At 37.5% G+C, this 144,179-nt stretch overlaps 4 protein-coding genes across 8 annotated transcripts; all 4 read left to right on the top strand.

The window, feature by feature from the left end:
• Positions 1–55,143: 55,143 nt before the first annotated feature.
• On the top strand, positions 55,144–83,211 carry LOC102805626 (uncharacterized). Its single transcript, XM_085492058.1, has 11 exons — positions 55,144–67,444; positions 67,775–68,352; positions 68,795–68,955; positions 69,067–69,128; positions 69,259–69,323; positions 77,887–77,952; positions 78,177–78,273; positions 78,879–79,001; positions 79,558–79,635; positions 80,425–80,502; positions 81,283–83,211. Exons 1-11 carry the CDS (start codon positions 55,166–55,168, stop codon positions 81,388–81,390), a joined length of 13,695 nt encoding a protein of 4,564 aa, XP_085348184.1. The 5' UTR covers positions 55,144–55,165; the 3' UTR covers positions 81,391–83,211.
• Positions 83,212–87,325: 4,114 nt separating this feature from the next.
• On the top strand, positions 87,326–108,639 carry LTBP1 (latent TGFbeta binding protein). Of its 5 annotated transcripts, none has more exons than XM_085504325.1 (22): positions 87,326–87,624; positions 89,541–89,739; positions 90,219–90,289; positions 92,460–92,591; positions 97,506–97,670; positions 98,084–98,143; positions 99,275–99,400; positions 99,744–99,890; positions 100,298–100,369; positions 101,178–101,303; positions 102,735–102,860; positions 102,966–103,097; positions 103,201–103,323; positions 103,505–103,633; positions 103,904–104,059; positions 104,511–104,588; positions 105,051–105,176; positions 105,694–105,816; positions 106,778–106,960; positions 107,103–107,201; positions 107,621–107,776; positions 108,204–108,639. In XM_085504325.1, the coding sequence occupies exons 2-22, from the start codon at positions 89,624–89,626 to the stop codon at positions 108,344–108,346; spliced, it is 2,589 nt and encodes an 862-aa protein (XP_085360451.1). In that variant the 5' UTR covers positions 87,326–87,624; positions 89,541–89,623; the 3' UTR covers positions 108,347–108,639.
• Positions 108,640–114,082: 5,443 nt separating this feature from the next.
• LOC146748232 (ATP-binding cassette sub-family C member 8-like) lies at positions 114,083–122,250 on the top strand. The gene is made up of 7 exons (XM_085492049.1): positions 114,083–114,142; positions 115,136–115,696; positions 117,898–118,131; positions 118,287–118,475; positions 120,600–120,752; positions 121,038–121,187; positions 121,926–122,250. The coding sequence occupies exons 2-7, from the start codon at positions 115,151–115,153 to the stop codon at positions 122,118–122,120; spliced, it is 1,467 nt and encodes a 488-aa protein (XP_085348175.1). The 5' UTR covers positions 114,083–114,142; positions 115,136–115,150; the 3' UTR covers positions 122,121–122,250.
• Positions 122,251–122,533: 283 nt separating this feature from the next.
• Positions 122,534–140,537, top strand: LOC102808198 (ATP-binding cassette sub-family C member 9-like). Its single transcript, XM_085504908.1, has 24 exons — positions 122,534–122,681; positions 124,179–124,219; positions 124,366–124,611; positions 124,724–124,864; positions 125,124–125,202; positions 125,840–125,945; positions 126,562–126,660; positions 126,856–127,021; positions 127,214–127,351; positions 127,448–127,649; positions 131,126–131,325; positions 133,440–133,679; positions 133,985–134,142; positions 134,373–134,465; positions 134,661–134,763; positions 134,908–135,021; positions 135,222–135,333; positions 135,751–135,881; positions 136,044–136,122; positions 136,307–136,415; positions 136,802–136,905; positions 137,030–137,163; positions 137,449–137,511; positions 137,615–140,537. Exons 1-24 carry the CDS (start codon positions 122,639–122,641, stop codon positions 137,750–137,752), a joined length of 3,039 nt encoding a protein of 1,012 aa, XP_085361034.1. The 5' UTR covers positions 122,534–122,638; the 3' UTR covers positions 137,753–140,537.
• The last annotated feature ends 3,642 nt before the right edge of the window (positions 140,538–144,179 follow it).

The raw sequence follows: 144,179 nt of genomic DNA, 5'->3' as shown, positions 1-144,179 counted from the left end.
ACTGTCCATTACATTTTTTCATTCTTTAAATTAACATGCAATAATACACATAGAAAGTCCCTTGTTTTTTTTTCATCTGCTTGTCTACTTCTGCTTAGTCTCTGTCATGATTTATTTTGGTAACTACTTTTGATTAATTAAGAACACAATATCTATTGCAGGCTGGAGAAATTATCAGGCGTACATCTGTCCATCGTAGATTACAAGTACTGTATCGGTCTATATTTTTATTGTTTGTTTGTTTGTTTGTGCTTTCTTTGTTTCTTACATTTTGTCAATTTCTGACCAAACTTGGTTGCTGCTTCTTACATGCATGGTGTGGTGCATGCCCAACACAAGTTGATTGATTGATTGATTTATTGATTGATTGTTTTGTGGTGCAATGAAACTTAATATGCTCGTTTAATGCCATTCCCTGGGAGTGAGATGTCCATTTCATTGGTACCCACCTCCACAGATAAAACTCATAACACATGCACATGAATTTTAAGCCTTAAACTATGTTTGGTGAAACAAAAACGAATAAAAAAAGTGGCAACTTAGATGGAATGACAATCATAAAATAACTTGCTTGGACTATCCTCAAAATGTTTATCAGTTTTACACGAGGCAGCTGATAATAAAGCTCACTTGATACTATCTGTTGACATCGATCTAGTTCCTTATTTGCATTACAATTAACCATTAAAACACTTGTAAAATAAGGCACCTGTGATATGGGTATATTTGTTGATGCCTCAGCAATGTTGAATACAATCACTTAGGAATAAAGGCGATCTGGTCCTCCCTTGTCTACATTTTGTCATGTTATTATCACGTTCAACTCACCCTACTCTGAATATGGTGTTAATATTTTTGATCTTCAATTTATCATCTAAATTTGTTCTAATAAATCATTTGTGGGATAAAAACTCCTCCTTTCCCATAGAACTTAATACGGATATTTGTAATTCACAAATAAGTGGAATATGACAGGAGTCTTTTGTTTTCTCTTCTTCTTTGTCTTCATCTTATTGTGTTATCTCTGTATAATCATCAAATGATGCTTTGCTGCTTTTAATGTTTTCATGTTTTTCTTTATTTGTTATTTAATATCTATATCCTCCCCCATGTCTGAATCAAAACAAGACCTCTGGAGGTCACTTTCGCCTCATTTTGGTTTTTCATTTTAAGGTAGAAGCCTACTTATAAATACAAATATTTAGTTACTTGCCAAAAGTTTGAAATCACCAGCCTTTTTTTTTTTAGAATAAATTATATATCAAGACTGATGGGCTGAAAATCTGACTCTTTCTGAAAAAACAGAATACTATTTTGGTTTTTAAAATACAGTACTGCAGCTATACAAAATTGTAGCTTCATGGTTGTACATTATGAACAATGTCATGAAATTATAAGTGGGGTTCACCTTAAACTGTAAACAAACAAAACAATTATTTCATCTTGAGCGGAGAAATTGACATGTCAAATTTACATAACTCCAAAGGTCTCCACATGTGTTTGTTGCATGAAACTTACCTTCAAGCTGGCTCTCACTCTTTGTCATCTTTTTTTTAATTTTCTTACGTGCTGGTATTGGCATCATATAATGGTAACGATGATTACTTAATCATTAGCAATGATTGCATGTTCATATCTGTTTGTTTCGTGCATCTAATTATTAAACTGTTGACGTTTCCTAACATTTTTTGGACTGCATTGACATTATCACACACCTGTTTTTTGGACAACTTTGGAATTTTTCTCTTTATTTTATTCACAGTCCAGTTTATTCACCATCAAAAAATCACCAGATCTTCCACCACCTGTCAAAGTGTCTTCTCCCACAGACGACTGTGTGAGTACAACTCATTTCACAAATCATGCACTTGCCCTTGCATCACATTGAATCCTGTGCCATGTTTTTTTGATTGAGTGCATGTATGCCCTTTTGCATTAATCTTCCTGAATTGTGCAATATACACTGCACACCTTAACCAGCGTGCACCCATCCCACAATTAACCCCAATATTTTAATATCTATATTTTGTTTCTAAGGTCATTGACCTCCAAGTGGAGGAATTACTCATTGTCACATATTCTTACCAAATCTTACCTTGCTTAGCAATTGTTCATTTGGTAACTATAGACATCACATCTCCTAGAAGTGAAGAACTTAAAAAAAAGATTTTTTTGAAACTAGGATGAAAAAAAATCATCATTATTTACGTCTCTTTAGAACGCAGAATGTCATAGCGTAATTCATTTCAGTTTCTTTTTTTCATGGTATCCGTATATTTAAGTTTCCAATATTTTTGGGTATTGTAATGGGTCTGTCGTCATGATGACTGCTAAGACAGGGATGTATGTAATGCTCATTATTATACATCTGTCATCGTAACGCCATAAGTTACAGCGTGCCGTAATTTTGCGGTATTTTACGAGGTATTTTAATCGTACCATATTAGGAAATGCAAGTTCCAAATATGGAATGATTATGCGCGTAAGCGTCCTCTAATAATAAAAACAAACATGGCTGCCAACAGGGTTTGACCGGACTCTATACAGAGAAGTTCCCTGATTCTGTTCTAAAATTTTTAGATTTTGGCATCCCCGGCCATGATGTATCCTTGGTAGGAAAAGTTGTATAATAATAACGTTATTATGAAGATACCTCAAAGTATTCACTCAGACAGTACGCTCTCGCATCGACCTCCGCTGCGTGTTGGTCGATACTGCTGCTGTACTGTCTTCGTGCATACTTTGAGGTATCTTCGTAACAACCTTATATTATTTGCATACAGCTATGTCCTTGTTATTATGGAGTAATGAGCAATGTGGATCCTTTCATTGGCTAGATGCCATTGGTTAATAATTCTATTAGATATATATATTTAGATTCATGATTTTTTTTTACCCTTTTTTCTTTTAGGAATGCATTGTTTAATTAAAGTGAAATTTGACATGTGGATTACAAAGTACATATGTTACTCCAGTGCACCATTTTACAATAAAACAAAAGTTCAAACTTTGTATGAGTGACTTGTTATGTTTAAATTCTTCGAGAGTGCCCATCTGAATTGTTTGATAAATAGGTTCCTAAAAAGATTTTTTGGTTATTTTCACAATGACCAAACATTGCAACATTTAATAGTTGATTTGTAATACTTAATTGCACAATATATGGTTTTAGTACGTCAGCTTTGCTTGGGGTTTGAATTGAATGTCCACCTTTATGTATATGGAATGTGCCTCTCCCAGATTTACTGCTTGTCTTAACAATACCAATTTTGTTCTACTCCAATCAATCACTATTAAAGGCCCACATCTTGCTGCCTCATGTTTTGTGTGCTGTGTGGACACTTAAATTTATCTTTTGTAATTTTTTAAAATTAAAAAATGTTTGAAAAATGTCTGATGCACTGTTATCCAAGCCATAATTGATTGGCCCCATTACCTAGCATTTTAACCCTTATATCTCACCATTGTAGTACTATACCCTATTTATCAAAAGTTCTTAAAGAGTACTTTTAAAGAAGGTGGATGGTACCATATAATGGCTGCAATTGCCAAAAATGTTTTGAACACACTCGTACTTCGAACAGAGGTGTTTGTCCTATTAATTCCAACCTGATTGACAATAATTTACAGACAGTAAATTTATATTGGCAAATGTCACTGTGTAACACATAGGTTCAGTGGCTGTATAATGGAACTAATCAAATAACTTGCGCTTCCAATACATTATATGAAATCGTCCATGGAAACGTCAGATGAGCATAACAAGATAGCCAAGTCTTTTGTCAAACACGCTTTGCTTCACAATAACCCACCCCACATATGATCTTGATGCTAAAATCACATTACTAAAATTTGCATAGAACTATGCTGCATTATTCCTGATTGCAATTAACAAGAAAAGTTTGTTTTACCCTACTTTCAGATGCTTCTTTCATATGATCATATCATAAGAATTCTTTGCAGGGTTTAGGGTAGGGAGTTCTTGTCTTACACTAAATCATACAAGAAATCATTCTTGGTCTTTATACATGTAAATGGACTTGCACCTAAAGAGTGATACATCATAGTAATTTACTACGCCTCCATAAAGTCTCTGATTGGTCATAGTTGTTTGTTTATTTCACAGTTACATGCAGCCGTATTGGATAGTTCACTGAGTCGAAACATATCAAGTAGTGAAAGCTCGTTAGGTCAAGACGACATTGCGGATCCTGTCGCACCTTGCCGTAGTCCTGTATCGCCGATTATGATGTTTAATCCACAGTGAGTACTCGTTTGATTTTTATCAGTTTTGCTGTCATCATTGATAATGGATTAAAGTTTTAACCATTAACCAACAGTCCACCGGCTTGCATGTTTAGAATTCTTATCAACCAATTCAACTGTATTGGCATTTTATTGTCTATTCAAATGACGTCTTTCATAAAAAAAATAACTATACTAAACCAAATTTGTTGTCGTTGTTCCTTGTCTTACAACTTACTCATATTGGATAAACTTTTTTAAGCAAAACTAAAATGAGTAATTTATCATACAGATTTAATTTTGACTATGCGACTTCATCACAGCGCAGATATTTTTGTTTGCTGCGCCATGTACCACAACAATACGTTCATTGAAGATGGTAAAAGTAGCTGAGACAGGCATTGTTATTACCACTTTGTTGTATTGTAGAAGGCTGGTACGCCCTAAATACTAGACAAAAGAAAATTGCCATGCACGGAGAATGTTGATGAAAAGACATTGTTGTCTGTATATTATCTTTGGTACCCTTTAACATATACTGCCTCTTTCCATACTAGGCTTTTTCTGCAACCATTTTGATGCACTCATTTTCTCCCCTTTTTTGTGTACAGTGTAATATTGAATCTGAATAAAAGCAAAATTTTTTAAATCAGTAGATGTAAATAATTTGACGCTTTGATTTACTCCCAATTTAGGTTGGAGATTGAAATGCAGCAAAAAGCAGAGACAGATCGATTAGAGCAAACAAGGTATGTATAACATGTCTCCAAGAGACATTTAAACTTCTATAGTAGACAGTTGTTTATATGTCAACATATTCAATGTATTTCAGATTTATATACTATATATTCTCTTGCTAGCAGCTATCATACATATTGTTATTAAGTTAGCTCATATGTGTCAGTGATTGTACCTGACAATATAATTGATAAAAAAAAAAACTTTCACAATATATATACTTTAAATGCATTAATTACTCACTGGTTTTTAATTTCACATTTTTCGTTAATAAGTGAAATTCACTAAATTGAATCCATGTGAATTTGTAGAATAACAATAGAACTCATTGTTTCCCCGCCAAGTTTATGAACTTAAAACCTGGTAGAATAACTCAAAATAGTGAAATTAAATTTCACCTTGCATTGTGGGTTTAAAAATATTAATATCATGAAATGTACAATTGTGTGGTTGATAATTATTTGTTCAGAATGTAATCACACACATACCTACATGAACAAAACACCATTACATATTACAGTAACGTAATTATGTTAACTATATACTGTTGTGAAACCTAATGTAGATTCCCATTATTACTATCATACTGAAAATATTGTTATACATATTTGCTGAAAATATGTTTCAGAAATGATTCAAGTGATTTAAAATTATTTTTGTCTCCTTAATTGGTTCTCAAGGTTCTTTGTTTCTTAAGGATCTCCATGCATTGAATATTTATAGGCTAATTTGCATATTTAAATACTAATTTAATAATTATGTAGTCAATCTTTTAATACCAATACCACATGAGACTTTAAATCTTTCGCTGATTAGTTTGAATGATTTATAAAATTTCACAATTTATACTACTTTAATTATTTAAACTGTTGTCTGTACAAATACAATTCAGATGAGCCAAGTTTTTAATTTATTGGAAGGTTATTGTAAATGAAATTTCTGAATTGAGTGTAACTGCCTTCTTTGTCTGTTATTAGGAAAAAACTTGTTGACTTAAAGAAGGAACAGAAGAAAGTGGAGGAAGTACATGCACAGAGACAGGAAGAAATGGAAAAGTCCAGGCAGCAGTGGTATGATGAGATTGAAAGGCAGAAACAAAGACTTGATATCATAAGGGAGGAAAGTGTTGAAGCCAAATTGAAACATGAAAAAGAGCTGGAAGAGATGAAAATGAATCTTGAAAAGGAGAAAGATGAAGGTAAATAATACATGATTGGAAACTTTTCATAGATACAAGGATTTGAGTACAGTGTATGGGTAGTGGTGATGGTGGGTTGACATCCATTTCGAGCGAGTTTGTCAACTTGTTTTGGCTTCTTCATCAGAAACATTTATTGGATTTTTGATTTCTTTTCCAACTGCCATTCATATTTTTCTAATATTTTGTATGTAGACGTGTTGGGGTGCCTGCTTTGAGAGTTTTTCTGGTTAATATTTTGTAGCTTTTGGATATTTTTTGAAAACTGCTATGAGGCTTTCCCAGTTACACCAAATACAGTCAGTCTGCATATATGGATTTTCAAAAGAGTGAAGCAGTTTTGACTAGGTTATTTTTGTACCTTACTTCGATAGATGAGAGAGTTTGAGATACTCACTAATTTACATACTTATATCATTTCTTGTAGGTACACGGAGATTGTCACAGGAGCTGGATAATCTTAAAGACATCATGTCAGGGAAAAAGACTGCCACTGCAGTGGAAACACAAACGGATATATTATTGTCACATGTTCTGGAAACTGCACAAGTTAATGTGAAGGAACTTGATAGTAAAGAAGTAGGAATGAAACGTATCGCAAACATTGAACTGTTGCAGAAAAGGTCACAGAAAAAAGCTGAGGAACGCATCAAGAGAAAGAGCACTAAGTTTGAAAAGCAGGAAAAAGCAAACAGTGAACGCATCAAGCTTGTTGAGAACCATTTGAGAGCAATAGAAAGTGCAGAAAATGTGCATAAAAGGAAACCTCATAGACAACATCTGAGTCCTGCTGATATAGACTGTAGAATGGGTAGTAAGAGGAGCCGGAACATTAACAATCATAGAAAAGCTATGACTGATAAAGAGGAGAGCATGGCTTCAAAACATGGTGCTAAACCTAAGCGGCTTGTGTATCCGCATGAGTCAACTTCAAAGACTAATCAGAATAACTCAGATAGTAGTTTATCTAATGGCAGTGTGTTCAGCAGACTTTATTCTTCACCCCAGGGAACAAAATTTAATTTTCTCCACCGAAAAAATGTTGAGTATGGACAAGTTATTTCATGGAATAAGCCTGATAGAGGACATTACACAGAAAGAGGATATTTGGCTAGGAAATCAAGAGAAGATGGCACAATAAGCCGTCAAATTTTTCCTTTAGGGAACCGACCTAGTGAATTTAACAATAAAAATAAGGGCCATGTCAGGCCTTCTAGAGGAAGTGGATGTGCATCAAGTGCTTGGTCAAAGAAACAGCTTGTCAGATTGAAAGGAGTAGAGTTGTCTTTCAGTACGACTGATATAGCTTGTCAGACTCCTGTGACAGAACTTGTGGATAAAGCAATACAACGTAGTAGAAGTTTAAGTCCAACACTATTTACAAAAGATAGTGGAGTTGACGCAATGCCTGGTTTCGTCAGCATTGATGCTCAGACAGAGCCTGATGAAAATGTATCAAAGAAAACATATCATGAACCATCAAGTCCTTTGAAGAGGAGTAGGAATTCATTTCCACTAGAGAAACAAAAACATTTTCAGAAGAGAAAACCCAAGAAGACTTCTGAGGTTTTAAAACCTCTTACAAAGATTAAAGCCCGCATCACTAAACGCAAACCACACAAACAAATGACCAGAAATGCTACCACAAGTGGATCTGATATTGAGGTGGATTGGCATCTTACAAATGAACAGAGACAGCGTTTCCTTTCAGAGAGTGAGAGTTCTTCCTCGCCAAGGAGAGGACACTCATTAGAAGATTTGGGATTACCATTTGAAGGATTCCAACAAAGACCAAGAGGTTTTTATGAAAGTGTTGACTCAGTCTTTGATGAGATACATAGTTCACAAAGTACTGATCCCTATCCTTGTGATAGTTTACAAGGTGATGACAGGTTTCTGGATGAGTTATCTGAGGAGGAACCTGATTCTTTGGAAGAGGATGTGAATGAACCTTTGTCTAAAAGAAGTAGATATTTCACCTTTAAGCATGTGGAAGATCCATATCGATTCACAAATATCGACGGTGCTCCATTTAGCCCACCTAGGTATGAACTTTGTGAAAGTGTTGACTCAGCTGTTGGTCTGATGGGCACACACGAATTTGAGGCTACACGTTTCAATATAGGAAGCTCTCTTGATGAAGCAGAGATTCTTATGTACAGGGATAAAGATGGAAACATAAAAGTTGGTGATCCTCGTTTTAACATTCCAGTCAATACTGTAGGGAACTTGCCTTCACACATACATCCAAGAAGTGAAATGTCTGCTGACAGCATTGAGGCTAATGACAACATATCAGATGACAGCTGCAATACTTCCCCAAGGGATAAAATAACAAATGAATCCAGTTTGTCTGAGAATACAGTTAAACCCATGAATAGAATGCTTTTCGCTAATCAAAATCAAACTGCAATGAGTGTTGTAGATAATAGAATAGAAACACCACACGAGTCAGCTGAAGATAGTAGAATCTTTGTTTCTATTCCAATAGTTGATGATAGGAATTCAAGTAAAAGTCATAAGAAAGGAGTGAGACCATTGGCTGAGACCATTTCACGAAGAACTTCAAAGGTTCATTCACTATCAAAAACTAGTCAGTCCTACCCAAAACAATGTGTAGAGCACAGAGCAGATATAGTTTCAACAACTACATCAAAATTAGAAACTGGGAGTATCGGTGATACTTCTCCCACTGAGAGCGTAGGTAAACAGAGAGAGCTTAAATATGCTGGTCTAGTTTCTGCCAAAATGACAGGTAGTAGATGTACAATAGCTGAGGGTATATATATTCCAAGGGGGAAGGGTGATGTTAGATCATTAGATAGTGAGGTTACATTCGGTGACACAGAAGTGCTTGCAGATATGATTAGTGATAATAGTATTCAGACTGAGGTCTCACAGTTACTCCCAGGATTTTCATCTTGTGCTCCTCACCATATTGAAGAAAACATGTCACCTATATCCACAGAAAACAGGAACATTCCAACAATAGTTAACACTGACATTTCTTCAATTGAAGATGATATGAAAACTCATACAGCCGCTGACAGTCCAGAGAACAGTTTACAAACACTTCCTCAATTTGTTTCTGAACAAATAGAAGACAGTGAGCATGAACAAAGTGTATCATCAACCATGGACACTGACACATCTGTTGAGACTGTTATTTATAGATCTCCAGCTGAAACTGATGATGGCTTAATCGATGCATTTGATAGGCAAGATCTTTCTATCAATGATTCTGTTGCAGTACCAGATGGAGATGTGATGAAGAAATGCAGCTTTGAAATTGCAAAAGATAAGACCGAGCCTGACATCTCTTCATTGAATACGTCTGAAGATACAACAGATACGCATTATGTTATCCAGTCAAATGAAATCCAAACAATATCATTCAGTGAGGAATACTCTTTGCAAGCTGTATCTGGACCAGGTGATGAAAATACAGACTTGGAGTCAAAACAGCAGTTTGATAATTCAGTGAGTGATTATGCAAATGTTGCTCCTGTCAACAATGTTACTGATTGTTTGGACCAAGCCATTAGTAAGACACTGCCTGTACCAGGTTTAACATCGGAAGTAGGTCATCTCGATGGTGCTCAATTGGAGTATTCATTGAATGCTAATTATTCATGTAAATTTGAAACTAGTATGGCAGATAGTGACAATACTATTTCCCTGAACACTAATCAGTACAATGTATCAAACATGAAATCTACTGTCTTTGATGTTACCCCTTCAGTGGAACTTGTTCAGAATGTTGATGATCTTGCTAGTGGTATTGAAGACGTATCACATTTTGTGAAAGACACAGTACTGACCAATAACACTGAAGAATCTTCACTGTGCCATGCTGAGGATGTCACTGCAATGAACAACCTATCTGGAACAGAGTTATTTGACTCTTCCTTTTCTAACAAGAGACATTGGAAACTTGAGATGGAGTCTTTGAAATCCGACTCTTCAGGACCAAATACCTCAGCTGAAACTGGTTTAACTCCACCCAAAAAGAAAAAGGTAGATGTAGATGCTGCTTCTAACTTGGAAGATCTTACTATATCTGAATTGGTGAAAAATAATATTGTGGATAACATGCATGTAAAGTCATCTTCAGATGCAGTAGCTAATGGCAGTTCAGCCTTACAAGTCAACCATGGAACTGTTAGTCAAGCTCATTCTATTGCTACAAGTGTGCTGGTAAAGAGTGAAGATGCAGAACCCAAACTTCGAGAGCACAAACAGGGCTATATTTCTCAAACACAAAATGAACTCATCAACACTGATTTGGACCAAGCTGTACAGCAGATGTCAGTAAATCAGTTGGAATCTGAGACTGTACGCTCAATTGAAATGGTTAATAGTGAAGGAAAGGCCACCCACACGTCAGATGTAAAACATAAACAAGTTGGTAGGCGAGTTGCAAGAGCAAAATATCTTACAGCATCATCAATTAAGACTGGTACCTCGCAAACTGATCCAACAGACTGTGATGAGTCAAGTATGCTGTATGAAAAAATGGTTCACACCATCGAAGATGTGTCACCATGTGAAGTTGAGTATGTTGGTGTTAAAGAAGATATTGATTCTTCAGATGATGACAATTCAAGTGTTTCTGTTGACTCTCTTACATCGTCAACAGATACAGGTTCATATGTTGTTGGAGATATGCTGGATGACCGATTAGCTATTCTGGAAGAAGAATCTGATGAATACAGTGATTCTGTAAGTGGTGAAAATAAAGGTGCTGAATCAGATAGTACAAGCCAGCCATCTTCTCATGACACTGATGACACAGAAGAGCTGAATAGTACAATAGAAGGGGATGAAATCATAATTCATATAGCACATGAGCCAGATCAAATAGAAAGTGAAAGTCCAGCATTTGTAGTAGCTGAAATCCAGAGTCATCCCATGCAAGCTCTCTCAGATGATTCATATGTCAAACATCTAGATAATCCGGGTGCAGCTAATTCAGAAAGCAACAAATGTGTTGCCACTTGTAAGGATGTTATTTTAAGTGTGCCCAGTCCAGAAGACAACATTGCTGAGAAGTATGATGTTGCCAGTTTGCCACATCATGTAAAAGAAAATATTACACTGCATCATAATTTGAATTCTGAAAATGAAGAAGACGTAGATGCATCTTTCATACAAAAGCCAGCAAATGCCATTTCAACACTGCCAGGCATAATATCGACACCAAATGACCTCCATGCTCATCATTTGCAGACATATCCAGAGTACAAAGAAGGCACTTTTTCAATGGTCAAAGTACCTGATATTGCTTGTGGTGATGTGGATGACAATGTTCCAAAAGGAAAAGAAAATACTGCAATGACATTTGAAACAGAACACCCTGACAGAATCATTGAATATTCAAGTACATTACCTTCTGGGAAGGTATGTGTCGTGGGTGTTCCCGGTGTAAACAGAAATGCTGAACAGGAAATCATTATTAGTACTGAAGATCAGTTGAATCTACCTCAATTAACATTACAATCCACCACATTGCCATTTGCAAAAGTTGAAACGACCATTCCGAATCATGAAGCTGATCAATTTGCAGTGACAGGTAAATGTGAGCTTTATCAAGCCATTGTTGGTAACCTAGAAAATGATCATAGCACAAGTGCAGTTGAATCCTCGACAACATTGGTGCCACATAAGTTGAAATTGGTGAATGCAGAAGTCCTATCTCAGATATCAAAATTTGAGAAACAAGATTCAGTGGATATTACCAGACACTCAAAACATCTGCAGGCAGAAACTAAAGATGAGACTGATATACTTGTTGCTGATCAGGATGTGTACCAGGTAACTGTCTCAGATACAACATGCTATCCAGCTGACCAGCATTTAGTTTGTCAGAATGAGAATCATCAACAGCCTCATCAGTCGGACATTGGCACCTTGGGATTAGCACCTAATGATGCATCTCTACATGAGAGAAATGATAACAATGTGAGCCCTGAAATAAAAGAATTACTAACAAAACAACTCCAAAAAGATGGTTCATCACCTAATGTTGAATTTCCTGGGAACTTGCATGAATGTCCATCATCATATGTCGCTGAAGAATTCCCAACATTGCTATCTGGTGAGCCACAACCTAATATATTTGTTTCAAGAAATCCTGTCACTGAAAAAACACCCTTGTCTGTTGAATCTACAGTTGATGTTGATGTAACTTCTGCTGAGAAAGCTGTTGCATGCATAAACGCAGCTGTGAAACCCACAGACCCAGTAGTTGATGACATATCAGAAACAGTGCAATTCGATCAAACTAAGATGTCCAATCAGGAGAATAAACTAAGTCTTCAAGCTATGGATCTCAATACCATGTCTCAAAGTAATATTCAAAAAAAGATTTTTGACCACATATTCAACACAGATTTTGACATAGAATGTAGCATGAATAATGGAACTCAAAATGCAGATCAAATATCATCTACTGACATATATGATGAACTGGATACAGCTGATGGAGATGATGGTCATATGTCAGATGACCAATTAGTTGCTGATGACAACCAAGTTGAGAAAATGTCAAAACATATAACTAGTGAAAACACATCAATACATCATACAGCCCATGATATCGCTGATCCACAAACTATTTCAGCTGAGGACATGAGTGTCACATGTTCAATTTTGAATAATACCACTGAACCAAATAAGACTCCCAAACCTTTTCAAGGAGTACCTGCTTTCTTGGAGTCCACACAAACTGAATTATGCAGTGGACAAATTCTTCACCCGTTTATTGAAACAGTGCAATCCTGTGACGAACCCTCTGATAAGTCACCATCAGCATTTGATCATCAAGATAGTGAGAGGGAAATGAACAGGTCATCTGAATTTGATGCCCGTTTAGCAATAGATGGGGTATCAGTTTTGAAGGAGGCATCCTCATTTCCACGAACAGAGACTGAAGATTGTGGCATGAAAAGCAACATATATACAGAACATCAGAGACATGTTTCATCAAATGAAACAAAAGGATTATCTGTCGATGTGCTTGAATATGAAGAAAAAGTAATAGAAATGAGAAACAAAAATCCCCACCAAATGATAAAGAGACCTGATACGCTTGATCTTTCACAAACAAACTTGTCATTAGATTGTTTGCCTATGTACGAGAAGCGTAGTCGACCAGTAACTAATAGTTTGTCCCCTACAGAAGAAAAAACAAAGAATGATAAGCAATGTCAATCTCCAAAGCTTCAGGAAAAGTTAGCTGAAGCTTGTGAAGAAGAAGATGTAATTTTCGAAGGGGAAATTAGTGGTAAAGGAGATAAAATGGGGCCTGGACACCAGCCAGCAGATGCTGGAGCTGGAAAAGGACATACTGGGAAACAAAAAGACGAATCTGATATGACTGGTGATTCAGGGAAACAGCTATCACCAAGATCAAGGCGGGATGCTGCAAAACTGAACCAAGAGGACACTGGATGTATGGATGGTGAAGAAAGTGGAGGTTATAGAGGCTTTGGTGGAGATGCTGAAGCTCCTTCTCATGGAATCAGGGATAATCAGTATTCATTTGCTCAAGAGAGAATTATTGAGGAAGGACAAACTTCATCCATCACACACAAAACAAACAAGAATAAATTGATACATACTATTAGCTCAGAACAACAACACGTCACCCATGTTGAAATGACTGCTTCAGTTATAAGCAAATCTGTAGCTGTTGAAATACATCCTGCAGCCCTAGTTTCACAGGTAACATTAGGTAGGCGAGCCACCGTCACAAGGGAACTTCAAGAACGCTTGATTACCAGAACAACAGAGCAAGTTAAAAAGAAATTCACAATCAAAAGCCCTGCTGGAAGCCCAAGTGTTACTCAAAGAGCTTTTGCATTCCCTACTGCCAAAACAGAAATCAGAGAGATGTCAAAGTCGGCAGATACCTTGTACTGTCCTAGTGTACACTATATGCAACATGAACCTTCCTATGGAAGTGTAGAGTCACTTAGAGTAATTGGACAAACAGGAATGTTCTCGAGTATGAAAAATGAGTTTGCGCAACAAAAGGCCAAGAGTGAGGAACAATTTCCATCTGAAGTTAAAGTTTCTGAATTATGTGGCATCGATGCAGAAGATAAATCAGTTGACTATAATCAACCAACACAGATTCCTACAGATAGTCTAGAAGATAACGATCAAGAGATGCTAAACAAAATTAAAATGAGTCATGCTGATATTGCTAAAGAACATGAAAGGGATGGTGGTTTAGATGCTGGCATTTGCAGTGACACCATGGCAGAAGATGGATCATACATTAAAGAATCAAAGCATGAGCATGATATCTTAAGACATCATAATGATCAAACTCAGTGTGAAGATCCTTCTATCATTATTTCATGTTTTGACACACCACTTGTTGAGGAATACCATACTGAAAAAAGGAATGATCCCACAATTGTCTCTACTCCAATGGGAGTGCATAATAAGATAAAACCTGAATCGTTGCAATATGTTAAAGAGGGGTTTGATAAGGAAGATGAAATAAGTTATACTAAAAGACCTTTAGACACTGGGAAAGTTACCCACACTTTAGAAGAACCTCAATACATTGAATCAATGGACCTTCCCACTCATAAAGATAAAACACTCAACCATGAAGATGATATTACTGTATGCACAGTGAGTTCCGGTAAATCTGGAGTAAAACTCTCACAAGGGGATGAAGTAAAACTCACACAAGATGTATTACCTGAGTGTTTAAAAGACCACTTATCTATGGAACTAATTACTGAACATTCCAGTGATAGCTTATATGGCACAGATATTACCAGTCAAGACACATTTAGTAGTAATGTTAGAGAAGAAAGAATGAAATATTTGGAATACCATGAAGATATTTCACACTGTAATGAAGAGCAAAATCCTTCAGTCAGTCAAATCAATGTTATTGCCACAACACCATACGTTGGTGACGTAGAAAGAGTGGATATACCAAACAATGAATCAATATTTCCATATGAAAGCGACCAACACAATGATATTGAATTTACATCCAAAGATGATCAATATGTCAGCGATGAAGAAGTAGCTCCACTGACACCCAGAACAGGCAAGATAATTATTCTTGAGGAAATACCATCAGAAGATGTTGATATGGAAGTGGAACATATCATGAGGAATGAACCATCATTAGATATGGCACCCCAAACCGGACTACGGGAGTCTGAGATGTCAACTTCTCCAATTATAATTCTATCTGAACCTGGTGACACATTGGACATTCCGACTATGAGTAGTATATCAGGAGATGTACTTATGAGTGAACATTCACCTAGTTCAACTTGTAGCCATCAAGGCAGTCTTGAAGCAATGATTATTCAAAATCCACAGGATAACAGAATTGTCTCAATGGAAGATCAGTATTTTGTGACACAAACTGAGCCACTTAGATCAGATTTGTTTACACAGGAAGCTGATCACGAGTTATCTGCTGGAACAGAAATAGGAACAATCACACACCCTATTCCACTTGACCAACAAATTTTGACCTCTACTAGTTTGGTCAGTCATGATGAATTATTGATGGGGATTAAGTCACATGCAGAAACTTCAAATGTTATAGAAGACAGCAAAATGATTTCAAGAGTGCCGAGTTTTATCTTCCTTGAAGGTGAGACATCAAGAAAGAAAAAAAGAACTGAAAGTACTAACGCACTGCAAAAGAAACCAAACAAGAGTAACCCAACTAAAGCCACACCTACTTCTAGGAAATCAAAAAAGTTACTAAGTGAAACTGAAGTATTTCCAACAGGGAGCGATAGTAAGAGAGAACCAGCTGAAAGAATGACTGATCCTGGATTTGATAATGATGAACAAAAGGATAGTGATGATACCATCAAGGAAGTTATTATTCCATCTGATGATAATGTCAAACCCACAGAGACAGCTGGATCTGCTGAAATGGATGGCCAAATTAATGTTGTATTTGCACCATCAATGGCAGTGGAATATCCAGCTGATGAGCAAAGATATAGATATAGAGATGATGCAATCAAGGATGCTATTATTGCATCTGATGATAAAATCACACCGGCAGTGCGGACATCTCAATCGGCAGAAATTGATGGGCAAATGGATGTGGTAATTGATGAAGACAACCCTACAATGACACAAGAATTTGCTGGAATGAATGGGCAAATTAATGTGGTAATTGCGCCATCAATGAAATTAGACTCTCTAGCTGACGAGCAAAATGATAGTGATGATGCCATCAAGGACGCCGTTATTCTATCTGAGAACGAAATCAAACCCGCACTGACACCTGAATCTGCTGAAATGGATAGTCAAATAGATGTTTCAAGTGTGCCATTATTGACAATAGAATATTCAGCTGATGCAAAAAAAGATAGTGATGATGAAGTCAAGGACACAATTATATCATCTGATGATAAAATCACACCCACGCCAACACCTGAATCTGCTGAACTGCACAAGCAAATGAATTTTGCAAATGCACCATCAATGACAGTAGCTGATGAAATTGTAGGGCAAATGGATGTTGATATTGCACCAACAATTACAGTAGAATATCCAGCTGATGAGCAAAAAGATAGTGATGATGCCGTCAAGGATGCTGTTATTGCATCTGAAGATGAAATCAAACCTACACTGACACCTGAATCTGGTGAAACGGATGGCCAAATTAATGTTGTATTGGCACCATCAATGACAAGGGAATATCCAGCTGATGAGCAAAAGTATAGTGATGATGCCATCAAGGACGCTGTTATTGCATCTGAGGATGAAATCAAATCTACTCTGACACCTGAATCTGCTGACACGGATATGCAAATGGATGATGAAATTGCACCATCAATGACAATAGAATATCCAGTTGATGAGAAAAAAGATAGTGGTGAAGCAGTCAGGTATGCTATTATTCCATCTGATAGTGAAATCAAACCCACACTTACATCTCAATCTGCAGAAATTGTAGGGCAAATGGATGTTGAAATTGCACCAACAATTACAGTACAATATCCAGCTGATGAGCAAAAAGATAGTGATGATGCCGTCAAGGATGCTGTTATTGCATCTGAGGATGAAATCAAACCTACACTGACACCTGAATCTGCTGACACAGATAACCAAGTGGATGATGAAATTGCACCATCAATGACGGTAGAATATCCAGTTGATGAGAAAAAAGATAGTGGTGATGCAGTCAGGGATGCTATTATTCCATCTGATAGTGAAATCACACCCACAATGACACCCGAATCTGCGGTTATTGATGGGCAAATGGATGTTGAAATTGCACCAACAATTACTGTTGAATTTACAGCTGATGAGCAAAAGCATATTGATGATGCCATTAAGGATGTTGTTATTGCATCTGAGGATGAAATCAAACGTCCACTGACACGTGAATCTGCTGACACAGATAGACAAATTGATGATGAAATTGCACCATCATTGACAGTAGAATATCTAGTTGATGAGAAAAAAGATAGTGGTGATGCAGTCAGGGATGCTATTATTCTATCTGATAGAGAAATCAAACCCACACTTATACCTCAATCTGCAGAAATTGATGGGCAAATGGATGATGAAATCGCACCATCAATGACAGTAAAATATCCAGCTGATGAGCAAAAGGATATTGATGATGCCGTCAAGGATGCTGTTATTGCATCTGAGGATGAAATCAAATCAACACTGACACCTGAATCTGCTGACACAGATAGGCAAACGGTTGATGAAATTGCACCATCAATGACAATAGAATATCCAGTTGATGAGAAAAAAGATAGTGGTGATGCAGTCAGGGATGCTATTATTCCATCTGATAGTGAAATCAAACCCTCACTTATACCTCAATCTGCAGAAATTGTAGGGCAAACAAATGTTGAAATTGCACCAACAATTAGAGTAGAATATCCAGCTGATGAGCAAAGGAATAGTGATGATTCATTCAGAGAGAGTGTTATTCCACTTTATGAAGTCAAACCCACAGTGACACCTGAATCTGGTGAAATGGATGGCCAAATTAATGTTGTGTTTGCACCATCAATGACAGTAGTAGAATATTCAGCTGATGAGAACAAAGATAGTGATGATGCTGTCAAGGACATTATTATTCCATCTGATAGTGTAATCACAGCCACACTGACACCCGAGTTAGCAGAAATTGATGGGCAAATGGATGTTGAAATTGCACCAACAATTACAGTTGAATTTGCAGCTGATGAGCAAAAGGATAGTGATGATGCCGTCAAGGATGCTGTTATTCCATCTGAGGATGAAATCAAACCAACACTGACACCTGAATCTGCTGAAATGGATAGTCAAATGGATGTTGAAATTGCACCAACAATTACAGTAGAATATCCAGCTGATGGGCAAAGGGATATTGATGATGCCAGCAAAGATGCTGCTATTCCATCTGTGGATGAAATCAAACCAACACTGGCACCTGCATCTGCTGACACAGATAGGCAAATAGATGTTGAAATTGCACCATCAATGACAGTAGAATATCCAGTTGATGAGAAAAAAGATAGTGGTGATGCAGTCAGGGATGCTATTATTCTATCTGATAGTGAAATCAAACCCACACTGACACCTGAATCTGCTGAAATGGATAGTCAAATGGATGTTGCAAGTGAGCCATCAATGACAGTAGAACATTCAGCTGATGAGAAAAAAGATAGTGACGATGAAGTCAAAGACACTATTATTCCATCCGGTGATAAAATCAAACCCACACTTACACCTCAATCTGCAGAAATTGTGGGGCAAATGAATGTTGAAACTGTACCAACAATTACAGTACAATATCCAGCTGATGAGCAAAGGGATAGTGATGATGCCGTCAAGGATGCTGTTATTGTGTCTGAGGATGAAATCAAACCAACACTGACACCTGAATCTGCTGACACAGATAGGCAAATGGATGATGAAATCGCACCATCAATGACAGTAGAATATCCAGTTGATGAGACAAAAGATAGTGATGATGCAGTCATGGATGCTGTTATTTCATCTGAGGATGAAATTAAACCCGCACTGACACCTGAATCTGCTGAAATGGATAGTCAAATGGATGTTGCAAGTGAGCCATCAATGACAGTAGAACATTCAGCTGATGAGAAAAAAGATAGTGACGATGAAGTCAAGGACACTGTCATTCTAGCTGATGATAAAATCAAAACCACCATGACACCTGAATCTGGTGAAACGGATGGCCAAATTAATGTTGTATTGGCACCATCAATGACAGGGGAATATCCAGCTGATGAGCAAAAGTATAGTGATGATGCCATCAAGGACGCTGTTATTGCATCTGAGGATGAAATCAAATCTACACTGACACCTGAATCTGCTGACACGGGTATGCAAATGGATGATGAAATTGCACCATCAATAACAATAGAATATCCAGTTGATGAGAAAAAAGATAGTGGTGATGCAGTCAGGGATGCTATTATTCCATCTGATAGTGAAATCACACACACAATGACACCCGAATCTGCGGAAATTGATGGGCAAATGGATGTTGAAATTGCACCAACAATTACAGTTGAATTTACAGCTGATGAGCAAAAGGATATTGATGATGCCATAAAGGATGCTGTTATTCCATCTGAGGATGAAATCAAACCAACACTACCACCAAAATCTGCTGACACAAATAGGCGAATGGATGATGAAATTGCACCATCAATGACAGTAAAATATTCAGATGATGAGAAAAAAGATAGTGATGATGCAGTCAAGGACACTGTTATTCCATCTGATGATAAAATCAAACTGACAGTGACACCTGAATCCGGTGAAATGGATGGCCAAATTAATGTTGTATTGACACCAACAATTACAGTACAATATCAAGCTGATGAGCAAAAGGATATTGATGATGCCGTCAAGGATGCTGTTATTGAATCTGAGGATGAAATCAAATCTACACTGACACCTGAATCTGCTGAAACGGGTATGCAAATGGATGATGAAATTGCACCATCAATAACAATAGAATATCCAGTTGATGAGAAAAAAGATAGTGATGATATAGTCAAGGACACTGTCATTCTAGCTGATGATAAAATCAAAACCACCATGACACCTGAATCTGGTGAAACGGATGGCCAAATTAATGTTGTATTGGCACCATCAATGACAGGGGAATATCCAGCTGATGAGCAAAAGTATAGTGATGATGCCATCAAGGACGCTGTTATTGCATCTGAGGATGAAATCAAATCTACACTGACACCTGAATCTGCTGACACGGGTATGCAAGTGGATGATGAAATTGCACCATCAATGACGGTAGAATATCCAGTTGATGAGAAAAAAGATAGTGGTGATGCAGTCAGGGATGCTATTATTCCATCTGATAGTGAAATCAAACCCACACTTACATCTCAATCTGCAGAAATTGTAGGGCAAATGGATGTTGAAATTGCACCAACAATTACAGTACAATATCCAGCTGATGAGCAAAAAGATAGTGATGATGCCGTCAAGAATGCTGTTATTGCATCTGAGGATGAAATCAAACGTACACTGACACCTGAATCTGCTGACACAGATAGGCAAGTGGATGATGAAATTGCACCATCAATGACGGTAGAATATCCAGTTGATGATAAAAAAGATAGTGGTGATGCAGTCAGGGATGCTATTATTCCATCTGATAGTGAAATCACACACACAATGACACCCGAATCTGCGGAAATTGATGGGCAAATGGATGTTGAAATTGCACCAACAATTACAGTTGTATTTACAGCTGATGAGCAAAAGGATATTGATGATGCCATGAAGGATGCTGTTATTCCATCTGAGGATGAAATCAAACCAACACTACCACCAGAATCTGCTGACACAGATAGGCGAATGGATGATGAAATTGCACCATCAATGACAGTAAAATATTCAGATGATGAGAAAAAAGATAGTGATGATGCAGTCAAGGACACTGTTATTCCATCTGATGATAAAATCAAACCGACAGTGACACCTGAATCCGGTGAAATTGATGACCAAATTAATGTTGTATTGACACCAACAATTACAGTACAATATCCAGCTGATGAGCAAAAGGATATTGATGATGTCATGAAGGATGCTGTTATTGCATCTGAGGATGAAAGCAAACCAACACTGACACCTGAATCTGCTGAGACAGATAGGCAAACGGATGATGAAATTGCACCATCAATGACAATAGAATATCCAGTAGATGAGAAAAAAGATAGTGGTGATGCAGTCAGGGATGCTATTATTCCATCTGATAGTGAAATAACACCGACACTTATACCTCAATCTGCAGAAATTGTAGGGCAAACAAATGTTGAAATTGCACCAACAATTAGAGTAGAATGTCCAGCTGATGAGCAAAGGGATAGTGACGATTCATTCCGAGAGAGTGTTATTCCACTTTATGAAGTCAAACCCACAGTGACACCTGAATCTGGTGAAATGGATGGCCAAATTAATGTTGTGTTTGCACCATCAATGACCACAGTAGAATATTCAGCTGATGAGAACAAAGATAGTGATGATGCTGTCAAGGACATTACTATTCCATCTGATAGTGTAATCACAGCCACACTGACACCCGAGTTAGCAGAAATTGGTGGGCAAATGGATGTTGAAATTGCACCAACAATTACAGTTGAATTTACAGCTGATGAGCAAAAGGATAGTGATGATGCCGTCAAGGATGCTGTTATTCCATCTGAGGATGAAATCAAACCAACACTGACACCTGAATCTGCTGAAATGGATAGTCAAATGGATGTTGAAATTGCACCAGAAATTACAGTACAATATCCAGCTGATGAGCAAAGGGATAGTGATGATGCCGTCAAGGATGCTGTTATTGCATCTGAGGATGAAATCAAACGTACACTGACACCTGAATCTGCTGACACAGATAGGCAAGTGGATGATGAAATCGCACCATCAATGACAGTAGAATATCCAGTTGATGAGACAAAAGATAGTGATGATGCAGTCATGGATGCTGTTATTTCATCTGAGGATGAAATTAAACCCGCACTGACACCTGAATCTGTTGAAATGGGGAGTCAAATGGATGTTGCAAGTGCGCCATCAATGACAGTAGAACATTCAGCTGATGAGAAAAAAGATAGTGACGATGAAGTCAAGGACACTATTATTCCATCCGGTGATAAAATCAAACCCGCACTTGCACCTCAATCTGCAGAAATTGTAGGGCAAATGGATGTTGAAATTGCACCAACAATTACAGTACAATATCCAGCTGATGAGCAAAAAGATAGTGATGATGCCGTCAAGGACGCTGTTATTGCATCTGAGGATGAAATCAAATCTACACTGACACCTGAATCTGCTGACACGGGTATGCAAATGGATGATGAAATTGCACCATCAATAACAATAGAATATCCAGTTGATGAGAAAAAAGATAGTGATGATATAGTCAAGGACACTGTCATTCTAGCTGATGATAAAATCAAAACCACCATGACACCTGAATCTGGTGAAACAGATGGCCAGATTAATGTTGTATTGGCACCATCAATGACAGGGGAATATCCAGCTGATGAGCAAAAGTATAGTGATGATGCCATCAAGGACGCTGTTATTGCATCTGAGGATGAAATCAAATCTACACTGACACCTGAATCTGCTGACACGGGTATGCAAATGGATGATGAAATTGCACCATCAATAACAATAGAATATCCAGTTGATGAGAAAAAAGATAGTGGTGAAGCAGTCAGGTATGCTATTATTCCATCTGATAGTGAAATCAAACCCACACTTACATCTCAATCTGCAGAAATTGTAGGGCAAATGGATGTTGAAATTGCACCAACAATTACAGTACAATATCCAGCTGATGAGCAAAAAGATAGTGATGATGCCGTCAAGGATGCGGTTATTGCATCTGAGGATGAAATCAAACCTACACTGACACCTGAATCTGCTGACACAGATAGGCAAGTGGATGATGAAATTGCACCATCAATGACGGTAGAATATCCAGTTGATGATAAAAAAGATAGTGGTGATGCAGTCAGGGATGCTATTATTTCATCTGATAGTGAAATCACACACACAATGACACCCGAATCTGCGGAAATTGATGGGCAAATGGATGTTGAAATTGCACCAACAATTACAGTTGAATTTACAGCTGATGAGCAAAAGGATATTGATGATGCCATGAAGGATGCTGTTATTCCATCTGAGGATGAAATCAAACCAACACTACCACCAGAATCTGCTGACACAGATAGGCGAATGGATGATGAAATTGCACCATCAATGACAGTACAATATCCAGCTGATGAGCAAAAAGATAGTGATGATGCCGTCAAGGACGCTGTTATTGCATCTGAGGATGAAATCAAATCTACACTGACACCTGAATCTGCTGACACAGGTATGCAAATGGATGATGAAATTGCACCATCAATAACAATAGAATATCCAGTTGATGAGAAAAAAGATAGTGATGATATAGTCAAGGACACTGTCATTCTAGCTGATGATAAAATCAAAACCACCATGACACCTGAATCTGGTGAAACAGATGGCCAGATTAATGTTGTATTGGCACCATCAATGACAGGGGAATATCCAGCTGATGAGCAAAAGTATAGTGATGATGCCATCAAGGACGCTGTTATTGCATCTGAGGATGAAATCAAATCTACACTGACACCTGAATCTGCTGACACGGGTATGCAAATGGATGATGAAATTGCACCATCAATAACAATAGAATATCCAGTTGATGAGAAAAAAGATAGTGGTGAAGCAGTCAGGTATGCTATTATTCCATCTGATAGTGAAATCAAACCCACACTTACATCTCAATCTGCAGAAATTGTAGGGCAAATGGATGTTGAAATTGCACCAACAATTACAGTACAATATCCAGCTGATGAGCAAAAAGATAGTGATGATGCCGTCAAGGATGCGGTTATTGCATCTGAGGATGAAATCAAACCTACACTGACACCTGAATCTGCTGACACAGATAGGCAAGTGGATGATGAAATTGCACCATCAATGACGGTAGAATATCCAGTTGATGATAAAAAAGATAGTGGTGATGCAGTCAGGGATGCTATTATTTCATCTGATAGTGAAATCACACACACAATGACACCCGAATCTGCGGAAATTGATGGGCAAATGGATGTTGAAATTGCACCAACAATTACAGTTGAATTTACAGCTGATGAGCAAAAGGATATTGATGATGCCATGAAGGATGCTGTTATTCCATCTGAGGATGAAATCAAACCAACACTACCACCAGAATCTGCTGACACAGATAGGCGAATGGATGATGAAATTGCACCATCAATGACAGTACAATATCCAGCTGATGAGCAAAAAGATAGTGATGATGCCGTCAAGGACGCTGTTATTGCATCTGAGGATGAAATCAAATCTACACTGACACCTGAATCTGCTGACACGGGTATGCAAATGGATGATGAAATTGCACCATCAATAACAATAGAATATCCAGTTGATGAGAAAAAAGATAGTGATGATATAGTCAAGGACACTGTCATTCTAGCTGATGATAAAGTCAAAACCACCATGACACCTGAATCTGGTGAAACGGATGGCCAGATTAATGTTGTATTGGCACCATCAATGACAGGGGAATATCCAGCTGATGAGCAAAAGTATAGTGATGATGCCATCAAGGACGCTGTTATTGCATCTGAGGATGAAATCAAATCTACACTGACACCTGAATCTGCTGACACGGGTATGCAAATGTATGATGAAATTGCACCATCAATAACAGTAGAATATCCAGTTGATGAGAAAAAAGATAGTGGTGAAGCAGTCAGGTATGCTATTATTCCATCTGATAGTGAAATCAAACCCACACTTACATCTCAATCTGCAGAAATTGTAGGGCAAATGGATGTTGAAATTGCACCAACAATTACAGTACAATATCCAGCTGATGAGCAAAAAGATAGTGATGATGCCGTCAAGGATGCGGTTATTGCATCTGAGGATGAAATCAAACCTACACTGACACCTGAATCTGCTGACACAGATAGGCAAGTGGATGATGAAATTGCACCATCAATGACGGTAGAATATCCAGTTGATGAGAAAAAAGATAGTGGTGATGCAGTCAGGGATGCTATTATTCCATCTGATAGTGAAATCACTCACACAATGACACCCGAATCTGCGGAAATTGATGGGCAAATGGATGTTGAAATTGCACCAACTATTACAGTTGAATTTACAGCTGATGAGCAAAAGGATATTGATGATGCCATGAAGGATGCTGTTATTCCATCTGAGGATGAAATCAAACCAACACTACCACCAGAATCTGCTGACACAGATAGGCGAATGGATGATGAAATTGCACCATCAATGACAGTAAAATATTCAGATGATGAGAAAAAATATAGTGATGATGCAGTCAAGGACACTGTTATTCCATCTGATGATAAAATCAAACCGACAGTGACACCTGAATCCGGTGAAATGGATGGCCAAATTAATGTTGTATTGACACCAACAATTACAGTACAATATCCAGCTGATGAGCAAAAGGATATTGATGATGCCGTCAAGGATGCTGTTTTTGTATCTGAGGATGAAATCAAACCAACACTGACACCTGTATCTGCTGACACAGATAGGCAAACGGATGATGGAATTGCACCATCAATGACAATAGAATATCCAGTTGATGAGCAAAAAGATAGTGGTGATGCAGTCAGGGATGCTATTATTCCATCTGATAGTGAAATCACACACACAATGACACCCGAATCTGCGGAAATTGATGGGCAAATGGATGTTGAAATTGCACCAACAATTACTGTTGAATTTACAGCTGATGAGCAAAAGGATATTGATGATGCCATGAAGGATGCTGTTATTGCATCTGAGGATGAAATCAAACCCGCACTGACACCTGAATCTGCTGAAATGGATAGTCAAATGGATGTTGCAAGTGCGCCATCAATGACAGTAGAACATTCAGCTGATGAGAAAAAAGATAGTGACGATGAAGTCAAGGACACTATTATTCCATCCGGTGATAAAATCAAACCCACACTTACACCTCAATCTGCAGAAATTGTAGGGCAAATGGATGTTGAAATTGCACCAACAATTACAGTACAATATCCAGCTGATGAGCAAAAAGATAGTGATGATGCCGTCAAGGACGCTGTTATTGCATCTGAGGATGAAATCAAATCTACACTGACACCTGAATCTGCTGACACGGGTATGCAAATGGATGATGAAATTGCACCATCAATAACAATAGAATATCCAGTTGATGAGAAAAAAGATAGTGATGATATAGTCAAGGACACTGTCATTCTAGCTGATGATAAAATCAAAACCACCATGACACCTGAATCTGGTGAAACAGATGGCCAGAATAATGTTGTATTGGCACCATCAATGACAGGGGAATATCCAGCTGATGAGCAAAAGTATAGTGATGATGCCATCAAGGACGCTGTTATTGCATCTGAGGATGAAATCAAATCTACACTGACACCTGAATCTGCTGACACGGGTATGCAAATGGATGATGAAATTGCACCATCAATAACAATAGAATATCCAGTTGATGAGAAAAAAGATAGTGGTGAAGCAGTCAGGTATGCTATTATTCCATCTGATAGTGAAATCAAACCCACACTTACATCTCAATCTGCAGAAATTGTAGGGCAAATGGATGTTGAAATTGCACCAACAATTACAGTACAATATCCAGCTGATGAGCAAAAAGATAGTGATGATGCCGTCAAGGATGCGGTTATTGCATCTGAGGATGAAATCAAACCTACACTGACACCTGAATCTGCTGACACAGATAGGCAAGTGGATGATGAAATTGCACCATCAATGACGGTAGAATATCCAGTTGATGATAAAAAAGATAGTGGTGATGCAGTCAGGGATGCTATTATTTCATCTGATAGTGAAATCACACACACAATGACACCCGAATCTGCGGAAATTGATGGGCAAATGGATGTTGAAATTGCACCAACAATTACAGTTGAATTTACAGCTGATGAGCAAAAGGATATTGATGATGCCATGAAGGATGCTGTTATTCCATCTGAGGATGAAATCAAATCTACACTGACACCTGAATCTGCTGACACAGATAGGCAAATGGATGATGAAATCGCACCATCAATGACAGTAGAATATCCAGTTGATGAGATAAAAGATAGTGATGATGCAGTCAAGGACACTGTTATTCCATCTGATGATAAAATCAAATCAACAGTGACACCTGAATCTCGTGAAATGGATGGCGAAATGAATGTTGTATTTGTACCATTAATGTCAGTAGAGTATCCAGCTGATGAGCAAAAAAATAGTGATGATGCCATCCTGGACGCTGTTATTTCATCTGAGAATGAAATTAAACCCGCACTGACACCTGAATCTGCTGAAATGGATAGTCAAATGGATGTTGCAAGTGCGCCATTAATGACAGTAGAACATTCAGCTGATGAGAAAAAACATAGTGACGATGAAGTCAAGGACACTATTATTCCATCCGATGATAAAATCAAACCCACACTTACACCTCAATCTGCAGAAATTGTAGGGCAAATGGATGTTGAAATTGCACCATCAATGACAGTAGAATATCCAGTTGATGAGAAAAAAGATAGTGATGATATAGTCAAGGACACTGTCATTCTAGCTGATGATAAAATCAAAACCACCATGACTCATGAATCTGGTGAAACGGATGGCAATATTAATGTTGTATTGGCACCATCAATGACAGGGGAACATCCAGCTGATGAGCAAAAGTATAGTGATGATGCCATCAAGGACGCTGTTATTGCATCTGAGGATGAAATCAAATCTACACTGACACCTGAATCTGCTGACACAGATAGGCAAATGGATGATGAAATCGCACCATCAATGACAGTAGAATATCCAGTTGATGAGACAAAAGATAGTGATGATGCAGTCAGGTATGCTATTATTCCATCTGATAGTGAAATCAAACCCACACTTACATCTCAATCTGCAGAAATTGTAGGGCAAATGAATGTTGAAATTGCACCAACAATTACAGTACAATATCCAGCTGATGAGCAAAAAGATAGTAATGATGCCGTCAAGGATGCTGTTATTGCATCTGAGGATGAAATCAAACCTACACTGACACCTGAATCTGCTGACACAGATAGGCAAGTGGATGATGAAATTGCACCATCAATGACGGTAGAATATCCAGTTGATGACCAAAAGTATAGTGATGATGCCATCAAGGACGCTGTTATTGCATCTGAGGATGAAATCAAATCTACACTGACACCTGAATCTGCTGACACGGGTATGCAAGTGGATGATGAAATTGCACCATCAATGACAATAGAATATCCAGTAGATGAGAAAAAAGATAGTGGTGATGCAGTCAGGGATGCTATTATTCCATCTGATAGTGAAATAACACCGACACTTATACCTCAATCTGCAGAAATTGTAGGGCAAACAAATGTTGAAATTGCACCAACAATTAGAGTAGAATGTCCAGCTGATGAGCAAAGGGATAGTGACGATTCATTCCGAGAGAGTGTTATTCCACTTTATGAAGTCAAACCCACAGTGACACCTGAATCTGGTGAAATGGATGGCCAAATTAATGTTGTGTTTGCACCATCAATGACCACAGTAGAATATTCAGCTGATGAGAACAAAGATAGTGATGATGCTGTCAAGGACATTACTATTCCATCTGATAGTGTAATCACAGCCACACTGACACCCGAGTTAGCAGAAATTGGTGGGCAAATGGATGTTGAAATTGCACCAACAATTACAGTTGAATTTACAGCTGATGAGCAAAAGGATAGTGATGATGCCGTCAAGGATGCTGTTATTCCATCTGAGGATGAAATCAAACCAACACTGACACCTGAATCTGCTGAAATGGATAGTCAAATGGATGTTGAAATTGCACCAGAAATTACAGTACAATATCCAGCTGATGAGCAAAGGGATAGTGATGATGCCGTCAAGGATGCTGTTATTGCATCTGAGGATGAAATCAAACGTACACTGACACCTGAATCTGCTGACACAGATAGGCAAGTGGATGATGAAATCGCACCATCAATGACAGTAGAATATCCAGTTGATGAGACAAAAGATAGTGATGATGCAGTCATGGATGCTGTTATTTCATCTGAGGATGAAATTAAACCCGCACTGACACCTGAATCTGTTGAAATGGGGAGTCAAATGGATGTTGCAAGTGCGCCATCAATGACAGTAGAACATTCAGCTGATGAGAAAAAAGATAGTGACGATGAAGTCAAGGACACTATTATTCCATCCGGTGATAAAATCAAACCCGCACTTGCACCTCAATCTGCAGAAATTGTAGGGCAAATGGATGTTGAAATTGCACCAACAATTACAGTACAATATCCAGCTGATGAGCAAAAAGATAGTGATGATGCCGTCAAGGACGCTGTTATTGCATCTGAGGATGAAATCAAATCTACACTGACACCTGAATCTGCTGACACGGGTATGCAAATGGATGATGAAATTGCACCATCAATAACAATAGAATATCCAGTTGATGAGAAAAAAGATAGTGATGATATAGTCAAGGACACTGTCATTCTAGCTGATGATAAAATCAAAACCACCATGACACCTGAATCTGGTGAAACAGATGGCCAGATTAATGTTGTATTGGCACCATCAATGACAGGGGAATATCCAGCTGATGAGCAAAAGTATAGTGATGATGCCATCAAGGACGCTGTTATTGCATCTGAGGATGAAATCAAATCTACACTGACACCTGAATCTGCTGACACGGGTATGCAAATGGATGATGAAATTGCACCATCAATAACAATAGAATATCCAGTTGATGAGAAAAAAGATAGTGGTGAAGCAGTCAGGTATGCTATTATTCCATCTGATAGTGAAATCAAACCCACACTTACATCTCAATCTGCAGAAATTGTAGGGCAAATGGATGTTGAAATTGCACCAACAATTACAGTACAATATCCAGCTGATGAGCAAAAAGATAGTGATGATGCCGTCAAGGATGCGGTTATTGCATCTGAGGATGAAATCAAACCTACACTGACACCTGAATCTGCTGACACAGATAGGCAAGTGGATGATGAAATTGCACCATCAATGACGGTAGAATATCCAGTTGATGATAAAAAAGATAGTGGTGATGCAGTCAGGGATGCTATTATTTCATCTGATAGTGAAATCACACACACAATGACACCCGAATCTGCGGAAATTGATGGGCAAATGGATGTTGAAATTGCACCAACAATTACAGTTGAATTTACAGCTGATGAGCAAAAGGATATTGATGATGCCATGAAGGATGCTGTTATTCCATCTGAGGATGAAATCAAACCAACACTACCACCAGAATCTGCTGACACAGATAGGCGAATGGATGATGAAATTGCACCATCAATGACAGTACAATATCCAGCTGATGAGCAAAAAGATAGTGATGATGCCGTCAAGGACGCTGTTATTGCATCTGAGGATGAAATCAAATCTACACTGACACCTGAATCTGCTGACACAGGTATGCAAATGGATGATGAAATTGCACCATCAATAACAATAGAATATCCAGTTGATGAGAAAAAAGATAGTGATGATATAGTCAAGGACACTGTCATTCTAGCTGATGATAAAATCAAAACCACCATGACACCTGAATCTGGTGAAACAGATGGCCAGATTAATGTTGTATTGGCACCATCAATGACAGGGGAATATCCAGCTGATGAGCAAAAGTATAGTGATGATGCCATCAAGGACGCTGTTATTGCATCTGAGGATGAAATCAAATCTACACTGACACCTGAATCTGCTGACACGGGTATGCAAATGGATGATGAAATTGCACCATCAATAACAATAGAATATCCAGTTGATGAGAAAAAAGATAGTGGTGAAGCAGTCAGGTATGCTATTATTCCATCTGATAGTGAAATCAAACCCACACTTACATCTCAATCTGCAGAAATTGTAGGGCAAATGGATGTTGAAATTGCACCAACAATTACAGTACAATATCCAGCTGATGAGCAAAAAGATAGTGATGATGCCGTCAAGGATGCGGTTATTGCATCTGAGGATGAAATCAAACCTACACTGACACCTGAATCTGCTGACACAGATAGGCAAGTGGATGATGAAATTGCACCATCAATGACGGTAGAATATCCAGTTGATGATAAAAAAGATAGTGGTGATGCAGTCAGGGATGCTATTATTTCATCTGATAGTGAAATCACACACACAATGACACCCGAATCTGCGGAAATTGATGGGCAAATGGATGTTGAAATTGCACCAACAATTACAGTTGAATTTACAGCTGATGAGCAAAAGGATATTGATGATGCCATGAAGGATGCTGTTATTCCATCTGAGGATGAAATCAAACCAACACTACCACCAGAATCTGCTGACACAGATAGGCGAATGGATGATGAAATTGCACCATCAATGACAGTACAATATCCAGCTGATGAGCAAAAAGATAGTGATGATGCCGTCAAGGACGCTGTTATTGCATCTGAGGATGAAATCAAATCTACACTGACACCTGAATCTGCTGACACGGGTATGCAAATGGATGATGAAATTGCACCATCAATAACAATAGAATATCCAGTTGATGAGAAAAAAGATAGTGATGATATAGTCAAGGACACTGTCATTCTAGCTGATGATAAAGTCAAAACCACCATGACACCTGAATCTGGTGAAACGGATGGCCAGATTAATGTTGTATTGGCACCATCAATGACAGGGGAATATCCAGCTGATGAGCAAAAGTATAGTGATGATGCCATCAAGGACGCTGTTATTGCATCTGAGGATGAAATCAAATCTACACTGACACCTGAATCTGCTGACACGGGTATGCAAATGTATGATGAAATTGCACCATCAATAACAGTAGAATATCCAGTTGATGAGAAAAAAGATAGTGGTGAAGCAGTCAGGTATGCTATTATTCCATCTGATAGTGAAATCAAACCCACACTTACATCTCAATCTGCAGAAATTGTAGGGCAAATGGATGTTGAAATTGCACCAACAATTACAGTACAATATCCAGCTGATGAGCAAAAAGATAGTGATGATGCCGTCAAGGATGCGGTTATTGCATCTGAGGATGAAATCAAACCTACACTGACACCTGAATCTGCTGACACAGATAGGCAAGTGGATGATGAAATTGCACCATCAATGACGGTAGAATATCCAGTTGATGAGAAAAAAGATAGTGGTGATGCAGTCAGGGATGCTATTATTCCATCTGATAGTGAAATCACTCACACAATGACACCCGAATCTGCGGAAATTGATGGGCAAATGGATGTTGAAATTGCACCAACTATTACAGTTGAATTTACAGCTGATGAGCAAAAGGATATTGATGATGCCATGAAGGATGCTGTTATTCCATCTGAGGATGAAATCAAACCAACACTACCACCAGAATCTGCTGACACAGATAGGCGAATGGATGATGAAATTGCACCATCAATGACAGTAAAATATTCAGATGATGAGAAAAAATATAGTGATGATGCAGTCAAGGACACTGTTATTCCATCTGATGATAAAATCAAACCGACAGTGACACCTGAATCCGGTGAAATGGATGGCCAAATTAATGTTGTATTGACACCAACAATTACAGTACAATATCCAGCTGATGAGCAAAAGGATATTGATGATGCCGTCAAGGATGCTGTTTTTGTATCTGAGGATGAAATCAAACCAACACTGACACCTGTATCTGCTGACACAGATAGGCAAACGGATGATGGAATTGCACCATCAATGACAATAGAATATCCAGTTGATGAGCAAAAAGATAGTGGTGATGCAGTCAGGGATGCTATTATTCCATCTGATAGTGAAATCACACACACAATGACACCCGAATCTGCGGAAATTGATGGGCAAATGGATGTTGAAATTGCACCAACAATTACTGTTGAATTTACAGCTGATGAGCAAAAGGATATTGATGATGCCATGAAGGATGCTGTTATTGCATCTGAGGATGAAATCAAACCCGCACTGACACCTGAATCTGCTGAAATGGATAGTCAAATGGATGTTGCAAGTGCGCCATCAATGACAGTAGAACATTCAGCTGATGAGAAAAAAGATAGTGACGATGAAGTCAAGGACACTATTATTCCATCCGGTGATAAAATCAAACCCACACTTACACCTCAATCTGCAGAAATTGTAGGGCAAATGGATGTTGAAATTGCACCAACAATTACAGTACAATATCCAGCTGATGAGCAAAAAGATAGTGATGATGCCGTCAAGGACGCTGTTATTGCATCTGAGGATGAAATCAAATCTACACTGACACCTGAATCTGCTGACACGGGTATGCAAATGGATGATGAAATTGCACCATCAATAACAATAGAATATCCAGTTGATGAGAAAAAAGATAGTGATGATATAGTCAAGGACACTGTCATTCTAGCTGATGATAAAATCAAAACCACCATGACACCTGAATCTGGTGAAACAGATGGCCAGAATAATGTTGTATTGGCACCATCAATGACAGGGGAATATCCAGCTGATGAGCAAAAGTATAGTGATGATGCCATCAAGGACGCTGTTATTGCATCTGAGGATGAAATCAAATCTACACTGACACCTGAATCTGCTGACACGGGTATGCAAATGGATGATGAAATTGCACCATCAATAACAATAGAATATCCAGTTGATGAGAAAAAAGATAGTGGTGAAGCAGTCAGGTATGCTATTATTCCATCTGATAGTGAAATCAAACCCACACTTACATCTCAATCTGCAGAAATTGTAGGGCAAATGGATGTTGAAATTGCACCAACAATTACAGTACAATATCCAGCTGATGAGCAAAAAGATAGTGATGATGCCGTCAAGGATGCGGTTATTGCATCTGAGGATGAAATCAAACCTACACTGACACCTGAATCTGCTGACACAGATAGGCAAGTGGATGATGAAATTGCACCATCAATGACGGTAGAATATCCAGTTGATGATAAAAAAGATAGTGGTGATGCAGTCAGGGATGCTATTATTTCATCTGATAGTGAAATCACACACACAATGACACCCGAATCTGCGGAAATTGATGGGCAAATGGATGTTGAAATTGCACCAACAATTACAGTTGAATTTACAGCTGATGAGCAAAAGGATATTGATGATGCCATGAAGGATGCTGTTATTCCATCTGAGGATGAAATCAAATCTACACTGACACCTGAATCTGCTGACACAGATAGGCAAATGGATGATGAAATCGCACCATCAATGACAGTAGAATATCCAGTTGATGAGATAAAAGATAGTGATGATGCAGTCAAGGACACTGTTATTCCATCTGATGATAAAATCAAATCAACAGTGACACCTGAATCTCGTGAAATGGATGGCGAAATGAATGTTGTATTTGTACCATTAATGTCAGTAGAGTATCCAGCTGATGAGCAAAAAAATAGTGATGATGCCATCCTGGACGCTGTTATTTCATCTGAGAATGAAATTAAACCCGCACTGACACCTGAATCTGCTGAAATGGATAGTCAAATGGATGTTGCAAGTGCGCCATTAATGACAGTAGAACATTCAGCTGATGAGAAAAAACATAGTGACGATGAAGTCAAGGACACTATTATTCCATCCGATGATAAAATCAAACCCACACTTACACCTCAATCTGCAGAAATTGTAGGGCAAATGGATGTTGAAATTGCACCATCAATGACAGTAGAATATCCAGTTGATGAGAAAAAAGATAGTGATGATATAGTCAAGGACACTGTCATTCTAGCTGATGATAAAATCAAAACCACCATGACTCATGAATCTGGTGAAACGGATGGCAATATTAATGTTGTATTGGCACCATCAATGACAGGGGAACATCCAGCTGATGAGCAAAAGTATAGTGATGATGCCATCAAGGACGCTGTTATTGCATCTGAGGATGAAATCAAATCTACACTGACACCTGAATCTGCTGACACAGATAGGCAAATGGATGATGAAATCGCACCATCAATGACAGTAGAATATCCAGTTGATGAGACAAAAGATAGTGATGATGCAGTCAGGTATGCTATTATTCCATCTGATAGTGAAATCAAACCCACACTTACATCTCAATCTGCAGAAATTGTAGGGCAAATGAATGTTGAAATTGCACCAACAATTACAGTACAATATCCAGCTGATGAGCAAAAAGATAGTAATGATGCCGTCAAGGATGCTGTTATTGCATCTGAGGATGAAATCAAACCTACACTGACACCTGAATCTGCTGACACAGATAGGCAAGTGGATGATGAAATTGCACCATCAATGACGGTAGAATATCCAGTTGATGACCAAAAGTATAGTGATGATGCCATCAAGGACGCTGTTATTGCATCTGAGGATGAAATCAAATCTACACTGACACCTGAATCTGCTGACACGGGTATGCAAGTGGATGATGAAATTGCACCATCAATGACGGTAGAATATCCAGTTGATGAGAAAAAAGATAGTGGTGATGCAGTCAGGGATGCTATTATTACATCCGATGATAAAATCAAACCCACACTTACACCTCAATCTGCAGAAATTGTAGGGCAAATGGATGTTGAAATTGCACCAACAATTACAGTACAATATCCAGCTGATGAGCAAAAAGATAGTGATGATGCCGTCAAGGATGCGGTTATTGCATCTGAGGATGAAATCAAACCTACACTGACACCTGAATCTGCTGACACAGATAGGCAAGTGGATGATGAAATTGCACCATCAATGACGGTAGAATATCCAGTTGATGAGAAAAAAGATAGTGGTGATGCAGTCAGGGATGCTATTATTGCATCTGAAGATGAAATCAAACCTACACTGACACCTAAATCTGCTGACACAGATAGGCAAGTGGATGATGAAATTGCACCATCAATGACGGTAGAATATCCAGTTGATGAGAAAAAAGATAGTGGTGATGCAGTCAGGTATGCTATTATTCCATCTGATAGTGAGATCAAACCCACACTTACATCTCAATCTGCAGAAATTGTAGGGCAAATGAATGTTGAAATTGCACCAACAATTACAGTACAATATCCAGCTGATGATCAAAAAGATAGTAATGATGCCGTCAAGGATGCTGTTATTGCATCTGAGGATGAAATCAAACCTACACTGACACCTGAATCTGCTGACACAGATAGGCAAGTGGATGATGAAATTGCACCATCAATGACGGTAGAATATCCAGTTGATGAGAAAAAAGATAGTGGTGATGCAGTCAGGGATGCTATTATTCCATCTGATAGTGAAATCAAACCCACACTTATACCTCAATCTGCGGAAATTGATGGGCAAATGGATGTTGAAATTGCACCAACAATTACAGTAGAATATTCAGTTGATGAGCAAAAGGATAGTGATGATGCCGTCAAGGATGCTGTTATTCTATCTGAGGATGAAATCAAACCAACACTGACACCTGAATCCGCTGACACAGATAGGCAAATGGATGATGAAATCGCACCATCAATGACAGTAGAATATCCAGTTGATGAGAAAAAAGATAGTGATGATATAGTCAAGGTCACAGTCATTCTAGCTGATGATAAAATCAAAACCACCATGACACCTGAATCTGGTGAAACGGATGGCCAAATTAATGTTGTATTGGCACCATCAATGACAGGGGAATATCCAGCTGATGAGCAAAAGTATAGTGATGATGCCATCAAGGACGCTGTTATTGCATCTGAGGATGAAATCAAATCTACACTGACACCTGAATCTGCTGACACGGGTATGCAAATGGATGATGAAATTGCACCATCAATAACAATAGAATGTTCAGTTGATGAGAAAAAAGATAGTGGTGAAGCAGTCAGGTATGCTATTATTCCATCTGATAGTGAAATCAAACCCACACTTACATCTCAATCTGCAGAAATTGTATGGCAAATGGATGTTGAAATTGTACCAACAATTACAGTACAATATCCAGCTGATGAGCAAAAAGATAGTAATGATGCCGTCAAGGATGCTGTTATTGCATCTGAGGATGAAATCAAACCTACACTGACACCTGAATCTACTGACACAGATAGGCAAGTGGATGATGAAATTGCACCATCAATGACGGTAGAATATCCAGTTGATGAGAAAAAAGATAGTGGTGATGCAGTCAGGGATGCTATTATTCCATCTGATAGTGAAATCACACACACAATGACACCCGAATCTGCGGAAATTGATGGGCAAATGGATGTTGAAATTGCACCAACAATTACTGTTGAATTTACAGCTGATGAGCAAAACGATAGTGATGATGCCGTCAAGGATGCTGTTATTGCATCTGAGGATAAAATCAAACCCGCACTGACACCTGAATCTGCTGACACGGATAGGCAAATAGATGATGAAATTGCACCATCAATGACAATAGAATATCCAGTTGATGAGAAAAATGATAGTGGTGATTCAGTCAGGGATGCTATTATTCCATCTGATAGTGAAATCAAACCCACACTGACAACTCAATCTGCAGAAATTGTAGGGCAAATGGATGTTGAAATTGCACCAACAATTACAGTACAATATCCAGCTGATGAGCAAAAGGATAGTGATGATGCCGTCAAGGATGCTGTTATTGCATCTGAGGATGAAATCCAACCAACACTGACACCTGAATCTGCTGACACAGATAAGCAAATGGATGATGAAATTGCACCATCAATGAGAGTAGAATATCCAGTTGATGAGACAAAAGATAGTGATGATATAGTCAAGGACACTGTCATTCTAGCTGATGATAAAATCAAAACCACCATGACACCTGAATCTGGTGAAACGGATGGCCAAATTAATGTTGTATTGGCACCAACAATTACAGTACAATATCCAGCTGATGAGCAAAAAGATAGTGATGATGCCATCAAGGATGCTGTTATTGCATCTGAGGATGAAATCAAACCTACACTCACACCTGAATCTGCTGAAATGGATAGTCAAATGGATGTTGAAATTGCACCAACAATTACAGTAGAATATCCAGCTGATGGGCAAAGGGATATTGATGATGCCAGCAAAGATGCTGCTATTCCATCTGTGGATGAAATCCAACCAACACTGGCACCTGCATCTGCTGACACAGATAGGCAAATGGATATTGAAATTGCACCATCAATGACAGTAGAATATCCAGTTGATGAGAAAAAAGATAGTGATGATGCCGTCAAGGATGCTGTTATTGCATCTGAGGATAAAATCAAACCCGCACTGACACCTGAATCTGCTGACACGGATAGGCAAATGGATGATGAAATTGCACCATCAATGACAATAGAATATCCAGTTGATGAGAAAAATGATAGTGGTGATTCAGTCAGGGATGCTATTATTCCATCTGATAGTGAAATCAAACCCACACTGACAACTCAATCTGCAGAAATTGTAGGGCAAATGGATGTTGAAATTGCACCAATAATTACAGTACAATATCCAGCTGATGAGCAAAAGGATAGTGATGATGCCGTCAAGGATGCTGTTATTGCATCTGAGGATGAAATCCAACCAACACTGACACCTGAATCTGCTGACACAGATAAGCAAATGGATGATGAAATTGCACCATCAATGACGGTAGAATATCCAGTTGATGATAAAAAAGATAGTGATGATGCAGTCAAGGACACTGTTATTCCATCTGATGATAAAAGCAAACCGACAGTGACACCTGAATCTGCTGAAATGGATATTCAAATGGATGTTGCAAGTGCGCCATTAATGACAGTAGAACATTCAGCTGATGAGAAAAAAGATAGTGATGATGCCGTCAAGGATGCTGTTATTGCATCTGAGGATAAAATCAAACCCGCACTGACACCTGAATCTGCTGACACGGATAGGCAAATAGATGATGAAATTGCACCATCAATGACAATAGAATATCCAGTTGATGAGAAAAATGATAGTGGTGATTCAGTCAGGGATGCTATTATTCCATCTGATAGTGAAATCAAACCCACACTGACAACTCAATCTGCAGAAATTGTAGGGCAAATGGATGTTGAAATTGCACCAACAATTACAGTACAATATCCAGCTGATGAGCAAAAGGATAGTGATGATGCCGTCAAGGATGCTGTTATTGCATCTGAGGATGAAATCCAACCAACACTGACACCTGAATCTGCTGACACAGATAAGCAAATGGATGATGAAATTGCACCATCAATGAGAGTAGAATATCCAGTTGATGAGACAAAAGATAGTGATGATATAGTCAAGGACACTGTCATTCTAGCTGATGATAAAATCAAAACCACCATGACACCTGAATCTGGTGAAACGGATGGCCAAATTAATGTTGTATTGGCACCAACAATTACAGTACAATATCCAGCTGATGAGCAAAAAGATAGTGATGATGCCATCAAGGATGCTGTTATTGCATCTGAGGATGAAATCAAACCTACACTCACACCTGAATCTGCTGAAATGGATAGTCAAATGGATGTTGAAATTGCACCAACAATTACAGTAGAATATCCAGCTGATGGGCAAAGGGATATTGATGATGCCAGCAAAGATGCTGCTATTCCATCTGTGGATGAAATCCAACCAACACTGGCACCTGCATCTGCTGACACAGATAGGCAAATGGATATTGAAATTGCACCATCAATGACAGTAGAATATCCAGTTGATGAGAAAAAAGATAGTGATGATGCCGTCAAGGATGCTGTTATTGCATCTGAGGATAAAATCAAACCCGCACTGACACCTGAATCTGCTGACACGGATAGGCAAATGGATGATGAAATTGCACCATCAATGACAATAGAATATCCAGTTGATGAGAAAAATGATAGTGGTGATTCAGTCAGGGATGCTATTATTCCATCTGATAGTGAAATCAAACCCACACTGACAACTCAATCTGCAGAAATTGTAGGGCAAATGGATGTTAAAATTGCACCAACAATTACAGTACAATATCCAGCTGATGAGCAAAAGGATAGTGATGATGCCGTCAAGGATGCTGTTATTGCATCTGAGGATGAAATCCAACCAACACTGACACCTGAATCTGCTGACACAGATAAGCAAATGGATGATGAAATTGCACCATCAATGACGGTAGAATATCCAGTTGATGATAAAAAAGATAGTGATGATGCAGTCAAGGACACTGTTATTCCATCTGATGATAAAAGCAAACCGACAGTGACACCTGAATCTGCTGAAATGGATATTCAAATGGATGTTGCAAGTGCGCCATTAATGACAGTAGAACATTCAGCTGATGAGAAAAAAGATAGTGACGATGAAGTCAAGGACACTATTATTCCATCCGATGATAAAATCAAACCCACACTTACACCTCAATCTGCAGAAATTGTAGGGCAAATGGATGTTGAAATTGCACCAATAATTACAGTACAATATCCAGCTGATGAGCAAAAGGATAGTGATGATGCCGTCAAGGATGCTGTTATTGCATCTGAGGATGAAATCCAACCAACACTGACACCTGAATCTGCTGACACAGATAAGCAAATGGATGATGAAATTGCACCATCAATGACGGTAGAATATCCAGTTGATGATAAAAAAGATAGTGATGATGCAGTCAAGGACACTGTTATTCCATCTGATGATAAAAGCAAACCGACAGTGACACCTGAATCTGCTGAAATGGATATTCAAATGGATGTTGCAAGTGCGCCATTAATGACAGTAGAACATTCAGCTGATGAGAAAAAAGATAGTGATGATGCCGTCAAGGATGCTGTTATTGCATCTGAGGATAAAATCAAACCTGCACTGACACCTGAATCTGCTGACACGGATAGGCAAATGGATGATGAAATTGCACCATCAATGACAATAGAATATCCAGTTGATGAGAAAAATGATAGTGGTGATTCAGTCAGGGATGCTATTATTCCATCTGATAGTGAAATCAAACCCACACTGACAACTCAATCTGCAGAAATTGTAGGGCAAATGGATGTTGAAATTGCACCAATAATTACAGTACAATATCCAGCTGATGAGCAAAAGGATAGTGATGATGCCGTCAAGGATGCTGTTATTGCATCTGAGGATGAAATCCAACCAACACTGACACCTGAATCTGCTGACACAGATAAGCAAATGGATGATGAAATTGCACCATCAATGACGGTAGAATATCCAGTTGATGATAAAAAAGATAGTGATGATGCAGTCAAGGACACTGTTATTCCATCTGATGATAAAAGCAAACCGACAGTGACACCTGAATCTGCTGAAATGGATATTCAAATGGATGTTGCAAGTGCGCCATTAATGACAGTAGAACATTCAGCTGATGAGAAAAAAGATAGTGATGATGCCGTCAAGGATGCTGTTATTGCATCTGAGGATAAAATCAAACCCGCACTGACACCTGAATCTGCTGACACGGATAGGCAAATAGATGATGAAATTGCACCATCAATGACAATAGAATATCCAGTTGATGAGAAAAATGATAGTGGTGATTCAGTCAGGGATGCTATTATTCCATCTGATAGTGAAATCAAACCCACACTGACAACTCAATCTGCAGAAATTGTAGGGCAAATGGATGTTGAAATTGCACCAACAATTACAGTACAATATCCAGCTGATGAGCAAAAGGATAGTGATGATGCCGTCAAGGATGCTGTTATTGCATCTGAGGATGAAATCCAACCAACACTGACACCTGAATCTGCTGACACAGATAAGCAAATGGATGATGAAATTGCACCATCAATGAGAGTAGAATATCCAGTTGATGAGACAAAAGATAGTGATGATATAGTCAAGGACACTGTCATTCTAGCTGATGATAAAATCAAAACCACCATGACACCTGAATCTGGTGAAACGGATGGCCAAATTAATGTTGTATTGGCACCAACAATTACAGTACAATATCCAGCTGATGAGCAAAAAGATAGTGATGATGCCATCAAGGATGCTGTTATTGCATCTGAGGATGAAATCAAACCTACACTCACACCTGAATCTGCTGAAATGGATAGTCAAATGGATGTTGAAATTGCACCAACAATTACAGTAGAATATCCAGCTGATGGGCAAAGGGATATTGATGATGCCAGCAAAGATGCTGCTATTCCATCTGTGGATGAAATCCAACCAACACTGGCACCTGCATCTGCTGACACAGATAGGCAAATGGATATTGAAATTGCACCATCAATGACAGTAGAATATCCAGTTGATGAGAAAAAAGATAGTGATGATGCCGTCAAGGATGCTGTTATTGCATCTGAGGATAAAATCAAACCCGCACTGACACCTGAATCTGCTGACACGGATAGGCAAATGGATGATGAAATTGCACCATCAATGACAATAGAATATCCAGTTGATGAGAAAAATGATAGTGGTGATTCAGTCAGGGATGCTATTATTCCATCTGATAGTGAAATCAAACCCACACTGACAACTCAATCTGCAGAAATTGTAGGGCAAATGGATGTTGAAATTGCACCAACAATTACAGTACAATATCCAGCTGATGAGCAAAAGGATAGTGATGATGCCGTCAAGGATGCTGTTATTGCATCTGAGGATGAAATCCAACCAACACTGACACCTGAATCTGCTGACACAGATAAGCAAATGGATGATGAAATTGCACCATCAATGACGGTAGAATATCCAGTTGATGATAAAAAAGATAGTGATGATGCAGTCAAGGACACTGTTATTCCATCTGATGATAAAAGCAAACCGACAGTGACACCTGAATCTGCTGAAATGGATATTCAAATGGATGTTGCAAGTGCGCCATTAATGACAGTAGAACATTCAGCTGATGAGAAAAAAGATAGTGACGATGAAGTCAAGGACACTATTATTCCATCCGATGATAAAATCAAACCCACACTTACACCTCAATCTGCAGAAATTGTAGGGCAAATGGATGTTGAAATTGCACCAACAATTACAGTAGAATATCCAGCTGATGAGCAAAAAGATAGTGATGATGCCATCAAGGATGTTGTTATTGCATCTGAGGATGAAATCAAACCTACACTGACACCTGAATCTGCTGACACAGATAGGCAAATGGATGATGAAATTGCACCATCAATGACAGTAGAATATCCAGTTGATGAGAAAAAAGATAGTGATGATGCCATCAAGGATGCTGTTATTCCATCTGTGGTTGAAATCAAACCAACACTGACACCTGAATCTGCTGAAATGGATAGTCAAATGGATGTTGAAATTGCACCAACAATTACAGTAGAATATCCAGCTGATGGGCAAAGGGATATTGATGATGCCAGCAAAGATGCTGCTATTCCATCTGTGGATGAAATCCAACCAACACTGGCACCTGCATCTGCTGACACAGATAGGCAAATGCGTATTGAAATTGCACCATCAATGACAGTAGAATATCCAGTTGATGAGAAAAAAGATAGTGGTGAGGCAGTCAGGGATGCTATTATTCTATCTGATAGTGAAATCAAACCCACACTTATACCTCAATCTGCAGAAATTGTGAGGCAAATGAATGTTGAAATTGCACCAACAATTACAGTACAATATCCAGCTGATGAGCAAAAAGATAGTGATGATGCCGTCAAGGATGCTGTTATTGCATCTGAGGATAAAATCAAACCTGCACTGACACCTGAATCTGCTGACACGGATAGGCAAATGGATGATGAAATTGCACCATCAATGACAATAGAATATCCAGTTGATGAGAAAAATGATAGTGGTGATTCAGTCAGGGATGCTATTATTCCATCTGATAGTGAAATCAAACCCACACTGACAACTCAATCTGCAGAAATTGTAGGGCAAATGGATGTTGAAATTGCACCAACAATTACAGTACAATATCCAGCTGATGAGCAAAAGGATAGTGATGATGCCGTCAAGGATGCTGTTATTGCATCTGAGGATGAAATCCAACCAACACTGACACCTGAATCTGCTGACACAGATAAGCAAATGGATGATGAAATTGCACCATCAATGAGAGTAGAATATCCAGTTGATGAGACAAAAGATAGTGATGATATAGTCAAGGACACTGTCATTCTAGCTGATGATAAAATCAAAACCACCATGACACCTGAATCTGGTGAAACGGATGGCCAAATTAATGTTGTATTGGCACCAACAATTACAGTACAATATCCAGCTGATGAGCAAAAAGATAGTGATGATGCCATCAAGGATGCTGTTATTGCATCTGAGGATGAAATCAAACCTACACTCACACCTGAATCTGCTGAAATGGATAGTCAAATGGATGTTGAAATTGCACCAACAATTACAGTAGAATATCCAGCTGATGGGCAAAGGGATATTGATGATGCCAGCAAAGATGCTGCTATTCCATCTGTGGATGAAATCCAACCAACACTGGCACCTGCATCTGCTGACACAGATAGGCAAATGGATATTGAAATTGCACCATCAATGACAGTAGAATATCCAGTTGATGAGAAAAAAGATAGTGATGATGCCGTCAAGGATGCTGTTATTGCATCTGAGGATAAAATCAAACCCGCACTGACACCTGAATCTGCTGACACGGATAGGCAAATGGATGATGAAATTGCACCATCAATGACAATAGAATATCCAGTTGATGAGAAAAATGATAGTGGTGATTCAGTCAGGGATGCTATTATTCCATCTGATAGTGAAATCAAACCCACACTGACAACTCAATCTGCAGAAATTGTAGGGCAAATGGATGTTGAAATTGCACCAACAATTACAGTACAATATCCAGCTGATGAGCAAAAGGATAGTGATGATGCCGTCAAGGATGCTGTTATTGCATCTGAGGATGAAATCCAACCAACACTGACACCTGAATCTGCTGACACAGATAAGCAAATGGATGATGAAATTGCACCATCAATGACGGTAGAATATCCAGTTGATGATAAAAAAGATAGTGATGATGCAGTCAAGGACACTGTTATTCCATCTGATGATAAAAGCAAACCGACAGTGACACCTGAATCTGCTGAAATGGATATTCAAATGGATGTTGCAAGTGCGCCATTAATGACAGTAGAACATTCAGCTGATGAGAAAAAAGATAGTGACGATGAAGTCAAGGACACTATTATTCCATCCGATGATAAAATCAAACCCACACTTACACCTCAATCTGCAGAAATTGTAGGGCAAATGGATGTTGAAATTGCACCAACAATTACAGTAGAATATCCAGCTGATGAGCAAAAAGATAGTGATGATGCCATCAAGGATGTTGTTATTGCATCTGAGGATGAAATCAAACCTACACTGACACCTGAATCTGCTGACACAGATAGGCAAATGGATGATGAAATTGCACCATCAATGACAGTAGAATATCCAGTTGATGAGAAAAAAGATAGTGATGATGCCATCAAGGATGCTGTTATTCCATCTGTGGTTGAAATCAAACCAACACTGACACCTGAATCTGCTGAAATGGATAGTCAAATGGATGTTGAAATTGCACCAACAATTACAGTAGAATATCCAGCTGATGGGCAAAGGGATATTGATGATGCCAGCAAAGATGCTGCTATTCCATCTGTGGATGAAATCCAACCAACACTGGCACCTGCATCTGCTGACACAGATAGGCAAATGCATATTGAAATTGCACCATCAATGACAGTAGAATATCCAGTTGATGAGAAAAAAGATAGTGGTGAGGCAGTCAGGGATGCTATTATTCTATCTGATAGTGAAATCAAACCCACACTTATACCTCAATCTGCAGAAATTGTGAGGCAAATGAATGTTGAAATTGCACCAACAATTACAGTACAATATCCAGCTGATGAGCAAAAAGATAGTGATGATGCCGTCAAGGATGCTGTTATTGCATCTGAGGATAAAATCAAACCTGCACTGACACCTGAATCTGCTGACACGGATAGGCAAATGGATGATGAAATTGCACCATCAATGACAATAGAATATCCAGTTGATGAGAAAAATGATAGTGGTGATTCAGTCAGGGATGCTATTATTCCATCTGATAGTGAAATCAAACCCACACTGACAACTCAATCTGCAGAAATTGTAGGGCAAATTGATGTTGAAATTGCACCAACAATTACAGTACAATATCCAGCTGATGAGCAAAAGGATAGTGATGATGCCGTCAAGGATGCTGTTATTGCATCTGAGGATGAAATCCAACCAACACTGACACCTGAATCTGCTGACACAGATAGGCAAGTGGATGTTGAAATTGCACCATCAATGACGGTAGAATATCCAGTTGATGAGAAAAAAGATAGTGGTGATGCAGTCAGGGATGCTATTATTCCATCTGATAGTGAAATCACACACACAATGACACCCGAATCTGCGGAAATTGATGGGCAAATGGATGTTGAAATTGCACCAACAATTACAGTTGAATTTACAGCTGATGAGCAAAAGGATATTGATGATGCCATTAAGGATGTTTTTATTGCATCTGAGGATGAAATCAAACCTACACTGACACCTGAATCTGCTGACACAGATAGGCAAATTAATTATGAAATTGCACCATCAATGACAGTAGAATATCCAGTTGATGAGAAAAAAGATAGTGGTGATGCAGTCAGGGATGCTATTATTCCATCTGATAGTGAAATCAAACCCACACTTACATCTCAATCTGCAGAAATTGTAGGGCAAATGGATGTTGAAATTGCACCAACAATTACAGTACAATATCCAGCTAATGAGCAAAAGTATATTGATGATGCCATTAAAGATGTTATTGCATCTGAGGATGAAATCAAACCAACACTGACACCTGAATCTGCTGACACAGATAGGCAAATGGATGATGAAATTGCACCATCGATGACAATAGAATATCCAGTTGATGAGAAAGAAGATAGTGGTGATGCAGTCAGGGATGCTATTATTCCATCTGATAGTGAAATAACACCGACACTTATACCTCAATCTGCAGAAATTGTAGGGCAAACAAATGTTGAAATTGCACCAACAATTACAGTAGAATATCCAGCTGATGAGCAAAGGGATAGTGATGATTCATTCAGAGAGAGTGTTATTCCACTTTATGAAGTTAAACCCACAGTGACACCTGAATCTGGTGAAATGGATGGACAAATTAATGTTGTGTTTGCACCATCAATAACAGTAGTAGAATATTCAGCTGATGAGAAAAAAGATAGTGATGATGCTGTCAAGGACATTATTATTCCATCTGATAGTGTAATCACAGCCACACTGACACCCGAGTTAGCAGAAATTGATGGGCAAATGGGTATTGAAATTGCACCATCAATGACAGTTGAATTTCCAGCTGATGATCAAAGGGATAGTGATGATGCCATCAAGGATGCTGTTATTCCATCTGTGGATGAAATCCAACCAACACTGGCACCTGCATCTGCTGACACAGATAGGCAAATGGATGTTGAAATTGCACCATCAATAACAGTAGAATATCCAGTTGATCAGACAGAAGATAGTGATGATATAGTCAAGGACACTGTCATTCTAGCTGGTGATAAAATCAAAACCACCATGACACCTGAATCTGGTGAAACGGATGGCCAAATTAATGTTGTATTGGCACCATCAATGACAGGGGAATATCCAGCTGATGAGCAAAAGTATAGTGATGATGCCATCAAGGACGCTGTTATTGCATCTGAGGATGAAATCAAATCTACACTGACACCTGAATCTGCTGACACGGGTATGCAAATGGATGATGAAATTGCACCATCAATGACAATAGAATATCCAGTTGATGAGAAAAATTATAGTGGTGAAGCAGTCGGGTATGCTATTATTCCATCTGATAGTGAAATCAAACCCACACTTACATCTCAATCTGCAGAAATTGTAGGGCAAATGGATGTTGAAATTGCACCAACAATTACAGTACAATATCCAGCTGATGAGCAAAAAGATAGTGATGATGCCGTCAAGGATGCTGTTATTGCATCTGAGGATGAAATCAAACCTACACTGACACCTGAATCTGCTGACACAGATAGGCAAGTGGATGTTGAAATTGCACCATCAATGACGGTAGAATATCCAGTTGATGAGAAAAAGGATAGTGGTGATGCAGTCAGGGATGATATTATTCCATCTGATAGTGAAATCACACTCACAATGACACCCGAATCTGCGGAAATTGATGGGCAAATGGATGTTGAAATTGCACCAACAATTACTGTTGAATTTACAGCTAATGAGCAAAAGTATATTGATGATGCCATTAAAGATGTTGTTATTGCATCTGAGGATGAAATCAAACCAACACTGACACCTGAATCTGCTGACACAGATAGGCAAATTGATGATGAAATTGCACCATCGATGACAATAGAATATCCAGTTGATGAGAAAGAAGATAGTGGTGATGCAGTCAGGGATGCTATTATTCTATCTGATAGTGAAATCAAACCCACACTTATACCTCAATCTGCAGAAATTGTGGGGCAAATGAATGTTGAAATTGCACCAACAATTACAGTACAATATCCAGCTGATGAGCAAAGGAATAGTGATGATTCATTCAGAGAGAGTGTTATTCCACCTTATGAAGTCAAACCCACAGTGACACCTGAATCTGGTGAAAGGGATGGTCAAATTGATGTTGTGTTTGCACCATCCATGACAGTAGTAGGATATTCAGCTGATGAGAAAAAAGATAGTGATGATGATGTCAAGGACATTATTATTCCATCTGATAGTGTAATCACACCCACACTGATACCCGAATTAGCAGAAATTGATGGGCAAATGGATGTTGAAATTGCACCAACAATTACAGTACAATATCCAGCTGATGAGCAAAAAGATAGTGATGATGCCGTCAAGGATGCTGTTATTCTATCTGAGGATGAAATCAAACCAACAGTGACACCTGAATCTGCTGACACAGATAGAAAAATGGACGATGAAATCACACCATCAATGACAGTAGAATATCCAGTTGATGAGACAAGAGATAGTGATGATGCAGTCGAGGACACTGTTATTCCATCTGATGATGAAATCAAATCGACAGTGACACCTGAATCTGGTGAAATGGATGGCGAAATTAATGTTGTATTGGCACCAACAATTACAGTACAATATCCAGCTGATGAGCAAAAAGATAGTGATGATGCCGTCAAGGGTGCTGTTATTGCATCTGACGATGAAATCAAATCTACACTGACACCTGAATCTGCCGACACGGATAGGCAAATGGATGATCAAATTGCACCATCAATGACGGTAGAATATCCAGTTGATGAGAAAAAAGATAGTGGTGATGTAGACAGGGATGCTATTGTTCCATCTGATAGTGAAATCACACTCACAATGACACCCGAATCTGCGGAAATTGATGGGCAAATGGATGTTGAAATTGCACCAACAATTACAGTTGAATTTACAGCTGATGAGCAAAAGGATATTGATGATGCCATGAAGGATGCTGTTATTGCATCTGAGGATGAAATCAAACCAACACTACCACCAGAATCTGCTGACACAGATAGGCGAATGGATGATGAAATTGCACCATCAATGACAATAGAATATCCAGTTGATAAGAGAAAAGATAGTGGTGATGCAGTCAGGGATGCTATTATTCCATCTGATAGTGAAATAACACCGACACTTATACCTCAATCTGCAGAAATTGTAGGGCAAACAAATGTTGAAATTGCACCAACAATTACAGTAGAATGTCCAGCTGATGAGCAAAGGGATAGTGATGATTCATTCAGAGAGAGTGTTATTCTACCTTATGAAGTCAAACCCACAGTGACACCTGAATTTGGTGAAATGGATGGCCAAATTAATGTTGTATTGGCACCATCAATGACAGTGGAATATCCAGCTGATGAGCAAAAAGATAGTGATGATGCCGTCAAGGATGCTGTTATTGCATCTGAGGATGAAATCAAACCTACACTCACACCTGAATCTGCTGACACAGATAGGCAAGTGGATGATGAAATTGCACCATCAATGACAATAGAATATCCAGTTGATGAGAGAAAAGATAGTGGTGATGCAGTCAGGGATGCTATTATTCCATCTGATAGTGAAATAACACCGACACTTATACCTCAATCTGCAGAAATTGTAGGGCAAACAAATGTTGAAATTGCACCAACAATTACAGTAGAATGTCCAGCTGATGAGCAAAGGGATAGTGATGACTCCGTCAATGATGCTGTTATTGCATCTGAGGATGAAATCAAACCAACACTGACACCTGAAACTGCTGACACAGATAGGCAAATGGATGATGAAATCGCACCATCAATGACAGTAGAATATCCAGTTGCTGAGACAAGATATAGTGATGATGCAGTCAAGGACACTGTTATTCCATCTGATGATGAAATCAAATCGATAGTGACACCTGAATCTGGTGAAACGAATGGCGAAATTAATGTTGTATTGGCACCATCAATTACAGTACAATATCCAGCTGATGAGCAAAAAGATAGTGATGATGCCGTCAAGGGTGCTGTTATTGCATCTGACGATGAAATCAAATCTACACTGACACCTGAATCTGCCGACACGGATAGGCAAATGGATGATCAAATTGCACCATCAATGACGGTAGAATATCCAGTTGATGAGAAAAAAGATAGTGGTGATGTAGACAGGGATGCTATTGTTTCATCTGATAGTGAAATCAAACCCACACCTACATGTCATACTGCAGAAATTGTAGGGCAAATGGATGTTGAAATTGCACCAACAATTACAGTACAATATCCAGCTGATGAGCAAAAATATAGTGATGATGCCGTCAAGGATGCTGTTATTGCATCTGAGTATGAAATCAAACCTACACTGACACCTGAATGTGCTGACACAGATAGGCAAATGGATGATGAAATTGCACCATCAATGACGGTAGAATATCCAGTTGATGAGAAAAAAGATAGAGGTGATGCAGTTAGGGATGCTATTATTTCATCTGATAGTGAAATCGAACCCACACTTACATCTCAATCTGCAGAATTTGTAGGGCAAATGGATGTTGAAATTGCACCAACAATTACAGTACAATATCCAGCTGATGAGCAAAAAGATAGTGATGATGCCATCAAGGATGCTGTTATTCCATCTGTGGATGAAATCAAACCAACACCGATACCTGAATCTGCTGACACGGATAGACAAATGAATGATGAATTTGCACCATCAATGACAATAGAATATCCAGTTGATGAGAAAAAAGATAGTGGTGATGCAGTCAGGGATGCTATTGTTTCATCTGATAGTGAAATCAAACCCACACCTACATCTCAATCTGCAGAAATTGTAGGGCAAATGGATGTTGAAATTGCACCAACAATTACAGTACAATATCCAGCTGATGAGCAAAAAGATAGTGATGATGCCGTCAAGAATGCTGTTATTGCATCTGAGGATGAAATCAAACCTACACTGACACCTGAATCTGCTGAAATGGATAGTCAAATGGATGTTGAAATTGCACCAACAATTATAGTAGAAAATCCAGCTGATGAGCAAAAAGATAGTGATGATGCCATGAAGGATGCTGTTATTGCATCTGAGGATGAAATCAAACCTACACTGACACCTGAATCTGCTGACACAGATAGGCAAGTGGATGATGAAATTGCACCATCAATGATGGTAGAATATCCAGTTGATGAGAAAAAAGATAGTGGTGATGCAGTCAGGGATGCTATTATTCCATCTGATAGTGAAATCACACCCACAATGACACCCGAATCTGCGGAAATTGATGGGCAAATGGATGTTGAAATTGCACCAACAATTACAGTTGAATTTACAGCTGATGAGCAAAACGATATTGATGATGCCATGAAGGATGCTGTTATTCCATCTGAGGATGAAATCAAACCAACGCTACCACCAGAATCTGCTGACACAGATAGGCAAGTGGATGATGAAATTGCACCATCAATGACGGTAGAATATCCAGTTGATGAGAAAAAAGATAGTGGTGATGCAGTCAGGGATGCTATTATTTCATCTGATAGTGAAATCAAACCCACACTTACACCTCAATCTACAGAAATTGTAGGGCAAATGGATGTTGAAATTGCACCAACAATTACAGTACAATATCCAGCTGATGAGCATAAAGATAGTGATGATGCCGTCAAGGATGCTGTTATTGCATCTGAGGATGAAATCAAACCTACACTGACACCTGAATCTGCTGACACAGATAGGCAAGTGAATGATGAAATTGCACCATCAATGACGGTAGAATATCCAGTTGATGAGAAAAAAGATAGTGGTGATGCAGTCAGGGATGCTATTATTCCATCTGATAGTGTAATCACACCCACAATGACACCCGAATCTGCGGAAATTGATGGGCAAATGGATGTTGAAATTGCACCAACAATTACAGTTGAATTTACAGCTGATGAGCAAAAGGGTAGTGATGATGCCGTCAAGGATGCTGTTATTGCATCTGAGGATGAAATCAAACCAACAATGACACCAGAATCTGCTGACACAGATAGGCGAATGGATGATGAAATTGCACCATCAATGACAATAGAATATCCAGTTGATGAGAGAAAAGATAGTGGTGAAGCAGTCAGGGATGCTATTATTCTATCTGATAGTGAAATAAAACCCACACTTATACCTCAATCTGCAGAAATTGTAGGGCAAACAAATGTTGAAATTGCACCAACAATTACAGTAGAATGTCCAGCTGATGAGCAAAGGGATAGTGATGATTCATTCAGAGAGAGTGTTATTCCACCTTATGAAGTCAAACCCACAGTGACACCTGAATCTGGTGAAATGGATGGCCAAATTAATGTTGGTTTTGCACCATCAATGACAGTAGTGGAATATTCAGCTGATGAGAAAAAAGATAGTGATGATGCAGTCAAGGACACTGTTATTCCATCTGATGATAACATCAAACCAACAGTGACACCTGAATCCGGTGAAATGGATGGCCAAATTAATGTTGTATTGACACCATCAATGACAGTGGAATATCCAGCTGATGAGGAAAAAGATATTGATGATGCCGTCAAGAATGCTGTTATTGCATCTGAGGATGAAATCAAACCAACACTGACACCTGAAACTGCTGACACAGATAGGCAAATGGATGATGAAATCGCACCATCAATGACGGTAGAATATCCAGTTGATGAGAAAAAAGATAGTGGTGATGCAGTCAGGGATGCGATTATTACATCTGATAGTGAAATCACACCCACAATAACACCTCAATCTACAGAAATTGTAGGGCAAATGGATGTTGAAATTGCACCAACAATTACAGTAGTAGAATATTCAGCTGATGAGAAAAAAGATAGTGATGATGCAGTCAAGGACACTGTTATTCCATCTGATGATAACATCAAACCAACAGTGACACCTGAATCTGCTGACACAGATAGGCGAATGGATGATGAAATTGCACCATCAATGACAATAGAATATCCAGTTGATGAGACAAGAGATAGTGATGATGCAGTTAGGGATGCTATTATTTCATCTGATAGTGAAATCGAACCCACACTTACATCTCAATCTGCAGAATTTGTAGGGCAAATGGATGTTGAAATTGCACCAACAATTATAGTAGAAAATCCAGCTGATGGGCAAAAAGATAGTGATGATGCCATCAAGGATGCTGTTATTGCATCTGAGGATGAAATCAAACCAACAGTGACACCTGAATCTGCTGACACAGATAGAAAAATGGATGATGAAATCACACCATCAATGACAGTAGAATATCCAGTTGATGAGAAAAAAGATAGTGGTGATGTAGTCAAAGATGCCATTATTCCATCTGATAGTGAAATCACACCCACAATGTCACCCCAATCTGCGGAAATTGGTGGGCAAATGGGTGTTGAAATTGCACCAACAATTACAGTTGAATTTACAGCTGATGAACAAAAGTATAGTGATGATGCCATTAAGGACGCTGCTATTCCATCTGATGATAAAGTCAAAGCCACACTGACACCTCACTCTTCTGAAATGGATAGGCAAACGGATGTGTCAATTGCGCAATCAATGTCAGTAAAGCCTCCAGTTGATGAGCAAAAAGATAGTGATGATGCAGTCGAGCAAACTGTTATTCTATCTGGTGATATAGTCAAACCCACACTGAAACCCGAATCTGCAGAAATTGATATACAAATGGATGTTGCAATTGCGCCATTAGTGAAATTAGAATATCCAGCTGATGAGCAAATGGATAGTGATACTGTATTGAAGGACGCTTTCATTCCATCTGATGATAAAGTCAGTCCCACACTGACACCTGAATCTGCTGTAACTGATGAACTCTATGTCACCATAGATTTCATTCCATCTGATGATAAAATCACACACACGCAGACATCTGAATCTGCTGAAATGGATGATGCCATTGCGCCATCAATGACAGTAGTGTGTCAAACTTTGGAAGAATTGATTAGTGTTGATACTAAAGACACTGATATTCAATCTGATAATATCACACTTTCACTGTCTCCTGAAACTACTGAAATGGATGGCCAAATGAATGTTTTATTTGCACCATCTTTGACAGAATATCACACTGAGGGGCAAAGGATAAGTGATGATGCCATCAACGACACTGTTATTCCATCTGATGACAACATTCCACCCACACTGACCTCTGTATCTGCTGAAATAGATGGCCAATTGGATGTTGTAATTGCTCCATCAATGGCAGTAGAATATCCATCTGATGAGCAAAAGTGTGATGCAATAATGGGTGCTGTTATTGCATCAGATGACAAAGTCAAAACCATGTTGACCCTACAATCTGATGAAGTGTGTGATACAACGGTTTTAAACATGGACCTCAATGCGTCAGAAAAATACACAGCTGATGAGCTAGAGGAAAGTGGTAGTACAGTTAAGAACACTGTTATTCCATATGATGACAAACATACACATGCTCTCAATTTAAGTGATGAGGAAGATGTAATACAACCCATATTACCAGTATCTGACGCCTGTGTAGCCGAATATCCAAAAATTATTATTGGTGCATCTTGCAAAACTGATGATGGAGAATATTCATTGCAATATCAACAAATTAATACTGGAATGGCAATTGAAAGTGGTGTTGTGTCTCGTCATGTTATTTCATCTAACCCTACTTATTGGCCTGAAGATAAAGTTCAGCTACAACCATCAAATACAGCATCCAATAACCAACACCAAGACAGCTCACGGCATGAGTTTATGGATGAATACATTGCTGATTCTGAGTTAGAAGATGCAACTGTTGCTTCATCAGATACTTTACCTCTTGGTTTAAATATGCACCTCCCTGTTGTCGATAATAATGAAGAGCAAGAACTTTATACATTGTCACCAAGAGAATTGGGAGGAACTGTTATTGTTCATAGAACACCCACTGTTACATCCTACATCTTATCTGAGTATATGGAAACAAACGAAGCTGAATATGCAAGACTACCACATAGAACAGATATAGCTGTTCAAGAAGTACTTCCTTCATTATGCATTGACCCCCCTGACATCTGCCTAACAGATTCTGGAAATCAAAAACTACATGATGAAATAACATCTGAAGTGTCTATCCACCCAATATCGAGTGATGTTCTGAAGGTTGACAATGGTAATTCACAGTTTATTAATGCAACGACTCATGAAGTAATTGAATCAACACTTATAGAACAAGTTAAAGAGAGTGAGCTTGTGAGTGAACCTAGTGACAAAGTACATAAACAGAAAGACATAACATCTGAAATGCACATCCACCCAATATTAGTAGAATACCCACTTGAACTTCCAAAAGTTGATAAGCCACAGAAAACAGCTTCAGAAACTTATCATGTACTGAAACAAATTGAGGAGAGCGAGTCTGTTTCACTACAGCTAGAACGAAAAGTAATATCATCAGAAGAGCATACACAGCTCATGTCTGTAAAGTATCCAATCAAACTCGCGACAGTTGATCCTGCTACCCCACAGAATACTGACGCAGAATCAGAAAGTAAGAACTTAGCATCTGAAGAGCACATACACCAAATTGGATCTCTGAAGGTTGATACTGTTACACCACTGAAAATGGGTGCAGCAACACAAAACGTTATCCCATCAAAACATGTTGAACCAGCTAGGAATACTGGCCTAGTGAAAGCCAGAGTACAAGTACCTGAACAGACACATATAACATCTGAAGTGCGTATCCACCCAATATCAGTAGAATCCCAAAGAGAATTTGATAATGTTACACTACGGAAAACAAATGCAACTCATGGAATACTTCCAGAACCATCAATAAAGAGTGACCTAGTGGAACCTATGAAACAGATGAAACTAGAAGACTCGGCATCTGAGGTGTATATCCACTCAATATCAGAATTAACAAGAAAAGTATCCGATGTTGGTACAGTTACACCACAGAAAAATGATTCAGAAACTTTTAAAGTACGAGAACCCTCAAAGGAGAGGAACTCAATAGAATCTGGCACACAAGAACAGGAACAGAAAGTAATTACTTCTGAAGAGCATGTGCAGCCAAAACCAGTAAAGTACCTAATGGAACCTGCTGTGGTTGATACTGTTATACCATTGACAACAGACACTGTGATTCAAGAAGTCATTCCATCAACAGTTCTTGAACCATCTTTGGAGAGTGACCAAGTGGAGACTGTAATTGAAGGAACACAACAGAAAGATTTAGCACCTGAAGAACAGGTGCACCAAATATCAGTAGACTATGGAAGTGAACTTGATACACCACAACAACCTGATGCAGGAACTCATGATATACTTGAACTCACAAAGGAGGGTGAACTTATGAAATCTGTAAAACCACCACTAGAACAGAAACAAATTATATCTAAGGAGCATGTCAGTGCAATATCAGTTGAATTCCCAAGTGACCTTCTGAAGGTTGATGTTACAACACTGAATGCTGATGCAGTAACTGAGGAAGTGCTTCCATCAAACCTTGTTGAACCAGCTAAGAAAGGTGACCTAGTAAAACCTTTAGAACAAGTACAAGAACAGACAGAAACGACATCTGAAGTACATATCCACCCAATATCAGAATTTCCAAGAGAACTGTCAGAAGTTGAAACTATTCCATCACCGAAAAATGATTCTGAATCTCTTGTTGTACGAGAACCCCCAACAAAGAGTAACTTAGTAGAACCTGGCACACAAGTACAGGAACAGAAAGTAAATACTTCAGAGCATATGCAGGCAATACCAGTAAAGTGCCAAATGGAACCTGCTGTGGTTGATACTGTTATACCATTGACAACAGACACTGTGATTCAAGAAGTCATTCCATCAACAGTTCTTGAACCATCTTTGGAGAGTGACCAAGTAGAGACTATAATTGAAGGAACACAACAGAAAGATTTAGCATCTGAAGAACAGATGCACCAAATATCAGTAGACTATGGAAGTGAACTTGATACACCACAACAACCTGATGCAGGAACTCATGATATACTTGAACTCACAAAGGAGGGTGAACTTATGAAATCTGTAAAACCACCACTAGAACAGAAACAAATTATATCTAAGGAGCATGTCAGTGCAATATCAGTTGAATTCCCAAGTGACCTTCTGAAGGTTAATGTTACAACACAGAATGCTGATGCAATAACTGAGGAAGTGCTTCCATCAAACCTTGTTGAACCAGCTAAGAAAGGCGACCTAGTAAAACATTTAGAACAAGTACAAGAACAGACAGAAACGACATCTGAAGTACATATCCACCCAATTTCAGAATTTCCAAGAGAACTGTCAGAAGTTGAAACTGTTCCATCACCGAAAAATGACTCTGAATCTCTTGTTGTACGAGAACCCCCAACAAAGAGTAACTTAGTAGAACCTGGCACACAAGAACAGGAACAGAAAGTAATTACTTCAGAGCATGTGCAGGCAATACCAGTAAAGTGCCAAATGGAACCTGCTGTGGTTGATACTGTTATACCATTGACAACAGATACTGTGATTCAAGAAGTCATTCCATCAACAGTTCTTGAACCATCTTTGGAGAGTGACCAAGTGGAGACTATAATTGAAGGAACACAACAGAAAGATTTAGCATCTGAAGAACAGATGCACCAAATATTAGTAGACTATGGAAGTGAACTTGATACACTACAACAACCTGGTGCAGGAACTCATCATATACTTGAACTCACAAAGGAGGGTGAACTTATGAAATCTGTAAAACCACCACTAGAACAGAAACAAACTATAACTGTGGAGCATGTCAGTGCCATATCAGTTGAATTCCCAAGTGACCTTCTGAAGGTTGATGTTACAACACAGAATGCTGATGCAGTAACTGGGGAAGTGCTTCCATCAAACCTTGTTGAACCAGCTAAGAAAAGTGACCTAGTAAAACCCTTAGAACAAGTAGCAGAACAGACAGAAACAACATCTGAAGTACATATCCACCCAATATCAGAATTTCCAAGAGAACTGTCAGAAGTTGAAACTGTTCCATCACCAAAAAATGATTCTGAATATCTTGTACGAGAACCCCCAATGAAGAGTAACTTAGTAGAACCTGGCACACAAGAACAGGAACAGAAAGTAATTACTTCAAAGGAGCATGTGCAGGCAATATCAGTAAAGTGCCTAATGGAACCTGCTGTGGTTGATAATGTTATACCACTGACAACAGACACTGTGACTCAGGAAGTCATTCCATCAACAGTTCTTAAACCATCTTTGGAGAGAGATCAAGTGGAAACTATAATTGAAGGAACACAACAGAAAGATTTAGCATCTGAAGAACAGATGCACCGAATATCAGTACACTATGGAAGTGAACTTGATACACCACAACAACCTGATGCAGTAACTCATGATGTACTTGAACTCACAAATGATGGTGAACTTGTGAAATTTGTAAAACCACTACTAGAACAGAAACAAACTATATCTGTGGAGCATGTCAGTGCCATATCAGTTGAATTCCCAAGTGACCTTCTGAAGGTTGATGTTACAACACAGAATGTTGATGCAGTAACTGGGGAAGTGCCTCCATCAAACCTTGTTGAACCAGCTAAGAAAAGTGACCTAGTAAAACCTCTAGAACAAGTACCAGAACAGACAGAAACAACATCTGAAGTACATATCCACCCAATATCCGAATTTCCAAGAGAACTGTCAGAAGTTGAAACTGTTCCATCACCAAAAAATGATTCTGAATCTCTTGTACGAGAACCCCCAATGAAGAGTAACTTAGTAGAACCTGGCACACAAGAACAGGAACAGAAAGTAATTACTTCAGAGGAGCATGTGCAGGCAATATCAGTAAAGTGCCTAATGGAACCTGCTGTTGTTGATAATGTTATACCACTGACAACAGACACTGTGACTCAGGAAGTCATTCCATCAACAGTTCTTAAACCATCTTTGGAGAGAGATCAAGTGGAAACTATAATTGAAGGAACACAACAGAAAGATTTAGCATCTGAAGAACAGATGCACCGAATATCAGTACACTATGGAAATGAACTTGATACACCACAACAACTTGATGCAGGAACTCATGGTGTACTTGAAAACACAAAGGAGGATGAACATGTGAAATCTGTAAAACCACCACTAGAACAGAAACAAATTATATCTGAGGAGCATGTCAGTGCAATATCAGTTGAATTCCCAAGTGACCTTTTGAAGGTTGATAATGTAACACCACAGAAGGCTGACGCAGTAACCAAGGAAGTGCTTCCATCAAACCTTGTTGAACCAGCTAAGAAAAATGACCTGGTGAAACTTTTGGAACAAGTACAAGGACAGATAGAAATAGCATCTGAGATGCATATCCACCCAATATCAGAATTCTCAATTAAACTGTCAGAAGATGATAATGTTGCAACACAAACAACTGATGTACTGGAAATAACCACAGAGAGTGAACCTGGCACTCAAAAGCTAGTACATAAAGTAACAACATCTGCAGAACATATGCAGCCAATATCCATAGCAGACCTGGTTACATCAGGGAAAACGGATGCAGAATCAATACTAGAACCATCTAAAGAGAGTGACCAAGTAGAACATATAATAAAACCAGAACAGGAGCATATGCACCAAATATCAGTAGAATACCCAAGTGAACTTCTGAAGGTGGATATTGTTACACCACAGAAAACTGAATCAGAAACTCTTAATGTACAGGAAACCACCCCAGAGCATGATTTTGAGGAACCTAGCACACAAAAACTAGAACAGAATAAAATATCATCTAAAGAGCATGTACAGCCAATATCAGTAATGTATTTGAAGGAAACTGGAGTGATTGGTGCAGTTTCATCACAGGTTACAGATGCAGTAAGTCAGGAAGTACTTCCACCAAAACATTCAGAAGTATCTATGGAGAGTGGTCAAAGGGTACCTATAATAGGACCAGAACAGAAAGACTTGGCATCTGAAAAGCATATTCGCCAAATATCAGTAGAATACCCAAGTGAACGCTTGATAATTGATAGACCACAGAAAACAGACACCGTAACACAAAAAGTACAACTTATTCAACCTGTTAAGGAGAGTGATCTGGTGAAACCATTAGAACAGGAACTTAAACAGAGAGATCCATCTGATAAATCTTCACACCAAATACCAGTAGAATACCAAAGTGAACTTGAGTTAGACATTGTTACACCACAGAAAAATGATGCATCAACTCAAGTAGTACTTCTGCCAGGTGTTCATGGGTCAGTTAAGGTGGGAGATCACTTGGAAGCTGGGAAACATGGGCCTCATCAGAAAGACACTCTTACACCACAAAAATCTGATGTAGCAACCCAGGTAGTACTTTTATCCGAGGTCCAGGAGCCATCCAATGAAAGTGACCTGATAGAATCTGCAAGGCAAAGGCTAGAACAGAATATAACACCTGAAGAGCTAGTGCAACAACTATCAGTAGAATACCCAATTCAACTTGCAACAAATATTACTATTTCACCACAGACACCACAATATAAAAGAGAATTTGTTGATGCTTCCACCGCTACATCACCTGCTGGTGGATCTATGGTTGAAATGGGAACAAATACTGAATCAGCTATGACTTCACTGACTGTAGATGGTGGGAATGAGAGTTTATTAGCAGTGCCTTGTAATGAAGATGACATCTCTGAAATGCAAAAGAATTATCTTGTGGATGCAAGCACAAACACAGCTCCAGAATTGCATACCAGTGCCATTGTAGATGTACACCATAATGATGACAACGACGAAGAATCTTTGCCTTTAAAGAAAAGTCGTGTAGATGCCAGTACAATCACATCATTCTTGACTGACCTGGTTGAAGTTGGTACAAACACAGAGTTGGAAGAAAAACCTGATGATAAACATGTAGGAAGAAGAGTGTCAGACATGGTAGCAAGAGCAAAACATATAAAAGGGGATATTGTAATCTCATCTCCACAGAAAAATCATGTTAATGCAAGCACCAGTATGTCATCCATTCCTCTTCAAACTGAAATGAAAATGGAAGTAGACGACACTTTGTTTCACCCATTCATTGAACACACTGAGAATAAATCTCAACCAAATCTGGACTTGTTCATTCCTGTTCATGGCAATGTTCATAGTATGGAATCTCGTGCAGATGATGTTGCTCACCTGTCATCTGCCACTTTACTAACTGATGATGTGTCCAAGAATAGAGACACAACAGATGGGTATATAAATACAGATGTTCCTCTAATGGTAACTGTTGCAACAAACACCGAGTCATCTCTACCTTATTCACCTTTAGTTGAATTCGATCTGGATATAGATAATGAATCACCTATCAATAATGAAACAGTCGCAGTGCTGACTAGAAATGAAAGTGTATCACCCATGACCATACATTATAGTGAAAGACTTGATGCATCAACCATGACACATACTATTGATGAGAGTCAAATTGAAGCGATGACAATTGAATTTGTTGAAACACCTAGTGAGTATGTTTGTACTTCTGTAACTGCGAGAGACACAGCTGAATTTGGTGCAAACACTGAACAAAAATCTACCGGAACCAGAAGCATAGGAACATCACCTATAACTCTATTAATTGAACCTGGAAGTATGTATGACAGTTCTGAGAAAGAAGAAGATGAGAGAATATATAAAGGACCTCTAATAGAGCAATCTCGTACTGCTGTGTCATTAGATGAAGTGAATTTGGATATTGGGTTTTCTGTACCTGAGCAGAAAATTAGTATTGGTATTAACACAGACCCAGTCACTCATGATGCCGCAGTTGTAACTGATGTAGAAAAGTGGAATAAGGAGAAATGTGAGAATGGTGACTTGATGAATTTGCAAGAAATTGAGCAAAGTAAAGATGAACAACATGCTAAAGGAGAACAGAAATCACATGTAAGGTCAACTGGGATAAATACTGTTCCTATCTCAACAGAACTGGATGAGTCAAGAAAGAATATGTTAGAATATAGCTTAGAAAATGATGATAACAAATCAGATGATGTGCATAAGTTCAAAGTCTCTGTTGGTGTTAATACTCTTTCCCTGTATGCTGAGAGTGGAGTGGAGGCTGAGGAGGATGAAGAAAGTGAAAGAATATTTAACGTAAACGATGTTGCTCATCATAGAGCTCCAGAGGAGAATGTATCAGAAATTATAGATGGAAGACCGTCATATTTAGAGCTTGGAACTCAGACTGACCATGTGCCTCGCAATGTTAAGTATGGTAGTACACCCATGGAACATGTTAGCCAACTAATACAAGTTGACCAGAAAGAACAACAGTTTGTATGGAAAAGCACAGATGCAATGACCAATACAGACAGGACTGGTACACCAGTGGACAATTCACATGTGGGAAATAAAATGTTTTTTCAACCCATTAAAGAAAATGATGATGACAAATCGGATGATGTACCAAAGATCAAAGTCTCTGTTGGTGTTAATACTTGTTCACTGTATGCTGAGAGTGAAGTGTTGACTGAGGGGTATGAAGAAAGTGAAAAAATATTAAACGTAAATGATGAGAGTGGAGTGTTGACTGAGGAGGATGAAGAAAGTGGAAGAATATTAAACGTAAATGATGTTGTTCATCATAGAGCTCCAGAGGAAAATGTATCAGAGATGATAAAAGGAAGGCCGTCATATTCAGAACTTGGAACTCAGACTGACCATTTGCCTTGCATTGATGAGTATGATAGTACACCCATGGAAAATGTTAGCCAACTAATGCAAGTTGACCAGGAAGAACAACAGTTTGTACGGAAAAGCACAGATGTAATGACCAATACAGATGGGACTGGTATGTTAGTGGACAATTCACATGTGGGAAATAAAATGTTTTTCAAACCCATTAAAGAAGATGAAACACCTACACAACTTCAGACAGGGTTCATTGGACATCAAACTGATGAAGCTGAAAGACTTAAAACATGCCAAAGAGCATTAGATTTATCTAAACCAACCATGGCAAATCAACCAGGTCAACAACAAGTAGAAGAAAATGTACATGATGAACGAATGAGAAGACCAGGATTACATGACCGAAGACAAATGTTACCCGGACGTGGAGCACCATTTTATGCACATCATAAGGCAAGACCAGAATCTGTGTATGCTGATTCTGATTATGTAACTGAAGATGAGCATATTGATGCATTGAACAAGGAGACAGACACAGAAACTGATGCTGATAATTTCCTAGTGTCAGATATTGAAGGTGGAAAAAGTGATCATGAAATCAGTCCTAGACAATCTGAAGGAGTTTCGAACGAAAGTGATGATCTTGCTGCCCTTTTGCAGAGCATGGCTAGAAGTAGAGAGAGGGCGGCACTGGTGACTCAGAGATCAAGAGAAGTGTTCAGATCTGTTGAGCCTAGACAGCCTGTAGAAATCCAAGAACCAGATGATCTTTCTGACCTTCTTAACAGCCTTACTCGCAGAAGACAAGAAACTATACAAGCATCACAAAGGGCAAAAGAAGTTGTTGCCAAATGGAGAGATGTCAGTTCACCCCAGTTATCAGCTCCGTCATCCACAAATGAAAATGTAGTTAATCAACCAGAACGTGAGGTACCAAGACTTGATTTCCTGTCAGCAAAACAAATCTTATATTTACCAGAAGACTCTGTTCACGATAAATCTAGTACAGGCCATGCAGAACCAAATCCCCCAGAAGAAATTGACAATGGAAGACATTTGATTGAGACCATCATCCCTGAAAAAGAGCATGATAAGCCAGCTCAATGTAATGTTGAGGATTTATCTCCAATACAAATGAATGATGCTTTCAGGGAATTCTTGCTAAACATCAAGAAACAAGGTGATGTTACACCAAGCCATCAAGTAGATTTCGATGTGAATGCAGATTCAAAAATACCACCCAAATCTAAAGAAATAGATAAAAATAACAAAACAGAAGATGTTACAAAAAGTGGAGAGTTACCAACAATTAATGAGGAAATTGTTAATGGGGATACTGGCTCTGGTTTTCTTCTTCCCGCCTTCTCGGATGTGTCACTTGACCTTGATATTGAAGATGATGAAGATCTCAGGGCCCTAATAGAAGCTCAACAAAACATTGATAGTATGATAGCTGACTTGTCCACTGATGAAGATGATGAGGATGAGTTTGAAGACACTGATGAACTTGATACAACTCACCCTGAATTAGTTGCACTTATAGGTGATCTAGAAGATGACACACCTCCGACAACTAATGATTCCAGTGATTTAACTGCTGATATCAAATACTTGCAAGATGATATTGTAGCAATCAATGCTAGTACCCCAATGGAATCAGAACCAAGGCCAAAGACATATGAAGAAGCAGGAGGCCAGGATACACTTTATATCTCAGATGATGAGGATGTAAACTCATATAGATTGAGGGCATTATCTCTCTCACCTGTTACAGTAGACAACTATGTACTCACTGTTGAAAGAGAAACACCTCCAATTGCCACAGAGAGTGAGCCTGATCAGCATGCAGGACATTGCAGTTCCAAATTAGATTCAAAAGAGGTGAAGGGTACCTCAACTTCACCTATCCACACTGATGACCACAGCACAGACACATATGATATGTTTAGTCCTGTTTCTGTTAATGATAGTGACATATTGGATCCAATGAGAGAGGAGTACAATAGAATGAGGGGAATAATACAAAAGTCTGCTAGTCCTCAACGTAAACCAAGATTCCAGCTACCAAAGGATGACTTTGAAGAGAGCAGTATAAGTAAAGAATCAGCTTCACCTGATGTTGATTACAGTTTAAGCACCTCCTCATCTGATCAAAATCGTGAAATCTACCCAACACCATGTGAAGAGCGAACGAGTAAAATTGATGAGCAACATGTTAGAACACTCAGTGACCGGGAGGTTAATGTACACATTGACCGAATTGTTAATAGAGAGCAACACTCTTCTGTAGAAGAAGATCAGTCAGGAAGTGAAAGTGCAGACTCCTTCACAATTGTATTCTTGAAAGAAGGTGAGGCTATTCCAAGTATTTTAACAAGGACACGCAATTTGTTGAAGGATGGTGTTCTGCCTAGAAATTTTAGTACCAAGACATGTGACACCCAGACATATATACCAACAAAAGATGAGTCAAGCCTTACAGATGAATCAAGTTTGTCTAAGACAGAAAATGAGCTCGACACCATGCAACAACATTTTGAGGAAATATTACATACACTCAGTGGTGAAGAAGACAATGTGGACGAATTAGATAGATCACCTACTGATACATACACCCAAACAGATGGTTCACAATATGAAATGAAAGATGAGGGGGTTGGGACAGATGCTGCTATGAGTAATCTATCATCCACTGAGTTAAATGCTGTAATGCAGGACAGGGATTCACTACTCCAGTGGCTTAATCTCAATTATGATAGGAATGATTTAACAGTACAATTAATGGAGGCCGATTTAATGCATGGAATTGGTGAGACTGATGCACTACTTAAAGCATTGGAAGATGATATACCAACATCCGGACTGGCAGATGCTTTAAGAAGACGAATCCAGGCTAGAAGACGAACACAGATTGAAATATTCTTGGAGGAAAGAGAGAACATAAATAGAGAAATTAATATCTCATCTTCTGAAAATGTTAACAGAACCTCACGGACAAGAAACAGAGCATCTCGTTCTGTTAATCAGCTACTAGATCAAAGGAGAACACATTTCCAGCAAACAGGAGTCCCTGATTCTGGTGTTCAGGGTGGCAGTGGTAGTCATTCAGATATTGACAAACTACTTCGAGAGTACAAAGATGTAAGGGAACAATCAAAAAGAGAAATAGCAAAGGCCAGAGAAACCCTGAAAGAAAGAACCAAAAAGGAGAAAAAGAAAATGAAGGATGAGATTGATCAACTTAGATTGGTTGAGATGCGTAGGAAACAGTTTGCTGAAAAAGCCAAGGAAGAGATTAGAAAAGAAAAACACAATATTTTGTATGGCGAAAGAGCCCAGAGTGAATCACCTGCTAGACCCCGCAGTACATCACCTGGAAGACGTGCACAATCTTACACTGATAGGACAAGAAATATATCTCCTAGTTTATCATCAAGAAGCAGGACACCTGACTCGAGAACTTCATCATCTGGACAGTGGAAACCATCAGAGCTAAGAGACAAGTTCAAGAGCAAGAGAAGTCAATCAGCAGATAGACGTAAATCTAAACATAACACATTTTCAACTCCATGTCTGCCACAGAGAAACAGTTTGCATAGAACATCCAGTGATGAAAGACTGCAATCCCACTCCTTTGAGAATCTTAGTTCTAGAAGTTGGAGCTCAACCGACTCCTTACATGAATATCTGTCACCACAAATCTCACCAAGATTTCCTGCTGTTTCTGGAAGGTGGCGATCTTCAGAAACACTAGCCAGACCTCTTAGTAGCCATACTTCAGTCGAATCTATTCCAAGAGTAAGTGGTACTGGACGTGCCAGAAGTATGTCTCCTCAAAGAAGACATGATGCATTTACAAGACGTATATCACCAAATAGACCAGCTAATTCAGCCCGAGATTATGGAAGAGCATATGAGCTATATAGCCCAAGAACAGGAAGATCACCTGAAAGGGGGCATTCTGATATTAACCAAGATGGACAACTTCAACCAATTTTGGTGAGTTTTTTTCCCTATTTCTGCGTATATGATATCAAAATAGTAACTAAGGCTGACCATGCCTAAATTGTGCATGCTAAAATCATTTTATGTGTTTTTTTTATAACCAAACTGTGAACCAAACACATGAAAGCTCACTCACATACTGCAAAAAGCATTGACCAATATGTGGGCAACAATTGCAAGATTAAATAAAATAAAAAATATGACAAATAAAAAGTTATTCATTACTACTAATGTGTACCCTATTTTTATTTTCAATGTTACCTGGAATTTTACAGAGAATGACAATAAACCATTGAACCTTTTGATTTTTCTACTTCTACACAGGATGCTGTTGAAAGGGAAATATTACACCTTCGAGAAACTTACAGTCAGGGATCCCACTCAGAGAGTGAAATGGAATTTGATGATTCTCAGAACTTTGATGAACTATGTCAAGCTATGAATGTGCAAAGCAGTGTCAGAAGTCAACCGCAGCAGTCACATACTTCATCAAGCACTACTGCAAGCTGTTCCCCAAGAGTTAGGGGTGAAAGTCCACAAAGAAGACATCTGTCCATGGTCTCTAGAACCTCTCCCATACAGGAAGAAACTAATGGTAATGGTTCAGAAGCTAAAAAACCATCACTATCTTCCAAGATACTGGCTCTCTCTAAAAGTATTGGTAGTGCATCAGGGAGACAACCATCTTCAACTGGCAGGTCTGCTGCACCCTGGAAAAAATTCAGTCAGAGGAGCAGTCAAGCCTCATCAGCGGACAGTGAAGAACTAGATTTGTCTTTATTCCGAGGAAGGAGTCAAGTTAGAGCAGCCCTATCTTCTACTACATCCACGGCATCATCATCAAGTTGCCGGGGCAGAAGTCCTAGCAGATCCGTGAGAAGATCCACTGATAGAATGTTCAGGTATGACTATTCTACATATTCAGTTGTTCTTAAAAAAAATAATGATTTTGTTAACCACAGGTTATTCACAGTGTTGGATATGCCAGATAACAATATTAATATAAGGAGTAGAGCCTTTTAATGATTCCCTAGTCATCAACAAAAAGCAGTGCCCCCCTAAGTTTAAGTATGTTCTACTTGAATGAATTTTACAAACTTATTTCAGTTGTCGAATTGGGTTCTTCAAAATTGAGTGCATAGGTAATAGTTTTGACTGATATAACTTTTCTTAGAGACTGATTTTTGAAGTGAAACTGTATATTTTGTTCTCTTCCCCCGCAAACTTTTCTTAAAATATTTGCCTTGATAGGTGCAGGCAATTACAGTCACTGACTAATTACAGATAGCTATGTATGATATATTTTAAAATTTGCTAAATTTTGTCTTTTTCAAATCTATCCAGACTTGAAACTCCAACCACACCATCGTCACTGTACAGACATGAACCACCAGAAAGGGATTTGTCCAGCATTAGCATAACTCAACAAGCAGCCAGAGTGACCAGCTCACCAAGTAGTGTATCATCTACAACATTGGAAACAAGGATAGTGCCTAGACCTGTTGGTAAGCATCTCCTTTACTGAAGTAACCTACTGACTGAAATAAAACATGTTTCTAACTGTATGCCATGTGTTACAATTGTAAATCTAACTTTAATTCCTAATTCATCTACAGGGTCAATATCTACAGATTATCATTGCATTGGCAATCAAGCCTCACAGGCGCTGCTAAGTGAGGTAAGATACATCATATAAACTGTTCACAGAGTAACTAGAAACATCTATTTTAACAATGTAACCTTTCTTTCAAGTGTTTATTCCATTGAATGTTTATGTAATATAATTGATTTCATTATTCCCGGACTAGATTATCCTTGCTGGGAGGTTTGATCCAAGACATCCCCAACAGCCAAGTGAGGCTGGTGGTTGGAGGTACGTAAAAATTCCATACATTGAGTTACGGTACATTGGCTTGCACAGTGAGGAATTTTGATATATGCCAGACAACTTACTGATACAAAGCACATATGTATGCATTAAGATTTTATTTTTAAAGGTCTATGTTACCCATACTGACAAATATACACACATTTCACAGGAATAATTTTGCTTTCATATTACCACTATTTCTCTCGAAAATAAAGCAGTATATAAATTATTTTTAAGTTCCAAAAACAATCAATGAAAACAGACTTAAATGAATATAGCGCCACCCAGTGTTCAATAAAATAAATGGTATTACCAAGTCAAAGTATATCAAATGTATTATTATTAGAGTGCCTCCCCAATAGAAGTGTATATAAATAAAAAATTGTGTTTGCTAATACTGAATTATTAAAATATTAATTATAGTTCTTTGATATTAGACACCTCTTTATATTAGCTAAGAGCATCTGCTTCTAATAGAGCAAATATGCTCTTCTGTGTATGTCATGATGTCCCCTAAGTCACCAAAATATGTCGTTGTAGCAGTCTCAAGTCATCTAGTATTTGTCATTGTAGCTCCCTCAAGTCAGCAAGTATATTTCCCTCAGTTCCTACACACACCTAGTATTTGTCATTGTAGCTGTCTCAAGTCACCAAGTATATTTCCCTCAGTTCATACACACACCTAGTATTTGTCATTACAGCTCCCTCAAGTCACCTAGTATATTTTCTCTCAGTTCCTACACACACCTAGTATTTGTCATTACAGCTCCCTCAAGTCACCTAGTATATTTTCTCTCAGTTCCTACACACACCTAGTATTTGTCATTACAGCTCCCTCAAGTCACCTAGTATATTTCCCTCAGTTCATACACACACCTAGTATTTGTCATTACAGCTCCCTCAAGTTACCAAGTATATTTCCCTCAGTTCCTACACACATCTAGTGTTTGTCATTACAGCTCCCTCAAGTCACCTAGTATATTTCCCTCAGTTGCTACACACACCTAGTATTTGTCATTACAGCTCCCTCAAGTCACCTAGTATATTTCCCTCAGTTCATACACACACCTAGTATTTGTCATTACAGCTCCCTCAAGTCACCTAGTATATTTCCCTCAGTTCATACACACACCTAGTATTTGTCATTACAGCTCCCTCAAGTCACCTAGTATATTTCCCTCAGTTGCTACACACACCTAGTATTTGTCATTACAGCTCCCTTAAGTCACCTAGTATATTTCCCTCAGTTCCTACACACACCTAGTGTTTGTCATTGTAGCTGTCTCAAGTCACCAAGTATATTTCCCTCAGTTCATACACACACCTAGTATTTGTCATTACAGCTCCCTCAAGTCACCAAGTATATTTCCCTCAGTTGCTACACACACCTAGTATTTGTCATTACAGCTCCCTCAAGTCACCTAGTATATTTCCCTCAGTTCCTACACACACCTAGTATTTGTCATTACAGCTCCCTCAAGTCACCAAGTATATTTTCTCTCAGTTCCTACACACACCTAGTATTTGTCATTGTAGCTCCCTCAAGTCACCAAGAATATTTCCCTCAGTTCCCACACACACCTAGTATTTATCATTACAGCTCCCTCAAGTCACCAAGTATATTTCCCTCAGTTGCTACACACACCTAGTATTTGTCATTGTAGCTCCCTCAAGTCACCAAGAATATTTCCCTCAGTTCCCACACACACCTAGTATTTATCATTACAGCTCCCTCAAGTCACCTAGTATATGTCCCTCAGTTGCTACACACACCTAGTATTTGTCATTACAGCTCCCTCAAGTCACCTAGTATATGTCCCTCAGTTCCTACACACACCTAGTATTTGTCATTACAGCTCCCTCAAGTCACCTAGTATATGTCCCTCAGTTGCTACACACACCTAGTATTTGTCATTACAGCTCCCTCAAGTCACCTAGTATATGTCCCTCAGTTCCTACACACACCTAGTATTTGTCATTACAGCTCCCTCAAGTCACCAAGTATATTTCCCTCAGTTCCTACACACACCTAGTATTTATCATTACAGCTCCCTCAAGTCACCTAGTATATTTTCTCTCAGTTCCTACACACACCTAGTATTTGTCATTGTAGCTGTCTCAAGTCACCAAGTATATTTCCCTCAGTTCCTACACACACCTAGTATTTGTCATTACAGCTCCCTCAAGTCACCTAGTATATTTCCCTCAGTTCATACACACACCTAGTATTTGTCATTACAGCTCCCTCAAGTCACCAAGTATATTTCCCTCAGTTCCTACACACACCTAGTATTTATCATTACAGCTCCCTCAAGTCACCTAGTATATTTTCTCTCAGTTCCTACACACACCTAGTATTTGTCATTACAGCTCCCTCAAGTCACCAAGTATATTTTCTCTCAGTTCCTACACACACCTAGTATTTGTCATTACAGCTCCCTCAAGTCACCAAGTATATTTTCTCTCAGTTCCTACACACACCTAGTATTTGTCATTGTAGCTCCCTCAAGCCACCTAGTATATTTTCTCTCAGTTCCCACACACACCTAGTATTTGTCATTGTAGCTGTCTCAAGTCACCAAGTATATTTTCTCTCAGTTCCTACACACACCTAGTATTTGTCATTGTAGCTCCCTCAAGTCACCTAGTATATTTCCCTCAGTTCCTACACACACCTAGTATTTGTCATTACAGCTCCCTCAAGTCACCAAGTATATTTCCCTCAGTTCCTACACACACCAAGTATTTGTCATTACAGCTCCCTCAAGTCACCTAGTATATTTTCTCTCAGTTCCTACACACACCTAGTATTTGTCATTGTAGCTCCCTCAAGTCACCTAGTATATTTCCCTCAGTTCCTACACACACCTAGTATTTGTCATTGTAGCTGTCTCAAGTCACCTAGTATATTTCCCTCAGTTCCTACACACACCTAGTATTTGTCATTGTAGCTGTCTCAAGTCACCTAGTATATTTCCTTTAGTTCCTACACACACCTAGTATTTGTCATTACAGCTCTCTCAAGTCACCTAGTATATTTCCCTCAGTTCCTACACACACCTAGTATTTGTCATTGTAGCTGTCTCAAGTCACCTAGTATATTTCCCTCAGTTCCTACACACACCTAGTATTTGTCATTACAGCTCCCTCAAGTCACCTAGTATATTTTCTTTCAGTTCCTACACACACCTAGTATTTGTCATTACAGCTCCCTCAAGTCACCTAGTATATTTTCTCTCAGTTCCTACACACACCTAGTATTTGTCATTACAGCTCCCTCAAGTCACCTAGTATATTTCCCTCAGTTCCTACACACACCTAGTATTTATCATTACAGCTCCCTCAAGTCACCTAGTATATTTCCCTCAGTTCCTACACACACCTAGTATTTGTCATTACAGCTCCCTCAAGTCACCTAGTATATTTCCCTCAGTTCATACACACACCTAGTATTTGTCATTACAGCTCCCTCAAGTCACCTAGTATATTTCCCTCAGTTCATACACACACCTAGTATTTGTCATTACAGCTCCCTCAAGTCACCTAGTATATTTCCCTCAGTTGCTACACACACCTAGTATTTGTCATTACAGCTCCCTCAAGTCACCTAGTATATTTCCCTCAGTTCCTACACACACCTAGTGTTTGTCATTGTAGCTGTCTCAAGTCACCAAGTATATTTCCCTCAGTTCATACACACACCTAGTATTTGTCATTACAGCTCCCTCAAGTCACCAAGTATATTTCCCTCAGTTGCTACACACACCTAGTATTTGTCATTACAGCTCCCTCAAGTCACCTAGTATATTTCCCTCAGTTCCTACACACACCTAGTATTTGTCATTACAGCTCCCTCAAGTCACCAAGTATATTTTCTCTCAGTTCCCACACACACCTAGTATTTATCATTACAGCTCCCTCAAGTCACCTAGTATATGTCCCTCAGTTCCTACACACACCTAGTATTTGTCATTACAGCTCCCTCAAGTCACCTAGTATATGTCCCTCAGTTGCTACACACACCTAGTATTTGTCATTACAGCTCCCTCAAGTCACCTAGTATATGTCCCTCAGTTCCTACACACACCTAGTATTTGTCATTACAGCTCCCTCAAGTCACCAAGTATATTTCCCTCAGTTCCTACACACACCTAGTATTTATCATTACAGCTCCCTCAAGTCACCTAGTATATTTTCTCTCAGTTCCTACACACACCTAGTATTTGTCATTGTAGCTGTCTCAAGTCACCAAGTATATTTCCCTCAGTTCCTACACACACCTAGTATTTGTCATTACAGCTCCCTCAAGTCACCTAGTATATTTCCCTCAGTTCATACACACACCTAGTATTTGTCATTACAGCTCCCTCAAGTCACCAAGTATATTTCCCTCAGTTCCTACACACACCTAGTATTTATCATTACAGCTCCCTCAAGTCACCTAGTATATTTTCTCTCAGTTCCTACACACACCTAGTATTTGTCATTACAGCTCCCTCAAGTCACCAAGTATATTTTCTCTCAGTTCCTACACACACCTAGTATTTGTCATTACAGCTCCCTCAAGTCACCAAGTATATTTTCTCTCAGTTCCTACACACACCTAGTATTTGTCATTGTAGCTCCCTCAAGCCACCTAGTATATTTTCTCTCAGTTCCCACACACACCTAGTATTTGTCATTGTAGCTGTCTCAAGTCACCAAGTATATTTTCTCTCAGTTCCTACACACACCTAGTATTTGTCATTGTAGCTCCCTCAAGTCACCTAGTATATTTCCCTCAGTTCCTACACACACCTAGTATTTGTCATTACAGCTCCCTCAAGTCACCAAGTATATTTCCCTCAGTTCCTACACACACCAAGTATTTGTCATTACAGCTCCCTCAAGTCACCTAGTATATTTTCTCTCAGTTCCTACACACACCTAGTATTTGTCATTGTAGCTCCCTCAAGTCACCTAGTATATTTCCCTCAGTTCCTACACACACCTAGTATTTGTCATTGTAGCTGTCTCAAGTCACCTAGTATATTTCCCTCAGTTCCTACACACACCTAGTATTTGTCATTGTAGCTGTCTCAAGTCACCTAGTATATTTCCTTTAGTTCCTACACACACCTAGTATTTGTCATTACAGCTCTCTCAAGTCACCTAGTATATTTCCCTCAGTTCCTACACACACCTAGTATTTGTCATTGTAGCTGTCTCAAGTCACCTAGTATATTTCCCTCAGTTCCTACACACACCTAGTATTTGTCATTACAGCTCCCTCAAGTCACCTAGTATATTTTCTTTCAGTTCCTACACACACCTAGTATTTGTCATTACAGCTCCCTCAAGTCACCTAGTATATTTTCTCTCAGTTCCTACACACACCTAGTATTTGTCATTACAGCTCCCTCAAGTCACCTAGTATATTTCCCTCAGTTCCTACACACACCTAGTATTTATCATTACAGCTCCCTCAAGTCACCTAGTATATTTCCCTCAGTTCCTACACACACCTAGTATTTGTCATTACAGCTCCCTCAATTCACCTAGTATATTTCCCTCAGTTCATACACACACCTAGTATTTGTCATTACAGCTCCCTCAAGTCACCTAGTATATTTCCCTCAGTTCATACACACACCTAGTATTTGTCATTACAGCTCCCTCAAGTCACCTAGTATATTTCCCTCAGTTGCTACACACACCTAGTATTTGTCATTACAGCTCCCTCAAGTCACCTAGTATATTTCCCTCAGTTCCTACACACACCTAGTGTTTGTCATTGTAGCTGTCTCAAGTCACCAAGTATATTTCCCTCAGTTCATACACACACCTAGTATTTGTCATTACAGCTCCCTCAAGTCACCAAGTATATTTCCCTCAGTTGCTACACACACCTAGTATTTGTCATTACAGCTCCCTCAAGTCACCTAGTATATTTCCCTCAGTTCCTACACACACCTAGTATTTGTCATTACAGCTCCCTCAAGTCACCAAGTATATTTTCTCTCAGTTCCTACACACACCTAGTATTTGTCATTGTAGCTCCCTCAAGTCACCAAGAATATTTCCCTCAGTTCCCACACACACCTAGTATTTATCATTACAGCTCCCTCAAGTCACCAAGTATATTTCCCTCAGTTGCTACACACACCTAGTATTTGTCATTGTAGCTCCCTCAAGTCACCAAGAATATTTCCCTCAGTTCCCACACACACCTAGTATTTATCATTACAGCTCCCTCAAGTCACCTAGTATATGTCCCTCAGTTCCTACACACACCTAGTATTTGTCATTGTAGCTCCCTCAAGTCACCTAGTATATTTCCCTCAGTTCCTACACACACCTAGTATTTATCATTACAGCTCCCTCAAGTCACCTAGTATATTTCCCTCAGTTGCTACACACACCTAGTATTTGTCATTACAGCTCCCTCAAGTCACCTAGTATATGTCCCTCAGTTCCTACACACACCTAGTATTTGTCATTACAGCTCCCTCAAGTCACCAAGTATATTTCCCTCAGTTCCTACACACACCTAGTATTTATCATTACAGCTCCCTCAAGTCACCTAGTATATTTTCTCTCAGTTCCTACACACACCTAGTATTTGTCATTACAGCTCCCTCAAGTCACCTAGTATATTTCCCTCAGTTCCTACACACACCTAGTATTTGTCATTGTAGCTGTCTCAAGTCACCAAGTATATTTCCCTCAGTTCCTACACACACGTAGTATTTGTCATTACAGCTCCCTCAAGTCACCTAGTATATTTCCCTCAGTTCATACACACACCTAGTATTTGTCATTACAGCTCCCTCAAGTCACCAAGTATATTTCCCTCAGTTCCTACACACACCTAGTATTTATCATTACAGCTCCCTCAAGTCACCTAGTATATTTTCTCTCAGTTCCTACACACACCTAGTATTTGTCATTACAGCTCCCTCAAGTCACCAAGTATATTTTCTCTCAGTTCCTACACACACCTAGTATTTGTCATTACAGCTCCCTCAAGTCACCAAGTATATTTTCTCTCAGTTCCTACACACACCTAGTATTTGTCATTGTAGCTCCCTCAAGTCACCTAGTATATTTTCTCTCAGTTCCCACACACACCTAGTATTTGTCATTGTAGCTGTCTCAAGTCACCAAGTATATTTTCTCTCAGTTCCTACACACACCTAGTATTTGTCATTGTAGCTCCCTCAAGTCACCTAGTATATTTCCCTCAGTTCCTACACACACCTAGTATTTGTCATTACAGCTCCCTCAAGTCACCAAGTATATTTCCCTCAGTTCCTACACACACCTAGTATTTGTCATTACAGCTCCCTCAAGTCACCTAGTATATTTTCTCTCAGTTCCTACACACACCTAGTATTTGTCATTGTAGCTCCCTCAAGTCACCTAGTATATTTCCCTCAGTTCCTACACACACCTAGTATTTGTCATTGTAGCTGTCTCAAGTCACCTAGTATATTTCCCTCAGTTCCTACACACACCTAGTATTTGTCATTACAGCTCCCTCAAGTCACCTAGTATATTTTCTCTCAGTTCCTACACACACCTAGTATTTGTCATTGTAGCTGTCTCAAGTCACCTAGTATATTTCCTTTAGTTCCTACACACACCTAGTATTTGTCATTACAGCTCTCTCAAGTCACCTAGTATATTTCCCTCAGTTCCTACACACACCTAGTATTTGTCATTGTAGCTGTCTCAAGTCACCTAGTATATTTCCCTCAGTTCCTACACACACCTAGTATTTGTCATTACAGCTCCCTCAAGTCACCTAGTATATTTTCTTTCAGTTCCTACACACACCTAGTATTTGTCATTGTAGCTGTCTCAAGTCACCTATTATATTTCCCTCAGTTCCTACACACACCTAGTATTTGTCATTACAGCTCCCTCAAGTCACCTAGTATATTTTCTCTCAGTTCCTACACACACCTAGTATTTGTCATTACAGCTCCCTCAAGTCACCTAGTATATTTCCCTCAGTTCCTACACACACCTAGTATTTATCATTACAGCTCCCTCAAGTCACCTAGTATATTTCCCTCAGTTCCTACACACACCTAGTATTTGTCATTACAGCTCCCTCAAGTCACCTAGTATATTTCCCTCAGTTCCTACACACACCTAGTATTTATCATTACAGCTCCCTCAAGTCACCTAGTATATTTCCCTCAGTTCCTACACACACCTAGTATTTGTCATTGTAGCTCCCTCAAGTCACCAAGTATATGTCCCTCAGTTCCTACACACACCTAGTATTTGTCATTGTAGCTGTCTCAAGTCACCTAGTATATTTCCCTCAGTTCCTACACACACCTAGTATTTGTCATTGTAGCTCCCTCAAGTCACCTAGTATATTTAATTCCAGTTCCCTCAAGTCACCCAGTATATGTCTTTGTAGCCCCAAATTACCTAGTAGTTGTAATTACTGCTTCCCCAAGTCACGTAGTATAATATTCTTACAGTTACAGTACACCAAGTATATATTCTGGCAGCTTTCCTGAGTCACTGAGTTATAACATTCTTGAAATATTCTATTTATTGTTCATAGCTTTCAAGGTATAGAAAGGGATGTTGTTATCCTGCGTAAAGAACACACCAACAACCCAGTCCATAGGTAAGTCACTTGAGTCAATGGGATATCGCCTACAAGATTGTGGCTGATTGGCTACCCAACCCTAAAACAGTCAGGCCAATCACAGAGCAGCTTGTTTCTTGACAGATTTTCTCAATGTACTGAATTCTGCTCTGTAAATATGCTTTGACTGAATAATACTCTGAAATCGTAGATTTTTGAAGTCTGTGTCTTGTATGATAATCTAATATATTCTTTTTCCCCAGTTTTATGGGCATAGGAATAATCCAGGCTCCTGCTAGTTCAGTCTACAACATCATTCGAAATCCATCAACCAGATACCTGTATGACAGAATGCTGAAGGTAAATTGGATTCTTTCACACAATTGCCATATTGAAGGCAGCGACAATTGCTGTATTTCTCAGATTGATGAAACTTTTAAAATATTATGTCGGTTTATCTGGTTCTAAAAAGTTGCGTTTTGATCAATGCTGAGTCTCGTTTGCTGCAGTACTCTGCAATTGATGTCTATACATTTTGTGGGAAAAAAGGATTAAAAATAGTGTAGTGTATTTCATGATTTCATTCACCACCCTCACGTTACACTAACTACCACCATGAATGTATATGCTATAGCTTGCAAATAGAATAATTTTAATTTGCCTGATTTCGTAAACACAATTATCCTGTGACTTGCATGTATAAAATCATCTGAATATTTCTCCCCCAAAACATTTATCCTAAATAAACTGTGAAAATAAAGTATTTCATAGTCCATATATTGTCATATCTTTATCAGCTTATCAGATATATTTGTGCCAAATGCCCACTTCAATATTGACGGGCAAGCTGGAATAATAGACACATTTTACTTTCTGCATGTTTACCCAGACTGAAGAAGTTTGGGTCTCTCTGTGTTAGTTTGATTATTAGTTTAACAAATGTTTCAATTTATCCTCACTTGTAGAAGCTGAAAGTAATAGACAAAGTGTGTGAAAATGTCCAAATAGTGTATATGCTACATGAGACCGCTCACTGTTTCCTAAATCAGAGTAGAGACGTATGCATTGTCCAGCATGATTCAGTACAGGTATGTCTACATATTCATTTGGTTCAAGAAATTTATTTGAGAATTTAGTCAAATCTGCTACACATTTTAACTATAAAAGGAATGTTTCAAACTTATTTTATCTGCATGTTGTGGCACACGTCACAAAGTACTAAGCTGACAATACCCCTTCCACCTCGCTATCACCCACACAACTGTACATAAGCATAATCAGTTAGGCATCTACTTTTTCAGGTCAATATTACGTGATTAACTTCATGACTTGCATGCATTTACAGAAATCAGTTTCAAATGAGCATAGTAATTGGGGGTCTGTGTAATGTGAACCCAGAAGGGAAAGTTCTAATAATACCAGGTCCAGAAATACTATTTTAGGGTTCTAAGTAGATTATGCTATTTGTTGTTATCAGCTGTTCTTTTACACCTATTAGGCTATGTAATGGAGTAGTTGATAACTGTAAGTGGCTTATTTCAAAGTTGGATGGGATCGTAATGATTATATCCATATGTACTACGTGATTTATTTCAACATTAAAAAGCCATTATTGTTTATTATTCTTTAATCCTTTCCTTGCAGGATGGCAGATATGTTGTAGCCGCCACTTCTGTACAACACCCCAGCTGCCCATCAACCGATAGTTCAGTTCGTGCAGAGGTATGTACAATATAAACTTTTTATTTTCTTTTGACAGGAATTGCCTTTTGGCAGAAAACCAAAGTGTGTTAGCTCAAGTGTTTTGACTTTTATTCTAAAGCTTGACAGAGCATGTCCAATACTTGGCATAGTGTGTATGCATTGGCATAAATTTTGTGCAAATCACTTTCTGCAACAGTGCTAATATTGAATTTCTGCAGGAATTACGCTTTATCAATCCCCTTGAAAGTGCAACCAACTCTGTTTTTTGGCTTGAAGGAATTCAATAATGCTATACTTTTTTCAAGGTTTAGATTACTTATCCCTTTCTGTTGAAATTGTTGCCTACCAAAGATGTGCATTGTTTTCAGTCTAGTAAATAGCAATTGAGTACTTCTATTTGACATTCCCCTTTCTTTGAAAGACCCTATATTCTCAAATCTAATGGGTGGTGCTCAAAACATCAATCTGTGAAAAAATTGTTGTTTAAACATGACAAAAAAAATGAACTCTTTGATAAAATGATGCCATTTCTGGGGACTTTTTTTGGTAAAAATTGTGTCATTCCAGTGAAATTTTATCTGAATTTGTTCCCTAAAACCTTACTTTTTTAAGGTTTTCCCAAATCTGACCCATGGAATTTTGTTGTCTAAAAAGTTGGCCCATATCTACAGATTTTTGGAGAAAAGTAACCCAGTGGGTCAGCCCATCACATATATACCTATCATATTTTGTATATTATTTTCTGATTTCATTCATAGCTGTAATTTGTTTTCACTGACTAATTATATTGGTGTTTTCACTTGCTAGGTAATTAGCGCTGGTGCTGTTATTGAACCTATCACGATTGGTAATAGAGAGTGTTGTAAAGTATTTTATATAACACAGGTATGTTGTCTTTTTCATTGTCTTTTTCATGTTTGTCAGCTTTTGATTGAATCTCTCAGTTGTGTGTATGTGTGTGTGTGTGTGGTACCAATGTTGTGATGACTTCAATTTAACTTTACAATGACTTGTGACGACAGGACCTACATTGTGACCATCCTCACTATTTTCATAATTTATATAATATTTAATCAAATTTAAGTAAAGTTTGGATAGCTTAGATTTAATAATAGGGGAAAGTATAGTTCAATTTATAGTAAAATTAATATAATTGTATTATAATATTGTACCATACCTACCCCCTTTACTAAACCTAAGCTTCGCAAACTTTTCCATGTTAAGTCACAGGATATTCAACTTTTATTTAATTAAAATGCAATTCTACATTAAATTGCATTGCAATTGAGTTTAATTAAACTCCAATTAAAACGCAGCCCTATATATAATAACACATTTTAATCAAGTTCATATCGCAACTATTTTAAAAGTTAATTTAACTATATTAAAAATTAATCGTATGTGTGTTGTTACAACGATGGTAAGTCGTGTTTGTGTGTCTGCATGCTGTGTTCAAATATTGAGATTTGTGTGTTCTAGCAATGTTAATCTTCTCTGCATACTAAGACTTGTACTGACACAGTCAATGAATTGCAAATCTGTATCTCTGAAAATAGGATAGGTCGGTTGGTGAAAAAAACACTAGTTTTAGAAATTGCATTCTTATGACCTTCTTGCTTTTTGCCACATTCACTCATGTTATGTCATTCTGCTTTTTCAATGTAGATTGATCTGAAAGGAGACCTGCCAATGAGACTTCTTAATTTGATCGCACGGCGACAACCATTATGCATCGCGTACATGAGAAGTTACATTGAGATTGGCGGACAGTAACAATACCTTGATTCCTCCAAGTTCATACGGAGTTGATGATATGAAAAAATTAAACTGAATTTGACGTTTAAACCAAAACCCCTGGATTTTGGTATACATGTATTTTACCAAAAAATACCAAATTTCCATTGGAGGATTTTGTTGGAAGGGGAAGCCTTACAACAAATATGAATATTTGTCTACCTGTAGAGATGGGAAGGTAAACAAGAAACAAAATGACAATGACTATTGAAAATTTATAAAGACTGCTGAGTATTCTGTTCCTTGGTGTTTAAACAGGATAGTTTTTAAAGGTTTATATTGTAATATAACAAAGAATTAATCTGTGGTACACACAGAAAGTTACACGATGTTTACTAAGTATATTACAAACTATTGCAAAGTGGTGATGTCACAAAGATCGTCTAATTTGAATATACATATATATATATACCACACTCCAGGAGTGATCACTGGAGATTTCATTTACATTGTAGAGGGGAAGGAAAAAACTTATTCAATCAAAATAATTTTTATTAAAAATAACCAAATATTATAATCCATCCATGATATGTGGTGCTTTTTACCATTACTAGGCCTGGCTGGAGAAAAACGTCCATAAGTTAACAAAAATATGTTTTTTTTTTGTGAATAATTTTGAGCTTTATTTAAATTAATGTGACATACTAGAGCAATATCTTCCGAATTGATATGTATATAGAATACAAACATCTAGTTTTCAATGAGCTTTAATACAACAAAATGCATCTTTTTTTGTTTTTAATTTAAGATTTTGAAGATTTTATGTGCCTTCATCTGCAATTAATTATTGCTGCATGGACTGAAGCGGTAAACTTGTATTTTAACATAATTCCACTATAGTAATCGTAATATAGAAGAAAAAAATGAAATCACAAAGAAAGCATATTTTCAAATCAAGAGAAAGATTATATATTTTTATGTGATTAAACTGTGTATAAACAAAAAATGTAGACTTGTACATACCTCCAAAATATAGATTTTTTTAAAAAACTAAAACGTAGGTACTGAGTATGCTAGTACTGGAAAATACACAATAATGAGTATGGGTTAAAGCATGTACAGTTATTTATTGTAATTTATGTTGTATTATTTTCAGTTGTTTATTGTGTCGTGTTTTATAACCCATAGAAATTTGTAGGGGAACACCCCAAGACTACAGAGATTTTTTCTTGCACATATTTATACAAATGCTTTTAAATAACCGCTTTGAGAGCATGCTCGCCATGTAAAAATTGTGCCCAAGATATTGTGTGTGAATAAAAAAAAATTATTTTTGCATGCAACTTTTTTTTTTTTACTGAAATTTCTTTTAAAGTCCCTGTATATCTTGTAATTATGTTGAAATTGCTCATATGTACAGAGTATTTGATTTATAAGGTGTATAGTATTATCGCCCAAGATAAGGTTATTTTTGTATTATTAAAGAATAAAAAGATTTTTTTTTCTCTTTCCAAAAACGAGAGGAGGGGCAAATATAAAAAGTTGAACTTTCCACCTGAGCATGATATTTATAATTCAGCTGCACAGTCTAAATTACTCCTTCCAACACAGTAGCTATCAACATGCCTTCTCTGTTTATATTCAAAACTTAAAGACATAGATAAGGTCATAAAGGGAGTGACGGGTTATGGTATACAATTTAGAGTGACTTGGCAGCAAGTTTCAAATGCTGCTTTTGTCTGTATTGAGCGGTTTTCTTCATACCAAATAAACTGAACGCAGCTCTTGTTTCATGCCAGAATCTGTTCATTTTCATTCATTCTTTTTTTTCATAGATAAATAAAACAATATGTTAATAAATTGTTGTTTATGATTTATATGTGTGTGAATTGATTAGTGTGACTAACTGTCAATAATATAAGCTTAGCAAATAAGCATGGGCAAATTTTTATTAGTTCCCGTCGTACTAAGTTTTAAACTGGAACTTATAATTTGGTCTCCATCTGTCCGTGCAGAGTCATATTTCAGAACTTTGTGGACCAAATCTGTTCATTCTTTACATGGGTTTAGTACTTTATCTGGGGCATACACATATTTAGTGGTTTATTGATTCAATATAGAATGGCTGACTGGCAGCGGAAATGTGTTATCTTATGCATATGCATGCTTTGTCAGTTTTTGTTCAAATTAGGTACATAGGATATGATAGGATATATGTCTATGACAATTTGTTTTACAATCGTATAAAAGATGGCCGACTGCATGGTGGCCATCTTGCTTTTGACATATTACTATATCTCCAAGGCTTAGGGACCCTTTTTAGTCCCCGTTCGGACGAAGTCCGAAAACGGGGACTTATGTTTTGACCTCCGTGTGTCCGTGCGTGTGTGCGTGCATCAGTGCGTGCGTCCGGACCTGTATCTTAGAAATGCCTGGACCAATCACAATCAAACTTCATACATACATCATACATGATACATATGCACGTCAATTCGTTTCACGATCTGATTCAAGATGACCGAATGGCGGCCATTTTTGTGCTAAAAATAATCAAAATCAAGATTTCTTGGCTGTTTACAGATGATTTTTTTCAAACTTGATACTAGTATATACATTAGACATTATAGGACCTTGATGCACATCATTTTGTTTTACGATCTGATTCAAGATGGCCGAATGGCGGCATTTTTGTGCTAAAAATCCTAAAAATCAAGCATTTCTCGGCTGTTTACAGATGGATTTTGTTCCAACTTGGTATATACATTAGACATTATGTTTTTCAGATAAGATTCAAAATGGTTGTCTGGCGGCCATTTTGTTTTAATGAATGTGGTTCTCGTGCCATATCTCTGACTTGCTTTCACTAATTATGTTTAAATTTTAAATATTCCTTATAAATCATGTCATAGATAGACAGATATATTGGTTTGACCATCCTATTTAAAATGGCCAAATGGTGGCCATTTTTGTGCTAAAAAATCATCAAATATCAAGCATTTCTGGGTGGATTTCGTTCAAACTTGGTACATACATTAGACATTACGGGTTCCCGATGCACGTTTGACTGATTATATTCAAATTTTATATATTCGTTATAAATCATGTTATATATATACATGTATTCAAAATGGCTGATTTTGAATGCTGTTCCAGAGTAAATGTAAATCATTTTAATGTTAAGAAATCATATTCCTGACATGGTTGTATTCCAGCTATATTACTATAAACAAAACTATATATCTTAAATTTGATAACTAACGGGGACTGTGCCATGCATGGCTTGTTTATTCATATTGGAATACATGTTCATGTCAATTTGTTTTTCATGATCAGATCAAAAGTGGCAGACTTGTTTTCAATGACTCTCTCTCATTTGCATCAAAATTTATAGTAATGTATGTTTAATGTGATGATTCATCAATTTGTGTGACCTTCGTCGAATATCACAGTGACACTCGGGCATATACTAATACAGACCAGTGACGTAATGTAATATCCCGTATAGACAATAGTCAACGAATAGTAAATCACATTACATTACATTACGTTGTGTCCTGTTCTAGAACTGTAACTCGATGCATGGCTGGAAGGAGATATGCCTATATTAGACATCCAGATATTACACGTAAGGAGAAAAGTGCAGATCTAAGGGAAGACATATATGCACTATGATACACAAACCACTACACTACATTACCATTTTATGTGGGGTAGGGTGAGAAGGGGTTTTCAGCCCTCCCGATAAATAGAAATGACAAAATACTGGATGTAGTAACAGTACCAATGTGTAACTAAACGTATTACACTATTGTGCCATAAGCTAGTGATCACATTTACTGGTAACTGTTTGTCTGTGTGGAAGTATACACACGCACAGGTCAACTACCCGTAAAAGACGTGCTCGGTATTTACTACTGCTGTTTTGAAACCGACCTGCTCCGCAGATGTTGCTCTGCAGATGTTGCATAATATAGAAATGACGTCATGTATTGGCGAAATCGTGCCACCGAGAAAATAAAGCTAGCAGATCTCTCTGATACTCCAGATTCACCAAAACTGGGCTTGTTCCATGCAGTGTATATTCTGCAGTAATGAGGTCGTGCACGTCAGGGGTTACCTTGGCTAAATAAACAATATAGGATGAAGACGTGTGCTCTCTCTCGCGTGTTAATAGTGCAATCATATATTTTAAGCCTTCCTGTGAAGTGAATGTGCTCTATGTATCAGCCTATATCAGCAGTTCCGGGATTTTTCACGGACATTTGTTATTTGTTGATCTAACTCATATCTTGTATTACATGAAATACGACAACCGTGGTTTTCCGTAGTAAATGAGGCTACCATATCTCAGTGTCACGTCATATGGGATTAGCCATCTCACTAAGAGCCTTTTAGAACCTCTTTGAAAAGTTCGAAAGTGTATTACGTGATGTCTTATGTAAAAGCATTATCAACATAAAAGATCGCTTTGTTATAAAGTTTGAGATATAAGTGCTGAGACGGATTCCCAATTCCTAAGTGGACTCCTTATTTATGTTCGATTTTACTCAACAGGTCATTACACCAGGTCATGTTGGGTCAGTATCGCAAATTCGTGACCTTCACTTTTATTCGTTTGTGTAAGTTGGAAATGGAATACCCCGCTGTTCGAAATAGGCAATGTGGACAACTTATTGCAGTAAAATTATAATCTATCTCAAATTGAACACTTCGTTTTAGGCGAGTGGCAAAATATAAAATAAATTCTACTTTATCTCAAATAAATATCAGACATTCAAACTAAATATCGAATTGATGTGTTTGCAATGCTCGTCAGTTGTATACAATTCGATAGGCAAATATTTGTATTTGTATAGGGATACTAACAATTCAGGTTTGTATTAAGTATTATAGAATAAACCAATGTCAAGTGTTGGATGTGGTTGTGATATTTTGCATAATTAGATAAAACTTCAACGTTTCTATTAATATAGAGTATACATGTTCAGCCGCCTTTAAAACACAAATCGGTGTTCGTTCGATCCTAGGCAATGGTAAGTCGTGCACTATGTTTTATTTTACAAATCCTGGACCTATTACAATATACGTAAGCTTGCTGTTACGGGGACTATGCCCATCTATGAGTTTCTTTGGGGATGCAGGCTCATCCAAAAGCTATGCAAAAACACCCACTACTAATTCGCATTTGGTTATATGAATGTATTTCGAGTCCTACCCCCATTATACTGAATTTTGTGGATTCGAGCCAAACAAATTAATTCGGATGTAAGGCTGTTTCGGGGTGGTGTTCGCAGTCCTTGGATTAAACCCACCACATTCCCCTTCATAGTGCTTCAAACAAGTCATAAGGATTGCTGTTATCATTCTTATCATCTGGATTTTGTTCAAAGGTCAAATTATTGTGACCCCTTGCATGCCGATCTGGAAATTGTGAAATCGGAGAAGCGCTGATTTGTGTGTAAGCATCACGTTCATTCGTCACCTTAACTTAACGAGAAAATAACCGTACTATCTATCCACTGAGCTGTAGTTGCCAACAATTTCATTTTTGAATTTGGAATACTATGTCTAAATTTTAAAAAAATACGTTTAGTTATACCCGTATGATAAATAGAATCCTGGCAGGCTTCCCTAAATTCCACAAGTTTTGGCAATAGTTCAAACTTTTGGTTTCGACACAAATTCCCTCAATGTTAGTTTTAATCACACATAGTTCAAATATCTTGCTATGCATATTGGTTACACCTGTCGTCTCATAGAAAAATCAGATACACGCCGTATTTGAATATTTTCTCGAAATTATGTTCTGTTCATCTGTAAATTCGCTGATACATTTGCTAGGTTTGTTTCAACATAAATATCGTTTCTCACCGAGCTCACATCAACATCCCCGGCGATCAGTGCCATTGACTAAGTGGATATTTTGCTTTATCATGAGGGGTCTGTTGACAGACGTAAATAAAAAGAACCTACGCTTTGTCTGACTCGCGTTCTCGGTGTATTTAGAGCGGAGATTTGGCATCGTATCGGCATTAGCGTACCGGCACTTCCTGTAGGATAGTTTCTGATACTGGTGAGAACATGGTGTGTTGAGGCTTACATATGAATAATCAAGTCTGATTGATATCCGCCTTCAAACTACCAATAATGCACGTTGTTTGCTGGGTGTATATACAGATAACATATATAATATATATATACACTGGAATCCAATCTTCTCAATTTACAACGGAGCGGAAAGCTTAAGACACATTCGAACAACACGGATCTAAGGTAAGACTGGTTTTACTAGGAACATAACCTAACATCAAACATATTCGAGTGACACGAACAACTCCAACAGCCTTGATTTCAACAATGTATCAAAGCGTTTTAAACAAATGCAACATTAACCACTATAATAGTTGAAACAGTCATCCTCACTAATTATAACAAGGTTTTTAGTTTACACAAATCAGTGCCCTGTTTACAATGGTACAAAATATTAATGGTAACCCGTGTTTCCATCAATTGGACCAGACTCTAAACTCCCTGCAGGAGACAACCCGTAAAGTCCAAATTACTTTGATTGTTTACGCAACGCAATGTAAAGCAACACAACACTACACTGCACTGCACTGCACTGCACTGCACTGCACTACACTACACTACACTACACTACACTACACTGCACTACACTACACTACACTAGACTAGACTATATTGCATTGCATTACATTACATTTAATTACAATCGGTTACCTTTATGACGATGCCATATAATTGTAACGTCAAAGGTATTTTTATTATTATAAATTAATAAATTGGAGACATGTCTATAGACTATTTAGCATGTACTCAATTCACCACTACGTTGCATTGCCATTAATATCAACCAATCTCTTAATGTTTCCTCCGAGTGTGCGTTGATTGCATCATTTATTTGTAGAGACATGATTGTACGATATTCCGATGAAATTATAATGATAATGTACCAAAATAAACAGAAAGACGTAACCCCTCCCATACGTTCTCAAATCCTAACTGTAACTTCATTTTTTTGTATTAAACCGATGACGTTCCACTGTCGGGTAGTTAGGAATCTGCGTCGAGTAGATTGACGTGGTGGCACGGACAATTTACGACCGGAGAGTCGGTTTACGCATGTAAAATTACACGGTCGAGTCAATAGTTTAAGTGAATGCAGACTTAGAGTTTGGTCTCGGCGACGAAGGAATCAATCACACATTCCATGGTTATGTAATACAACTGTATAGCAACTGAACAGACGTGTAGCAGATTATTGAAAAATCCCTACAGATGTGTTACACTATATTCACATATTCCACCTTTTACGTTTAATAAGACACTGGGGTCATCACATAAACTGTGGACAATTTTAGCTTTCAAAACGTTTTAATGGCATCGGTGATTTGTTTAATGTGTTGATTTTATTCTACAAATTTTAATGTGATGCCCGATAGAGAAAAACTTATTCTACTTTGAAACGGATAGAGACTGGTGGATGGTTTACGAAGTAAAAGTTATAACACATTTAGGTACTAAAAGGTGAAATATCCACACGATTAAATCGTGTCTCCCAGTAGGCTGTGGTGTATGTTATTTCGGCGTCCATAAATAAGTTTTTTTTGGCTAACTAGACATCTATATGTTACTCGCTATATTTGACAGGCAAACTGGAATAACCAAAGATTAAAAATACTACGTCAGTAGCGGCTATCCAGCCGATAATAATTAATACATTTGAATCCCTGTAGGCGCACATATTCCCGTGTAGATTTCATTTACTTCACTTGGACAGACACAAATAAACACATTTAAAATTACGGCAAGCAGCCGCTCGTGGCTATTGAGTCCTCTTTACCCTGATGATAACTCCAATGTGTCACCTTTAACCTCGGTTGAGGTCGGTGATCGGTTTCTCAGTTGTCCAATTATTACCCAGTCTCTGTACCGCGCAGTTATAGTTGCATAACGCCGTTTCATTATAAACATTATAATATTCAAGTGGGAAGTTTCACTGCTTTGAGTAGTTTTAGTAGGCCGGCAAGCCGAGGTCGGCAAACGTTTGAACACTTCGGGCGAAACCACGTGCACGTGGTCATCGCGGTACGGTCGTCCGCAGCACGTCTCGAGTTCCGACTGATCACGATGACGTAATGTTTACTAGAATTTCCGTTTATTGTTAGCAGTCATGAGTGGCAATCGAGTGTGAAAGAAAACACAGTTTGAATATATAGTGGTGTTACGAGCGTCGTAGAGAAAACGCCAGATGTATCTGAAAATCATGAAGTTGATGGCGATCGCGGGATGTGTCGCGTTATCAGCTATGCTCTCTGTGGTCGAAAGTCAAGGCCTGAACTTGGTAGTTGAGCCTAACCTCAATGGGTAAGTAACTAAACGTGATGTGAAAGAAATATTTAAAAGCGATACACAAGCTTAAATGCAATGCTATATCACATAACTTTCGTGGAGTGTTTTTCTTTTTCACATTATATCGCCATATATAAGCGCCAGTTTATCGATCCACCAAGTTTGGCACGGTTGGACATGGGCTTGAGAACACTTCAAGGCCAGCTACGTTAATAAACACATGAAGCAAAATACAGTGAAACGATGAAAGACGATACCAAATCTCCCACCGTGTTCACATTATGGAATCGCCTCTCACTTTTCAATCAACGAGTCTACTATATCTCGTCTGATGGATGCAAGCAACCGTGACATCCATGACGTACTCGATCTGTAAAAAAAAAAACGCTTCCGAAAAATATATATACACGTATATAACTTCTTCCTATTTCGCATGTACCCCTAGTTCGTGTTGGCATCCGTCAACTAAATATACTCTATTGCTTTGATTTCAGACCCCATGTGTGCGGTAGTGTTTGCTGCGAAGGTTGGTTGTTAGAAACGTCCACAGGACTTTGCACAATTCGTAAGTGGCTTCAATTTACTACACATGTACATGCATTTCAATGATTGAGTGGTTGGTTTTTTTGTTATAACATGTTAAGTTTTGTTGAAAGCAATTCTGATCGGCAGGGAGTCCGTATAAATTTCGCCATAATGTACACAAATGGCGATGCCAAGTCACAGTAAGTAAAATAACACTACTAAATCAGTTGCTCTTCCGACATAGTCATGTGGTTTCATTGCTTATGTGTCCTAATAAACGGCTAGAAATAAATAAATAGTCCAATTCGCAATTATTTTTCTTTATACAAAATAAAAATGAAAATATAATTTCAACATTTCGACATCTCCACGTCATACAATTTACCCAGGCGAGACGTACCACTTCGATGATAGTTCTCCTAAATTAATGGTCTGATCCCCACATGACGCTAACCAGATCCTGGCGCTGCTGTGTGTAAACAATTCTACATAGATGATACAGCATGCTCTACTGTTTTATTTCATGAGACAGACAAATATTGCATACATACCGTACTTTACAATATCGCCATAATACCTTGCAGTGTAATGTAATTGTGAATATCACCGCATGTGGCCCGTTGTAATGTAATTGTTAATATCACCATATGTGGCCCATTGTAATGTAATGTAATGTAATTGTTAATATCACCGTTTGTCACCGTTGTTATGTAATGTAATTGTTAATATTACCGTATGTCGTCCGTTGTAATGTAATTGTTAATATTACCATATGTCGTCCGTTGTAATGTAATGTAATTGTTAATATTTCCGTATGTCGTCCGTTGTAATGTAATGCACAAGTAATGTAATTGTTAATATCACCGTTTGTCACCGTTGTTATGTAATGTAATTGTTAATATTACCGTATGTCGTCCGTTGTAATGTAATTGTTAATATTACTATATGTCGTCCGTTGTAATGTAATGTAATTGTTAATATTTCCGTATGTCGTCCGTTGTAATGTAATGCACAAGTAATGTAATTGTTAATATCACCGTATATCACCCTTTATAATGTAATGTAATGTAATGTGATGTAATGTAATGTAGTGTAATGTAATTGTTAATATTACCGTATGCCGTCCGTTGTAATGTAATACAGATGTGGTATATTGTAAATGTAATGTGATATGGTGGAACATAAATATGTGAAGACAATTTAACAGACGTCGAAGTATTTTAATTAGTTGGTGTGTTCACGTAGGCAGCTAATGCTTATTTGAAATGTACTTTCACTGTATTTCGTCTGACAGATACTAGTACTTAATCTTCGCCGTCCAGGGTTTACTTGTGACACCTTTATGGTTACCTCGGTTTATACGGAAACATTCCAATACGCTATCTCGCGTTAGATCAATTCACTGTTATCCGAGTTAGATTTTCACCAGAAAAAAGGAAGATGAACCACAAACTATTAAACATGTGTTATGATAAATGTCATTTATTGACCGCATTTCACCGTGAAACCCCAGATGTCGCCCGTGTGGGGATTGATGACGTGACATCAGGCTCAGTACCTGACTGACTGCACATCATTTGTTCATATGCAGCCAACCATCGTTGCATGTACTGATTGACTGTCTGTCAGTCATAGTTGACTTGTGCTTACACTACTTGTAAACAACCTTGTGCGATCTGTGTACATTTCCCAGCCGCCAGTTATCCCTGGAAACACATATTGCGTAAAATGCATGATAATGTGCCGAGTCACTTTTTCACTTTTATATCGCGAGTTTCGTGAAAATATTTTCACAGTCTAATAAACGAGGATATCGAAAGAAAGCAATGTTAGTTACGCTAAACTTCCTTACTGTGTCTTAACTGTCATGAAGCCCTGCGCATGCGCATACAACATTACAGCAAGCTTTACCACGTAGAGGATTTAGAGGAGCATCTAAACCGTTGTTACTCACATAAGTATATCCCACAATGCAACACAACAGCGCGACATCGAAAAAGGTGCGCCCCAAGTAAAGAATCTTGCAGCCGTCGTGATAAGTGTGACTGTTGACCATGCACGCTGTTTGACGTATCATGTCATGTGACCCCCTGAGTTCGAGAATCCCACATGAAAGTTCCCTCTAACACCAGTACATCAAAAAACAGCATTTCTCAACTTGTGGATTGGTTATTTATTTTTGCGAATACATTTTTCTTCTATTCCGGTAGCCGTGTGTTATTTCCAGTGTCTAAACGGTGGAAGATGTGTGGGACCAAATCAGTGTTACTGTCTTACTGGGTACTATGGTTATGCTTGCCAGTTGCTACTAGCAACGCAACAACCGGCGATAATAACAACAGGTATGTTTACAATTTGGGGGATCATAATTTATATTTAGTTCGTGTTTTTGTTATGGCTCGAATGTACGTGAATGTCATCTGCCACAGAGTGACCCACACCTCACCTGCGTTCCACACTCATTTCAAAACACGCCACCTACGTCCTTACTTTGTCACCAATTGAACAGAGAATACAATTGTTCGTTTAATACATGTATACGATTTGTTTATTTCATTAGATCCTTTTAGTACCTGAATACAGTGCATAATACAAACACAACATTTTGTACAACATGCGGACAAAGGCAGTGAATAGTAGCACATTATTTCAAATAAATAAATAGATAAATAATAATATAAATTGGTTAGTGATTACATTCATAAATAAAAAAAATAAATTACAATGATGTGCATCCAGGGCCTCAAATGTCGTGCCGTCCATGTGGCATTCGTGAAGTAATGTACAGGCTTTGGGTCAAACCCGCATGTCATTGTAGGGTATAACACAGCTAATTAACATATTTACAATTTACTTGCAACAAGATTGGTCAGTCTGTTTCCCATGTGGCTGTTACACACACTGAGATTGGTCGATAATTCATATATAAGAAGTATGATTTAAATTTCTGATATGTTCAAAGCGAAAGAGTAATTCGAGTCAAGCATCCCGAGACTACTTATACTGGAAACGCGTGAGAAATTTTCTCTCACGTTCAAGCGGTATCTACTCTTCGTTGTTAGACTGAGTTTTAATGACGTAAGAGCGGTGAAAATTGGCAGCAAGAATACTGTCAGTAGTAGACAATAAATTAACAAAGCATGTGGCGCGAAGACAGCAAAAACCACTATCAAAACGCCGCTAAATAAAGAATACCCCCACATATGTTTGAAACTCGAAATGAACACGTTTTTGTTCATGAATTCTTCTTCTACCGCCCTTTGGGGGACCCATTTGCTACATTTGCATATGTTAGCCTGGATTGCTTGAAAGAGTCTAACACAGCCGACCACGGCCTCTGGTGTGAACTGTAATATTGAACACACGGTCTCGAGTAGAACTAAATGAATGTTTCTAAAAGTCAGTACAGCCAATTTCGGAAATACTATTATTAGAAACATGATAATGACGAGCGGTAGATATGGATACAGCATATGAGAGTTGATGCTGATGAAGATATACAGAAGAAGGAGTGGTTTCATCAACATCATTCGGATAGCAGTATGAGCGACGTATTTGCTAACCACGTCGAAGTCACATTCTGTCCGTACCTTGGTGTCATTGAAGTCTTCACCTTGGACTTTTCTCTGTAGCCATTTCATCGGTCTGCCAATTGGTTTTTTCCAGAAATACTTTGAAAGCAGGACCTCTCCTTTGTTCCAACGCCTTTCGCGGATGTCCCACGTGATGTAGTTGAAGCACGGACCTTCTAATAAGAATGTACTTCCAGCGTAATACGGTTTGAGGATAGCTGCCTCGAATGTATCATGACTAAGAACATCGACAGGAACTTTCTCTAGTAGATTACTCCGAGTCCCAATTACCTCCTCTAGGTATATTTTATTCTTGATCAGGCCTTTACCGAAAAATCCACATTGTCCGAACATGTTCGTAATGGCGTCCCCCACGGGGGCATTTATATCCTGACGGAGCTTCTCAAGGTGCATGAACAAAGTATCATCGTCATTAACATCCATGATGATGCTTGGCTGAATTAATCCTCGCTCCGGGTTTGCCGCTGCTATCGCGAGGATTTCGTGCGCCACAGCAGGAGCCACTCCGGTGTCGCCGTCAAGCACAAGAGTGTAGTCAAAAGAACGCCCTCGAATGTTAGCCACGTCAGGGCATTCATAAAACAATGGTTCGCCATACTGTCTTGCCATCTTCCCGTAATATTCAATGTCGGTGTATGTATAGGCTTTATCGTCCCCTGAACTTAACTGAATTAAATCCTGGTATTGGCCACACTTTCGCAGGACTCGACTCACGCGATGGATTACCATGAACTCATTCGCGATGTTTGCGCAGAATTCCTCGGTATTGTTCCGCAGATCAGCCTTTGCGTACTTCTTCCAGAAGAGATTCAGTCGTCCCTGATCTATACAACTTTCGTTCCCGTACGTGTAAGCACAACACTCGGCGAGAAGTGTATCATATACGAGTTCCCTGTAACGCTGGCAACACTCAACCTCATACTGTTTAAGATCAGCATTACCTGTTGCACTGACGAGAACAATAGAGATTTTTTCGCTGAGGTTACCCATAAAAGCGTCGTACATGCTCCCAAAAGTTGCATCAATATCCGATTGGCTCAACGCTAGTAGATTGTACGCCATTATCAAAGTCAAGTTAGAGTAGTCGGCTCTATCATCGTAGTGTTTCCAGCACGTCATACGTGTTATTATAGTCACCATGGTATTCATTACCATTTCCATAACACAGCTTTGTAAAATACCTAATACAACACACAGTATAAGTCCGTGTGCGATGTGTGTCCGCTCCCAATCCACGTTCAAAATGTTCAGTACGAATGCTCCCACTGAAAGTATCACCCAACATCCGAAGAAAATGTAAACCCTCGCCTTCACAGCCATCGTGACCGTCTATGGAACTTGTATTTCTAATAAAGTCCACGATGTTTTTCTCCTAATATCAACAGGTGTTCTCAAATTCCATGAAGTTGTGTGAAACTTAGACTCTCCATCATCTTTTATATTCAATTACATGGCCAACCCATAGGCGTAGTCCCCCATTTATCGCTAAGGTACGTGTATATACACATAGATGTATACAAAATTTTGTTGCTAATAATCATCAGACACTCCCAATATAAAGTGTCTTTTTTATCGGCATTTCAATATACAATAGCCTGTATGAGATTAAAAACGACAGTCGGAAGTTTCTGTATGTTTTGCCGTCACGAATCGGTCGGAGGGCTACCGTAATGCTGAGAAAATGTGGAATTGGGCGTGCCGTGACAGTGATTCGCTTTCGGACAATGAAAGTGAGCCGTGGTTAACCTTTTCGCTCGGAAGTGATTTGAATGACAATGTTTGCAATGACGTAGGGTAGAGCGGAGGGAAAACATGCATCAACGATTGAAATACTCGCAGCCTAAGTTTTTGAAAATAAGACGAACTGTCTGGGCTACATTATGCCCGCTCTATCCTCAATTACGTGTTATTTAGTCATAGCAAGTTTAAGACAGTTCGCGGGTTAACGCCAGTGCAGCACCGTTTGTATGCGCGAACCGGAAATCATTGTGATTGAGATTCAATGGCGTGTTGTTTATTTCCATAACGACACAAACAACTGTTGTTGGCAGGTAATTCCTGGTCAAGACCAAGCAAGTGAAATGTTTTGAGATCATCTATGTAACTTAACTACAATCTTATGTTATACTACGTGCCTATAATTTGAAAGAGTAGACGTTGTCCAGAAAAAAATTGTGACGCTTTAAAAGAATAATTCTGCGAGTGTACGCATGCGTTGGAACTCATCACATTTTGCCGATTTTCTGGCATACTCACACAATCGTCAAACCCGCAAGTCGAAAACTTCGCTGAGAGAGACGTAACAACAGTAGTAACCTTTGAAACTAGAGGCACGTGAAATGACAATTATGACCGACGCATTAGCAGCAAACGTGTAGCAATTGTAAATGAATTTGTGAAAACGTACCATAAGTGGTTGTTACTAAAACTTCTGACCCAGAACAAACATATTTTGTTTGAGTTATATAAGAAGTCGACATATAATTTATTACCAAAAATATTCACTGAAATGTGAAAATTAGAGATATCGTCACAAAATGAACAAATTGCGTGGTATACTTTTCAGTTTGGTTTCGCAGAACTATATATAAAATTAATTCGCACGTTGGTATTCCCAGTCTAGTCAATTTACACAGTATTATATACACACGTTGATGTATTTTACCCCAGTCTATTTTGCTATTATTTTTTTTTTAATTCCATATTTTATTTATTTATTTATTTATTTATTTATTTATTTATTTATTTATTTATTTATTTATTTATTTATTTATTTATTTATTTATTTATTTATGTTTTTTTGTACTAATAAAATATATCAAACATATCAACAAGTCAAATGGGCAATTTACAAAAACACGTTTTAGTTGCCATAACAACCCAGTCAACAGAACACTTTAGCGTCACTTGTAATTTACATTAAATGAAAGGCCTACATTCCTCTGTCACCTGGTGTCCGATACACGCCTCTGTGTGACGCCATGGGGTCAATGACCCCATATTCCTGTACATGAAAATCGTGGAATTTATTCAATAAATAACTAACATTTGTTTATGGCTCACAGATGAATAAAGCGCAAACATACTGTTCTTCGCTATTTTTCAAGTTACGGTATTTTTTGTCACTGAAGCAGCTTCAAGGTGTTTGCACTACTTTCTAACCGCGCACCGTCCACTCACCGCATTTTGGTCATTGGCTGGCGTCGTAAGCTACTGAAATTAGAAACATGTATGTGTAATATATGGGGGAGTGTTGCAGTCATAAATATATTACTACTTAACACTTATGTACGAGTATATCCACAAAGCAACCGCATTGCGGAGTGCCCGGAAATAGTCACAATTTCGAATTCATGGCCAAGTCGATTTCACGTAAACAGGGCAAGGTAGAATGTGTTTACAGTAAAGTGTACTAGGACAAAACGTCCCCGGACACACCGTTTGAACAAGACATAGGTTGCTGTGTATTCGCGACCAGAAATAAAATATAATAAAAATATATAATGTAAAATAAACAAATAAATATATACAAATATAATTAGAAATCAAAAAAAAAAGAAACTTTTTAACATCATGTCATGAAACTAGCCGCCTGTTCATTGTATTCAGACACATACAAAACACACATTCATATTTGATATTCTTTATGTTATATCGTAACAGAACCTTTACTGGCACGACATCATTTGCGAGGACCCTGTTTTCGCGTAGTAACGAACAACGAGTGTAAAGCCCCACTCAGTAACATGCTCACGCTTCACGACGATTGCTGTACGACGGTTGGCAAAGCTTGGGGTGACCCGTGCTATATATGTCCGCAACAGATAGGTATGGATATGTCTGATGCTATTTTTGTACTAAGGATACCTTTATACCGCACCAACTACCCCTCCCCCTAAGAAACATCCGGTGACTTGAATGAAACGAACAGTATGACGTTTATATGACGTCATTGTGTCAACGCCCAGGAGTGAAATACAAAGTAAAGTATTGCGAAATTTTAAGCCATGTTGCTCTCTGAAAGTCCTGAATATGTTACTTGAATGACAGGACAATTCGACGTAAACTAACATAGCAATGACCATCCCAAGTTGGTAGCACGATTCTATACTTTACAATTTATCAATGAGTGAAATCAGAATTCGTACCATGGATATATGAGACGCCTCGCCACTGTAATGTTAATAGTAGTGTACATGACGTCATTTCATCACAGCTGTGTTTGTTTCTTTTCTCGGCAGACAGAGAAAAAGACTGCCCCACTGGGTTCAAAAAGCATTTTAACACCGAAGAATGTATGGGTGAGTCAGCGAAACCATTCACCATGTTCCAATTAGTGTGCTATATATTTATATATGTTTCTAATCATTGCCAATTATGTAATTGTAACCAGATGCCAGGCCAAACGAAATCTTGTTATTTATTACATACACGTTTGACATAGGCAATGCGCATTGAAAACGCAGACAACGATTAAACTGTATTTGAATATGCATTTGTGCATTTGTTTTAATAATGTCTGTCTTTGGTGGACGCTTAATCTTTTTGAATAATTGTGAATGATGATTTCAAGCAAACCATCGGGAAATCCCTCGATGTTGATGTTTTTTTATTAATATATTGACGTGTGCCAATAATACCCATTACTTCTCATTGACACATATGCATATTTTTTTTTGTATTAACATGATAACTTAGATCCATATAAACTGTAAATAACTGTTGTGTTCTGAAGATCAAACAACTCTAATTGGTTATAATTAAAATTCATTAAAAAAATTGTTCTTAAGTAACTGACAATATTTTACCCATGTTCGTTAACACTTGTATTCTTACCCATGTTTCCGTTCAGAAGATCACAGTATGCCACCTAAAACGAATTATTTATTTTTGGCTAGAACCATGTGTCCCAAAAATGTTCATTTTGGGATACTGTTCAGTAGATTAAAAAATAAACATTAGTTTCATCCAAAATATCGATTTCAGAATTTTTTTTGATTGACACTGATTTTTTTTTTCATTAGAAATGTTATCTAATATCTGATACATACTAAAAATGCGCATGAGAAGCAAGTGCGAAATTCAGACCAATCGTGAAAATTATATGCAAATGAATATTAGGTCATCAAATCATTAACATTTTTTTTTAAATTTTCGCGTGGTTTGGACTATTTTTTTCAAGGTTTCCTTATGAGATAGGATATCAAAAATGTACAAAATAAAGAGAACTGAATGTAGATTCGAAAATAAAAATAAAAAAGAGGAAATTTCGATTAAAAATGTCATACGTAGGTCTCACCCATAATTGAACCTGTCCAATGCATGGAGGATATAACAACCTATGTGGAGATACGGTATAAGTATCTGGGACAGTGTAGATACAGAAGTACATATTACTTACATGTGTTATTGTTTTGTTTATTTCACTATAGACGTTAATGAATGTGAAGCATTGGACGGGATATGTGGCAATGGCGCATGTAAAAACTCATACGGTAGCTATCAGTGTGTGTGTCATCCGGGATATTCATTAGATTCGTCTTCTACTCTGTGTGTTGGTACGTAGATCTCGTTTCTTGTCTCATACCAGTGCAACCTTAGATAATATTCACACATCAACGTAAACACCAGAAGGTCCCATGGTAGATGCAAATGTCAACCTTACAAAAACAAATATTCTCAGACACATGTTTTAGCACTAAGTGGGGGAAATGTACAAACAAGTACGAGCTTTACCAGTCTGGTGGCTGCCAATCCAATTTGCATAATTCTTAAAATTTAGAGCTTCCCTGTCGCCACACAGTTTTGGAAAGTGAACTGAAACTACAGGGAACCCAGAAGCTATGATAAACTGTACGTTATTTTGAATCACCTTCCATACCGTTGTGCCATCTCTCACAGCCTCAGTCTCCGCACAGTGTTACAGAAAGCAGTTACGTGGCATGTGCTCGGACCCAGTGCCGATTGCCATGACGAAGATGCAGTGTTGTTGCAGCATTGGTCGAGGTTGGGGGTCTCAGTGTGAATCTTGCCCTCGTAAGAAAACAGGTAAGAATATGTACAATAATGTGAATATAGGCCATGTGCATTGAGATATACATCGAGATATACAATTATGTAAACTTCCAACATAATCCATATGCATTGAAATAGTCAACATATACAATGATGTAAATTCCCGATATGGACCATATAAATGGACATGTACAGAAATATAAACCCTATTTTCACAACATAACTATATTTAACTGCATTCGTGTTACATTAAACTGTGGCTAAAGTCAATATTGTTTTTCAAACAGTTATCCATTCGTCTAAAAAAATTGTCATGTTATTATAGACTTATTGTTTTGATAGTGTGATGCACGTTGTTTTCATATCAGAGGGCGGTCAGAACAGTACAACATGACCTAATACTTTATTTTCATGTAATTTTATACTTTGCTAATACGCAGATGAATTCCGTGGTCTCTGCCCCTATGGCGAAGGGTATCAAATAACGCCTGGATTGGAAGGCCAGAAGAAAGGTAGGGAACGTCTCCACTGTGTGGTTGGTGTCATACAATGCAGGAACTCGTGAGAAATATTACTTCATATTTATTTTGAACATATTCAGAAAATACTTTCCCGTTCTTGAAACACTGCATGATACGGGTAAAAAAATATTAAAATTATTTATTTATTCGTTTGTCTGTCATTCACAGAGGCGGATCTAGGATTCTGGAATGGGAGGGGGGGGCGATAAGTTGGCCGAAGGCCAAGTTCGCGAGTGCCGATGGCGCGAAGCCCTGTTGGTTGTTAAAAATGTGGGGGGGGGGGGGCTCTCTAAATCTGCTCATGACATCTCTGTGAACAATAAACACATGTCCACTCCAAGTCGTCAGTTTGCATAGAGATAATGGTACATAGTATATTTTAGACAAACAGATCGATTGGACATTTGCAATTATGTTTGAAATATTATATAAAAACATAGTCCCCCTGTGATAAAACCAATGAAACTGCAGCTAATTAATATTCACAGTTATACTTCTTGATATGAATACACTTAGGTACTGTGGGTAGATTTCAATATCCCTCATTCTCAAATATCCGCCGAGAAATCTTGTTGAAATCGATAGTTACGCGACTTGTACCCCCCCCCCGACATCGCGCCTATTGTTCTCCTGACCATGACATTTGGTACAGTATAGTACTCGATGATGACAGAAAATAGAACATTATTTTCACAGAAGGGGAGGAGTCTCGTGAATTGTCTCACTCTCGCCGAAATCTCGGCGGCCATTTGAGCACAGGGTCTATTGTCCATTTATACAACACTGTTGCTATTTTCAGAAATAAACGAATGTAACAGTATCCCCGGTCTATGTAGAAATGGCAGATGTGTCAACACATTGGGCAGTTTTCGATGCCTGTGTGACGACGGATACAAACAAAATCGTCAAGGAAACCGGTGTGTAGGTGAGTCTCATAATATATGCATTCGTTCAAGTATTCATTCAATTATAAGCTACAGTACGAGTTCACATAAAACACTGATAATACGTATTCTGAAGAAGATGATACGTATTCGACTTGCATATATGTTACCATGGAAGGGTGATATGACTACTACTAGACTGGCAAAGTGGGGACTTCTTTTTTGTTTTACAAAAAGAAATAATTAAGTGTTCTTTTAGTCCTTTTAACGTGATCGCGAAAACTAACCTGACCGCTAAAGAAAATCCGACTGGACGCATCTGCGGGCATTTGACTGCTATTAATTATTCATGATTTCATTGATTATTCATGAGTGGGTTTGTTAAAGTAAACATGACATTTTAAAGGTTGATTCGATTCGATCGCAAAGATGGATACTTTAACCACAGTCCTGGGATTGTGCTTTAACTTTCTAAGTGCAAAGGCGATACTTTCATCCATGTTTACTGAAAACAAGTCAATTTAAATGTCCGATGTATATAAGGGCTCATACCACTAATTGAATTTCCATAGACGACAATGTTAACATATGACGATATTGCTATATAAAAATTATGAAGAAAGTTGAAAACATGGCTCAAAAATGGGAAATCATCAACCACTTGAAAAAAAATAACATGTTGGCCAGCTCAAACTCTTGCAAATCTCAGGTAAACAAAACACACCTACTGTATTTGGATTGCACCTAAAGAAATCACTGGAAAAACACCAAGATTAGAACATCCAAATACACACAGAATAAACTTACAGGTACACAGTCGCTAAGTAGTAAACAAAATACCACATGTTGGGGTCACCTTTGACCAAGGTGATCACGCCCTCAAACAGGGAGCACCTGAGAAAAAAAATATTTAAAAAATTTCATTGGTTCTTGCAAGGCTATTAAATTTGGTTGATTAATGGCATGAGACCTATATGTAGTCTTTCATAATCGCCGGGACCTCAGAAGTGAAAGGTCACGTAGATAAGATATGACGTATACAGCTGCACTCTGGTTCGTTGTAAATGCAAGTCAACAGCTTTTAATTAGCATAATCACCGGATTAATTGCGCCCCGGTTTTAACTTCAACGCAGGGGTCGCTTAAATATGCGTCCAGTCGGGATTTCTATCGCATTCACGCTTGTTTTCGTGATCACGTTTAAAAGGCTAAATTGACAATTAAATATATTTTTGTTTGTAAAACAAAAAAAGAAGTCCCGACTTTACCACTCTAGACTACTACCTTCCATGCTTTTACGTGTAGTACTGTTATGAGTTAGTAAATTGTTGTAGTCAACTGTCATCACTGTCATACTATTGTGTGAATAATAAAAAAAACAAGTCAGCAGTGCAACATTTGCATATAATGACATCAAGTATCGTTTTAATCATGATGCATTTTGATGTTGTATACCTTTCTATACTGACGCAGATAAAGACGAGTGTTCGGAAGATATGTCCCTGTGTTTCAATGGTATGTGTACAAACACCAAGGGAAGTTATAAATGCACGTGTCCCGAAGGATTTCAGCTCGCGGACGATGGCACCGACTGCATGGGTGAGCAAAATATTCTGCTTTCTTTGATTCCTGTCTTTTCTCTCAGCTGTTTACTCGGCGACACACAATTTACACTAAAGTGAACACATTTTTTTAAAAATTTAGACATAGACGAATGCAGTGGCGGTTATGTGTGTAATGGCAGGAAATGTCTTAATACCATTGGTAGTTATCACTGTATGGAAGTCCACTGTGGGGATGGTTACGAGCTCACTACATCCGGGAATAGTTGTCAAGGTACTGTACACGTGGTTGCTGATCTTTATTGTTGTAGCGTTGAACCATTCAGACATGTAAATCATAGTTAACTGTGCTCTTCCTTTCTCTTTCAAAATACAAGATATCGACGAATGCGAAGACGATTCTGTTTGTGATAACGGTGAATGTTTCAACAGTGATGGAGGTTACAACTGTCTCTGTTACCAAGGATATATGCCCGCCTCGGATGGGAGAAAATGCTTAGGTCAGTATAACAGCGGTACGGCCACGTCCAGCGTTAGTCGCTCACAGATTCGAGCATTCGCGTATAAGCGGACATAAACTTTAATACCATGATGGTTGTCGTAAGTTGATTTAATTAATAAATAATTTAACCTCACTCTACACGACACGTCCTCACACTACATATCGATTTTCCGCGACAGATATCGACGAATGTGAGATAGATGACTCGGTATGTGGTGAAGCCGAGTGTGTTAACGATGATGGTACATTTCACTGCGAGTGTCTGGGATATGGAATGGAATACCATCAGAGTACAAAGTCGTGTAAAGGTAAAATACATAGATGTGAGGCTCAGATAGGAGGGGTATTGTTTTCACGTAAGTCTGACATAGCGGTGATGAATTGGTATAGTGTTACAGCACAAACAAAGAACAGAAGAGCGCACGCAACATTTGTGAACATCGTGTTTGAACAATCATTCTGAGTTTATTAAAATCATGCAACACGTATTGGTCGTCTAAACTGTCGATTCTACAATGTATCCTTCAAATATGAATATTGTGGTACAATTTAGTTTTGTTTGTCCTTTTCACCAACAGATGAAAGTAAAAAAGATTGTTACAATAACTTAAACTCGCTCCGTTTTTGCGAAAATCTGATAGGACTTAACATGACGAAAGAAGAATGTTGCTGCTCGCTTGGGGAAGGCTGGGGAGATAACTGTAACCTTTGGCCTTGTCCATATTTTGGTACAAGTAAGTCGTAAATTTATTTATGTGTCGTATGTACTGCGATTTACGTTTTTTGTCATCCAGGATTAAATTCGAAACATTGCCAAGTTCAAGTAAGCTATCTATTTCACCTAAATTAGTTCCCCTGTAATTCCGCTAATTAAAGCAGTAGCTGTAAACAAGGCACATTCTTACACGAATATTGTTGGCTCCTTACTTCAATTAAGATTCTGTTAATTCATACATTGAACCGAATACGGCTAAAATAGCAGATTTACACTGTTAAATGTTTTACGTCATAAACTATAACAGTGGTTAATGTATGACAGATGTCAGGATTAATATGCAATTATCGTCGGCGATATATGGTATTATGGATATTAACCAAAACGCCTTCTCATTCTGTTGTTACAAGACCCCCGTTAATGTTATGTATCATGATACACTGTCTTAATCCATGAAACGTTTGTTGTAGGTGCATTCAATAAAATGTGTCCCGGTGGTAAAGGAAAACTAATGTTAGGATCGGAAGCTGAAGGACATCGCTTAGACGGTAAATTCACTTGACTTGTCTTTGATACCTTTGCGGGATAAATCGTCGACTTTTTTTTATTTATAGTACCGCATTGGTAGAATGACTTATTTTATAATTAATAACGAATTATAATTATAACGAAACTTCTACCGCCCATAGTAAAATGAGAAATATTCATTGGGTGTAATTTTAGTAGCCTTGTATGTTCATTAGATTTGAAATTCACAGGTTTGTAAAGAAGACAGTACAATTTACGTTGAACATTGCTAAGTTACTGGGTTTTAATTTAGCGCATTTGGTTAGCAGCGAAAAAACAACAACCAGATACTAAAATTATTTTTATAGTGAGTAAATGGTATTCTCAGATGCCCTGTTATATGGAAAAAGTGTCTCTCAAAACACATACAATGGATTGATGATGCCTGCTAGTTACTTGTTATATGTCAAATTATTGTTTTTGTTTCTGTTTTGTTTATGCAGATATTGATGAGTGTGATCTATTTCACAATCTGTGTCCCAATGGGGACTGCGTTAATACGGTCAATGGTTATGAATGTACTTGCCCTCCAGGGTATCGACTTAACCTAAGAACGCAGCAATGTGTTGGTAAGTCCTTTAGAAAATCACAAGTCGCCTAAAATTGTTTTATTATATCTAATATAAGGTTTGGATTAACTCTAAAATACACTATTCCTATGAAGCACGCCCTCTTTTGGCAGAACGCCATTTTGGTGAATAGCATGCACTGTATATAATCAGGGTTACTTTTGATATATATCTATGTGGTTTATCATCAGTAGTCGTCTGTCATGAATACATAATTTTCGTTGAGATATTTACTATATTACTATGTATGACGTTTACACAGGCAAACACACTAGTTAAGTTGTGTGAACCAACGTTGTTTCCATCCATACACGTAATTAAAGCACTCTGTCGATAGAGGGCGACATACAAGAAAGAGAGAGTTATTTTGATTGATACGTATATCTCTTGGGTCTATGCTCTGGCATACACCTATGTTCCTCAGACTTTTGCATACATTACTCCCAACATTGCACAACGACATTTGACCCACTCTCATTGCAGAATAATAACCTATATATTTTTCGTCATTGTCTAGATAAGAATGAATGCTTTGAATTAGGCATATGCCCGAATGGTAAATGTGTGAATACCGAAGGCTCATATCACTGTGAATGCAATCCGCCATTAACCGTTGATGGCACTGGCACGAGATGCATAGGTAAAGTCGTATCCACTTGTTCAGACGGTAACAAACAAACAAATTGATTCATCGACCAATCAGTCATTTTTCCCCCAGCTTATTTATCTACTTCGTCTGGCGGAGATAGCCGTATTACTGATTTTGTGTCGTCGACGTCATGCACATTCAATTTTCGACGTATCCCAATCCTGAAAAGTGCTTTAGTATTTTATAGTTACCTCAGATGGACTTCTCTCAAATTTGTCAATTTCATGGTGATATTTTCAAATCTCTAATTTTGATGAATATTTTTGTAATTTTTGTTTTCCTAAAAATGGCTATTCTAATCAATATTTTATACGTGTTCACGTTGGATGGATCCCAGTCAGTTAATTCATGTTGTGACGATATCTTCAATTCTTTAATTCTTATTAAAACCCGCTTTGGGTTGACCTAACTAATTTGTTGATTTTCATGACAATTTTACGTCACTTATTTTAGTGAAATTTTTTGACATGTTTCTGAAACCACCAACACATTTCTGATATTTTATATGTAGGTACCTTAGACGAATCACTGTCAGATTGATTTGATGCCTTCCTTTATCAGATTAATTCATTCAATTATTTCTCATTCTAGTGAATATCGGTATTCTTGTTATCTTCAAAACGCCTAATTGATTTGAATTTGAATGATTTGAACAACTGATTGATTTGATATTTCTTTCTCAAAATGCATCTGAAAAAGCAGAGCTATATTAGCTGACAGGCTGCTTGTTCAATGATAATGTCGAATGTTGTATAGTAAAACAGTTTCAGAACATAATCAACTCGTGCATTCAACTTAGACACATTTGTTGACAATTAATACAGGAGTTAGCGACCCCCCCCCCCAATCGTGGTGATAACTGGGATATACCATTTCTATCTGTCAAAATGAATTTGACCTTTCAACACGATACTTTGTATTCATTTGTAACAGTAATATTTATCATATTCAGTTGCCATGGCTGCGGTAGACACGGTGGATACAAATGCAACTGACGTATGCTGGACTGAACTTAGCAATGAAGTTGTATGTAATTCAGCAATGGACGGTCCGGAATCGACGTACACCGATTGTTGCTGCACAGCCGGCGTGGGATGGGGATTTGAATGTCGACGTTGTCCGACTCCTAATTCTAGTAAGTTATGGTAATTGGTGGTTATCAATTCAGATGCATTTGTTCTGAACATATTGGAGAAACTACGTCTCTTAGATAAATAATTGTCATCGACCGATTGTTCCCACCTATTTATTGCTTTTTTCATAATTATCTATTGTAGTGGAATATAACGAGCTGTGTTCTGAATACAAGTCCAGAAGTGGTTTACGTGCTCGTCCTTCCCAGATTAGAACACCAGTTGCTGCTGCAAGATCCGATGGTATTTATTTATTATTTGTTTGTTAATGTATGAATACACTATGGCGGCCATTAAGCAGCAATGGGTATATACAGCGTCGAATGAACTTGTGTTTATAACAGCGGAGCCCAATTAATGGGTCAGTTTGGTTAATTCCTAGAATGGGCATTATTATTTGTCTTTGAGAGCGTGGTTATAACACAACTTTCTAGTGACTTTGCAGTGTTCACAGACGCTTTAAAAATTCCGAACCAATCGTAACTGGCTAATACTAACTAAGTTTGAAATTGTATATACTACAGTAACTGGTGAATTTACTATTTATAATAATTGTCAATTTCACAATGAATGACATCCATTACTAATAAACTTGATACTATAATGTTCTAACATTTACTGGGTATATTATGACTTTATCTCTAAATGATTATTCCTGTAAGTTATGCCATTGTATGGTTTAGGTCAGGAAGAACTGGAACTCGATTGTGGGTTTCTAGATGGATGTGTTAATGGTCGATGCGTTCGTGTCCATGGAGGTTACGCCTGTGACTGTTATAGAGGATTCAAATTGGATAGAACCGGAACCACGTGTCGGGGTGAGTTGTATATTTCCTGGAAATTACAGTACTTCGTTACGCGCAACATATTATTACGCTGTTTTTGAAAAGTGAGTTGTCAGTTGCTCTGACACAACCGTTATTAAATTAACAGGCGGCCACTCATTTGCCTAGACAATTGCAGCAAATACTACGTATCGAATACGTATAATTTTATTCATCGATTATGTGGTTTATATGTAATGCTCATGTAATTCATTTCAGTTACAAATTACGGGTGTATAATACTACATGGCGGTAGATATTATAAAGTATCGGATGTACAAACACGTGTTCGTATGTACACATGTACATGGCTGTGCAACATGCGGAAGCTTGTATTTATTTTAGACGGAATTCTACATACATATGAAAGTCTAATGAACAAACCTGAGAGCGTCTAAGTGTCTTTTCACTTTATTTGCAGATATCAACGAATGCAGGTTACTCGGTAACACGCTCTGTTGGCAATCCAACTGCGTCAACACGCCTGGGTCATTTAAGTGCACCTGCTACCCGGGATACGTGGAAATTACGCGTAATTTCTGCGTCAAACGTAGACATCCCTGATTAACACGGCGTTCTTGCATATCCAGAATGTATACGCATTGAAATGAAAGGCACCTACATTTGGACCTGTCTATGTTGACTTGACGACTAAATGCTTGGCGGACCTTTGTCAACGTCACATAACACAATTCTGTAAGCTCCTATACCATGTATATTTCAACGTGACAGTGTTATTGAGAGAGACTTTTGTATCTTTTGAGTTGAATCATTTGAAAGTATTTTTCGTATATGTTTGTCTTAGTGTTTTCATTCCCTAAAATAAATTGGTACCATTGTTTCACTTGCCTGTATAAGTGCTTCGTAATAATTTTAGAACCATTCTGATAAAGAAAGCAGTGAAATGTGCACACTATCACCGATAGTTCAACGGCGACTTGTGAGATGTCGTATAAGCAACGTAATTTAATCTATACGAGAATCGGCGAGGTTTCGCATTAATCATTTTGAAATAGCATATTCAAAGATTGCCGATTGTTAGGAAATGTATTTACTATATTTTAACTAAACATTTAATAGTAACACATGGTTTCGCTGGCGACACCGTAAGAGCTTCACATTCATTGTTATACAACGATTCTTAAATACATTGTTAATAAATAGTGATTACATCTTAAATATACTAGTTTGGGGGTCACGTGACAGAGATGTTTTTAATTATGGCAAAGTAACACACGGACTTTAATTGAGCGCCCCCCCCAAAGTGGCATCTCTCTCTTTTTGCATATGAAGACTGTGGTTTTGCCGAACATTCTTCCTGCTTATAAATGGTCGAAATAGCGCCTGGCTTCAACTTTGTTTGTTACCAAAACACATCTGTACTCTAATGCAGTTGGTTCACGAAGCTATCTTTCGAAAAATGATCGCTACACACAACATTATAAGGTTTTGGTTCGTGTTCATTGACGTCTCATCGGCTCATTTGGAAATGAAAACAAGGTTGCATCTTTGGTCGTGTACAGCCCCCAAAAGCGAATCGCCTCACCATAGTGATTATCGGCTTACTGACACCCAACTGCGTAATACTGTTCACAATCTCAGAAGTCAATACACATCGTGTGTAAACAATTCCTCGGCAATGTTCGTATAGCCGAAAAAAGTCGACCATAACGAAAAAGGGGCGTGTCATAAATACTGAATGCAGGGCCGTGTTTTTCCGGTTATAAAAGTGAAAGTGGCATAAATCATCATTATGGGCAAGCCAGGGTTTGAAAATAAAAGTTGATAGTAGGCATTTTCAGGCACTTTAAGTGAGCGAATTACGGGATGGATCTCTGCTAGTGGCTCTGGTCTCTGCACTGCATGTGACGTACTTAGGGTCTTCACCGACCATTACTTGCTGTTCAACCCAATATGGGATTTGACCCTTCAAATATAATACTTATTATATACGAACAATTTGTATTGCATAGTATATATGCTGACATTTATACAATTGTAGCCTATGTTAGGGTGTCAATAATTAACAACAGCATCTAAGTCTTTCGCCTACTCCACATACGAGAAATGATGATGACCATGGTTGCCAAAGTAGTTACGCATCAACCTCGCCTTATTCGAATCCATTCGATTTTGAACACATCGTGAACATTATCAGACCCTGTTGCAGATGAGATGGCAACATGGACAATTGTTTTCAATGATTCAAAAAACAAACAAAAAAACAATGAACCAATTCACAAATAAGAGATTGCATTTAATTCCAATAGAACCATTTCAAAAGATAAATGAGCATAGAAATTAACATCATAATACATGTAATACATATTATTATAATATTAGAAAAGAAAACTTTCAGATTATTATCACTAGAACTAAATAAGAACAATAACGTGCAAACATATCACGAACAATTGTCTGTCACATAATATTGGCTTATGATGTTAAAATGGGGATGAAAACACACATGAAAGCAATTTATGGCTACGGAGACCCAGTGTGATCAAGAATTATGAAATGATCTACAAAGAAAAACTAAAAACATTCTCCATGCTTCACGATACCAGCATAATATATATAACGCACTCTGCCAACTCTGACCAATCTGTTTAAAATAAAATTTTTGCTTATCTATATGGTTTTACTAATCAGTGATTTTACTGGGATTTCATAGTAATGTTGGTAGAAAAATATTAATTAAGTAATTAAAACAAATACATTATGAACATGTGAATTAAATAATGGCGTATTTGAAATTTGCGCAATCGAATGTGGACGCGTTAATCCCAAAACGTCAACTATGTGCATAAATTTTGAACTCTGTATCGTTATTTGCATAATTATTTCTCTATATTTATTCTAAAAGATCAATGCAATATATGTTTATCAGCAACTATTCTTTTCATTCATGGTATTTACAGAATTACAGTGTATCCCATCAGTGTTCCCATGTAACGCATCTTTCCCATGAAGTTGACACAACATGATTATTAAACAAAGGCAGAAAATCGTCTAGTTGGGAATGTTTACTTTCCCGTCTATATAAAATTCGACTCATGGATATTTATGTGAACATACTGAAAAGAGTTCCCGTAAACTAGAGTATGACATGAACAGCATACATATATATAAACACATATACGAAGAGACATGATCAATCTCCGAAACAGTACCAAAGTCCCGTTTGGTGGGGTGTGATGGCCTTGACGAGGGCATTTTGTTTGTGTGTCACCAATTATAATAACTCCTTTACGTACTCATTATTCTGTCAACATATTACAGTGTGTCTATACCGACCGCTGATATGACATACGCTGTAATTAAAAATTTTCGGTGTATACCGTATCTAAAACAAGTGTATTAAAAACAAGTGTTCTTTTATATAAAATACTGTACCTGTCGGAAAAAATAAATAATTGGATCAGTGTTCCTCAAAATACGGAAACATCTTGATCATTCTACGTGTATTTTTAGGTCTGCAATCTTATTTGTTTCCCACACTTTCACTGCTAAATATTGTACTTGTCCTCTTAAACCAGGTGGAAATATGAGATCAGCCTGTCTCGCTATTATTATGTGAAAACAATCGTCAGAAAATGTGTATATACAGCCATGTACACGTTCCCAACAACTTAAAACTGGCGTTTTTTGTGAAATTGCAAGTAAACGGAACTGTATTTATAAATCTATGAGAGAAAACGCATCCTTTTTATAAAAAACCTTGCATACATCTCGAAAACACGCCTGACACGACCACAACAACACAGTTGGTTGTTGGTACCAAATAACTATTGATATTCCCATTGCATCATGGATGAAAGAAAATGACAGCCCAACAGTGAACTGAAACAATTCACTCTCAGTAACACTCATCTAAAACTTAAATGCACTTAGGACGTGGTTCTGCTCTGTTGTTATTCAGAACACATATACTTGTATTGGCATATTCGGCACGTACTAGCATTGTCAAATAGTTTTCATACCTTAAATGGTTTGGTAAGCTAGAAGAATAAAGACTTGTGCAGTGCGACATCTCATCCATTTTGAAGGTTGATCATAGAGAAATTTTTTACTCTGAATCATAATGTATATGATTGATGCAATGTGTTATGTTTCCTATAAACTATACCTCAAAATGACTGCACGTCATAGGCGAGATCATGCGTACGTGTATTAGGCCTAACATTATGTTGGATATTGTATTGTGATTTCAAGATTGATAATTATTATACACTAACTGGTAACTTATTGTGAATATATGAATTGTTACTAACATTTTACAATAATAGCTACACAATAGGCCTGTTGCTCAAAGATTTCTCCGAAAAATGAATTTATTTGAGAGTACATTAGTGTACAACATCATCATTGAAATATAATGATCGGTTAAGATATTGGAACAGACACTGAAACATTAACAGGTCTAGTATTATTTCTATACAACTGTACACCTATTGTATAGAATTAATTAGCGGTATTTGTGATATCGTTAACAGCCACATATATATGCATCTCAACAAATGAGTCTCAAAACTAGGTGAAGGGAAGAAACAATTTGTACAGTAGTTTTACCTTTCTGATTTTTTAATGAATCACCCCATACTTAAAAAAGTGACCTAATGGTTTAAAAAGCACAACTGTCTCGGTGGAGTGTCTTCCTCAAAGTTAATACTGCTATATATGGGGATTATTAATGATGGTAGCCATGGTAGTTTATATACTTGTCGCCAATTGCAATTGTTATCAACGTGTTTCAAACCATACTAAGTATCAAAGTAATAGACCATTTTCCGTTCACTGCGATAATCACGCGTTATGCGTGAAATCGAACGTAAAAACAGGACAAAGAAAGGTCATAGCGTTGTAGTGGCGTCAAACATCGCGTGGGATTCGACAAACGCGACAAACAGGGGCATTTCCATATTTAATAATGTGCTGTACACATTTGATGATAGACAATTTCGATTAAGTGAGGGTATTCGAAAGCAATATTCCAATTGCAATTGCGGCAGACGTTCTTTCATGCCTCTCGCGAGATCTCGCAGTTGAACGGAAAATCACCTATTGAGCTGGTATTTTTTGCATTTGTTACTAACAAATACAAAATATTTTCTAAAAAATAATAAATGTGACAGAGTTCCACCCAAGGCTCCTACATACTGAAAAAAACTGACATAGGGCTACCCAAGGTAGATACCAAGTATCAAAATAATTGAGCTATTAGTTTTTAAGAAGAAGTCGAAACACCATTTGTACCAAAAATGACAAAAATAGTCACTATAAATTTTCAAAAAATTAGGGAATTGAAGATTTTGTTACAAAATTAACAAAACCAATAAAGGTAGCCCCTATTGTTAGCACTGTAGACATAGTAGAAGTCATTTAGGCATTTTTATATATTATTATAATAGTTCATCGTAGCTAGTTGCATAATTTTAGGCGGATCAACTTCCAATGAAACAAATTCCGTCTGTACCTATCAAGAAAATACAGAAAAAAATCAAGTCAAACAATTCAGTCGTTTTTGAGAAGAAGTCGCCCACAACCAGGCAGACTTCAGACGCCGCGCACAACATCATCAGTATAGCTCAACGGAACTACGGTCCGTTGAATCAATAATTGACCTATAGTACATGCTGTACTAAAGAGCCATTCACGTATTTGACTAACATTTTTATCAGCAATGGCTGCAAAAAATAATTTTGCATCGCGATGTTTTGAAGGGTCGTCATTGGAACGATTATTACAATTTTGGGGGCAAATTCTTTGAAGAATGTCATCACCTGACGTTTGGAGCCAAGCATTACTTAAAACGCTTGCAATGGCTCCCTACACTGCAAATTATTTGTATTTCAGAATATTGTAATATTGCAAAAGACTGCAATAAATGTTTCATAAATGAAGCAGTTTTGACAGGGTGATTACGAAAAGGTCGTAGTAAAGGACTGGAGCACTCCCTACAAAGAACAGATTTAAATAGCATGTAGTGAGCATAGACCGCGCAATTCCAATCTTTCACGTCACAACCAACATGCAGAATATCTTTCTGTCTAGATAAACATCCCATTTATTGGTTAAATGGGTTATACACTTGGTTTTAAAATCAAAAGAATAACCACTCAATTTATATACTGTTATAAAACAGTACCAGAACATGTTTGACGCAAATATTTCTGTTACTCTGAAATCATATCATCCGTATTTTTAACATCGTCATAGCAACAAACCCGGTGCGTATTTTTGGAATTTATCAGGTATGCTGGTTCGTGACGAACGATTACTGTTACTGCCTTTTATTCACCAATTCTCACACAGGTATCACTATAGTGCTAATTTACTCTTAAAATCCCGTTCGATAAGGTAACGTATCCCTTTATAATCTTGTTAGTCATTTGAGAAACTATAATTTGGGTCACCTGGTCCAAAACACTTGCCAAACATAGTTATGTCACAAATGTAATCTCGTAGGATATGCGATAAATGATTTCTACCGATTATGACAAAATTTCAAAACACGTAATTTCGAATTGATGCACAGAATGGCTATTACCTATGTACCGTTTTTTAGCACAAATGCATACTAAATCACATAAATTTAGTTTTGAATCTATATATAACGATATTGGCGATATTGTAAGTACTATGTGAATTATAATTGAACTGGGCATATTGTCCGAGTATAATGATACTATTTATAAACAATACACTTTTTACAAGGATTATACTTCCTGTCACTTGTGGTATATACGGGGATGGCTGATATTATATGTATACTTGCTATCCGAAGCGCCCCTACAAAACTATTCGTATTTGTTGATTATACAGGCATGTCTGCAAGTGGTGAGCAATTCCAGGCGATACGATTGTTAAACACCATATCTACTTATTTGCGCCGACATACTAACGTATTTGCATGAACACATCTGATAACATATGTCACAACTAGCTAATGGCCTACTGATATAACGCCGCCAGTGTTTTGTATTAGTGCACAAACATGCATAATACATGATATGTAAGCAAGCACATTTTTAATTAATAATTGTAAATTTGTTCACACTATCAACATGTAAATATTGGCACACTGTCAACATTTGCACATGCAAGTGAATTTGTTCACATTGTTTATATTCGCATATGCATGTAAATTTATTCACATTGTGGATGTCACAAACAGCTTCACGAACGTATTGTTATATGGTGTGTTACAGTTTGTTTTGAAAGTTGATTCAAAGTTTTCTTCCTCATCCATCTGACACACTTGAAATGCTTTCTTTTGTTTTGTGTTTTCACAGATTTCACCGATTTTTTTTTACGAGTTATGAATTTCAATAATATTTGTATTCTTTTCAGATATTAATTACAAACATGAATTCCAATGTCACCACAAGCCGTGGCAAGCTCGGTGAAGTTCAATATCTTCAAATAGTAATCCATGCTTCTTTTATTGGAGTAGCGTCTATTATTCTTATTGTTATGAAATACTGCACTAAACTACGTTACTACGACCACAAAACCTTGATACGTTATCCCGGACATAAATTCAAATGGTCAATTTCGGGATTGCTTCTAACAGTGCTATTCTTTAGTGTGGCTGATGGAATCCTTACTGACCTTACTAGAAATGCTACCAGTGATCCATACTTGTACATTCCGCAACTGTTAGCAGTGATCAGTGTAGTACTAAGTTTGGTGTATTACCATCATATGGAGCATTGGAATCGACCTCATCTTGCCTGGTGGATGTTACTTTACTGGGTCATGGCTATTATTGGAGAGCTATTAGCAATATTAAGACTCTCTGAGTATTTAGGAGGATTTAATGGCACTATCATGCGTTTAGACATCAGTATTGTTGTTATTATTTTATATACGTGCTGTGTAGTTGCTGAAATTAATGTTCTCAAAACTAAGGTATGTTTTTCAATATGGTATTGGTAACATTATAATTCGCCAACTATTCGTGTGCAGTCTGGACAGAGACGCTTCGTTAAAAAACAATATCATAGCATCATCATATTAATGCTCATTTACTTTAGATTGATAGTACTTCAGCTTCAAACAGATTTTACTTTCAACAACCCCACCAGCTAATTACTGGGTTAACTCAACTCCCGGGAACGAAATATTAATAAATGTTTAAATAGTAAGCCCTCTCATATAACATAATTGGTTAAAAGCAAAAGAGTCAGTTTCTACTCGAAAAATATGACCGATGCCAGAAATCCGCATTATCTGTAACGCATAATCAATCAATCAATCAATCAATCAATCAATCAATCAATCAATCAATCAATATAGAAATAGATAGGGAGACCAGGTTGACGATGATTGTCAGTCTAAGTACGCACATACGTTACTGCACTAGAATATATTGGGGTCATAAACCAGATGATAAAAGTATGTTACATAATGCTATAGTGGATGTTCAAAAATAATAATAACAAATAATAATAATCATCGTCCGAGAAACTTCAATTTAGCAACAAATAGGCTAGCACTTATGAAGTACATTTGAGGAGTTCTACTGCTAGTAACGTGCATACATTAGATTGAAAGGTTTAACTGTTGTATTGAAATCTGAATGCACCCAGCACCGTGCACTACATGCTGAGCTACAGTAGCAGCAGCGGAATCCAATGAGATAGAGTTGAACAATACTAACACAGGAGATGTGCTCTCTATATCAGTCGTAAAATCTGACATCTGTTACATTTGGAACAATAAACCTTTGGCAAAACGTATGGATTACTGTATTGACTATGTTGGGTCAGAATGAGCTTCGTCTTTCATGTATGTGATAAGCAAACCCGTTGAAAACGTCCTGTTGTGGATTTAATTAATTCATTTGATCGGGTTTGGTAAAAGTGAAAACTCATTGATGGCTTAATATTGACTACATTTAGTATATCAGATTCCCTGAAAATAAACTCACTGTTTGAGAGATTGCAGTTAAGTAATAATATAAATACATTTTTATCTCAGAGATTTCTAACGGGCCAAGTAGCATATAAGGAATCGCCCGGATTGCGCTTAATAATATGCTTAAATATATAAGTAAATGCTGTATTCTCACACATCATTTCATTGTAAGAATATCAAAGATTCAAACATATGTATTTGAAAGAGAAAAAAACTTTATGATATCGTTTTGTGGCTAAAAAATCAGGGCCATCTGCTTTAAATCACATAACTGAATAATAACTGAATAAAAACTGTATAATGTTTGTATTTCAACACACAACTTAGCTAACATAAAAAAAAACGAAAGGGAAATATTTATTAAAAATCACTGTATAACGATATAGAAAATATTTATTATACATAATAATACCAAAATGTCAAAAAAATTTATGGATATATTCACAAGAGGGCAGCATAAGAGATTGTTAAAATATTCTATCGAAATCACTATAAGTCAAAGTATTATAAACTATATTAATAATAATTCCGAATGACATATTTAAATATTTTCTAGTGCACCCTTATTGTAAATTGTAAGTCACAGCAATATTCGTGCTACTCACAATGTCATTTGGTATTTTCCCCATTTTTCACTTTTATACCGCATAATCAACTGGTGATCAACATAAACACCCGGTTAAATAATAAAGTTATTCATTGATTTATCCCATATGCGCAATATGCTATGCCTTATAACCATGTAACTATTACAATCTACATTCATGAAGGCATATTTCGAAATATTATGTTGATATCTGATGACTTTAAATAAAAAAATCAGATAATTAGATAAAGTAAAAATAAAATACATAACCGTAAATTATATTGTTTGGACATGAGGTCATAACTTGACAGACAACAATGAATGAGAACTTACCCCGTATGCGCATTGATTTGAACAAAGTCTCGAACAGTAATCGACAACATATGCTGTATGTATATTTATCGCTAATTCAAAGACTAGACATATTCTGTAGGAGTACATTTTCATTTAAACATGGGCATATGCCTACGTTTGTAAAAGTTAAGCACATTTGAACAATCACCGGTAAATATATTTAATATTTTTCACAATTTTGAACTGATCTCTCTAACAGGTAAAACGAAAATAAAAGTATATTGTTATAGGTAAATTATCATATAATTTACAGATATCCAGTGGATCTTCACGTGGCAGAATTCCACCCGATTTACAGAAAAAGAGATTATTTTACATGAGACCTTACACAAACTACCTTTCAGACCTATCTGTATGGTGGGCCAACTGGTTAGTCAAATTAGCGCACAGGCAAACGATTGAAGCAGAGGATTTGGGTTGTTTACCACAATATATTGAAGGGAAACGTCTACTACACGTATTTAACAAAATTTACAGGCGTGAACAGGTAATATGAGTTTTGTATTATTTGTATGTAACTAGCATGGTTTGTAGGGGAGGATGTAAATGCCAGATTTAGATTCAATGTCAAGTTAATGGGATTCTTTGATTTTGTTATACAACACAGAACTGCTCTATAATAATAATTTTGATTTTTGACAGGAAAGATGTGCTAAAAAGAATAGCAATCCTTCACTATGGAGGGTATACTGGCACATTCACTATTCCAAGATAATTTCGTCAACTTTATCAAGACTTGTATATACATTACTTAACTTTGCTAGCCCATTCTGCATTGGCGGAATCGTGACATATTCTACACAATATTATTTTAATGATTTAAAGCAATATGTAAGTACAAATCAAATACTAGTATAGTGTTTATATATCGGGCCTTTTCTTAAAATCATGCGCAATTTGGTTGCATGCTGCCCTCTATGTTTTATCACGCTGTATACGTTCGTTTTCATCGTACGGGTCACGCCTATGAATTATAGGAAAGATATGGGCCGTTGCTCTCAAAATTAGTCCGGCTATTCAAATAGTTTCCCATCTGATATGGTCTAAGTGTATCAGAGGGCATTAGTTTGCTCTATAATGGCTGGATATAATGTGTGGGTTGACTGGATTGCAATATCAAGCATGAGCTGGCTGGTTTTTATTTCTTATCACTTTGTCATGAATCTTGGCGGATTAATACATTTCGGCAGATATAGCGTGCTTCAAAACATGGCGGCCTCCTATGTAGGAGTTGTATTGTTGTTCATTTCCAATAATTAGTTTTCACTTGAAGAGTGCTAGCATACACAAGATTTATAAGCCATGCATGTGTTCATGTATGTAGGCCAGTACTTGTATTTAAAATTAGGGCTAGTAAGGTTCCAATCAGTCCTGTATTTAGTTTTTATCTGAGTGAAATATAAATATGTTTTTGTGTGATTGTATACAGTGACTGATTATTTCAGTTAGTTTTTTTTTTTCAATGTCAAGTCTGAGATGATTGTGTTGCTATGTGTCTTAATTGGAATCTGTTAATTTAGTGATGCCATGTTATCCAGACAGTTCTTTGAACATTTAGCTGTTATGTGTTATAACAACATTTGTTCATATGAGTCAGCTGTCAATGTTTCGACACAGACCTACATATGTGATACATGGTACAGGCTATTTAATTAGTCCCCGTTTGGACGAAGTCCGAAAACGGGGACTATTAAAACGGTCTTCATGCGTCCGTGTGTCCGTCCGGAGCCGTATCTCAGAATCCCTTGGACCGATTCTGTTCATTCTTTGCATGTGCCTAGTACTTTATGTGGGACATATGCACATGCATTGGTTTAGCGATTCGATTCAAAATGGCCGACTGGCAGCCATCTTGTTTTTTGAAAATGTTGTATTTTGGACATGCTTTGTCAGTTTTCATTCAAACTTGGTACATAGATTATACATGTTAGGATACATGTCCATGATGATTTATTTCACAATTGGATCAAAGATGGCCGACTGGCAGCCATCTTGTTTTTTGAAAATGTCGTATTTTGGACATGTTTGTCAGTTTTCATTCAAATTTAGTACATAGATCATACATGTTAGGATACATGTCCCCGACCGTCCGTGAGTTCTTGAGTCTGTCCGTCCGACCGTCCGTGTGTCCGTCAGTCCGTGCGTCAGTCTATCCAACGTCATATTTCAGAATCCTGTGGACCGATTCCGTTCATTCTTTGCATGTGCCTAGTACCTTATGTGGGACATATGCACATGCAGTGGTTTAGCGATTCGATTCAAAATAGCCGACTGGCAGCCATCTTGTTTTTTGAAAATGTTGTATTTTGGACATGCTTTGTCAGTTGTCATTCAAACTTGGTACATAGATTATACATGTTAGGATACATGTCCATGACGATTTATTTTGCAATTGGATCAAAGATGGTCGACTGACAGGCATCTTGTTTTTTTATGCGGTATCTTGGACGTGCTCTGTCAGTTTTCATTCAAATTTGGCACATACATGTACGTTATACAGGTTAGGATGCATGTCCATGACAATTTGTTTCAAAATCTGGTCAAGGATGGCCGATTGTCAGCCATCTGACTTTTTGGCCTTACTACTATATTTCCACAATTTATGTACCATTTTCATTCGTATTTGGCACATAAATCATACATATCAGTGTGTTTCATAATCAGATCACAGATGGCTGAATAACGGCTGTTTTTATTTTGGCCATATTACTATGACACGAAGCACGTGTTTTGATGTAAATAAACAATATGTTGTATACGCCACTTGGAACTCAAGTTTCAAGGACACGCTCGCGACAACCCCCTCCGCTTTAATATGACGAGCACAAAGAGAACTTAACGGGGACTGTGTCATTTTCAATGACTTGTTTACTTCTTTTTTTACTAAAACTAGTGATATATATTGAAATATTACAGTTCGATATAAAAAGTTAATTAAATGGTGTTATTTTTTAGAATTCCCCATTTGTTACCATTGAGGAGTTCTTCACTAACGGTTTTATTCTTGTGTTGGTGGCCAGTATTAGTATTCTAATGAAAGCTGTACTATGGGCGCATTCATTTGGCGATTCCGTCGATATTGGCATTTCTTTAAACTCAGCTATTCAGGTAATTGTAATACATATATATCAAAATAAATATTTATTAAGATAGGCATTTCTATAATTATGTATGTTATCAAAAACGTTCAGCTGAAACATTTCGAATGTGGTCAGATATCACAAGAAAAGTACTGCACATTAGACCACGTGTTACCTAAAAAAATTCACACACAGTTATTCGGAATATATTTCCACATACAAATTACCTCATTTTGGAATATAAACATCAGTGTTGGGTATGAATAAATTACATGCATTTTTTTACACATAGCACAAGTTTTTTTTCCAACAGAATCATGTATATGAGAAAACTCTACGATTATCATCACAGTCGACAGATGAATTATCTGTTGGACAAACCGTCAATCATATAGCGGTTGATGGAGCTGCAGTTCAGTGGTTCTTCATATATTTCGGCTTCATGGTTTGTAATCCTATTCAAGTAAGTGGGGGAATAAATATAATCCAGTTGAATTACTTTATCCATGGAAGATAATAGAAGCGTAGAGAGGACAAGTTTTAATCCAGATTTATTGATCCGTTTGTTTTCAATCGTTTTCGCCATTGCGATTTTGTTTTCAACACGTCATCGCTTCCATTTATTAATTAACTTAATAAAACAGGTTGGACTCACGATTATTGGGATTGAAAAAAAGGTAGTATACATGCGCAGATTGATTCGCATGATGTTATAGGCCATTGACAAGGCCTGAACCTTGAAACGAAATAATTTCTAGCGTTAGTAGACGACATGGTAGGACCATGTGTTAATAGGTCAGAGGTTGCAACACTTTATGTTCGATTTTTTCCTTTCCGAGTTCCTTTGCATATTTTATAATGAGTAAATTTAAATAATTCGGATTGGTATCATCCTCTTGAGGTTTTAAAAAAAATATAAATCGACCCTTCCTATGTATGTGATAAAAAGACAATCTCCCGGTAATCATTATTTGTGTGATGTTATCTTAAACTAGTTATTCCCAGTATAGAGTACAGCTTGAGGGGATACGACCGCTATGCGTAGAGACACTCGTATATGATGGTGTCACATCGTTCGGCCGAGAATACCGGAGGATTATATATAGTTACCTCGGGTCGGGTTTTATATCCAAGAAGATTCCTCGCACTTGTACTTTATCTGATACTAAAACAATATTGACCTTTTAATTCATCTACGCAGGCAATTATTGTTTGTGTTTGGCTATTCAATTCAATGGGAATATCAGGAGTGATTGGAGCATCTATTGTTGTTCTGGCAGTGCCATTTTTATTAGGATTTGGTGATATGCAAGGGAAGTCTCATCGCAGAAGTTTGGCAAGTACTAAAAAGGGTTTAAATCTATGCAAGCATGTGTTAGTGGAGCCAGATCTCTAAACAAACTTTTGAGCGGATTTTTGACCCTTTTGTTTTCACTTTTTCTAAAATTCTTCTCACTTAAATGAATCAAGGACGATCCTTCTTAACACATATAATTAAAGTAGGTGGTAAAATGATGTACAAGAACGGTTTTTGCATCTATACTTGTACAACAAATTACCGCAAAATCCCAGACTGTTGTTCCTTTCCCCGCGGCAGCATCACAATAGAATGATTTGAACCAAATGACTTCCCAAACCAACGAAAAGAAATAAATACATTCGGAAAATATCACAAGTGGTGAATTCGCTAGTGAGCTAGTTTTTGGATTTAACTATAATCTATAATTTAATACGATTATTCTAGTTAAAAACCAACCAAACTGACTGTAGTGAATACGATTTTTCCTACAATAGATTTACTCTGATGAGCGTTTGGAAAAGACCAGCGAAGTGCTTCATGGCATAAAGTTACTGAAATTGTATGCATGGGAGGAATTGTTTTCAACTGGTATTAAAAGTATACGGAATAAAGAAATGAAACAGAAACAATGCGTTGGATTATATTTCCTGCTATCGAGTAGGTGCATTACATTTTGGAATTGTATCTAGTAACTATATATATATATATATATATATATATATATATATATATATATATATATATATATATATATATATATATATATATATATCAGTTCTTTTTATTTAGATCATGGCAATTTTTTGGTCAGAGCGCCCTCTAGTTTTGTGGAGAATCATGTTCATTTGGAATGCTCTGATTGGATGGAAGTTCAAGCCTAGCAAGGTGTGATAGAATTGGCCTGTTATGTTCAGATTCAAATAAGCATGAACCACTAATTTGACAGGGAAGTGATACTTATAATGCAGCAAGCTGTTCTAATTGCTGTTGTGGTAGAGTTTTTCTATTTTCCTGTCAAATGCATTTATTGGTCCACTGAAAAATGAAAATAATGTTCCCTGTAACTTAGACTCTTATTGATCAAGGCATTTTAAAAATCATGGGTGTTAACTCCCCTCAAGTTATGACCCGTTGTCCCCTACAGAATAATGGTTGCATCTAATATTAAAATAAAGATGGCGGAGTATAGCGTTGATTCATCTCGTTCTACTCTGGATTACTTGGAGTCAATAAAGATCCTAGAAAGTTAGTATTTATATGCCTGTGTGTTTTTTGTTTGTTTGTTTTTTCACTGTCTTTGACTTTCCCAGTATGTTTGTTGCTGTTGACAACAATTCAGTCCTCTGCCAGGCTTCAGTCAATGTTTTTCTTCACTACCTACCCAACTCCTCGTCGGGCACTATGTAGCTGGTGTGGTATATTTATCACAGACAGTAGGGCAATTGTCACATTTAGTGCTCCAAGAAAATATTCTCTGTCCATGTGTATTTATATAAATAGATGCAGTTTCTTTGGCTTGAATAACGATCACTGGCTTCGTACATACAGGTATACTGGTTTACCTGTTTCTAGTTGAAATATAGCCAATCTTATTAACCAAGACAGTTGGACATTTGCCACATGTCACAACACTCATTTCCAAGTGCCATAGCTTGAAACAAGTAGTCAAATCTGATATTGGCTGGAGCTTTAGTTTATATGGACATGGTAAATGGCAAACTAGATGGTCAGAAAGTAATAAAAATAATCACAGCTTTACTCCACCCACCCCACTATGAAGTAAAAGGCTGTTTATAAGGCCATGTATGATGGTTTCATTTTTCTTATGGAAAACAATTTTAATTAAAAACTTCTATGCTCCTGTACCCAACCGTGGGGGTTCATCACACTAAACAACAGGTGTCACTATTACTAAGATAAATGTACTTTTTTTTCATTAAAATTACTGATATATATATATATATATATATATATATATATATATATATATATATATATATATATATAAGTTCTGAATGCACTTTCTGTTGGGTGAAAAATCTAATATCATATTAATGTAACAGCCTGACATTTAGAGCTGTTGTGTGTGTGACCGTTTTCTGTGTATTCATGTATCGCTTATTCATAAATTGAAAATTGTTATATTTCCTGCAGCTATTTTCGCTCAGTCCTCGCCGTTCGTTGCTAATTTTGCAGTAAGTATCTACAGTTTATATTCATAACCAATACCTGAAATATGTATAGACGGAAATTGATTGGGTTTAAAATACATACCTACCCTACGTAAACAAAGTAAAAGCCATTGTACTAACATATCTTTGATTTCTTTTGTGTATGCCAGATGTTAGCTGTGTATTCGAAGGTCAACGCAATGCCATTAACGCCAGACCTGGTGTTCACCGCACTCGCACTTACAAATCTGCTATTTCAGCCCCTCTTTATGATACCAATTCTGACTAGATATTTAGTGGAAGGATTAACTAGTACCAAACGACTTGCACATTTTCTATCTTTGAAAGAAATGAGTAAATACGGTGATCACAGTTATATATCGGATAATATACTGGAAAAAGACTTATATGATCAGGTATACGATATTAGCATGTCTGTATTATCGGTTTAGTTTAATTGATCATCATTAATGATGGGTAGATGTTAAATTTACCAACAACACAATTTAGTATTAAATATTTTCTCAGGAGGACGATACAGAATTGAAGGGAAAGCGTGATTCAAGACCATTAGTGCAGAGTATCACACATCACCAATACACGTCAGATGTACCATCACACTTGCGTGGTGTAATAAGAACACACACGCAATCGGATATTGCTATAGAGGTTGGTTATTAGTCAATTTTATCAATGTGTTTCTGTAACCAAAAAGAAATGATGGCACCAAAAAATATTTATATAAATATAGATAATATAATATACTAACATTGTAACAAATTATATTTTAGCATTGCCATTGTAATCGTTGTAATGGAAATAACATACCTTGAGCAAGTCACCCATCTATCATTTTCATTTTTATTGATGATCGACACGTACACATAACACATTTCAAAAGCAAAGTTTACATTTTACTTGCATAAAGATTGAAGATGGTAGCTTCTCCTGGGATGGCAACGTACACGTAGTTGAGTTGAATAACATCAATGTTACACTTCGTGCAGGTAATCAATTTGTTTTGTTATATACATACATTTGCAAAAGAATTAAAATCTTCCTTATTTGCAAGTAAGGATTTTCTATATCAATCGTCCCAAATATTGAAATTTATTAAAGTTAAAATTCGAATAACACAAAATAATATGCACGATACACATACCTGATACATAACGGGATCAATACTATTTTTATGCACTGCAAGTGTCGGTCGCCACACTTTGATGTATTGATTGCCTATAGTTAAATTATTCAATTGAGGATTCAATTTTCTTGTATAAGTTTGTTAATAGCCTAATTACATATGCAAGTGACTGAGTGTTGGTAAACATGTCCCCAAATCTCGATATATGTATTTTGTCAGCATATATTTAAGATATTATTTATGAATTATTAATGACGTGAACCACGGAGAATAGAATTCCGCAACTGCTATTCAGTTTATGAGCTACGTATGTTATTCAAAACAAAAATTGTTTCTGAATCAATAGAATATGATTTCAATGTTTTGAGGGAAAATACTATAACTATTAGTTTAAACATTTCATTTATCTAGGAATACAACTACTATATTGTATGGTTGTTTATACGGCTTTGGTATCCTAAATGTTACTTATTTTATTTTACGTATATTATTTATATTAGGAACATTAACTATAATAGTTGGTAAAGTTGGTTCTGGTAAATCGTCTCTACTATCTGCCATATTGGGAGAAATGTACACAATAACTGGAAGCGTGAAGCTTTACGGGTATATCAATTTCATTTGTGCTTGTAGAATTAGTTTGTGAATAAAAGTCTACACCTAAACAATCAGTCACCCGACTTCAATTAAAGATCAACAAAATGGATCAATATTATATCATCATAAACATACGACTAAATGGCTGGTCCCATTATATCTATGTACTGAAGTCTGTTTGAAATGAGTTAATATGCAGATATAGTCCAAATAGACGAAGTGGGAGATTATATCGGTAAATTGGCGAATTCCTCAATGTTCGGGTTTTAGCCCATGACATATGCACCAAATTTAAAAACAAAAACAAAACCTATCTAAAAATACAGACGCATAAACATATCGTCCTTAGCATCCCTCTATTGTGTTATATAAGGACAGTTTTGTCTACAATTGCAATGCTTCGACAACAATAATCAATATTCACACGAGTTTTATGAATGAAATGTAATGCAAATGTACATTAGCAGTAAAAGACGGCCTGATAAAACCGAGTAAGGCTTGTTTTTTATATATACATCATCTAGTAATCGAAATATACACTATATACTACAAAGTATGTGTATGTATATTTTATCTTAATTATTAATCAGTAATTAATACTAACTCGCGTTTAATACTTCAACAGGAAGAACACTAACATAGCATATGTGGCCCAGAAGGCATGGCTGCAAAACGCTTCAGTTCGAGACAATATTTTGTTTGGGGAAGAATTTGTTGCAGAGAAGTACAGTTTTATATGTTTATATACATTTACACTAAAATATAAAATACATACATCTACAGCAATGTACAATGCGTATAATATCATGCCTGATAGCATGAAGCATGCTTTTAAAGAATAGATGTAATGTATACGTATTGAGTAATATAGTACTCGTACACTTATAAAATAAGACTAACACAGAATAATTCTTTAAAGGTACTTTACAGTGCTGGATGTGTGTGCACTAAATCCAGATTTACAAATATTACCTGGAGGAGACTTGACAGAAATTGGGGAGAGGGGGATTAATTTAAGTGGAGGACAGAAACACAGAATTAGTTTAGCTAGAGCGTTGTACAGCAACACAGATATAGTTATACTGGTGGGTAGTATATATTTTTTCGGTTTAAAAAATCTCTAATAAAAAGGTTTCAGCAATTCTAACTTTGAAAATGAAATCAAGTTCAAGGTCTGCTTTGTTATCTTATGCATTGTTTAATTAATTACTCAAGTAAGCATTCGAATATCGTTCACCCCTTTTCAACGAATCAAGCATGTTGTCATTTAATTCCAGGACGACCCTTTATCATCTCTGGACGTCCACGTGAGTGAATACGTCATGGTAAATGCTATATTTGGATTGCTTCGTGACCAACAACGAACAGTTATTCTTGTAACGCATATGATTCAGCATCTGGAACATGCTGATCAGGTATGCTTGACAGAATATATTACGAATGGTTAAGTTAAACATTGGTGACTCTGGCACTAAGATAATATTATAAAAAAATGAATACTTATGTTACAGGTGTTAGTGATGGAAGATGGTCAAATAGTACAAAATGGTAACATGAAAGAAATACAAAAACAAGATATAAGGCTATATAGACAATGGCAGGAAATGGTTTCAGAAATTTCCGAATCACAAAGTGAACGTTCAAAAGAAACAACTGTAACACGTATTGAAACATCAACATCAACTTCATTTGATCTCCAACGACACATAAATGGCAAGTTTTATTTCAAGTCCATCTTACATATGTACTAATCCATTACACATAGAATCATATATACACTATGGCAAATCCTGCTCTCAGATTGAACAACATGTTTTTAGTTAATATCACATTTATAATGAATGTAAATTAAATCATATATACACTACACTATGGCAAATCTTGCTCTCAGATTGAACAACATGTTTTTAGTTAATATCACATTTATAATTACTAGAGTTATATTGACTAGTTGACTATGATGTCAGTTGTATGGGTCAGTATATGCGAGACATGCACAAACACACACATGGTTCAGAAAAACGTGTTTTCTAGTGTTGTTTGGCCAATTAAAACAAACATGCACTACACGTTTTTGCGTAATGCCTATCTTTAAGAAATATGATTATTTTTTATTTGGGCAATATAGAACGACGCACTGTCCTAAGAACGATATGCAGTCGAGCCCATTATTTAAGCAGGCATTCCCAACCGGGCCCTGTTATTACCCAATAATGGGCAGTGCGAATTTCAAATATAATACCCTGAAAGTAGTTGCTTGAAAAGCGCGGTGTAACCTTTACGCTTGTACTTTAGCTGCGCTTTGTAAGTCCACTAGCAAACGACATGACACAACACGCTAATAGACATTTTTTTGATGAGAATAACAATGAATTCCTGACATAAATGAATCATAGAGGGTTTCGTGTACAAATATGGAGAAACATTGAATGTGACTGAATCAAGCACAATATCTTGTTTGTATATTCGCGCATTGACGGCAATCCTAGTTATTACCTGGTACCATAACTACACCTGGTACCGATCATAAACGAGAACATGGCGTTTCAATACTAGGCAACGTATGGTATTATGAAGTGATATGTCAAATGGTCTTTAAAGGGGAGCAGAGGTGTGGCTTTTGACATTCTGTACATGAAATCTGAGATCTATGAATGAATTCTGTCGATAAAAATAACTTATATGTGCTGCGAAATGCCCTAAATTTCGGGTATAAAACGGGCTGTGAAGCAGACGACAAACTTCCGCTTTTCCTGGCGTCATTTCGCCTCTAGAGGGCCAGTCAAATGACGTCATCAGTGAACACTGATAATTGAACCCATTCATGCTAGTACGCCAATCCCATAGAAATGCTACTATGAAAGACCTTGTTAACTGACTACTTAAAAGTTGAAACATGGTGAGGTGTTGTGTTATGAATGCCATAACGATTCATGTTATGTTTCTCGAAATCCCAAATAAAAAATCACGTTGTTGGTTGCGAGAAAAGACAGTAAAGACAGTGTGAAGACAGTACAGCGTTCTGGCTATAGTAAACAGTGAGTGAATAAATATTGTACGAGTTAAAACTAAATGAGAAATATGCTAATATCACTTGAACCACAGTACTCATTTTGCCCAACTTCCCACTTTTTAAACGATCGCTTAAATTTCCGACCGCACTGTATTTTCCGACCGGAAAACGACCACATTTTTACCGTTTTTTTTTTCTCTCGCTCGTATATTGAAAACACCGACCGCTCGCCCAAACACTGGTCACCGGCACATGAGTAGTCAAAATGTTTGGGGATATACAACAAGTGTTAACTATTATAAATTCTGAACGGCTCTTCAAATCTATACCACTCTGTATCGTTCGCGAACAACTTCATCTGTGTCAAATACTAGAGCCGGTACAATATTGTAAACAAATGCCATGATATCTCAGTCATATCGCTATTGTATACACTACCTTTTTTATTCTTGTTTGCACAAACGTTGAATAGCCGTCAAACATTCAAATATAATTAGTTTTTAACTATCTATAATTATATGCACGCACTTTGACCCTTTGACCTGGATTTGATTGGGATGGAATATTTTACTTTAAACATTATTCTGACGTTACTTACTGCCCCAAAAATGTTTCAACACAATTGCGGTATGACTGTCCGATTTACAAGTGCATTGGGTAATATATTAATAACCATTCTCACCAATCGCTAGCTTAGGAGCGAGTAGGAAATCAAACAGCCGCAGGTCGCCCAGAAAGGACTGAGAAATTAAAAAAAATATATTTCCACAAAGTTAAATAAATCTGGCTGCATCAAAAGCTTGGAAATTAGTTATAATATTTTGCAAAAAACTGAGTGATCAACGACATCATTTTAGGGTGCAATTGAATTTTAACTACTTCATTGCGTAACTTACTGCGCGGCGATGCTGACATCAAGTGTGTGTTGACCAAAGTTTGACCCCCAAGTCACGCACTGAACAGGCGCGTTACCTTAGCAATATTTTTCGTTCATACTCCGCGCGTCGATCTTGTAAAATTGTTATTAGTTCTGATGGTGCTGTACGCAAACTCGTTTACTTAGTGCGCTACTTTTCTAATTACGCAAATTTGTTTACAATGTTGTACCGGCTCTACAAATTTTAACATTGTAATATATCAAGTTCATAATAATTACGCAAAGTCAGTTATTTAATATTGGACACAGGTGAAGTTTCCTCCGCGAACGATACAATGTGGTATAGATTTGAAGAGTAGTTCGGAATTTAATAATAGTTAGTACCCGTTGTATCCCCAAACTGTATCATTCAAAACCACTATTTCGATCACTTCTCTGCCAATGACCAGTATTGGGCGACCGGTCGGTGTTTTCAATGGGTCGGTGAGAGAAAAATTACGATAAAAATGCGGTTGTTTTCCGGTCGGAAAATACAGTGCGTTCGGAAATTAAGCGATAAGCGGTCGATTAAAAGTGGGAAGTTGGGCGAAATGATTACTGTAATGATATTAGCGTATTTCTAATTTATTTTTTAACTCAAACAATATTTATTTACTCACCGTTTACTATAGCCAGAGCGCTGTACGTGTCTTCATTTTCAGGTTAGTTCTTCTGCCGTTTTCTCGCAACCAACAACGTGATTTTTTATTTGGGATTTCGAGAAACTTAACATGAATCGTTATGGCATTCATACGCACAACATTTCGCCATGTTTCAACTTTTAAGTAGTCAGTTAACAAGGTCTTTCATAATAGCATTTCTATGGGATTGGCGTACTAGCATGAATGGGTTCAATTATCAGTGTTCACTGATGACGTCATTTGACTGGCCCTCTAGAGGCGAAATGACACCAGGAAAAGCGGAAGTTTGTCGTCTGCTTCACAGCCCGTTTTATACCCGATATTTAGGGCATTTCGCAGCACATACAAGTTGTTTTTATCGACAGAATTCATTCATAGATCTCAAATTTCATGTACAGAGTGTCAAAAGCCACACCTCTGCTCCCCTTTAAGTATAGCTTATTGATCAGTAACAGTCAGTGAATAATGTAGAATCGTAATATGTTATTTATTGGTACGTTCCTTAACATTTCTTGCTATGTCAATTTGTGAAGTTTACATGAAGCAGACGACGTATACCGATATAAACATTGCATTATACATATACATGTATAATTTTTACATTCTATTTTTGTTCAAGCTTCTATTATTGCCAAAGAGGAGAGACCCAAAGGAGCTGTAGGATGTGCCATTTTCTTGGCATATGTCAGGGCTATGACAGTACCGCTTGCGGTCATCCTCTTCATTGCGTATCTTCTAGAAATCGCATGTTTTGCTGCCGTAAACCTGTGGATATCTGCTTGGTCACAAGCTGGTCAGGACAGTCTTAATAAGAGTGAAGTACGTAGAAAAAACAACATCTAATTGATCTCTTACACCAAATCAATTAAGGGACCACTAATTTATTTTAAATATCATCTCCAGATGTGGTAACATTGTAATTTGACAAAAAATGTTCATGTATTAATGATTTCACAAAGTTTGAAATATTCTGAAAAACTTTTGGAATATCACAATTCAATATTATACAAAAACAGACAATTCAGGAAATTCATAAAATAATGTAAGAATATTTATGGAAGATAAAGATAAAATTACCGGGGTACTGTGATGGAGGGGGAGGTGGTTTGGCTATGCCTAATATTTATATAATGAAAAAACAGCAAAAGTGAATAAAAGATACATTGATCCGGATTTTGAACAGCCATAAAAGATTTGTGTTGATGAGCAGCAGAAGCCTTTGAGAGGGGGGGGGGGTTAATGTAACTATCAAACTAAACGATAACTGGTGCGACTCAGTGATTTTGTCACAGAAGAACTAGAAATTTGGGCGGAGGAAATGAAAGTATAAGAAATAGATCAAATTATTTGGAATAACTTGTGGGGGTAAATCAGTGTTTATGGAAGATTTAGCTCAAAATATATTGAACCTAAAAGTGTCGCATCTAATTAATGAAAGGGGAGTGATTCCTTGGCACAATATACATAAATTGAAATGATTGGGTCTTGTATCTGCTATCGCAGAAAATCTGGATTTGCTATACTTTAAAATCATGGGGATGCATAAAAAGAGCTTTGTGACAGGTCGTTTGCCTCACCGGTAAGTGGAAGAAAACTGGAGTTAAACTAGGTTGCTATTGAATGGGGCAAAATTATGATGAAAATGACAACAGACAGACTTCATTATGTACACATTGTCATGAACAACCGGATAGTTATGAACACTTATTTTCCCTGAACTACTTTCGTTTTCTTGGAGAAAATTTATAAAAAATAAAATGGACAATCATGATAATGTTAATATTTAATATAAGTTTGCAACCACACACAAATGCAATTTTACAACAATGCATGTAATACATATTACTCAGTTGAGATTTCTTCCGATCTGTGCTCTTTTCTACCCTTTCCTTTACCTTTGAGATCGACTTATTTTGCTCCTATAGCATGATTTAACTCGATCATTTACATTTGTAGAGTATTTCTTATCGCAAAGTTAGCGCTCAAAACTACACTTCATGTTGGCGAGGGAAGCTGGCTCATATTCGTCTTAGTCCTTCTTTATGCTGATGAAAAATTGTCCCAGAAGCTCATTCAATTCGACCGGTTGTATTCTTCGAGCCGCCGCAATTCTCCGGTATTCTGAGTTAGCCACTCGGTACAGCGACGGACATCACGTTCGCCTGGTACTTCATTTCCTGGTGCTGGTCCTAGCATTTCATCAAATTCGCCCTGTCCTATTGACCGTAGCCACTGCATAATATCCATTTCGTCTGCTGCAGCCATTATCGTCTGCAGGTTTTTAAGGGAGCCGGTTAACAGGATGCGTAAACATATCCATCCGCAGTGCCAAACTTATCGATTAACGCGATTGCATGCAAAACTTTGTTACTGCTTATGAAAAATTTACCTATTTAGCAACAAGAATTAGCTTTAAACATTAACATATAAAGCCTGTATTCTTTATGTTATTAAAGGCATGTAATAAAAACATTACAGCCCGAATATAGGCGTTAGTGCCCTCGCGCAGAGACTTAACGTCGGGCAAATGAAAACCTGCGCTCGGGCACAAACGCCATATTCCGGCAGTATTATATAATATTCTTTTTTAGTGGGCCGATTCACTCGAAAAGCAGTTACCACCAAGTAGATTGTGCATGATAATTTCCGATGCAAATGAAACATTACTGGTGAATTATTTGTTTGCTTGTAAGAAAACACATATATTTTTGTAAAATGAAAGAGAAAAAGCCAAATTGTGAGGTTTTTGTGTCTTATTGTAATCGAATTTATGAGTGTGAAAATTACATTACATTGTCTATTAAATATTCTGACTTCTACAGAAATGTGCTCTCATACTGCGACTTTAAAAGTTTATTCTCATGTATGATGGTCAGTATCCACCATGCTTCCAAATAAATTTATAGTAATTCCACAATTCATATTATTTACAGATTGAACAAGAGTTGACAGTCAGGTACTACCTTCCAAGATATGCTATATTCACTAGTCTTGTGATCCCAGTGGCTATTCTATTCAATGTCTGCTTTATTGCGTTCTTCATAATGACAGCAAAGAAGCTTTTCAGGAAAATATTATATAAAGTCATGCATTCTCCAATCCGATTTTTTGAAACAACTCCAGTTGGTCGGATTCTAAATAGATTTTCCGTTGACATGCTTTCAGTCGATGTGGTAAGCATAATATTGTTCTATTTAGTGCTTTGTTATGGCCGCTGCTGAGAGCGAGCAGTCGACGAAACTTGTTTTGATTCCCTAATAGTTTTACATTCTCTCCTTCTCTCCCATCACCCAGTCTACAGTTCGAAAAAACAATTTGAAATGAGTCTACTGACTAACTTGCTTCCAAAATAATATATTATTCATGTAGGGTTTTGTTTATACGCTTTTGCTGTGAATGTGCATTCAACTTTAAACCACGTCTACCATATGCTTGTAATTTTCTTTAAACTAATTATTTCTAACTCCCCCTTTTTCAGCATTTCTGGATGACTCTTAGTTTAGTTTTAATTATTCTCATATCGCTGTTTGGTACAATTGTTGTAAACACCATCATTTCACCATATTTCCTACTGGTCATGGTCCCTATATCTGTAATAATTGGTGTGAGCCTCGACTTTGGTGTCAGACTACCAAGGTAATAAGAAACAGTTTGATTAGTGTAGTGTAGTGTATTGATACTATATTGATACTCAAATGGCTAATTCCTGACACAAAGCAGACCATAATCAAGTAATTACGTATTGTATAGTAAATGATTGATTTTGGTCAATTTGGCGGACTGTGCCTGTCTTAACTTGACTAACTTTGAATTTGTAGTCGATAAGTATAATCATGTCATTAATATGCACTGTTTTCACATTGTAGAGATCTTAAACGACTGGATAGAGTGACATTATCACCAGTTTTGGCATATTTTACGGACACTTATGTAGGTTCATCCACAATTAGAGCTTTTGGGTAAGGTAACACTGTATTATTGAATGTTTAATTGCTATAACATGAATCATATATTGGTTTGAACGTATACACTGTATGTAAACTTGCTACTAATAAGTGTGAACTCACACAATATACGTAATGGCTTTATAGTGTTACGTGTACACTTAATCTGTCATGTTCTCCAAATAAATCTTCCGTATTTGTCTTATATAGAGCAGAGCAACGGTTCGTGACACACATGTTGGACAGAATAGATGCGAACATTGTATGCCAATTATATTATGCCACATCAATACAATGGGCTTCATTCAGAATAGTAAGTAGTTGTACCGATTCGGACATAATATCAGGATTAATTTCATAGCGCATAACTGGTCGATATTGCAAGTATACATAGCTCTGATTCCCTATATTTATTATAGAGGTATACATGAACTTCTCACACGTTTTTTGCTCGTAGAATACGATTGGCATGTGTTTGGTTTTATTTGTTGGTGTTGGGGCATTGATTGCATCAATGTATAGGACTATTAACCCAAGTGATGTTGGATTGGCTGTCACAACAGGAATATTAGTAAGTGAGCCGACCTATATTATTAATGATTTATATATTGCGATACGAATAACATAACATTATGTCAATAAACATGTTATTGAAAGAATGAATGATTGAATCAATCAATCAGTGAATCTGTCAATCAAGCAGTCAATCAAATAGAATCAATCAATGGTCATAAAAACATCATATAATTAACGAGTCTGTATTATTTACAGGCAGCACAGTTTGTAAATGGCTTGATGACAGTTATAGTAGATTTATTTTGCTATGTCAGCGGTGTTGAACGCGTTATTGAATATACCAAACTAGATACTGAAGAACTTCAAGGTAATTGGTTTTAAAAAGTATATTCTCAATATGCATAGTTTGTGTACTCTGTGTACTTTCACACACTTAGTCTCCATGCAACTTTAGCTCACAATGCCGGGGCGACACAATAAACACCAGCTTGGTCGATATCAGGAACAAAAATCAAACCAATGCTTTTTTGTAAACTACATGTATAATTTACTTCAATATGACTAGTTCGTTTCGCCATTTGTCTCAACCACTCGAGCTTACATACAAAGCGGTAATGTAAAAAACATCAATGGGGTACTACCTAGATTTATTTACGCAATCACGTAACTTCTGTTCATTCTAAAATTATATTTTCGTCGACCTTTTATCCTTGCATTAGCTTCAAATGTGTCATATCTCTTTATTACAAATTGTTTGACGATTATTATTGTTTTATACATGTAGGCAGTATTGACGTGCCCGATAGCTGGCCAGATAAAGGGTCTATTGACTTATATAATGTCACAGTGCGGTATGCAGACGAGTTAGAACCAGCTCTAACTAATATAAACATTCATGTTAATGCTGGTGAGAAGGTGAATGGTCGATTCATTTATATGTTTGATAGATATTTGATATGTAGTACAGCTGCCTGTATATTAACGTTGACATATGTTACTTCTTTGAATTTAAGCACTATAAGCTTTGTTAAATAAATCACCAGCAATAAAATAAAAATATCTTTCTTTTCATCAAAGATTGGGATTTGTGGTCGGACTGGAAGTGGTAAATCGTCGCTCACTCTTACATTACTGAGGATGATAGATGTCGTTGGAGGTAATATATTCAATGTACATGTATGATAACAAATACAAATAATTTGAAATATTCTCTCACGGAATTTAATCCAAACCTAAGCAGGAACTCATTGCCTCTAAAACAATCAATGTTGTATGTGTACAATAATCTGTCGTAACCATTACAGAAGTTTAGTCATGTTGTGCTATGTTTTAACTTGCAGGTCAAATTACCATCGATGACATCGATATATCGAAAGTTCCTTTGTTGACACTTCGGCGAAGAATAGCTATTATTCCACAGGACCCTGTTATTTTCTGTGGTACTATTCGGTAAGATTTTAGACCATAATAATCACTGTCAAGAATACATCAAATACATAGCATAATACATTTATTAATTTAAAAGCAGTATTTTACCATTTGAAAATCACTACAGCTACCTTCAACAGCTTGTTGAAGCGATACACAAAACTCCCTCAATCATAAAGAACAGTGGGGAAAGAAGTAATCAGCCCTAATAAGTGTTATAGTTTGAAAGATATCTTCTCCCTTATATTAGTATGTTATATTGACAGGTAACCAGGATACCATTGCATAGATATGAATATCATGAATGAATGTCACGTGACCGCATTTTGACAAACTAGCGAGAGTAGCAAAAAAGTGTCAGTGTGGTTAACATAGGTAAAAAATCTAGGTATTTTCTTCAATTGCAGGTTTAATTTAGATCCTGAAAATATATACACAGATAACGAATTATGGGATGCCCTCGAGGTAGCGCAGTTGAAAGATCGTGTTATTGCAATGGACAACAAATTAGGTAAATGGTGGCCTTTATTGTAAAGTTTGTATTTGTAAGTGACATATACACCAACAATTATCAAATTAATAAAAAAAAAAATATGATACCTTGTTTATTAACAGTAGCATTACTTTGATTTAAGGTACACTTGTCACTGAAGATGGAGACAATTTCAGCGCTGGGCAGAAACAGTTATTTTGCCTAGCTAGAGCGTTTCTGCTAAAACCCACAATTCTGATTATGGACGAAGCTACAGCATCTATCGATTTTGAAACAGTGAGTTCGAAGATTGATTATCGTTTACCCCAAATAACATGTGTTTTTACAGGGAGCTAGTATTGTTATAATTAATCAAGATATTTCGTCTTATGAAAGTCTCAATGGCTGTTGATGCATACGTGATCTCTATCTGTCGTCACAGTCGTTAATTGACGAATCTCGTTGAGATCAATGTTTGTGCAGTGGAAAGAGCTGAAATGTGTCAAATACTCAATGATGTCCGAAAAATGAATATGTAAATGAATTTTGTGGGATGAATAACCTTGCCGTTTTTGTTTACAGGATGTAATTTTGCAGAAAGTTGTCGCGTCAGCATTCGCAGACAAAACGGTTTTGACCATTGCAGTAAGTAAACGTAGAAAGTAATATATATTATTATTAATATAAATTGTGTAGTTGTGTTTTTTTAAACAAATCGATAATGTATTTGAAATGTATTTCTTCTTAGCATCGTATATCCACCATTCTTGATTCTGACTTTGTAATGGTATTGAGTGACGGTCAAATAATAGAATGGGATACACCACACAATTTACTCAAGACGAAGGACAGTATGTTTGCATCTATGGTGAATGAGACAATTTAAAAATGCGGAATTGTTCTATTGATGTATTTAATGTTTTTGGAAAGTTAAATATTATCTTTGAATGTTCAACTACTTTGTATGTTCAGCTCTTCTCTTGTATGTTTTTTAAAATTATTCGGCGGTTATTTTACAACTGCCTGTAAAGGTATTATGGGAATTCCAAATCTAATGTAATAATTAGTAATGCAGTGCAATGTTATTGGTCGCTGTTTTGTATTTCATGATATTGATAATAACGTTTCTATTAACACCGAAGGATTTATTGGCGATCCGCTCCGCTAGGATTGCCCTTATAATCACTTTTGTCGTTTTGTGTGTCTGTGTGTGTACATTTCCAGTGCTTTTACGTATGATTTCTTCTGTGATTTTTTTGGCTTGGCCGATTTCGTTCAAACTTGGCAGGTAGGTCACACCTTCACCCTAGTTATTAGGAAAAATCTGAAAAAAATTGTTGGCCCACCGTTGCCATAGCAACAGCCAAAAAACTGATTTTTGGTTAGCTTCGCACCAAATGTATCTCCTCCTACAAATTTGGGATAAAACACTTCAGACATAGCTCATTCTACTCAGCTTGAATGTGGGCACAAAGTTACTATTTGAATTTTTGATATCTGTTTTCATTACCGAGAAATTTGACCCCAAAGTTGGGGTAATTTTTCACCAGCAACGACTTTTAACTCCTCTGTGAATTTCTCGGCTTGGCTGATTTTGTTCATACTTCACAGGTAGGTCGTACCGTCAATAATTGGAAAACAATCCTGGCCCACCACTGCCATTGCAACATCCAAAAACTGATTTTTGAATAATTTCGCCCCAAATGTATTACCTCCTACCAGTTTTGTACACAGTCAGCTGGCATCGGTGTCGCTGGGTGTATATGATAAAGGGAAGTTGTGCAACCAAATTTGCTGAGTTCGCAATTTTTCGCCAATAAAAAAATAACTAAGGCAAAAACTCACGGTTTTTCAGCGTTTTTGTAATAAAGACATTATTCTCTATCAATAATCCGCCCAAAACAAGAACATTTCTACTAATTCTTGTGTTTTTTTGATGTTTTTCGAAAAACCTGCGATTAGGCAGCGAAAGTAGAACATTCCAGAGGGGGGCGAAATGGAAGAGCCAAATTTAACGCGTAAAAATAGAACGCGTATTTTGACCTCTTTGCGGTCGTTGCTAAAGAGCCCTGCGTCCATCGCCTGGCGATGCTCTTCCGTTTCACCAGTTGCGTTTTTTGACTAAAATTTGGGCAGTACTGTCAGTCACGAAAATTGATGAATAAATTAATACACATAAAATATGAATCACGGGCTAATTCAATGGTCACCGAACACTCCACTACTAAACAATCTGTGGCAAGATAGTAGCATACTGTAGCATGGTACAGTTTTTTGCGCGTGTCCGTAATAACGCGCACAAAGGATTGTGGGACAGAATCCTTTATTTGCTGGCATTCTTGACTTTTGACTGCAGTTCTTTTTTATATTTTAGAGTAAATGCTTCTGATATGCTCTTAGGTTGCTTAATATCCGTCTGAAATTCTGGACTGTGGTCATATTTTTCGATTAGGAGTCGTATATTTAAATTACTCACTGTGACTAGTGTTTTGCATTATGAAGTATACTATTATAAAGGTCAACACACTGTACTTTAGGTAAATATTTACCATTTCGTTATTGCGCGTTCCAGTATTTACAGGAAACGCTTCATTCTAGAAAATGCTATCCCAAAACGGTTGGAAATAATAAATGTAACAGCAGAATACGTCCTAGCACAGTCACGACTGTGGTCCTAGTAATAAACTAAGTGACTTCTAAAGACTGAATGGTGTTTGCGAACTTAGTATTAGTTATAAACCGCCGTTAGCTTCACGTTTATGTCACACCATGGAAACAGCCAAAAAATGTTGCTTGTTTTTGAGCGGAGTGGATCGCCAACCAGCCTACCGGCTTGTTAAGAGATTGTGAATGTGCATTGACATGATTATAGCAAAATATATTGTTCTATCACACAATCACCTCTCAATTTATACAGTTTAAGGGAGACGTTTTACCTTCCGTCACTAATTAGAGTACGCATATGATATCTTTGCGTACACGCGATACCACATACCAATTACACTTTATGACACATATATTCTCATTCAATAGGATAAACAAATACAGCTACCAATTAATTATCATTAGTCTGCATTGTGTAGCAATCTCCTTCCAAACTAGCAAGAGCAGTCATATGCAATGTCGAAACAACAAAGTCATTGGCTTCCGCAGTGTACTGGGTATTGAACAGATGGAGTCAGCATGTACAGAATCAAGATACCACAGAGTATGCAAAATTTAACAGACCCAGCTTTATTCACACCGGTTATCAAGACAACAATAACTCCCTGCTACCTGTATTAAATACTACACCAAATTAATCTGACATGCCCTAAAAGTATGCTAATTAGACAACTAATCATTCATATGTGCCTACTAGTGCTTGCAAACAGATCAGCCTAATTATTTATTTTTTTATAAATTCATCAATAACCACAACCTATTAACCTACCAAATTATTGAAATATGTAAATTAGCCAAACTAATTACCTATGCATTAATACAAACACCACTAGCGCTGCTAGCCCGTTTAAGGCTAAAGTTCAATCGTATGGCGTTATTCAAAGCTACACTGATGTTTTAATTTGTACTTGTGTCAATTCTACTATTTTCTTCATATCCAAGATTTGGACTAATTTTAGAAGTTTGTATCTATTTTGTCTGAAATAAATGAGTATTAATAAATTGAATGGCGCTGTAATGTACTCTATTTTACTATCCAAGGTAAATATAGTAAAATGAATTTAATAAGGATCTTAAAATTAGTCTGCTGAACATTCACCTGCTTATGTAGTGTCTTGTTTAATTCCTGACCTACCTGCTTTTTCAAGCATCCAGCAGAGCACTATGTGACACAATTGGAGATGTGATAGATCCCTTTTGATTAGCGGGTAAAAAAAATCGATAACGACTGGACAGTAGAAGTAAAAACCTTGAAACCCCAAGGGCAGGCCAATACATTATGGCACGGACGATGGGGGTAGCGAACCCCCCTTGCCCTGTGACATCGGGATAACAGTCATCCGTTTGTGTGCACATTTCAAGGTTAAAATAAAATATACAGTAACCAAAGAAACAGATAAACACAGACACGGTTACGTAACAGGTTTATATACAACAATTAAGACATTATAAGTGGACAGTGAAAACCAAGTAGCGAAACAAAGTATAGCAACCAAAAAACAGGTAAACAGATAGACACATAGACGGTTACGTAATAGGTTTATATACAACAATTATGCGTGGACAGTGATGGCCAAGTAGACGGAAACAAACGAACGAAAACCAAGAATAGAAAGAAACTAAATTAACAAAAAAATTAAGTAATTTCATTTGAAAATTGTAAATTATCGTTCTCGTCTAAAGATACCATGGCATCATTAATGCAGTATTTCAACTTGGTGGTTGGTGACTTGATGGTATTCATATTCGCCTACTAGCCGGCTCTTGATCTTATTATGAAACCATTCTAAGACGTCTGTTTGCGGAATCGTGATGCGTGGATGGCAGCCTTAGCAGTGGTTATGTTAAAGACAGCCAAACGGTGGGTATCGTCAACTCGTCTTGGTCTTGGTGGACCAAAAATAAACCATGATATTGGAATGTTGTTCTCGATATCTAATAGTTGTCTGATGATCCGATTGACCGAATTGTGGAGTGGCACAAGTCTTCCGCATTCGAGGAAGATGTGGATAAGGTCATCGACCTCGTCACAAAAAGGGCATTGATTGGTGACATTGATGTGTGACCTTAGTAAAAAAAACACCGGTGGGGAATGCGCCGTGTATGATGCGCCACTGTAAATCAGTGAAATGTAACAGTTTTCAAAGTTACGGTTTATGTCAGGAGGAAAACATTGAGTAGACGGACACACGATTGTGAATTGTGTTAATGTCAAGCCATTTTCTATTATCCAGTAGGTGGCCGATAGTAGTAATACCACTGCTCATAAAATGGCGCATTTTCAAAGGCTCTCCTTGCAGGTGGTGAAGTAGCAAAGGATTGTAAAAAATGGGTTCATTAGCAACACTGTGATAGTCTGAGGGTCCGCCAATTCTCTCCCACGGGAGGGATGGCTAAATACATAGCAGTTCACGGTAGAAAGTAGGAACGTTACTATAATCGGAAATCTTGGTGGCGAATATTTGTTTGTCATAATTTAGGTTCTGTATTTGTTGTAGAAAAAAAGTCGGCGAAGGCAAATGACGGGTGTTCGGAGTCCGAGTACAAATTCCGTTGCTTAACTGTAAGTGGAAAGTGTCGAGACGTGTTTTCAAGTCAACTATGAAGGTTAGAATTGTTATTCAATATTGAAATCTCCAACTAAAATACAGCCATTGTATTGTGTTTTGCTCACATTCAGTGTAATCTCAAGATTACTGATAAAACTGTCAATCTGTGTAGCTGGGGGTCTATACAATACTCCAACGATGTATTTGTGTTTGTCAATAAAGATTTCTAAAAACAAAGACTCTGCATTATTGATACGAACTAAATTCAAAACAGAATACCGTAGATTATTTTGAATGTAAATGCCTACCCCTCCACCTCTTCTACCATCATCTCTGCAATTTGTTTCAAAAGAATAATTTGTTAAACTGTAAATATTTTTGCTTTCAATTTGCCAGATAAGTAAGTGCAACAATACTGAATTGATGTTTTATATAATTTTCATAAAATAAATTAAAATTGTCATAGTTAATTCTAAAAGATCGAATATTTATATTAGATATAGAGAATGTGTCGAGTGCATTGGAGAATTCAGTATTGAACTTGGAAATGGTATATGACGAACAGTGAATATTGAATAATTGGTGATCATTATCATCTTCCATGGTTAGTTATATGTATAAACAGTATAGGATATATTTACAAGTAATTTAAACTATTTTTGAAATGTCAAACTCACTCTTGATTATAATATGTGGTGTACCTTCTGCCTTTCTAACATAGACTTGACCATTTCTTGTCCACAGAAATCTGTAATTGTAGCTTTGCATTTAGCATTGACTAATTTCAGTAAATTTCGACCAGCTGGTGTCAGATTTTCATTTATATATATTTTACGCTTTTCATTATGCCCTAGATTGTCTGTGGTTATCTGATTTATTATCTTTCGGTCACGGTACACTTTATCTCTTTTTCTTCGTCCAGCGAATTTAAAAATTATAGGTCTTGTATTTATTGCGCCATTTCTTTCTGGTGGGATGATCTTTCCTATTCTGTGGGTGATTTCAATATCCCTTGATGTCACATTTGAAACAATCTTCTGTATAACTTTAAGTGATATTTCATCGGTACTTTCAGTTGTAACTTTTGGTATGCCATGTATCGCGACGTTGTCTCTTCTACTATACTAATTTTGTTCTTCACTGGCCTTTTCTAAAACAGTAATATGCTGAACAAGATTAGCGTTACAATCTTCCAATTTCTTATTCCTTTCTACTGTGATGATTAATTCTTTTTGATTTTCCACAATATCATTAAGAAAGTCCATTGAGGCCTTAATTTCTCTCATACTGAGTGTAAGTTCATTTATACAGCTTAGTTGACGGCTGATGTCATCCAAACGATCTTCAATTGTTGTTTGGAGTACAGGAGTTTCCTTGCCAGGGGACATACGCTTCTTATTACACTTTTTACAAAGAAATGTGTCATCCTCCACTTGACTAACGCCCCGAGTAGTATCACAATCTTGGCACGTTTTTGGCATTGTTCTAACAATAAACCTTTGAATGGAATATGGTAATGACCTCCGTAGAACAAAGAGCCGTACTTGATCACAGTGACAACTAAGCCAGTGCAAGTAAACCTTGCTTTACGTGGAAATCTTCAGCAGATATGGCACTAAAAGTTGGTTATATAGACTCACTAGGCTTTATAACAGATGAACATGTGATTGTCCGAGGTATAGATGCTATAATTGAAAGCAAAATTACGTGTTTATCGGAGACGATCGTGTTGCCTTCATGTACCGCGGACAGTGTAATATGAGGACAGGACAGTATTTGGTGTACCGTTCAAGCTTGGTTTCTACAATGTCATCCCAGATATTGTTTTGGTATTCATGAGTGTTACCAAGGAAAGTGCCCAGAATGTTCAAGCCTGTGCTGTTCCATTGTATGCGTAAAGGGCTATCGGTTCGCCCCCCCCCCCCCCACAGCCCCTTTGGCTTTGCAAAGTTGATTCGTGCATTGCTGGCACCTTCACAAATATTCAACCAGTATTCGAGTTTGCGGAAATCTTCATTTTTAGTAAGAAAAAAGTTGACGTCGTCTGCATAAGCAGAAAGGTTAACTCGATCACCGTAAATGTTTACTCCTTCGATGTCA

The sequence above is a fragment of the Saccoglossus kowalevskii genome, chromosome 2, assembly GCF_978046115.1.
Source record: "Saccoglossus kowalevskii chromosome 2, keSacKowa6.1, whole genome shotgun sequence".
NCBI classification, from domain to species: Eukaryota; Metazoa; Hemichordata; class Enteropneusta; family Harrimaniidae; genus Saccoglossus; species Saccoglossus kowalevskii.
Note: the sequence above shows the minus strand (reverse complement) of the source record. Positions and strands in the feature narration are given on the sequence as shown.

Excerpts from the sequence above, each read along its gene's own strand:
- LOC102805626 (XM_085492058.1), top strand. The coding sequence starts at position 55,166 with ATGGACCTCAATGCGTCAGAAAAATACACAGCTGATGAGCTAGAGGAA. Across the intron at positions 69,129-69,258 it reads CACAGGCGCTGCTAAGTGAG|ATTATCCTTGCTGGGAGGTT; the intron begins GTAAGATACATC and ends TTCCCGGACTAG. Across the intron at positions 78,274-78,878 it reads TGTATGACAGAATGCTGAAG|AAGCTGAAAGTAATAGACAA; the intron begins GTAAATTGGATT and ends CCTCACTTGTAG.
- LTBP1 (XM_085504325.1), top strand. The coding sequence starts at position 89,624 with ATGTATCTGAAAATCATGAAGTTGATGGCGATCGCGGGATGTGTCGCG. Across the intron at positions 90,290-92,459 it reads CACAGGACTTTGCACAATTC|CCGTGTGTTATTTCCAGTGT; the intron begins GTAAGTGGCTTC and ends CTATTCCGGTAG. Across the intron at positions 107,777-108,203 it reads AACCGGAACCACGTGTCGGG|ATATCAACGAATGCAGGTTA; the intron begins GTGAGTTGTATA and ends CTTTATTTGCAG.
- LOC146748232 (XM_085492049.1), top strand. The coding sequence starts at position 115,151 with ATGAATTCCAATGTCACCACAAGCCGTGGCAAGCTCGGTGAAGTTCAA. Across the intron at positions 118,132-118,286 it reads AAATTTACAGGCGTGAACAG|GAAAGATGTGCTAAAAAGAA; the intron begins GTAATATGAGTT and ends GATTTTTGACAG. Across the intron at positions 120,753-121,037 it reads CTTTAAACTCAGCTATTCAG|AATCATGTATATGAGAAAAC; the intron begins GTAATTGTAATA and ends TTTTTCCAACAG.
- LOC102808198 (XM_085504908.1), top strand. The coding sequence starts at position 122,639 with ATGAAACAGAAACAATGCGTTGGATTATATTTCCTGCTATCGA. Across the intron at positions 136,416-136,801 it reads ATTTTCTGTGGTACTATTCG|GTTTAATTTAGATCCTGAAA; the intron begins GTAAGATTTTAG and ends CTTCAATTGCAG. Across the intron at positions 137,512-137,614 it reads AAACGGTTTTGACCATTGCA|CATCGTATATCCACCATTCT; the intron begins GTAAGTAAACGT and ends ATTTCTTCTTAG.